General features: G+C 41.3%; 9 protein-coding genes across 12 annotated transcripts; 5 read left to right on the top strand and 4 right to left on the bottom strand.

Moving 5' to 3' along the window:
- The first annotated feature begins 8,815 nt into the window (after positions 1-8,815).
- LOC311249433 (delta-type opioid receptor-like) lies at positions 8,816-14,163 on the top strand. Its single transcript, XM_084340454.1, has 4 exons — positions 8,816-8,996; positions 9,318-9,570; positions 12,606-12,958; positions 13,287-14,163. Exons 2-4 carry the CDS (start codon positions 9,326-9,328, stop codon positions 13,814-13,816), a joined length of 1,128 nt encoding a protein of 375 aa, XP_084196580.1. The 5' UTR covers positions 8,816-8,996; positions 9,318-9,325; the 3' UTR covers positions 13,817-14,163.
- A 3,998-nt stretch (positions 14,164-18,161) lies between these two features.
- On the top strand, positions 18,162-21,255 carry chmp5b (charged multivesicular body protein 5b). Its single transcript, XM_084340458.1, has 8 exons — positions 18,162-18,313; positions 18,948-19,052; positions 19,380-19,426; positions 19,580-19,673; positions 19,757-19,828; positions 20,103-20,211; positions 20,352-20,467; positions 20,567-21,255. The coding sequence occupies exons 1-8, from the start codon at positions 18,245-18,247 to the stop codon at positions 20,615-20,617; spliced, it is 663 nt and encodes a 220-aa protein (XP_084196584.1). The 5' UTR covers positions 18,162-18,244; the 3' UTR covers positions 20,618-21,255.
- Positions 21,256-21,293: 38 nt separating this feature from the next.
- On the bottom strand, positions 21,294-24,864 carry fastkd3 (FAST kinase domains 3). The gene is made up of 7 exons (XM_084340446.1): positions 24,779-24,864; positions 22,990-24,454; positions 22,769-22,854; positions 22,132-22,306; positions 21,972-22,041; positions 21,742-21,856; positions 21,294-21,564 (listed from the first exon to the last, which is right to left on the bottom strand). Exons 2-7 carry the CDS (start codon positions 24,437-24,439, stop codon positions 21,466-21,468), a joined length of 1,995 nt encoding a protein of 664 aa, XP_084196572.1. The 5' UTR covers positions 24,440-24,454; positions 24,779-24,864; the 3' UTR covers positions 21,294-21,465.
- A 2,113-nt stretch (positions 24,865-26,977) lies between these two features.
- myl12.1 (myosin, light chain 12-1) lies at positions 26,978-30,025 on the bottom strand. The gene is made up of 4 exons (XM_084340459.1): positions 29,919-30,025; positions 28,212-28,411; positions 27,832-27,993; positions 26,978-27,537 (listed from the first exon to the last, which is right to left on the bottom strand). Exons 2-4 carry the CDS (start codon positions 28,393-28,395, stop codon positions 27,365-27,367), a joined length of 519 nt encoding a protein of 172 aa, XP_084196585.1. The 5' UTR covers positions 28,396-28,411; positions 29,919-30,025; the 3' UTR covers positions 26,978-27,364.
- Positions 30,026-35,380: 5,355 nt separating this feature from the next.
- On the top strand, positions 35,381-60,005 carry myom1b (myomesin 1b). 3 transcript variants are annotated; one of them, XM_084340443.1, is made up of 38 exons: positions 35,982-36,191; positions 38,854-38,988; positions 39,099-39,273; positions 40,286-40,443; positions 40,617-40,709; positions 41,720-41,808; positions 42,066-42,107; positions 43,503-43,664; positions 43,771-43,932; positions 45,405-45,546; positions 46,037-46,236; positions 46,346-46,399; positions 46,500-46,624; positions 47,188-47,371; positions 47,458-47,632; positions 47,716-47,837; positions 49,694-50,158; positions 51,792-51,988; positions 52,078-52,204; positions 52,444-52,628; positions 52,706-52,820; positions 52,898-53,054; positions 53,139-53,245; positions 53,326-53,370; positions 53,464-53,600; positions 53,697-53,841; positions 54,510-54,569; positions 54,862-54,929; positions 55,025-55,138; positions 55,691-55,750; positions 56,020-56,107; positions 56,257-56,295; positions 56,389-56,494; positions 56,654-56,817; positions 57,013-57,049; positions 57,265-57,287; positions 58,281-58,336; positions 58,511-60,005. In XM_084340443.1, exons 1-38 carry the CDS (start codon positions 36,019-36,021, stop codon positions 58,769-58,771), a joined length of 4,947 nt encoding a protein of 1,648 aa, XP_084196569.1. In that variant the 5' UTR covers positions 35,982-36,018; the 3' UTR covers positions 58,772-60,005. The 3 variants fall into 3 exon arrangements, with proteins under 3 accessions (XP_084196567.1, XP_084196568.1, XP_084196569.1); XM_084340441.1 differs by lacking the exons at positions 35,982-36,191; positions 38,854-38,988; positions 39,099-39,273; positions 49,694-50,158 and adding an exon at positions 35,381-35,515; XM_084340442.1 differs by lacking the exons at positions 35,982-36,191; positions 38,854-38,988; positions 39,099-39,273; positions 49,694-50,158; positions 55,691-55,750 and adding an exon at positions 35,381-35,515.
- A 3,593-nt stretch (positions 60,006-63,598) lies between these two features.
- LOC311249427 (phosphatidate phosphatase LPIN2-like) lies at positions 63,599-80,594 on the top strand. Its single transcript, XM_084340445.1, has 20 exons — positions 63,599-63,678; positions 69,491-69,691; positions 70,698-70,793; positions 71,408-71,703; positions 71,791-71,907; positions 72,057-72,183; positions 72,296-72,770; positions 73,991-74,090; positions 74,333-74,520; positions 74,768-74,861; positions 74,946-75,015; positions 75,104-75,187; positions 75,447-75,526; positions 75,994-76,150; positions 76,476-76,624; positions 76,757-76,843; positions 76,934-77,086; positions 78,117-78,231; positions 78,401-78,504; positions 78,593-80,594. The coding sequence occupies exons 2-20, from the start codon at positions 69,500-69,502 to the stop codon at positions 78,735-78,737; spliced, it is 2,829 nt and encodes a 942-aa protein (XP_084196571.1). The 5' UTR covers positions 63,599-63,678; positions 69,491-69,499; the 3' UTR covers positions 78,738-80,594.
- Positions 80,062-90,806, bottom strand: emilin2b (elastin microfibril interfacer 2b). Its single transcript, XM_084340444.1, has 9 exons — positions 90,693-90,806; positions 90,407-90,532; positions 88,182-88,363; positions 86,296-88,008; positions 81,537-81,746; positions 81,398-81,454; positions 81,263-81,313; positions 81,063-81,179; positions 80,062-80,949 (listed from the first exon to the last, which is right to left on the bottom strand). The coding sequence occupies exons 1-9, from the start codon at positions 90,740-90,742 to the stop codon at positions 80,618-80,620; spliced, it is 2,838 nt and encodes a 945-aa protein (XP_084196570.1). The 5' UTR covers positions 90,743-90,806; the 3' UTR covers positions 80,062-80,617.
- Positions 90,807-91,699: 893 nt separating this feature from the next.
- On the bottom strand, positions 91,700-120,175 carry smchd1 (structural maintenance of chromosomes flexible hinge domain containing 1). Its single transcript, XM_084340440.1, has 47 exons — positions 119,918-120,175; positions 115,454-115,529; positions 115,030-115,188; positions 114,851-114,933; positions 114,569-114,702; positions 114,332-114,446; positions 113,138-113,257; positions 112,875-113,041; positions 112,696-112,789; positions 112,380-112,590; positions 112,163-112,277; positions 111,471-111,651; positions 109,980-110,174; positions 109,776-109,889; positions 109,013-109,119; positions 108,508-108,590; positions 107,436-107,549; positions 106,742-106,816; positions 106,524-106,643; positions 106,283-106,427; positions 105,815-105,902; positions 105,397-105,469; positions 104,805-104,944; positions 104,350-104,478; positions 104,033-104,257; positions 103,026-103,168; positions 102,748-102,833; positions 102,544-102,662; positions 101,006-101,167; positions 100,715-100,843; positions 99,297-99,376; positions 98,970-99,127; positions 98,611-98,717; positions 98,005-98,066; positions 97,766-97,853; positions 97,505-97,636; positions 97,227-97,379; positions 97,005-97,131; positions 96,669-96,788; positions 95,487-95,572; positions 95,256-95,378; positions 94,870-95,051; positions 93,648-93,757; positions 92,565-92,635; positions 92,318-92,483; positions 92,069-92,227; positions 91,700-91,978 (listed from the first exon to the last, which is right to left on the bottom strand). Exons 1-47 carry the CDS (start codon positions 120,083-120,085, stop codon positions 91,884-91,886), a joined length of 5,889 nt encoding a protein of 1,962 aa, XP_084196566.1. The 5' UTR covers positions 120,086-120,175; the 3' UTR covers positions 91,700-91,883.
- A 76-nt stretch (positions 120,176-120,251) lies between these two features.
- mettl4 (methyltransferase 4, N6-adenosine) lies at positions 120,252-129,067 on the top strand. 2 transcript variants are annotated; one of them, XM_084340453.1, is made up of 8 exons: positions 120,252-120,669; positions 121,408-121,473; positions 122,762-123,122; positions 123,452-123,521; positions 124,167-124,341; positions 124,438-124,547; positions 124,654-124,736; positions 125,259-125,685. In XM_084340453.1, exons 1-8 carry the CDS (start codon positions 120,439-120,441, stop codon positions 125,285-125,287), a joined length of 1,125 nt encoding a protein of 374 aa, XP_084196579.1. In that variant the 5' UTR covers positions 120,252-120,438; the 3' UTR covers positions 125,288-125,685. The 2 variants fall into 2 exon arrangements, with proteins under 2 accessions (XP_084196579.1, XP_084196578.1); XM_084340452.1 differs by lacking the exon at positions 125,259-125,685 and adding an exon at positions 128,753-129,067 and having other exon boundaries at positions 120,254-120,669.
- The last annotated feature ends 8,265 nt before the right edge of the window (positions 129,068-137,332 follow it).

Here is a 137,332-nt window from a genome sequence, read left to right as displayed (position 1 = left end):
AACAAGTCCTTCAGCTTATACAACTAAATTAACTGCCGCTTTGATAACTACATATAAGAGTTTTCTGATCTGATGCCTTTATTTGTCTGTCTTTCTAAACCAAATCAAATCAATGTTGAAATGTGATGCTATTAGAAAGGTTTGCTTTGGTTTAGGCCAAAAAATGACTTTCTTACAAAGTGGACCTTTAAGGGATGACCAAAGTCACGGTTACAAGAGACAACGTTGACTGTCAGTAGCTAGTAAGAAGTGAACACTGATCTCCTGTGTTTGTTGACACATACATCCACCCTGACCTCCTCTCCACGTGGACGATGTAGCTCTATATCACCGTCACCTGACTTCTTGCTTTGCTGTCATCTTGTCTGATTATTACAGCAGCTAGAAGGATTTGCCACTTGGACACACATATGTCCTGCAAGTCCATGCAAGTCAAGAATTCTGGTTGATGGGGTTGTATTTTGATTATGAGGACTCCTTGCTTGCAAGTCCTTGCTTATCCGAACCCCTACAGGATGATAATGGACCAGTCTTTGGCAGATTCGTGTGTCCTTTTGGTAAACAAACAGGACATACTGGTGTGTTAAGCAAATTCAACACACTGATTAACAAGTTGAATCAAAGAGACATGCATTCAAATTCTGTAACACAAGTTTTGGAGGAAAACTCTGTTATATTTCAGTGCACTCGATGCCAGATCAGCGTTTGAGTGAATGACTCAGACTGAAGAACACAGCTTGCGAGACACAATTTGTCATCAGGGTCCTCCTCTGTGACTTTAATTTCGTCTTCTGGGATGGTAGAGTATTTTTCCCAATAACACAAAAATGCATTACTATCTCCTCAGAGGAGGAACTCTTTAACTCGCAACAGCAGAACAACACACTCAGTTTCCCACTTATACTGCACGAATCCTGCAGTGAAAACCTGCAGCCTGAAGTAGCTGCTCTCTCCTCTGAATCTACCCATTTTCCATCTCTGCTGCTCTGCCTCATGTTACCAGTTGAAGCTTTGTAGGTAGATGCTTATTCACTCCACACAATTCACACACGAGGGACAGAGCTGATGTATCACCAGGCGTCAAGTGGTCATGACCTCTATTAGTCTTCCTGGTGATTTAGAAAAGAAATCAAGAACAAAATACAGTCACAGGTTGGAAAAAGGAAGAAGGTCCCTCTACCTTATTGAGGGATTGGCCTCACCTGTTTGGAGCCTCACCTCTGTAAGACAACTGGCAGTTGATATGCAATACATTTCTTGTTTACCTAATGTTTGCTGTGTGGACCTTGCGTCTTTTGTAGGCACCTGAACAAGCTGGGCATAACAAGTTGTTCCTGTTTTAATTATGAAGAATATGTAATTATGTGTGAGAAAAACAAGCATGGTGAGGTTTGATTAAACCAAAATGAGGAAGGTTTGTGGGCCAGGAACATAAACAAGCAAAGCAATACACTTCGGACAGACTTTGAGTGACTTTGACTTTTTGTAATTACATTTTTTTTCCTTGCATTTCCGGTTTTTAATTCCAAATCGATCTGCTTACATAACGTGAAGGACTGTACTTAAATTAGATCCAAGATTCCTCTATGACCCACTCACATTTCTGCGCGGGCGAAACGAAGCGCAAACATGTAATGGCGTCCATCTGTCCATTCAGGCCTGCGAAGTATTCTCCACCGGCCTCCCACATGTCTTCACCAAGGCTGCAAATTATGAGCAAACTGTGAACGCCACTGTCAATGGTGAACATTAACAAACAACTAGATCAACTATCCCTCCTGTCAGAACTGGATCAATTTGTTTCAGACAGTTGAGTCCTGGCTCTTGGCTTAAAAATATCAATAAGATGAAGCATTCGTGCAGAAAGCAGCAATTAGGACGGAGATGTAGATGGTTAAACACAATCTCTGCTGCGCTGTGTTTATTTTAAGAATATGTGAAGTGGAGATATTGTAGGATGGTGGCACTTACCTTTTATGGAGTGGTGCTGACCAAAGCATCAAAACATTTGTGCTATTAATGCCACGTTTCTGTACTCGCTCTAAAGATAGAACGAGTCATCACCATCAGATGCTGTTTGTTGGTGAGCACAGCCACAGACTTTCACTGTAATCTTCCTCTAAATCTGTTTAATCCCTCACTGTGGATAAACACTTTAAATACTCACAAAGACTGTAAGATTTGTGTCTGTTCAGATACCGACAAGTATTTTTCGTTAAGCTCAGCAGATTATTAGTCTGTGTGGAGGAAAGGAGGGGATTGTATTGGGATATGTATGTGATGTATTGATTCTTGTGCTGAAATCCTCTTGAGCCTGCTCCTCTGCACCGGGAGTCAGAGGTCAGGGCCAGTTAAAGAGCCAAGGTGCTGGAGGTAGCAGGATGTTTGCCGGTACAGAGCTTGAACGAAGGTCTTTTTATCAAACCACTGCTCTGCAAGTCGTCTCTGGACAGATGTGTGCAGATATTACAGCAGAGGGCTACAGTAGATTAAATCAAACAGAATAAATCAAACCAATCGGCAGAATAAATGTTGGTAATGTATGTTTCTCGGTTTGGTTGTCTATTTTATATTGAGACAACACTGTGCTTGTGATCCGGTTAGGTTTAGGCACAAGAAACACTTTAGGATCAGGAAAACATCATGTTTTGGCTTAGAATATTTGCTTTGGTTGCCACAAACATGGCAGGAGATGTCCCGATTTCTCCACCAGAAGCAATATTTTCGATCTGCTCCGTCTGCAGTCTCATTCAAGCTAGCTCAGCCAATAGCAAATTGTCACCAACAGGCTAAAACAAAAGGTGTGTGTATGTCGTCACACTGTTTCGCTCAGTTTGCCATGAATTGTAAAGTTTGGCATCGTTCTCGTAAAACCGGCTCCTCCTCCTCCGGACAGTTAATCACCTCAGCGACAGCGGAGGGAGGCGGACAGAGGACACGAGGAATGACTGATGCTGACTGAGGTCTGTGTTACTCATTCTTCACAAACTTCACTCAGCATTTTTTATGTCAGGAATATTATTTCTTTTATTGACATTTTAAGATTTGTTCCCGGCGAGATATTATTGAGTTAAGTGCTCTCAGTCTTGCGTTGAGAAATGTCTGAGCACTAATGTTCTCCTCAGGTGCAGCGTGATATTTGTCTCTGATGGGAACATTATTCAAGTCTGAAATCTGCGCATGTAATTGGAAAAACAATAATATTTGCTTGAAATGCAACAACAACAAAAAAGGGTTACAGTTTCTTACGGGAAACTGTGTGTGCGTGAGATAGAGAAAAATAAAGATATGGGTTTGTGTGTGTTGAGCTACTCTAGGCCTACTTTTAACCATGTTTACGGTCCATTCTGACAGATGTTTTCTACTTGACAGAAGGAGTTCCTCTATGTTTAATCCCATTACAGGGGTTGTATGTCTGCTAATAACAGGAAGATACAAAGAAAGAAGGAATAAAAGGTTTTGTTTTTCGGCCTGGGGGATGAATATCATGTTTTGCTGTGTGTAAAAACACAAGTCTCGTTGATAATATTTGCCAAAATACTTAGTCATCCGTCTATGATTAACCTTATACTCTTATTCCGGACTGCCTCTCTTAAAACAACTTGGCTTGTGCTGGGAATCTCCTCTGGTTGTTTACTATTGTATCGTGGGTTTGTTTTGTGTTTGTACTGCACACCACCATGTAGTGGTCGAGAGTAAATAAAACATTTGAAATGCTGCTTCTCACACATAGCTGACCTGAGAAAGAGCTGCTAGCGCGGCTGCAGACTTGTTTTATTTTGTAGCAACTGAATTTTCTTTTGGAGCAGCTCAGTCAAGTGTTGTTCAATCAAGACTCAATCTGATTAGTTCAGTTCTGGTTCAATAGTCAACCTGTGTAATGACAGCTGGGACCTTTGCTTAATCTAATTCTAAAATAATCTACACTTCAGCTCAATGCTACTGTTTGTATACAGCCCATTATTCAATACTAACTCATTTAACTCCAGACTGAATGTGATGTAATGTACAAGTTTCTTTCCTTCATCTCACTTCACAGATTCGTCCTCCTTCATTCAATACATTTTTCATACCACCTTAGTCTATTCAGAGCTGTCGCCCCTCCCAGCATGCACTAGGTGAAGGAAAGATTTGAAAGATTCATTTCCCTCCCCTCAAAAGGGACACAGAGGCTGCTGTAACGCTGTACTGTGCAGTTCTGTGAATGTGGGACGTAAAACTAACAACGCCATGGAAGACAAATGAAGTAATGATGTCGTGGAGCCAGGAGATTGAAAATGTTGAGCTGTCACACCAAAACAAAGTTTTCTAATTAACGTTTAAAGATTATTTCTCCGGTCTCTCGCTGAAGGCTAAACTTGCTGCATGTTTACTCTGGCTCATGTTCGAAGTTGCAGTCATAACCGATTCTAAGCAAAGACAAGAGACAACATCGAATCAAGACGAGAGACGATTCCCAACATTCAAAACGATTAGGGTTAATATAACATATATATATGTATGGATACTTTTCCATGTCCTTAACATGAATAACTTGAGCTCTAAGTAATTGACCTGATCGCTGCACCGACAAAGAAATTCAAAGGAAGCAGAAACCCGGAGCACAAACGAGCTCATTCATTACTTTGTTTGAGTCGGCAGCAAAACTGTTCAAAAGATTTTCTTGCTGCTGTAATGACTTTTGACTTTTCATTGGTTTTTTTCTCCTCATATTCTCCATAATTACTGACAGAAGCTCACAGATCCAGGGCGTCCTGATGGCCTTGAGGAAGCAGCAAATGAGACCTTTTTATATCGTCAGACATTAGGTTCACTGTAGAGGATCGGTTACTTTGCTGAACGATGACATGTAGAGGATGAGTCATATTAAGATGCACTGTAAGTCACTGTTGCGTAACATTTATACTGCTTTGTATAAATATAACTGTAAAGCACACTGCCCTAATGCATCAAATCTAAACATTGGTAAGTATTTTAAGTCATGGAGCCCTGGAGGCAATGCAGCTTTAAGGTTTGTTACCCTTAATACAACTGACTAATGTGATATAATGTCATGAAATATAATAAATAAGCTTCTAAAAGAGCAGATGATGATGAAAATATAAAATCTAGCTTCCAATAAGGTGATGAAAAATTAACCCTTGTTGACATTTGTCATATTTCCTCGCTGCTGAATGGCTGAAAGTAATGATTACTGGTAATTGCAAAAACAAACAGTTTTCTCTTTTCTTCTGACCTTTTTTAAATCCGATATCTGGAAATGTGTTGAAGTGGGAACTCACAACACGGCTTGACCATTTAAAAATGGTGACAAAATACAGAAATTACCATAAAGCAGGTTTAGGTGAGAAAACTACTTGATTATGTTTAGGAGAACATCATCGCTTGGATGAAAAAGTAACTACAAAAGCTAACTAAATTTAGTTATGAACAAACCGATTTTACGTACTTGACATAACTTAACATCAGCAGTCTCCTGGATGAAAGTCCTCTGTTTGTATATCCCATCTGTCTGCCCAAACCCACTCATAATGCAAACTCTCGCTGTTTGTACTACTTTACCTGACGCCCTCCTTTGCCTGCAGGTCGCTGCTGAACAACAATCATCAGTATTGGTCGTAATAATGGGTGTTTTCCTGACATCAATAAGAAAATATTTGATGTTGTATGTTATATGCGCTCTAGATGAATAAAGATAAAGTCCTTTTGTTTGCCAAAAAGGTCTTGTTATCCAACTTTAATTTCAAATGCTGGTAATGTACGTTTTCTGCAAACCACAGATATGTTGAAACTTTAGATTTGTTTAATGTTGCAAATTAAATTTTCTTTAGGTTAAATAGAAAAACACTGTGCTTATGGTCTGGCTCAAGGTTAAGGCTCTAAGCACTTGGTAAGCATCAGGAAAAGATCATGTTTTGACTTGAAATACCTGTTTTGGTCGCCACAAATTGCTGTAAATGTCCCATGGTCTCATTAAAACACCCCACACACGGCTGGAAGTCTGCCTGAGGTTTGCTTAAAAATGTGAACTCTATGTTACACTATGTTAGACGAGGTGAAGACCCAGACGCAGACAACACACAGGAGGCAGGAAATAGGGGAACCAAAAGTGAGCTTTAATAAAATAAAGCTGAAAACACAAAACACAAGAAATCTATACAAACCAGAAATGAGTCACTAGGACCAAAAACAAAGTACAAAAGTTCAAATCAAACGAGAAACAAGAAACCAAACTCAGAAACATACCAAAACGGGAGGCACGAGGAAACACTGGAGGAAACACTTGGAAGAAATGCTGGGAGGCAACACAGGGGAAGACGGACCAAGACAGAGTAACAATTAACAACACAGAACACGGAGGAATGATGGAGTAACAGGGAACATCACAGAACGAACTGACCAACACATGAGGGAGAACAAAGACTGTATACTCAGACACACTAACGAGGGGATCGGGAACAGGTGGAGTGAGGAGGGAAGAGGAACAGGTGTGGAAACGAGCGGAAAAACACTGGGAGGGAAAAAGCCCACAGGAGGAACTGAAAAGCAAGAAGTGACACATGAGGGCATAATATCAAAATAAAACAGGAAAAACAAGAAGACATTGAATAAAGACAGTGGGCGTAACATATCAAAATAAAAGAAAACAAGAACGAGACACTGAATCATGACATGATAACTGGCCGGGAATCTCACTTGTAACTTTTTCCAGGGGATTTGGGAGGATTAGAGCCATTTATAAAGGTCTGTCAACACCATTTGCACATTAAAATACATCATATTTAAACATTTTTCACAAAAAGTGTGCATTATACTTACTACACATGTCATCAGAAAATAAAATCACGAAGCATCAAGCAGATAAAACAGTATTTTCCCGAGCTGCTACAGAGGGACTGCAAACACTAGTGTCAGGATTTAGCTGGAGACAGATGCTCTCCACACATTTGTGTAACTCTGCCATCCAACATACTTCACTGGCTATAATAATACTCAGTTCGCTAACAGCCTGTGGGGCCAGTATTGCAGGATAAATGAGAGCCGTTTCTTGGCACAGGAAAGAGAAATGAGCTCAAAGGCTACATCAGGCTTGGAGCGGCTTCAGAGCTTAAAGAAACACTGTACAGTAGGTAAATAAAGATATTTTTCTGCTTTTATTAGAGTAAAAATGCTCCCTTGAACAAAATGTGTGCGTTGCTCCTCAGATCTCCACAGTTCAATCAGCATTAAGTTTTTAAAATAATACAACTGAAGTGTTTCAACTTTTACTTTTTAAATTGACTTTGAAGGTGAAATGATGGGTCGTCTTGCTTCCTGGTTGGTTGGTTTGAACCCTGCCCTCAGTGGATCTTGGTCATATATCAACTCCCTTTCCCGTCCCTGAGGACTGCAGAAATACTGCAAAATGTGCAGTGCTGTGTCCAGCAAGATGGTTATGACCCCACCACCCGGCGCTGAATACTACCAAATCCATCTCTCCTGCCTTAACCTCCACTCTACCTCCTCCTGTTTTCAGTTTGACAGAGAGAACATGCAGACATTGAGGAAATTTACACCAGGAAATGTATTCTCGTTGCCTCCAGGGAATGTGACTCTAACTATATTTTTAGATTTTTTTACATCACAAGTGGACAAATAAATGATATCATTACTATTTTATTGCGGATAAACTGGTAACACTTTATAACGAGGTCCAAGACTGTGAGTAGCTGCTAATGAGCGAATAAGAAATGATGACTTTATAGTTAAAGGAATGTTAGTGAGTCATTTGTGAAGAACTGTGATTCGAGGACTAATTAGTAGAGAATGAGTTACTAGAGAACAGACTGGGAGATAATATATTATGGGATTTTTATTGTAATTACTAAATACTTGAAACATCATACTGAGTAGTATGAACAAGTAGCGTCATTAAATACAACGTACTTAATCATAAGGTACTGTTTTTGTGCCTCCTCAAGTCAAGTGTAATATAATACTGAGTAGCTGCCATGTAGACTTTTTAATTACTAATTACTTACTAATTAGTTATTTTTTGTGCCTCCACTAATGATTAAGTAATTAGGGAGTCTACTTGGTAACTAATTATTAGTATATTTCACTTGACTTCAGGGGACACGAAAGAGTAACTAATGATTAAGTAATTAGTAAATAGGGAGTCGACTTCGGAACTACTTAATTATCTTGAGGGGGCAAAAAACAGTAATTAATGATGACTTAATTAGAGTTAATGAGTCTACTTGGTAGCTAAACAGTAAAATGTTTCACTTGACCCTAGGGCACGAAAAGAGTAACTAATGATTAAGTAATTAGTAATTAATGAGTCTACATGGTAACTACTCAGTATTAGTAATTATTGAATTATCTTGCCACTCAGATATTTATGAACTAATCATTACCTAATGATTCGTTAGTATCTATTCTCTAGTAACTCATCATTATCTACTATATAGTCCTCGAATCACAGTTATTCAGGTGTTACTCATTAATTAACTATAAAGTCGTTCCTGATTCATTTCTTACTCTGTCCTTAGTATCTATACTCACATTTTTGTGCACCTCATTGTTAAGTGTTAGGGGTTAACCCTCTATACATTTTCAGATCGGGGATGTCTCGGTTCATGAAGCTCAACAGTTTTTACTGCGCTGTGACATACGATAGGAAGCTGCGCCCGCCTGCAGGTCATTGTCATCACTCTGTCATCTCATATTTTGGGTGATGGTTACATATCTAGGGTGTGTGTGTGTGTGTGTGTGTGTGTGTGTGTGTGTTTGTGTCTAGCCTGACTGCGCGCCACCTCCCCATCAGCGCGTGTGCACGAGTCTCCGCAAAGCCGCTGCTGCTCCTCTCCAGGCGCGCAGAAGCATCCCCAAACTTTGACGCGCTGTAACCTTCACCAAGACGACAAAACCACCTGAATTACAACCGGGAGGATACGTTTTTTAAAAAACTCATATACTTCACAGGCTGCGTCCGCTGATTCGGGTTGATCAAGGTGAGTAACCTGCGTGCTTCAAATCACAGTGATGCGTTTACCGTGCGCGCTTTCGTTCCTGAGAGGCTGTGTGTTTATTTCCCCACTGTGTTTTGCATGATCTACAAGTGGCTCCGGAGCCTACGTGAAGTTTATACAGCTGTCATGGTTTTACAGTAAGGTGATGACGAGTATTTCTCATTTTAATAAGGATTAAAATGAATTTTCTCGTGCGTATTTCTGGCTCGATGCCATCGTATTTCCCTCACTGATTCCCATATGCGCATTCCCCCCCCCCCCCGTGTGTCCGCTTTAAAGTCTCATTTCAACCTAACTAAACAGGTGTCAACATGGAGAGCACTCCGGTTGAGATTTTCAAAGAAGACACTAAGTGCCTCTCCACGCTGCTGGACGACTGTCCGGTGAATTCTTCAGCCTGGGTGTCCGGATACGCAGACAGCCGCAATGTGACCCACGATGATAGCTGGGAGCAGGAGGGCATGTCTCCCATCATCCCCATCATCACTGCAGTCTACTCTGTGGTGTTTGTGGTCGGCTTGCTGGGCAACTGCCTCGTCATGTATGTGATCATCAGGTAAAGTCACTTAGGAGTTAAATAAAATACATTTCTTTTCTCCTATTTTTACCATGAAAACCATGCAAACACTATGCAAGAGGCTTTTATAGCAATATGTTGTGGTGATTAACTGTTTTTTGACCTTAAAGCATCATTAAAAGATAACACTAATTAGATGGATCTAATCTTGGTTTGTATGGAAGCCTAATTGTGCCAAATGTTTTCAGAAAAAGAAAGAAAGACAGAGGTCCAGGCAGAGCAATGTGTTTCTCTACTGTCACTGTAAATGTTATTACTGGAGGAGAAGGCACTGGCACTGACAGTAACCTTTAGGCCATCTGGTCTATGTCATTCTCTTTAATGCCTGCATTTGGTCTTTGATGTTCTGTGGATACAAATCCTTTATATAAATAAGGCAAATTGCACTAAATCCCACTTACACGGCTCATCCAAAGTGTTAATGTGCATGTAAATGAATGAGGCAGCATCTAAATGTACTAGTTTTATAGCTATTAAGTCACAAGAGTCCAAGATGCATTTAGACAGAGAAAAGGTTCAGATGAATGCTGTCATCTCCAATTCAACGTTTAATGTGTAAAGTATTGATCCTGAAGTGCTGAAACCTTTAAAGTGGCTCATTTTATGAATCTAGTAACCCTCCAGACGTCCAAAATATAATAACAATTTTCTATAAATCTCTCCCAGTTGTGGGCATGATATTAATCAGAGTTGAAACCAGTGGTGCTTTATCAAGCTGATAGCCTGCTTGCACCTCATTGGGCGTTATTTATGGCGCGCGAGAGCAACAAATCTCCCCTGATGTCATGTGAAATGCAGCAGTGCCATCCAGAATGCTTTGGTCCATAGACAACAATTACCTCAAATCAGATTGATTGCGTCGCCTGTCGCCAGAAGCCAATTTCAGCACTACAGTTGCAGAAAATACTGTACGTTTGGCTGTTTAGCGGCTCCGTGGAGGACGATTCAGCTGCAGTATAAAAGAGGTTTTTGTGTTGATTTAGTGTAAACGAGTATCTGAAATTACACTTGTCAGTAGGCCACACATTAGACGTAATGCTAGTAGTAGCACAAGTACCTGACATCCTTTATGGCTTTCAATGGGCACTGTTTGTACTCTTAAAGCCGCTCCGATCACTATTTTTATATTAACAACAGATCAAATGTCTACATGTGATGTGAAAGGTGTCGCTCACAGATAATTATAACCTAGACGTACAGTTCCAGTTTAGTGTCTTTCAGCTCATTGTTTTGGTTTATGTTTTGTTAGCAAGTTAGCAAAGTTAGCGACTAGCTGGTGAGAGTGAGAGTGTTAAACAGCGAAGGCAAAATATTTGCCTCAGGGGATGGAGGACAGCGAAACAGTGCTAAAAGGAGAGTAAATGTTTGGCTAAATGAATGCTAATGATGCTTTAGCCAACTGTCTGCTAACAAAACAACTTGAGTCATGTTTCCCGTCACCAAAAACGTCTAATAATGCTTGTTTAAAGGAACAGTCATTACACATTTGCTTTTCTATTAAGAGTTAGATGAGGAGATTGACACAACTCTCATGCGTGTTAGTTCAGTAAGAAGCTACAGCTAGCAGCCTGCTAGCTTAAAACCACGTGTCATTTTTACATGATTGAACAAAAAAAAGATAGAAATTACAGTAAGTGAGCTTTAGAGGTGCTGGTTGGATTTTGTTGACCTTTAGACATAATCAAGCTAGCTGTTTCCCCCTGTTTCCGTTTATGCTAAGCTAAGCTAATGCTAAGCTTTGAATATAACATACAGTCATATAAATAGTCAATCTTGTCATCATACTCTCGGCAACAAAGTGAATTAGTCTATTTCCCAAAATGTCAAACTATTTCTTTAAAGCAACATTATGTAGAAATTGGCATTTTGTGCAATTTGGTGCCCCAGAACTCACGTGCACACACACACACACACACACACTGACTCTCACAAACACACATCTATTAAGGGAAATTGGGAGGCAATCGCCATTCCGACATAACGCCATTCCGACATAACGCCATTCCGACATTAGGCCCTAATAGTCGGAATGGCAACACTCAAACCTTTAATGAAATGTCCCATCATTCCGACATTTTTTTGCCTCCTAAGGTCAGAATGGTGGTATTTATTTATTTTTTAAATGTCTTGCCATTCCGACACATCTTTTAAAAGGGTTAGGGTTACGTTGAAACTTTGTCGGAATGCCGGGACGTTCGCATGTTGGAATAGTGGTATGTTGGAATGGTGACATGTCGGAATGGCGGTATGTCGGAATTTTGGGAAGTCGGAATTTTGGGAAGTCGGAATTTTGGGATGTCGGAATACCAGCATGTAACCAGTGACATTAATTCACTTGTATATTCAATGTAATGTAACAAAAATAACATCCACAACCATCTGACGACCCCCGAACAATAGTGCGAATGGTGGCCTGTGACTTCACACAAATGTTTCATCCATGGAAAGAAACATTATATAGGTTTGTTTTGTGATCATTTATAGCTGCACCAAGGAAATGAGTCAGACGCACAAATTCAATTTAAATGACATCAGATGATTATCAGCCTGGTGCTGGCAGTGGATTGAGGAACATGTGTGGCATCAACTGTGTTATTGTTTTTTACAATTAAGATATATTTATCATGAACAAAAGGGAAAGCTAAAAAACACCTCTAATCTCAACGCTTCATTCAGTAGGCGTTGCTACAGGTTAAAATTAACGCTTTGAATTCAATTTTAAATTAAACTTACTTAGCAAAAGTCATCATATACTGCTTTAATTCTATTATAATTTAATGAAGTGAAACGAGTGATTATGTGTGCCCTGCTATCAGCAGCATACTATACATAACAATGAAGCGTGAGTCAGAAAAATTACATTACGGATTCAAGGATGCAGTGTGTTCTAATGGACCATGTTTAATTCATTATGAACCAAGAAGGTCTTCAGTCTGGATGAACGGTCATCTCTGGTCACAACTAGCCTCCTCGCTGTTACAGGACAACCTTGTGTTCTGCATGTTTATCAACAGGTACACAAAGATGAAGACAGCCACCAATATTTACATTTTCAACTTAGCCCTCGCCGACGCCCTTGTCACCACCACGATGCCCTTCCAGAGCACGGACTACCTGCTGAACACCTGGCCCTTCGGCGAGGTGGTGTGCAAGGTCTTCATCTCCATCGACTACTACAACATGTTCACCAGCATCTTCACTCTCACCATGATGAGCGTGGATCGCTACGTGGCCGTGTGCCACCCGGTGAAAGCCCTGGACTTCCGCACACCCATCAAGGCCAAGATGATCAATGTGTGCATCTGGATCCTGTCGTCGGCCGCCGGGATACCTGCTTTCATTCTGGGTGGCACCCAGACGAAGAGCGGTGAGGAAGTGCTTTCATCCTCCTGTCCAGGTTGAAAAGCTTCAGCCAATATTTTACACTTAAAGGGTAATATTTTAAGAGCAGAAATATGCTCTATCAAGTCTATCAGGGCAGAGTTTTCTATTAGCCACACATCATGCACCGTCCTTCCTGAATATAGATGATGTAAGAAAAAGAGTTTAGAGCAAAATATGCAGATAAGCTCGCCCATAACGGCTCGCTAAATTGAAAGCAGAAAGGCCCAGAGTGGAATTTTATTTATGATAAAGCACAAGTGCACTTGCTTAATTCATAACCCTTCCCTCCCTCTCTCCCTGTGCTCCTGCAGACATAACTGAGTGTGCCTTACAGTTCCCGGAGCCCTACGTGTACTGGGACACGCTGATGAAGGTCTGCGTGTTTGTCTTTGCCTTCGTCGTGCCTGTGCTCATCATCACCGTGTGCTACTCCCTCATGGTCCTGAGGCTGAAGAGCGTCCGAATGTTGTCCGGCTCGCGGGAGAAGGACCGCAACCTGCGGCGGATCACGCGGCTTGTGGTGGTCGTGGTGGCCGTGTTCGTGGTCTGCTGGACGCCCATTCACATTTTCATCCTGGTCAAGGCGCTGGTGAGCATCCCCGAAACCACCGCCATCATGGCCGCCTATTTCTTCTGCGTGGCTCTGGGCTACACAAACAGCAGCCTCAACCCCGTCCTCTACGCCTTCCTGGATGAGAACTTCAAACGCTGCTTCAAAGACTTCTGCCTCTCGGCCAGACTGAAGGGGGAGAAGGTGACGGGGAGCAAGAAGGCGCCCAGCTCTGTGCGGGAGGCCGCTGTTCCCCTGGAGAACCATGACGGGACTAGAAAGCCCACATGACTAGCAGTGGAACTGTCTTCGATTTCCCACATTGGAAAGGAAGACTCGCATGACCTGGGCCTAACCCATGTCACATCAGCAATGTAGAATAAGAGACTTGACTTATTTTCATTATCACCTGGGGTTTAACCAGTGCCAACACCGATATGATTTCATTTCTGAGATCAAATCAAAGCAACACCTTGTAAATTTCATCTTAAATCCATAGAATCAAAATCGTCAAGCTCCTCTACATGACAATTACTTTATCCTCTTCCCCTTTGCTATGGTTTCGTCATTTTGTCTATGTTCAGACTGCCCGCACAAATCCATTTTTTTGGCAGGTCCAGATCGATTGTAGGCGTGGACAGCAAAAAAACACGTGAAATGGGGGTTGAGGTTATTTTCTACAAATGCGGCTCAGTACAGACGTTCTGGCTGCTTATGTCAAATTTATTTTGAGTCACTTGCAACATGTCACACAATGCCAACGTCAAATCCAGAGTCACAGAGGTGCATCGGAGCGGCTAATAGCAGTGCGGTATGGAAGACATCACAGGGAACAACAGTCGGTGGAGTCACGCTGAAATAAATTGTCTGCTCCGCGACTCGACAGCTGATGTTTTGGAGAACGAGGTGATGGATCTTTGTTTACTGAGCTGCCATGTGGGAAAGCCACGTCACCAGCGCTCGTAGCGTTCGTTCATGCGGATATGTTGGTGATGTCTGGACACAAAAATCCAATCTGATCACTTGCGAGTAATATTGCTGGCAGTCTGTCTTAAAAAATCTGATCGGAGCGATAAACCTGATTTGCCTGCTGTCTGATCAAAACCTTTGATTCATTATTTTCCACGTGGAAGTTCTTATAAAGATTGTGTATTTATTATTTATTTTAAGCAGGAAAAAAGACCAAAAGTAATTAATGTTTGTCTTATTGTCGAACCATCCCTTGTCCTGCTAAAGAGCCTTTTTATAAAGAAAGAGCTGATCATTAGCGATGTATGATACAAGAATATAATGCCAAAATTTCATATAGTATTGTTGTCAAAGGTCCAGTGTTCAGGATTTAGGAGGATCTATCGGCAGAAATTTGATAAAATATTATACCAGAAAATAGCAATCATGTTTTCGGTAGCTTTTATATCTACAGACGGAGCCGGTCCTCTTCCACAGAGTCTGTCATGTTGCAGCGCCATGTTTCTACAGTAGCCCAGAAGGGACAAACCAAACTGGTGGTTGGATTGGTCATACACTGGACTTTGCATCCCAATTGTGACCAAGAATCAAGAGCGATTTGATTTGAAGTTACGTTATGTCAGAACAACAACATGACCTAACTTTATGTGAAGTGACTGAAATACTTACCACACTTCCGTTACGTGACGTGAGTTAGTTACGTAAGTTACGAGCCTGAGCAAAGTTATTTTCACCCAAAATATGAGGATAATAGAAAATAAGTCTTTTTTGTGCTTAAAGGCTCATTTATGCTCAACACCTTCTGTCTGATTCGTTCACATTTCTGCACATTTTCTAATAGATGATGGAAACGGACCAACGGAGCAGTACCTCCGGTAGTCGTGGTAGGCAATGTAGCAGTGTAGCCAATATTTCAAGCAAGATACGAACACAGCACAAGAGGAAGGAGTTTTAAAGATGGTGGAACATTTTTAAGATGCTACTACAGAACAGGTGGGATGAGACTGGATGGGAATTAAAGGAGGAGCGCCAGACTTTTGATTTTTTTTGTTATCGATACAACCCCCATGAAATGACTCGTTTGACTATCATTAGTCATTCAGTACAAAAGAATTGGGATAGTTTGTTTTTAAGCTTAAGGCCGCTGACCAAAATGCATGAGCTAAATCAGTGTTTTACATTTTGTTTACGCCTTTCTCAACTCTTATTTATTGAGGTCATTTCCACCTTTAATTTTTTCTACTGCCAAATGTGCCTTTAACAGTCCAGGATAACAAATGATTGCAGCAGTGGAAAACGAACCGAGTAATGACGACTAAATGGGGTCCAACAGCGCTTCATGTATGCAGTTAGCGTGTCGGTGGTAGCTGCATGAATCACTGACAGCAGACATGTGCCAAAACCCTTTCCACCTCCGCGAAGGGGTGACCACAGTGTGAGAGAACTGACTCATGTCGGACTTCGAGGTAAACAAGCGAACAAAAAGGTTGCGCTCAGAGAAAGTTCATCACTGAAAGACGTCTGAAGTGAAAATCCTGGACTTGAATGTGCTTTTAAAATTTGACAGAGGGCTCTCTTTCGGCTTTGACTCTGGAGTTGTGTCCAGTTCGATAAGTTGTTCAGTTCATGGTGTGTAAATGCATCGCGCCTGCTGTTTATGGCTATTGAAATACTCATGCTGTTACTGTAGAGAAAACTTCAAGTAGCTGTTGTGCACATTGTCAAATACAGTTTATTCTGCCATCTGTACAGTATCATAGTATGTGTACAATACATCATTTTGCATAGCTAATTAAAAGAGGAACATTTGCACAGATTTCATTGAAATATACTGTATTTGTAGCATGTCAATGATCATTGCTATGATAGTATAATGCAACATCAGCAGCCTATATGCTCGATGGACTGTGCTGTTATTTTGAATGTACTGACTCTGTATTATATAAACATATCCATGGTATAATCTCATCTATTTTCTGCAGGAGGACTTCAGCTAATGTTCAAAATTAATTTCCATGAACACTGATGTCCCTGAACCGGAGCTTTGTGGGAAGTTTGTAGGAAACTTTATTTTATTGGTAGCACATCTCTAACCACATCACGTATACTGGCATTTAATATTTACAGCATAAGATAAGAGACATCATTCTAATGTCTACACTGTGACAAAGACATCAGTTTCCCTTTTTTTTAATCTCTGTGCTAATCTTCTGCCGCTGCTGTATATTGCCTCCGTCTGCTGCCATTGAGCAGGAGACGTGTTGATCATCCAGTGTGTGACGTGCTTAATATTAAAGCGAGTTTAACGCATCAACTTCTCTCGAGCTCATATCGTTGTCAGTTTTAATTTGTAAACTGTGGTGTGTGATCTCTCTCCTCAGATGCAGCACACACACATATCTTTTCCCTGCATCATCATCATCATCATCATCAAAATATGTCCTCACAGTGGCTTCTTCGATGAAGAAAAACAGTTGTAGTTTTTAATATTTCTGCACAGAAGAGTTTCAGGGAGGTCATGAGTCTTCTGCAAGTGTTTTACTGTATGTCAGCAGCTCCCTCCAGAGGAAGCAAAGTGTAATTACTAAAATAAATGTGGCCTCATTATAAATAAATCCCTCAATGATTGATAGTTGTATGCACATAAGTTGACGTAAGCAGAAGGTTCCCTGTCAGCCCCTCTACATGGTGATAATTGATTATCTAATGAAGAAAATGTTCTAGTTTTATTTATTTATTTATTTTAATAAATAAAGGGGCACAATGTAGTTTTGGAGAAGAAATTCAAACTCCAATCAGAATTTTTATATTTTTTTCAAAAATTGGATAAATAAGCTGTTCTCAGAGGACAATAAGGTCTCCATTGGTGAGGCGTGTGTGGTGTGAATGGGTGACGAGTGTTGTAAAGTGCTTTGAGCTCAACAGACTGGAAAAGTGCTCTAGAAATGCAAGTCCATTTACTAAGAAGAATTGCTTGCTTTTCTACACCTCATATCAGTACAAATGAAACACTTAAATCTAGGTTCTGACACAAGGGATGGAGACTGGTTGACTTCTGATGGGAGTTTATTATCATTTGTGAAACTTTGGACTACAAATGATTGATCTGTGAATGAAAAAATAGGGATCAGGGAATAATGTATTGATCTTGATGAAAAAAATCACACTTATTTAGGTGGTTGGTCACTGTATAATTTGATGGGGATGGATCTATTGGATTTAAATGTTTGATATTAGATTAGGCTTGATTGAATCAAAGAGGGACTGTGAGGTGGGGATACATGCTATGGCTTGTCCCTGAGGTGAATGGGTTTCTGGTTTCCTGTCATAAAAGCAATGGAGATACACCCTTCAACTAAAGAGAAAGAGCTTTGGTAATGGACATTAATAAAACATGTGAATTAATGGACATTGAACCACTGACCCCACCCCTGTCAGCCTATTGTATATTTACTAATATGTTTGAATGTTGGACATTGTAGTTTCCTGTTTACAAAAATAAAAGAAACATAAACATAAAAAGTATTTCTTTCGATACAAACACCAACATATAATATAAAAATGAAGAGAAACAATAAACAACAACAACAGCAGCAGCAGCTGAGCTCTTCAGGGGGCGTGGCTGAGTGAGTAATGATCACGTGGCTCCTCTGACGTCATCCTCAGGCTCTCTTCCGGGTGTTTTCGGTCGGCTGGACGGTGACAGCGAGCAGCTTCCTTCAAGCGTTAAATCTCTCACTTTTAGCCAAAATGAACCGCATATTCGGCTCCGGGAAGCCCAAAGCTCCCCCTCCGAACCTTTCGGACTGCATAGGAAATGTAAGTGTGATCGCGAAGTAACTTTTTGAGCGCTGTTTTGAACAAAGTAAACAAAGATGGAGCCCCTCTCGGCTCGGGGAGCTAAGTGCTAGCTAACTTTTATGAGCAGAAAACAGGCCAGCGTTTGTCATATTTAACGGACATGTCCTAATAAACGAGCCGAGTAGTTATAAGAGTCATTATTTCTGGTATTATTGATATCAGAGAGGATTTTAACCCCCTTGTTTGTTTGTTTTCACCTCACATATTGTACTGATATTGTCAGAGGGTCAGTAGGTTATTAAAACCAAACACTCAGTATGTGTGTTGAGATAATGAGTCAGTATTATCTCATTTTGAGCAGGAATGTGAGTTATTTAACTGGCATACAACGTAAACCTAATCATTGTCTCAGTGGCATGATGACATCAACCAGTTAAACAGGTTGTATGTCTGGGTAGAGCTATTATTAGCCAACCAGAGTGGAGGAACCAAAATCATGACATTTAGATGTACTCAATATGTCTCAGTTAAGCTACTTTAAATGTTTACTTAAAGGAAATGCCTTCCATACAGGTCATCAGCAAACATCTCACTGTTTTATATCATTAACCACACTAAATGTGATGTCCTGTCCTCTGTTTTATACTCACAGGTTGATTCTCGGGCAGAGTCCATCGACAAGAAGATCGCCAGACTAGATGCTGAACTTGGAAAATACAAGGACCAAATGAAGAAGATGAGAGACGGGCCGTCGAAGGTGAGAGTTTGTGTCCAATGCTGAAGTAAAACAAAAAAAGGAGTTGCTTTTCTTTCTTTTCCAGTCGGTAACTTTCTTCTTACATTGGTCATAATATTATAACACACACGCTGAAGAAAGTAGAGCAGAAGTGTTGTTGTGCGTCAATGGATGGTTAGTTATTAAAAAGAAAAATTAAGAGGCAAATTTCTGAGTTCTTGTCTTTATGCTTAAGTGCTGTAAATTAGAGATGCAACGACTAATTGATTAGTCAGCAGCTGTTAAATGAATTGCCAACTATTCTGGTGATCGATTAATCAGTTTGAACATTTTTTTCTCATTTACCAGAACATGGTCAAGCAAAAGGCTATGAGAGTGCTGAAGCAGAAGAGAATGTGAGTCATTTTATTTCCTCAAGCCATCATGTTCATATTCTTCATCATGTCAAATTTATAAACTTTAGAGCTTTTTTCCCTCATCAATCACTGTTTATTCTCTACATCTACTGCTATCAAACTCTAAATGTGTTTCATCAATTTATCCTCCAGGTATGAGGGCCAGAGAGACAACCTCATGCAGCAGTCGTTCAACATGGAACAAGCCAACTACACAATCCAAAACCTTAAAGACACTAAAACCACAGTAAGAGAGTCAATTATCTGCCAGATGTGATGATAACTGAAGAAAATGTGTCATTATGCTAACATTTGCTTCTTTCTCTTCAGGTTGATGCCATGAAGACCGGCCTCAAAGACATGAAGAAAGCATACAAGAACGTGAACATCGATAAGATTGAGGTATGTGGTTCCTGATTACAGATTTACTTCATTAAGACGGCCATAGTCACCATCAAGTGTTAGATATAACGAAGATAATCAAAAGATAAGATGGTCTCACACTGGATAATTGTGTATATATTTAAGAATACTAAATGCACCCTTATTCGCCTCCTAGTATGACATTTAAACTTTTAAGACATCATCATGAGCTCTTGTGTAGAAGTGTTGAGGGTCTTTGTTAACATATTACAGACGAACATATGAACTCCTTTTTATTTTCTTTAATAATCAGAATATCCAAGATCAGCTGGAGGACATGATGGAGGATGCCAATGAGATCCAGGAGTCGCTGAGCAGAAGCTACGGCACCCCTGACATTGATGAAGACGACTTGGAAGCAGGTCAGTTAAACACTTTACGTCCCAGGATTCTTCCAGGATTGTGTTGTTTACTAAGATTTTAACTTTGATGCCAGAGACATCTACATTTTAGACGAGGTGATATTGCTTATGATGGATATCTTTTGTTGATGCGTCCGCAGAGCTGGATGCTTTGGGAGACGAGTTCCTCATGGATGATGACAGCTCCTACCTGGATGAGGCTTCAACAGCTCCTTCCATCCCAGAGGGCCTGCCCGGAGACAAGTCGACCAACAGGGTACTTCACAGTTTCGGGATTTTTCCCTTTTATTTACTTACTGCAATCACTAATTACTGAGTTTTTTGTTAATGGCCACGCTTCTTTTTGTTTTTTCAGGATGGTGTTCTGGTGGACGAGTTCGGCCTTCCTCAGATTCCTGCTACATAAAGAAGCGATCAAAACACTCACTCTAGTTTTACATGTATCATAGCCTTTTTTCTATTTATCCAACTGACACTCCCAGTCTTGGAGTGAGAATTTTAAAAATAGAGCTGCAACGATTAATCGATTCATCAGTCTCAAGATAATTTCCAACTATCTTGACAATCAGTTAATCATTTCAGCCATTATTTTGAACAAAAATATCAAACATTTGCCGCTTCCAGCTTCTTAAATGTAAGGATTTACTGCTTTTCTTTGTCTTTTGTGATAGTTGATGAAGAGTCTTTGGGTTTTGGACTGTTTGTTGGACAAAAGAAGCAATATAAAGAAGTCAGTTTCAGCATTTTTTTTTTTTTTTTGGACACTAAATAGACTTGAGACGGTTATTGAAATAACCATAAACATATGAAAATGATAATGAAGTTGCAGCCCTAATTGAAAATCAAAGCTTCTTCTGTCCAACAAATGATGGAAACTTTCACCTCCAACCAGGCATCTTTAATAAAAATTTCTGATGATTATTCTCTGATAATCATATGTATCTTTGGTGAATAACTGAACTGGGATTCTCTTATACTAACTTTGTACAGTTTCTGCAGGGATGATTTGCCAAAAACAAAATAAATTATATTTTTCAAACGATACTCAACGTTGTCTGATGCACTGAAGTCATTCAAAAGTCAGTATTTATACCAAAGTAACTTTATTGTGAAGTTAAACAGGTGAAAGTGCAGAATCAATAACTTAGTCACATTCATTTGGTAATGACTTAATTAAAAAAATAAATAGATACTTTTGTTTTACATAAGAAGTTCTCGACAAAACTCGAGACCTCTGATGGCACATTTCTATCATCACCAGCTCAGCCTGAAAGTGTGAGGGAAGACTTTCTGGTGCAGGTACTCCACCACACTGGTCTTGTTTTTCAGTTTTTCAAACTCGTAGAAAGGAATCTAAAAGAAACAGAGCAAAAACTTAATTCAGTTCATGAAAACAAAAGATTGGGCAGGTTAACAGAAAAAAAAAAAGAAATGGTAAGACAGTCACAGCACACACAGATCTAACATTTGGGTGAGATGAAACCACTAAAAAACAAAAACAAAGCATAAAAGTGAAGACGAGGATCTAACCTGAACAACTTCATATCCCAGAAGCCTCAGGTGTCGCTGCTTGATGGCCTCTTTTCCAAGTAGCTGCCTCTTTTTTGTAGTGAACCTCTTCTGTCCGTCAATACAAAGAGCTATCCTGTAACGCGTCAAACAACACCGGTTTTAACCTGTTATATTTACATCCAGCTCTCAAACATTTAGTAGAACCACAAATCTGAACTTTAACAACCTCATAACATAAAACCATTTACCTTTTGTATACGTCATCATTCTGACTGGCAGGCAGCACGTATCCCCCTTCGTCCAGTTTTATCTCCACATCTACAAAAGCAAAAACAAATGGTAAGCCCTTCCTAGGTAGACTACAAGAAACACTTAGGAGAAACAGCTGTTCGTATGCGTGTGTGTTACCAAGTGTGTAGCAGTACGGTGTCAGAACTTTGGATCCAAAGTATGAACGAGACCCGAGCAAATCCACCAGCCCGGTTTTGACAGTGTTGTACAGATGTGCGTCGACCGGTGTCTCCAGAGAGCGTCCGGACATGAGGAAAGACTTGACGCGGTACTTTCGAAGGAGTTTGGGACCCTGAGGAGACAACAGGAGGAATATGGTCACACTGAGCGTCAAAGCATGATCAAGCTGTGGTCTTATGTTACAACAGAAGAAGTGGGGACTTGTCCGATGTGCAAACTAAATCTAAAGTGTAGTTAAGATGTGAAGCAGTTGTTTTGGTCTCTGCCTTCAAAATAAAAGCACAAGGTTGTCAGTTCCAAACCATGTAGCAGATGAACTCAATCTCAAATGAGTCCTTCAGTGCTTTTTAATTAATGCAAGTAGATTTTGTGTTACTGCGTGGTGCGCCTATGGGAAATGTAGAGAGTCACAAAGACCCAGTGCAGGTTTTATCACAGGTAACTGGAATGCACTGAACCTCACACACTGATGACACGTTCCGTAAGAGGGTGTGTATTCAGGTTTCTGACTGTGCATTCATCCTTTGTTATTGTGTTGACCTGGCCTCTTCTTAAACATGCTGACATGTTTTACCTCATAGAAAGGACACTCCAACTTCAAAGTCATGTAGAGCTGGGTCAGCTGTGCCAGGACGATCCGGTCAATCCCTGCGCCCTGATCTGGAATACAAGCATTTTGATTTGATATTTTAGTCAAACACAAATCACACATTTACCTCAAAAGGAACCCCCCCCTCCCCACCCCCCATGACAATTCATGGAAACCCTGTGCAGGTGTCTGACGGGATGTTTTACCTTGCAACTGCTGGAGGAAGAAACTGCTGAACACTTTGGAGACAAAGTTAACGGGGAATCTCTCCACCAGGGTGCAGGAGTGGAGCAGGTTGAGCACCGTTCGAGGCTGGAAGTGTGGAAAGCGCGATCGCAGGATGGACTCAACTTTCCTGAATACCTCGCCGGCGTTGGGAGGAAGGTAGCCGAGCTTTCCCAGAGCCATGATCTGCCGGGCCACCTGGCTGGTGCTGTAGTCGTCTGCTCGGTACACGAAGCTCTCAGCGACAGCGTCAAACACAGTCGGGGAGAGGATGTTCCTCCGGCCAAAGAACTGAGCCACCTTGGTCACCGTCTCTGGGTGGGAGGTGAAGGTCATTGTGGGTACGTACTTCTCCATCGCCTCCACAAAGAAATGATCGCTGTGACCAAAGTGCATAAGGCCGCCGAGCACAACTGTGAGCTCCTCATCAGTGAAGTAAGGAACATGCCTCACAGCCTGCTTGCACAGATTGATCACAAGAGGCATGACCTGCGTCTGATTCAGGACCACGAGAGCACCAAGAAGCCCGCTGACGGCTGCAGGGTTCATGCGGGAGGTGACTGTCACGGCGTGGGTGTGCATGGCGTTCAGGAGGTCCCGGTACTTCCCATCCTGAACCACACCACCTTGCAGAAGTCTATATACAGCGATTAGATCTTCTAGGCTCCACTGTGACGGCTCCTGCTTCTGGATTTGCTCCATCACCTGCTCCAGCATCACACAGCCAGGACCCTCCATAGCCAGCATCGCTTGCCCCAGAGTGCACAGCTGCTCCACAGTCATCTGCCCTCTGTCCAACCTCTCCTGGCTTTCAGACACCAGTCGCACCATCAGCACGCTCCAAGGATCCAAGAAGAGGCGCGTGCAAGCCAGGAGAACTGACACCAGCCCGGCATCTGTCAGCCGCCTGGAGTCCTGCTCCAGCTGGAGGCACAGAGATCTGATGGTGTCTTTCTCCAGCACTGTAGGATCCTTCAGGGAGTTCCCCACCTGCTCCAGATCAGCCACACGGTGCAGTGCTGCTGCAGCCATGGTGTCAGACATGATCCCTAAAGAGCGCAGAAGATTGAACACCTGTCGGGATGAGGAGCAGCTATCTAGTCGCTGCTTGAAATCCTCCTCCTCAGCAGCTGTGGGTCCGTGCACCTGGGTGATCCGGAACCCAAGTCCTGAATCTCTGTGGAGGCCAACAGAGCTGCTGCCGAGGAAGGACGGCTCCCTGGTGATGGTGGTCAGGCTCCTTCTACCAGAGTCCTGCTGGAGTGTCCTGCAGCCCTGTCTCCGGATGCAGCATTCAGCTGAGTTACACAGGCAGCCAGCGCATAGAGGCTGACCCACACTGATGGTGCTCAGGAGCCTGGTGGAGCAGACTCCACGATGACCAGCAAACTGCCCGATCAGGGTTAGTCTCTGGATCAGCTTCAGAGCCATGACCCTCAGACCCAGCTGAAACAGAAAGAAAAACTTCAAAAACAAGAAGACATTTAACAGGACTGTGGTCTGTAAGAGATACAGACCACGCACAAATTCACACGATATAGCTAAATAAAAGAGCAAAGCTACTGGCATTGAGAGCGCTCAGCTTCTTCCTCTGTTGCTCCTCTGTTAGCTAACCAACCTTGAGTCTGTTGTTAGCTAACGTTAGCTACTTAGCTCCTAGCTAGCCTGAAAGAGTCGCGCTGCTCAGATGAGCACATTTGAAAGTTGATACTTCAGAACATGGTGATAAATAAACAACAAAAGACAAGATAACACCGGCAGAACTCATACCTGGACTCGCCGACAGCGGCAAAGAGTCACAGAACCGCTGACAGGAGCGACTCTGTCCTAGCGTGGTTCCGTAAGGATGACGAGGCGTTCAGGGACCGTCGTAAATCCTACTGAAAGATTCTTCCATCCAAAATCCCCCATGATATGATCTTCGCACCTCGAATTTTGCATCCAAATATATGAAGATATAACAGAAAATCTTATACTACCAACACATCATCACGCCGATTCATTTAATAACCTCTTGATTTGACTTTTGAGGGAAATTCGATGGTGCTGTTTTTTTGAGACAGCATTGAAGGCACCATTATGCAATTTCAAACTTCATTCAGACACTAGAGGGCGATATGACTCATAAATACCCAAAGAGGTATGAATTTAGTGCAACTGGACTAGATTCAACCCTCCTTGGATAACCAGGACCTGGATGACTGAATCTTATCAGACAGATATAACTTAAAAAAAATAAAATAAAATAAGGTTTCCCTCATTTGGAGGTTCTGGTGTGTTTGTTTACAACTGGTCAATTTTGATTATTTGTACACCTTAGTGATTTAATCGTTCCAGTTTACTCATACCAAAAACATTTTTTATTGTGATTCAGAGTGATATCCTACGGAAGCCCTAAAGGGCCATGCATTCATACATTTTATTTCCTCCGTTTTCCCGTGATAACGAGTTAATTTCATTTGTTTTCTCGAGATCTCGAGTTATTATCTCGAAATAACAACTGCCTTTTTCCCGAGATAACGGGTTAATTTTCTCAAGATCTCGAGATGACGAAACTTTGTTTTCCCGAGATAACGATATAATTAATTCGAGATCTTGAGAAAACAAGACGACAGTGTATTAAATCATTGCAGGAAACATCATTCAGTGTAGCAATGACAGAGAAGCAGGAGCATATCGATATCGGAAAACAAAGTTTCGTTATCTTGAGATCTCGAGAAAATTATCCTGTTATCTCGGGAAAACGGAGGAATTAAATGTATGAATGCATGGCCCTTTAGGGCTTCCGTGATATCCACCAGTTGAAGTGTGTATACAGGTCTTGAGGAGTACTGCTGCATATGTAAAAAAAAATAAAAAAATAGTATTTAGTCTTTTGTGGTTCCAGAGGAAGCTGCATGTAGTCTGATACATTGCCTTCTGTGATGTTACTCAGTGGCTAAGTTGCATTGTGGGTAACGTAGGTGTAAAAAAAGATGACATCTCTGTTTCTGTTGTATTAATTGTGATAACTTGTGTTATCACAACAGTATTAAGAGTGCAATGTTAGACCAGTAGACTGCTTTTAAGACCTGGTCCTACATTACCCACAATGCAATTTAGCCATTGAGTAACATCACTGGAGGCAATTTATCAGATTACATGCAACCTCCTCTAAAACCATAAAAGGCTTTACACTCGTTTTTCACATATGCAGTAGTACTCCTCAAGACCTGTAGACAAACTATGTGTAAAATTGGTGGCTTCTCTTGAAATTATGGAGCCTTTAAGGTCCAAAGGAAGGATATTTTTATATGGTTTTGTTTTTTTAAGTATGCTCACAAGATTATTTGTACACAAACTTAATTGTTTGCAACAACAGAGTATTTTTTTTCCTGGACTTCAAGAATGTTGTATTTCCAACCTGAGAAGGTCTGATTAATAACATAACTGAAAACACCTGTGTGGGCATGAGGCCTTTAATCCATACTTGTGCATCATACTTAAGTTAGTCCTATATTTAGTATGCAAAATCCAAATCATACCCAAGTTTCCTCAAAATTGTGATTAAATGTACTTATTTTCCACCACTGCTTCTCGAGAAACAATAACATTTTTGGCATTCAGCAGTGTCAACTGTGAGCTCTTGTACTGCTGCTAAATTAACTGTAACCTGATGTATTCCTCAGATGAGATTAATGTACTATGCTTCTTAAATAACTGAAGTATCTCCCAGGTCTGTTAGGTAAGGATTTTACTTCGTGTGATCGTGGCATTTGAGCACTTTCCCTTGTTTGAGTTCATGTTAGCTTTGCACATTAGCCCTTGAACAGAAGGAATTCGGCTTGTGCTAGTCAGCACACGTTAAATGAATTTATCAAGGAGGCAGAGTCGACTTGTCAAGACTGGACAAGCTCCTGAGGAGGGGAAAATGGTGCAGAAGCATTTTAGTAATGCCACAGGAAAAATAAAGACAGAATAATGCATCACTTATTTCAGTTGTCATTTATGGAAACAGTCAGCAAAGTACAACTTGATAGAGGGCTTTATTTAAAAAGTTTATATTATAAAATGTAAAAATTCAGCTAAATCCGATCACATGGATTGTAAAGACTTATCCCTTAGAGCTTCCAAGGTGCTGCCACATCACATCTTTACATGATAGAAAAAACATGACAACCTATTAAGAGATTTTTCTTCTCATTAGAGATGTGTACATTTGGCAATGCTGGAAGTTCACACCAAAAAAAGAGTGGATAGTTATTGCTTTGGTTTGTTTAAAATGGGGTTTATACTGGAGAGTTGAGACATGCAGCACGGGGATCTAGCTGACGGAGGAGGGGAAGAGGGTGGCGAGGAGTATGCTGGCATGGCTCTTTAATCGTCCTTATCCTTGGCACCGTGCTTTAGGATGCGTGTGAACTCCACATAGTTGAAGTTGCTTTTCTTGTCGATGGGCGCCTCCCTGAAGAGCTCGTCCACCTCGTCGTCTGTAAACCGGTCGCCCATTGTTGTGAGTAGCTCTCTGAGGTAATCTTCCTGGATGAAACCTGGGGGAGGAAAATCGTCCAATCAGATAAGAGGGGCTAAGACAGGCTGAATCAACATTAGAGGCATCTCGTGAAGAATTTGAGTGACACAATTACCATTTTAGGCAAGGAAACTATTATAAAACAGCTTTCAAAACAGAGCTGCGATTTACAGTGCTTTATATAAGGCGAGGAAAAACAATAGAACAAAAACAACATTGCATTTTATTCTATTTTATATTATCTTCACAGCTGAGACGAAAGCTAGGACTTTCATATATAAGAAGGAAAGAGGTTACAAAAGTCAGAATTTACCTGTCCCCTCCTCATCAAAGCAAGCAAATGCGTTTCTGATCACATCCTCTGGGTCTGTGCCATTGAGCTTCTCTCCAAACATGGTGAGAAACATGGTGAAATTAATGGGTCCAGGAGCTTCCATCATCATGGTCTCCAGGTACTCATCAGTTGGATTTTTCCCTATACAACGACACAATTATGGTTTAATGAAATGGGTCTGGATGGTTTCAATTTCAAGTGACATTTACAACTGCTGAACATTTAAATGTTTGCTTGTTGAACTAGTTTTCAGATAACAAACAATGTAGGTGCACAGCCAAATGAGCAAAGTGCAGACTGCCAACAGCCTCTACCTGACATGTTGGTTCAGTTCATCTTGAAGTAAAAACTCTACTAACCCAGTGAGGCGAGCATGTCGTGAAGATCCTCCTTGTCCACAAACCCATCACGGTTCTGGTCAATCATGTTGAAGGCCTCTTTGAACTCCTGGATCTGAGACTGGTCAAACATGGCGAAGACATTGGAGGTTGCGCGCTGAGGGCGCTTCTTTGTGGTCTTTCCCTTAGCCCTTTTGCTCGACATCTTGACTGTTTTATATCTGTGGAAACAAATCGATATAAAACATGTTGAACACTGCAGCCAGGAAAACACAAAAGAAGATAAACAATGTGAAACGTCAGTGTAATGAAATTTCCATGACTTCAACAGTTCAGTAGAGGGGAGGAATGTACATCCTTCCTGTTGTTCCTTAATGTTAAGACAGTCCTATTTAGCTACGATCTGAACAACAGTAGGTTCAAAGCAGAAAAACAAAGAAAAGCTATAGGCTTGATAAGAAAGACAAAGGATGACTGACCCCTGACAAGCACAGAGACAATCTGATCAAAAGTGGATCATCGTTACTCAAAATACAATTGTGTCATCCGTGCCCAGAGTATTCGGCAATGTATTTTTAATTCACTGGCAGTGATCCCCAGTGTGGTGTCCCTCGCTGAGCTATAAATGGAGATGTTCCTCATCTTTCTAGGTTGATCAGCTCACTGCCTGCTCTGCACTAAGGGCAGGAAAATTACTGATGTGAGCACAGATGCCCTTATGAGGCAATGTCTTGAATGTGGACTCAAACCGGCCCTAGTGCACATCTTTATGTTGACAGATAGCTCGTGTTTTTGACAGTGGGTGTTAATAGAAAATGGACTCATCCATCTTGGGCAGCAAGTATAAAGACATCGTCAAGCACAAATATTACCTAAGACAATGGTAATTATAAAGACTCAGGTTTAGTAATACAAGTGTTAATGATCTGTATTAGGGCTGCAACTAATTGCAATTATTGAATCATTCATTAGTTTAATACTACATAATTCCGTGTATAAACTGTACAACACAAGTTCCCAAAAGCTCAAGGCAATTTACAATGAAAAGAAACGCAGCAAATAACAGCTTTTCTTTCAAACTGGCAAAGAAGTACTCCCGAGTTCAGCAAAAATACTCCAAATGAACATGTCTTGAAAGTATGAAATGAGTCACTCTTAGGTTTTAAATGGGCTACAGTCAAAATATTGATGGCTAACGTTATCTTGACATTTGCATTAGCTTATGTGGCCCACTATGCAAACCGTGCAAGCCAAGAGTTGCCTTATCTTCCCACAAAACCATCATTGTTTAATGCTACGTGTTCATTTTTTAAAGCTTACCACAGGTTGAAGCGCACTATTAAACTGCGTGCAGTTTTAATGGTTTGCGGCCTAGCTTGAGCCATATTAAATTATTAGAGCTGTTCATACGGCTGTGAATGTTAGCCGACTACAAACACCGAGCAGTCGCTGAAGTTTCCCAGTTTCACGGGTTAAACTGTCAGTTTTTAAAGCTAACATTTACGTTTACACGTCTACGTTAAACATCCGCTTGTTAGCGACAGCTGCGCAGCTAACGGCTAGCCGTGTTTTCAATGCAATCAAACGTACTCAAACTCGCACTATAGCCGATTTTCATTGATAAACGACTTTAATGTTGCCAACATCCCTGTGTTATCTTGTTAGCGAAACATTTACAATGTAGCTAGCTGTGGTAGACTGAGTAAAAAAAGTTAAAACAAGTCTTACCTGACAACACAAGATACTTGTTAGCTAGCCCGGTGCTGCTCTTTTTCTCAACCACCGCCCTTCACTTCCTGATATCATGTTGGGTTACGTTCATAACATTCAGGACGAACCAACTGAGAAAAATAGGGGGGTTCGTCAGATGTGAAACCATTTTCACACACTTTAAAAACAATTCATACGTTGTTTCGGTATAAATACTACAATGACAGGTTGACTTTATTAAACTTTCTTCTAAAACAGATTATAATCCTTTATAAGTATCAGTAATAAAATACAAATTGTACCGTACACCCCTGGTGGAGTAAATGTAACTTCCACAAACACTCCCTTGCCTGCCTTAACATTCCTGGATATGCCCTTTTAAGGGAAGAAAGCATACAATGTTCAGTGTCCTTTGCATTGTGTACAAAGAAGATGCCCGTGGGAAAACGTGGGCGTTACCATCAACAAAGCAAACATATATGGAAAGCTGACCTTTAGAGTCACATGAAATGTTCATCTTATTTTATAAATTATGCAAATCAGATGCAAAATGATATAAAATTGAGGTGATAGTGTTTGTCAGCGAAGACAGGTCATCACTTTTGCCATGTTGAGGTCATTTTGATGACTAATTCCTTCACATACACCTCACCTTGGTGTTATTTATACTCTTTTGTATCATGTAAGTGTGTTTATGTTGTTTTGTTTTTCATTTATTGCTGTAAACACATTTTTATATACTACATTCTTTGCTTTGTTTCTCTTGAAAAAAGAGACTCTTACCCCAATGAGACTTTCTCCTGGTTAAATTAAGTGAAGGAAAAGACAAATAAATTGAAGTTCATACACTGAGACCAAAACAATACAGAGAAAAATGTTGATAGGATGGATAATTATAGATACTGACTGTCAAGCGTGGGTCAGACAACAGTTGGTATCCCCCGGTCATCGCTGTAAAGAGAGGCTTACTGCTGCAGGGCCTCAAAAGCAAAATGTGGAACTGTTGACTCACAGGTTAAAACAAGCCACATCTGTCTATTATGTCCAGTTGTCATATCACTTTCAAAGCTGATAGCAAGGTGGCTGAACATGTGCTATGAGAGTCCCTTATAGTATGCTGTATCTTATCAAAACAGGCCACCAGTCTAGCATTCATAACAACACAACTAGAGTTAATGAGCATTATAAGAAGAGGTGAATGAATGAAAAACCAAAAACTGTCAATTATAATTTTTTTGTTAGTAAAAGACGAAAATAGATGCTACAGACATCATTGAAAAACAGGTAACCTTAATCGGGTAATAATACAAACTCAGAAAGAATTTGTTTTTTGTTTTTTACACAAGTGAATAAACAAACAATAAGGTCCTAGAACACTGTTGAAGCTTGAAAGGTGGCAGGGTCCGCCACATATAAACAAAGTAAAACAGTATGAAATTGTGTTGTCCTTTAAGATCAGTGTGTTTATTTATATGAAAACAAAGGGAGTTTGTTTTTTTAGTGTGTTTAGGCATTAGAGAAAAATAGACAACGAATCAGTCAATTCTCTTCTGATTCAAATTTCTTCCCCAAAACTACATACTGCACCTTTAAACTCATATCTAGGTCTGATTAATTCAACGTTTCAAGTGGATGCAATTTCTTTCTCTGCAAATTTAAACTTTTCCAGTTGATCTATCCATATCTATTCATGAAAAGTCCTACTTAGGGATACTTACACTAAATGAGTTAGTTTCAGCATGTATTGTAGTGTCACTTTAAGCCACTAGAGAGTGCTAGCTTCATAGAAAACCTTGCTCAGTGACGTTATACACCATTTACTGAGGTCATTAACAGTTTGTCCGAGCACATTACCCAACCCTGTGTGTGGGCCTATTTAATTTGTTCACGTCTGAAATTGTTAAGTTAAACATTCACATAGCTTGAGTGTGTGGGAGCCAAACAGATCAGGATGTAAAAATAGTCCTGATACGTCCCATGGGACGTCCATACAGCTGGAATTTCCTGGACAGCTGAACACAGACACATGCTGCTGACATGAATATGATTCATTATAACCGTTTTTCCTTGAACACTCAAGCCACTCATGTATTTATCTGGAGGGTGAACACAATATTTGAAACAATATTCTATATAGTGCACCGCTGACTAAAGCATCAAAATTACTGCAGCAGTTGAATCAACAGCTGTCGGACAGTGTCAACAAACCTGAACATTACAGGCTTTACAGTTGCAGGGTGACTGTATTGAATTGCATTAGATTATAGGGATGCACTCACAGTGATAAACCAATCACTGGGTATACCTTTCACTATATCAGTTATAAGGTGATACAATTCACTGTTGACAATGGTCATGTGGCGTGTGACACTTAAATACCAGGGTACAAAGGGGTGAAGTCATTAGGTGATTGTGTTATCACGGTCCTGAGAAGCACTTGAGTTTGATGTTGAACTGGAGGGTTTCGAGGAAGAGACTTCTGTATGAGCTGTGAGTGACAGCTGGTAATTGGGGCTTAAAGCCAAATTAAAGTAAAGCCCAAGAAGTTTATAACAAAAGCTATACAGAGACACTGTATGCTATTCTTTCACATTCAGTCATTCATCCACTAATCCTGAAGGCTACTTTACCATGAGCTGTCTAACAGGGTACTAATACATAGACTTTATGGTATAAATATTGGGCCTATATATAATTTACTGTCATGAGAATATTATTGTTACACAATATAACATGTGCAGGGGACAGTGTGTGACTTTAGGATAACTTTAAGAAGATACCAACCATTAATTCACCATAAATAGAATTATATAGAACTGTATTGTGAAGAATTACATGAAAAGATTGATACCATTTTTTTGACGCTATAATAAATAGGCCTATGCAGATACAGCCAACAGCCATTAGCTTAGCTTAGCATTAAAATCAAAAACAGAGAAACAGCTAGTATGCCCAAACACTAGACATTATCTTAATAAATGCTAACTCTGACATAATCTACTGATTCTTTGATCGACGAATAAAAACAAGATTAAAAAAAAGTTAAGGGGGAACAAGTTGGAAAGAGATCCAATCAGAATGAATCTCTTTGTCTGGTAGAGAGTGATTAACACACTTTAACGCGCCACCAAGAAAAACATTGTTGTCCTGTAGCATACACTGTTTGTGTGATGTGTTTTTCTAGCATTTGCTTGTAATTATAGGCTAAACGATGATGATGTTAACTTAGCATTAGAGGTGCTTGTAAGTGGGTTTCCCCCTGTTTCAACTCTTTATGTCCAGCTAAGCTAACTAGCTGGAACCTGCAGATTCATAGCTAACTTGTGCATTTTTTTTATTTGCAGAGTGGCAAAGTCATGACCTGCCCTTCTCTCCTTCTCTTTGTTGGTCGGGTTGGTGACCCATAACTTCACTGTCCTGGGAAAAGAAATCTCGCTAACCACACAGACGTGAGAATGGTTTCAATATTCTCATCTAACGTCCAGTAAGGAAGCGAATGAGCATACATCTGCATCTATGTGCACTTGAGTTACAGCACTTAAAGCTTGCAAGTCAACTGAACACTTGAGCAGCTGTACCATGCTCCTCATATCACTGCTGCCTTTCTGATAATTGCAGAACCATCTTGCCTTTCCGTTAATCATAGTGGTTCAAAGCAAACGCGTCTGCAAATTAGTCGGTGGCTTGTAACATATACTTGTAAAACTATCCCATTTTCATTAGACAGCATGTAGTGCTGTGACCCTGCTTAATGTCTTGTATTGTTCTCCTCAGTGTTAATCTCTTTTAATAGGTTGACACCTCAGATAACATTTTAGGTATGTTGCCGTGCTGATTGTTGTGTCATGAGGGACAGAGGTGGGCCAAAAAGGACGAATGTTTGAAACAAAGCGGTGCTCGGAGGTGTTCATTGGCATGATACGTCTGCCATGGAAACTTACCAGGTGTTTGTGCTGCAGTCAATTTCCAGGATGTGGTCCAAACATCTGCGGCAGCCACAGTAAATCTGCCTGCCGAATGGCCTCTGACAAACTCTTCTCAAACAGGCAAGACTATTTTCAAGCTAATTTTTGTAAACTCAGGTTCACGAGTCATGGTGGCATCAGGAGTGTGTTTTTATCAGCAACATCTCTGCAACGACTAAAGCAGGAATAAAAAATCTGGCACTGGAGTCCGAGTCTTTGATTTATTTAACTATTTCTTATTTAGTATCTGTTTATGACCCGAGAAGACAAGAGGGGACCTTTCCACAAATGAGAGTGAGAGTGACAAGGAGACAGTAAGTGGCATTTGTTGTATGTGAATCAAGTAACAATAGCATAGCTAAAGTTAGCGACAGCCACAGCTGAGACTGCTGCGGTAAAGAGTCAAGACAAAAGCTGCGGGAGATTATCCAGCAATGACATGATGTCGGCTCAGAGCCAGCAAGACCTTCACATCAGTGTAATGGACTTGGATACACTTTTTCTCAGCTCTGATCCAATGCTAATATTGATTTTGGATGTTTGCTGATACAGATACTGACACCAGAGCTCTTCTTTCGATAATATTATTCTTGGTGTTACGTGTGAGGTTACATGAGGCTTAAGCAAACCACACAGCACTACTTAGTAAAAGAGCAAAAACTTGCAAAAAAACATAAAATGCACAGTGTGTGAAATCTGCTGCCAGGGCCTCAATCGAAACAAAACAAAAGATGTTGGTACACTGTGGAATCATGGGAGTAGTTGTCTTCACTGTTTAACAGCCACCATTGCCAATGAATGTCCAACTTGAGGAAATGTATTTAAGTTTTACTCATGCTATTTTAAGTCACGTTCGCTGATGTTTTCCTGGAAGTTTTTTGAATCTCACCGCTACCTTGAGTAGAGATGAGGATTTCTCTGGGTTTGAACATTTAGGACAATGTCAGAAAATATACTCGACAAAATGATTAACAAAGATCTCGTTTTTTCTAGACATTTTAATGCAGAAATGTTACATATCATATCTTTGATTGAAATGTACTCACAAGTGCACAGCAATTAATTATCAGCTACTAGTGAGAAGAGCAGTATCTGCACCTCATATTGATATTAAATCAGATTGGTTTTGAATGAGCTATAAGATTGTACAGTTAAGCAATGACTTATTTTTTTCACTTCTAAAGAGTAACAAAATAAAGAACAAACAAGCACGATTAGAAACAAAAAGTTTCTAATCGTGCTTCATTAACAAAAATGTGCATTCAGAGGCTTACACTTCATACATGTGTAAGAAGGATAAAGGAGGCAAAAAATCCTAAACAATGCTCATAAAATTTGGACAGAAGTCTGTGTTTACCTGCATATCAGACAGTAATGCTCATCGTCAGAGACCTGCACCCATAAATGTGTTGCACTACGGGAGCTGCCTGGCCCCCCAGCACTCTTCTCTCAGCTATATTTATCTCCACCCTCACCATATAAGGCTGTGACTGCTGCTTGGACACTCTGGCGAGGGCCAACATTATTTTTGTTGTGTAGACCGCAGCCCTGTACGCACCTACCTGTAGGTTTTGCCGGGATACAAGCTTTAAGTTTGGAGTTGGACCATCTTTTCCTTTGAAGCTTGGAGTTTGGGGCTTTGTGTCCAGGGTAAGGAAACGGCAACTGTCGTGCAGGGATACGACGTGATAACACAGGTTGTAGCTGGTGCATATGTCTGTCTTAGCATGCTGAGAAAAGTGCCTGATTGCCTGAATCCTATATCGTGTCTTGCTAGCTGATGTTGCAGGTTTGAATTTGCAGATTTCATGATGGTTAAAAGAAGACTTAACCTGTTTTCTTTTCTTTTTGATCAAGGAAATCATTTGCAGTTTTTGGCTAAATATAAATATAATTTCTCTATAATATTATTCATGTTGTAGTACAGTTTATTTTTTCAATCTTGAGAGCTAAATTAACTATCCATGTTCAACGATAAAGAACATGTTGAAGTAAATGAAAGCATGGCGAGCTTGTTAATGTTAATGACACCTGTAATGTTTAAAGTTCAGTGAAAGTCATGATGCTCTTGAACACTAACCAACCACGCAGACGAACAAATAGGCAGCAAGAAACTCAGAAACCCAGGGCTCGTACCGGCAGCGGCCTGCACCATGTCTGGATCTATACCGTTCTACCAGAAGCACCACCTCCACTACGACCGTGGCTACCGCAGCAAGGAGACAGAGTCTAAACTGAGCCAGTACCAGTCCAGCAGCAGATCTGCCGCTGCCAGCAGCAGATATGCCGCTGCCAGCAGCACCTCCACCACCAGCAGGAGCAGGGGGTAAGGAGGAAGAAGAGGATTGTATCTTCATGATCAGTCTTTCACACAGGAAAACCCTCCAGCTCTCCCCTTTAATGCCATCTCCCTGCCCGACTGATCAAGTTCACCTCCTGCCGCAGCTTTGGGATCATCTTTCCTGCTAATCATTTTTCCCCCTGCTCTCCTTCACTTTGATAAACCCCTCACACACACCTGAGGATCACTACTCTTCATGTTTTTAACAGCTTGAATCTCTTTGCATGTTGGCTCGGGGGTGCCCTGTTTGCTTTTATGCATGCTGACAAACCTTTACCTCTAACACTCATATTCCTAAGTAACACATATGATGGGAAACTTGGCTGGGTTACAGTATATGACGTAGATTGAAATAGAGTCTTGACCTGTGCATACCGTGTTGAAGAGAAAGTACCAAGTGGCAGTGTGTCCATCTCACCCTCCTGAAATCTGGTGTCTTTAACATTCATTATTATGTCATGGAAACTTAGTTGCGTCCCTTTATTTCCAATAGACATGAGGAGAGTTGTTGTTCATCGGTGGTCATTTCTGTTGCCCTAATTTGTGTAGTTGCTGTTTGAGTAGAGAATATCCCTGGGTCAAATGAGTTGTTGTTGGTGTATGTGTCTGTAGTTAAATTCACTGAATGAAAATAAACAGTTGATGTCGCTGTGATAATGTATCAATAGAAAGGGGCTTTGTCAGGGCGGGATAACAAAACACCCAATTACAGCCGATCCTATCTTTTTTAGTGCCTGGCAAATCTTTAAATACCCTGGCCTGGAGAGTGTGAACAGGTCAGAGGGGCTTAGGTTTGACTAACAACATCTGATCTTGGCCTTTACACTTGCTGCTGGGCAGCCCACCAGCCACCAAATCTGCACTGCGGTGAGAAAGGGAGAATTATGATGTGGTGATGATTTAACAGTCAGGGTGGTTACGATATTGATGAGACAAATACATTAATGTAATCACGAACACTGGATTTGTTATATGAGGTAAACTTTAATGGTTTTAAGTGATGAAACCAAAGCTCCCCATATTATAATCAGTTTTAATGGGAGTTGTTGCCGTCCTGGGGGCCTCATTACAGAAACTTTCAAAGTCTGAAATCCGCTCTTAACTCAGTTTAGGATGACAGTCAGGATTTTTGGTTTTAGATAAACATGTGTCCTAACTGCACTAAGAAATAATCATATTTTAGGATAGGAATTTAGCTGTTACAGAGTGAGAAATCCTATGTTAGAATAGCTTGTCATAAATTCAAAATCACTGCCACTAACTGTTAGCCTACTACGTCTGTATGGCAATAACAATGACTATGGGGAACAACATGAAATATTAGGATTGAAAGGCTACTCAAACTGTAGGCCTAACTGTTAGAGAAGCTAACACTGATGTTAGCCTGTAAAATAATTTAACAGTGATGTTAGCCTGTTGTAGAAGCTAACACTGTTATTAGCCCGTTGGAGACCCTAACACTAAGGTTTGCCTGTAAAAGAAGTAACAATAACATTAGCCTGTAAAGGAGGCTAACAATTATGTAAGGCTGTTTGAGAGGCTGTGACTGATATTAGCCTTTATAGAGGCTAACGCTGTTGTTAGCGTTTGGAGATGCAAACACTGATATCACCCTGTTGAAGACGCTAAAACCTAAGTAAGCCGGTATAAGGAGTTAACAATGACGTTTGGCCTGTTTGAGAGGCTATGGCGGATATTAGCCTGTTGTAGTGGCTAACACTGATGTTAGCCTGTTAGAGACGCTAACAATGAGGTTAGCCGCTTGCTTAAATTTCCTTGAACATGTCTTAATGAATATCTATCTTCCCGTCCACTGATAGGATTAGCTAGTGCTCAGACTTATCAAAGCTAAAATTAAACACCCATCTTTTCTTGTCAACTAGCCGGAGCAAATCTAGCTAGCCAGTGACGAGTGAAGTGAGACAGCCGTTGTCATGGATACAGGGAGTCTGGTGTACAGTCCTGACACAGATACAGGCGTGACAGGACATTAGGAAAGAATAATTGGAAGATGGGATTTTTCCGAAACTTCACTTGAGACAGGACAAGAAGTTAGGGACATTTTCTGTAATTATGCCCCTGATCCTGGAGAGTCAAGAGAATGCAAATGGTCAGAGCTAAAAGGGCAGTGGCCCAGATTGATATGGGAGAAATGAGGGCAGTTGCCCTGTCACCCTTCTTGCCCCTGCCTCCTTATCAGGTTCTTGTTATCTCATACCCTGAGCTCCCACCCCAAACTCTCACAGTGCTGCAGATAGTGTTGCCACGGACAAAGTGTTTGGTGCCTGGCCAAAAATCTAAAATTAAACGAAAGCAGATAGAGAGAGATAATTGTTGTATGAGGGTTTGTTTGTGTTGTAATGTCAGGTGTATTCTCAGGTGGTATGTGTTGCTGTAGTATCATACTAGATATCAGCAAGTGTTGTGTTTTTCGGGGAACCAGTATTCATATTGTCTTTTTTGTTAGATTGTGGAGGTGTTAAAATGTTTAATATCCAAAACTAAATCCTCTTCACTATTTTCCCTACTGAACCTTCATCTATAGCTCATCTTCCCTCACCTTGGCTTTGTACCCACATGTTGATGTTATGTTATTAGCTGCACTGTCTGGCTGGGTGCCAGGCTGACGGTACTCTATATGTCCCAGACTTAAAGTGTCTTCACACTCTGGGCTGGAGGCAAGCCGACTGAGCCCTGTACCAAAGAGAGCCAAGCCAACTTACTTGGCTGTGGATAAAGAGAACCAAATCATCGGCTATGTAGTGCCTATCTTCAGGGGCAGGTAATGAACTCTTCTGGAACTCAAAGAATGTTTTGCAAAAAGTTATTTCAGTTTTAATGATATGCCTTACTCCCCACGTCCATCCCTGGCTCTGCTCAACGAACTCCTAGTCAAGAGTTTGCAACAGGATTATCGGATACAGAGCAGGCGAGGGTGAGGGACACTGCTGCATACATGGCTCGCAGGGATTTGTTCACCAGTGGCCTGGAGATGGAGAGGTCAGAGCTGATCTCCAGGAGGGAGGCCATGCGTGGGTCGGCCGAACGCATCTCCCTGAACAAAAGGGTCAGTGGGGGAATTATACACGTAGCTGTTTTATGGTCATGCAGAACATCTTACATCACATAACATCAGTGACGTGATGTAACACTGGCTTTGTGGCTACAACACAGCAGAGAATCTCAGTCATGACATCACAGGCTTATTCTATTTGTGACATCACAGTTGAGCATTCTGGTTCATGACATCATTGATTAGATTTTGTTGCTTGTGACATCACAGTAGACTATTTAGTTTTCATGACACCACAGAATGGCTTTTTTTTAATTTTAAATTTTTTTATTTTTGACCTCACAGGAGACCATCTTGTTTCATTACATCACAGAATACCCTTTGTTACTTGTGACATCATCGTAGACCATCCTGCTTCAAGGCATCTCAGATTGGATTTTGTTTAATGACATCACAGACTGCCTACCGTTACATGTTGCATCACAGTAGCAGACCACTCCTTTGTACACCAGAATATAACAGAATTATATCATCTGCATATTTGCGTATGTAATTGCAGTACAGCTAATGAACATGAAGTGCCTGTGGCTAAGTGGTTACTACGAATCCTTACACAAGGGAGTTATTTATGTCCCTGGGTGATTATGTGAAGTAGTATCAGACCATTCATTAGGCATCATAAAAGCAACAGACCCCCCCAACGGTATTTATCTGTCTCCACTCTGCCAGATAGCCTTACTACTGAGTGACAAATTCCTTAGGAGATCGTGTTTCTTGAGACACAGGGAAGCAGTGTCCCACTGGTGTTGTCATATTATGGGCTGACTCACTGGATGCACAACTACACGGGGCCCCTGGCTATTCATGGGCCATAATGACAAACAGTCACATTTAAAACTTGTTTTGTTGCATGTAAAGATTTGGTGGGATGTTGCTGAATTTGTGTATGTTTTTGCTTCAACCTTGCATTTTGAATTCCTGATGAAATTATGGGGATTTTTGTAAAGGTTTGGTTTGGTTCAGTTGTCCTGAGTGATTTAAAGCTTAAGGACTGTTCTGTTTGTAGATCCATGAACACGAGGAACATTTTAAGCGCATGAACGAAGACAGCCTGATGCATACCCCTGAGTTTGTGATTAAACCACGCTCCCACACCGTGTGGGAGAATCAGTGTGTGCGTCTGCACTGCACTGTCAGCGGCTGGCCCGATCCACGGGTCGTCTGGTAGGTCACAGACACACACCACCCATAACGTATCCATATATCTGTCCTTTCTGTCCCCTTTACATTCTGCTATTCCTTTGAGCTACATCTAGTTTCCATTGGCTTTATCGTTTTCCTCTTGATTCTGTTTCCTCTGGTCTATCTTCTTCATTCTTTCTGCCTCCCACTACAAGGTACAAAAACAATGTGGCAATTGACCCTCTTGCCAGCCCTGGCAAGTATAAACTTGAGAGCAGATACAGCGTCCACTCACTGGAGATCAACAGGTAGGTCTAGCTTCTCCAAAAAGCCACTGAAACATCTTGTGCCAAAGTTTAATATCCATAAAATGTCACCACCCTAATGGGTTAAGAACGTCCTGGAATTCGCATACAGCTTGTGTATACTTTTTTTTTGTTGTTGTTGATTATTTTGATAATCACGCCGGTGTTTTTGACTTGTAAGGTTAGCCTGTCAGCTAGCCCGGAGAGCCGGTCACCATTCTCTCCGATTTGTGCTTTAAATCCCTTGTCCAGCAATGAGGTCGGAGCTTTACGGCTCGCTTTCACAATATGGTGTGCAACAGTCACTTTTGTTTTTGGCAGCTCTTCCAAGCACTAAGTGTAAAAAAGAGCCTATATTAGCACGAGTCGGGGTCATGCCTATGTTCCCACAGCCCAATGGTCCCACAGCCCTATGTTCCCACACTTTTTGGGTTAGGGAAGGGGAAGAGGTTAGGGTTAGGGTTAGAGAAAGGGAAGGGTTGGGTTTAGGGAAGGGGGAGAGGTTAGGGTTAGAGAAAGGGAAGGGTTGGGTTTAGGGAAGAGGAAGGGTTAGGGTTAGGGAAGAGGAAGTGGTTAGGGTAGGAACATAGGGCTGAGGGAACATAGGCATGCTCCCCATGAGTCTAGCTATTGTTGCTAACGGTTATCTATCCATCCAAAGGATCAAAAATGTTAAAAACACTATATACAAAAACAAACGTTAAGCAATATTAACAATATATACAATGCATGACTGTTGTTTTCTATCAAGTACTGCACACCACAGATACGTTCATGTACAGAGACCCACACCACCTGGTGCAGATGACATCATCCCTGGTGTCTATTTATTGCCGGAGTATTCCTGGTCCAGAGTTATGGGACGCTTTACAGTCGTGGGCTCACATAGTTGGTATTATTTACATGGTTGAGAGGGTTGAGGTTGATGTAGGGGAAGGGAACTGTACAGAGATCCTTAAGAGATAGAATGTGCGTATCATGGACATTGATCACCTGATGCTCTCTTCTTTCAGATGTGATTTTGATGACACAGCGCAGTATCGGGTCTCTGCTATGAACTCCAAGGGAGAGCTGTCTGCTTTCGCCTCCGTCGTTGTTAAGAGTAGGTTTCAGCAAGTCTTAAAACCATCACTTTTCAACGCTCTTGACACAAACAAACTCTCAAAGACAACTTTCATGATCACATAATTATGGAAAATCATAAGACAATCACCATAAATCAGTACCATCACTGTGTAAAGTTTGTAATAGGTCTCAAAAGTAGGGCCAAATGTAATTTGAATTGTGTCATAACAATTAGATGCCTACTGTAGTTCATCACTATGTATGTATTAATAGCAACTGCTGCTATTTCCACAGGGTTCAAGGGTGAGATTGATGAGGGCCTGCCAAAACCCAGACGTAAGTGTGAATCTACACTATATTTGTCTGTTTTTTGATGCTGTATTGAGAATTTAAAGCTGCATTGATTACTTTATTTCCACTATTAACATAGTTTCATCGAATGAAGTTGTTATGCTGGTTTGCTACATGCTAGCAAACAGTGCTAATGTAGCTCTGTTTTGGTCTCCACCAACTCTTGAGAAAAACATATCTGTCTATCTTTGATTCTCTTCATGAGCTAGTTGCTAACTCTGTCTGTCTGCTCTTTGGCACTGTGCATGTACTGTACAGCTGCTTTATCAGAGAGAATCAGCTCGCTGTGGTGGCCCTGAGAAATAAAACACAACAACATTTCACGGGCAGCACATTCTCTGGCTGTAAATCCAAAATAATGAGCTAAAAGAGAATAAAAAGCTCCACAAAGCTAAACAACTGTGGAACAATGTTCTGTAGGTTAGTGAATGATTTCAAATTACACAAAGCCTTTTGTTTTTATGTTAATGTAATGCAGCTTTTATGTCGTCATCATGCTTTTATTGTTCATTCTCAAAATATTATTTCATATTATTAACATTACTCATGTCTGCTCATACATAACTGACCTGCAGTGATGAGTGGGATGAGGTCGGGTGCTGGAAAAGACAGCGCTTGCTACGGCACTAACAACTTCTTTATTTTCTTAATGCTGCTGCTGCAACAATACAGGGGCCAGTACTGAAGGTAAAAGGGTCACAAAATCTGGTTTGAAAACATTTGAGTGAACTTGATGTTTCCACTGACCACGTCAACTGTGTCCAAGCATGACCACTCTTGTCTGTATAGAAACTAAAAGTACACAGTAATCTCCTCTTAGTTTCACTTTGTATGCATCGACCATGTTTCGAGTCTGCCGTCTGTCAGCTTATGTTCTCATGAGGTGGAACGTCTGCAAGATTTTCAGCGACTGCGCTGCCGTAAGATTTGTCTTCGGGTGCATCTGCATTAAATGATGGAACATTTTGCTGACATTTGATAGTGTCTATGTTGTCTTGTGTTTGTATTTTATCTTGTGTATGTATAAGTGTTTTTTTTAAATGAATTCAACAGGTGAAACACTGAATGTTGAACATTTTCACGTCTATTGCGCTTCACTTTTTGATGCATGACACCGACCTGTCGTATTTCCTCCACTTCTTGTTGTGATCACTGTAATGAAGTTTCAGAGTCACGCTTTCAGTCTGTATTTGTTTGTTCCCTCTTCCCCATCTTCCTGTGCCTGGATGAAAAATGTCGCTATAGCTTATTGTCATGTTTTTATTTTGTTTTTTGCTCTGTGGATATGATTATTGATGTGATCATATTCTGTATCTTTCACAGTGTCATGTTGAGTTGAATGAAGTCATCTGAGTCTACTGTCTCCTGCTTTGTCTGTAGATGGCCCAGTGTCGGAGTATGGCATCACCTTCAAGACTCACATTGTCGATAAATTCAGTGTCTCATTTGGAAGAGAAGGTGAGACAATGAGTCTGGGATGTACGGTCATCATTTACCCTGCCCTGCACCGCTACCAGCCAGAGGTCCAGTGGTACAGAGACGGTAAGCAGACGACTCCAAGATGTGGATTGTTGTACCAATTTGCATGTCATTTTCTTTAGCATATTAGAAGTTCATGTTACTGAGCCATCCTCCATCTTTTCCCCAGATGTTCTGCTGTCTGCTTCTAAGTGGTACCACATGCACTGGAGTGGAGATCGAGCCACACTGACGCTCACACACCTCAACAAAGAGGACGAGGGGCTGTACACCCTGCGTGTTACCACCAAGTCTGGATATGAAACCTACTCAGCCTATGTCTTTGTTAGAGGTGGGTGCACCTTATCTTGTGTTAAAAAGTTAGAAGACACTATAACTTGTGTAAAGATGGCTGCTATGGGGGGTAAATATCTAATTTTCGGAAGTTTTCTACCTTTAAATCTAAGCCCCAACTTGGGTGAAAGTCCTGGGCCTGTCTGACCCAACCTCCTCCCTTTTCGGACTTGTCGCTGTTTATACTACTTCACCCGACTTCCTCCTTTACTGCCGTAATAACTTCTAACAAAAAATGTAAACATAGGTTGTAATACTGCTTTCACAGTCAACCTATATGGTTGTTTTTTTTGATGGCCTGTCTTAATCTTGTTCCAGTGTTGCCTCCAACATTGAGACTCTTTCGGAGGACTCTAATCTCTGGCTCTGACTCGTCCGTGTCCGTGTCTTCAAGCCTTTAATTCTATAAAATGTTACGTATCTAAAATATCCTCCCACAGACATTCTCGCTGCTGTTCTAGTCAACACATCTTTAATGCAACCTGATTCCCTCAGCTTTGTTTTTTTATCAAGTATGTCATCAGATCAAGGTCAAAGTCACAACAGCACGTCCTCTGGCACATGATGACAATACCACATTTAATAGTCAAAGTGTTTGAGTATGAGTGAGCGGTTTTAAATAGGATATATCTAATAGAGACACCACTGAGTGTCAGCTCCCTGGCATCTGTTTGAATACCATGGAAAAAGTGGTCAGTGAAGCTTATCTTTGCTGCCTTCAGAGACAATCTGACCTTTGAAGCTTCTGCTTCTCCTCATGTTGGAGTATGAACACGCCAGAAAATAGACACTGTTGTTCCCAGTGGTACTGCTCGGGGTCGCCCGGTAAAGAAAAGGCCAGGTACAGTCTCCATAACAAAATGCTATATGAGCCTGGCTGCAGTCAGGCTATTCTCAGAGAGCTCTGCTATGGAATGAGTCTGGCTGCGAGCGCAGATAGATACTGTAAATATCTGCTTCAAGGAGAAACAATAGGCTGCCCAGTTTCCTTACTGCTCTTTGTGTCCAAACACACTCTGGTTATTATTATCTCCTCTATCCTTATTTTCGCGTGTGGTCATTCGATGAGCAGAGTAAAATACCTTATTCATAGGTGGTAAAATGGAGGCTACATTTGTACACATGCATGAGTGAATAATGATGCAACTGCTGTCTGTAGTGTAGTCATCACTACAGTAGGTGCCCTGGCTTTACCCTTATGTTTCTTTAAGAGTCACCTCTCTTATCCCCTTTCACTCCGGGGCGGGCTGCTGCTAATTCTGTCCTCCTGCCACTGAGTGCTCTCGGCTTGTGTTTGACTTAAGGACCTGAAACATTCCTGGCATGAAGCACAGTTCAGCACAGGGCACAGAAGAATCAGTTCATTACAGGCACATCAAAGATGAATAAATATGAAAAACACAACCAATGGGACTTGTTCAAAGTGTGTGCTCATATTGATAATCCTGACGGTGTTTCTGTTTGTGTTAGACTCTGATGCTGAGGTTGAAGGAGCTCCCGGTGCCCCTCTGGACGTCCGCTGTCTGGATGCCAACAAGGATTACATCATCGTCACCTGGAAGCAGCCAGCTGTCGATGGTGGCAACTCCATCCTGGGCTACTTTGTGGACAGGTCAGCCATGTTGCTGTTATGTATTACTCAAACACAGCTTAAAAAAGGTATTTCCATATTATCAAATTTATATTTCTATTAGATCTCAGAGGCAGATATTGTACTTCCTACTCTATATTTGTCTGATAGCTTCAGATTCAGTTTACAATTTTTGATCCCGTCCAGTGAAAAGAACGTGTCTCTAAATGAAAAATTAGGTGATTTCGAATTAGAGTTTTTCTGATAAACCGAAGGATGAAGGGACCCCAAGCAGCTACAATAGTTTGCTTTGAAAACTATAAACCAAATTGGATTAATACCAACAAAAATAGATCAACCTACAGAACACCTTATCAATAAAAATCAGAGGAAAAACAGACTGTATAGTATTGGTGACTGGCAAGTGAGAACATATCAGATCAATACCTGTAGCACTGCTTATCACTAAAGGTATTCCTACATTTGAATAAAAACCTCAGCGTGTAAGACTTATTCTGTATTATGTGTCCAGATGTGAGGTTGGAACCAAACACTGGATCCAGTGCAATGACACTCCGGTTAAGTTTGCCCGTTTCCCCGTCACCGGCCTGGTGGAGGGCCGATCTTACACCTTCCGTGTGCGTGCTGTCAACAAGAGCGGCATGAGCCACCCGTCCAGAGTCTCCGAGCCGGTGGCTGCCTTGGACCCGGCGGACCGTGCCCGCGTTAGAGGTACCATACAGCAACCAGTGTCCTATTTAAGAGCTTTCATGGACACATTGTTCCTTTTGTTATGTTTTGAAAATATGGACATGTTAAAACTTGAATAAACAACTGCCAGGTACCTCTGCTCCCTGGACCGGACAAATCATTGTCACAGAGGAGGAGCCAGCAGGTAGGAAACTTATTTTTAACACCATGAATTATGCCAGTGGCATCAAGGTCCCATTTGGCTGATGTGTTTAGGGACCTAATTCTTTATCTCTTACCATCAGAGGGCGTTGTTCCTGGCAGACCTCTTGAGCTGCAGGTGACAGAAGCAACCAAGAACTATGTGGTGCTGAGCTGGAATCCACCTGCAGGGAAAGTCCTTGAAGGTGTCATGTACTACGTGGAAAAGGTAAATTAAACCTATTTACACACCACAACCTGTTAAAGGTATACCACGCCCGATTTTGTTGTTGCTGTTGGTGAACAGACCATTCAAAGTTGGCCCCTTCTGATTGAGCAGTGTTAGCGAGAACAAAACAGAAAATCAGATAAATAAAACACTATTTTCTGATCATTTTGTTTTAAGTTAGGTTCTTAAGCACAAATAATTATGCCCACACCTCTGAATAACATCCAGATTTTGAGTGAATGCAGCCAAACTGCACACTTCCATCATGTCCGCTGGTTTGCTCTCTGCCCTGCCTGAGTGTGTGTGTGCGTGTAGCTCAGCCCCACCCTCTATAACAGACTGAGAGCAGTGAGAACGGAGAGCCCCCAACACAGCAAAATACTAAGAAAATAAGAAAATACATGCAGTGAGCAGCACAGTTTTACTGGGTCAGAATTGATGATTGAGTGGGATTAGTTTCGTATGAGTATATACTTTGTGTTTTCTTGCATAGTATACCTTTAACTACAATTGTTACATGCCAGTGTTTCTGTGAGAGCTGACCTTGCGTCCTTGTTTGTCAGTGTGTCTCAGGCACAGACAGCTGGCAGAGGGTGAACACAGAGATACCAGTCAAGTCTCCTCGCTTTGCACTGTTTGATCTCGCCGAGGGGAAATCCTACAGCTTCCGTGTCCGCTGCTGCAACTCTGCCGGTGTCGGCGAGCCATCTGACCCAACTGAGGCCACCATGGTTGGCGACAAGCTCGGTTAGAAAACACAAACATGCACACATGCATCGTAACAGCAGCAACGTTACATTTTTGGATAATGACCCAAATTTTCTGGTCAACAGATATCCCATCTGCCCCAAGCAAAGTTGTCCCAACCAGAAACACAGACACATCAGTGGTTGTGTCCTGGGAAGCATCACATGAGGCCAAAGAGTTGATCGGTTACTACATCGAGGCGAGCATGGTGGACAGCAATGTGTGGGAGCCGTGCAACAACAAGCCTGTGAATGGCACCAGGTAAAATTACTCCTCTTTCTTTTCATCTGAGGTTTATAAAAAGCCAGTTGTTAAATAGACATGTATTGCTGGTTAATTTGCAGGTTCATCTGCCACGGTCTGACAACTGGAGAGAAATACATGTTCAGGGTGAGGGCTGTGAACGCAGCAGGACTCAGCCAGTTCTCCCCGGAGTCTGAGGCTGTAGAGGTGAAGGCTGCTATTGGTGAGTACATCTGAGGTCTCATAGGATAATAATATTCAATTTCACAGTAAATATTTGAGCTATCTATGGTGCTAACTGAATTTAGCACTTTTTATATCATTCCCACAGACTGAAATAAACAAAAAGCTACTTTTTCGACTATTTTAGAGAGAAATCATCATTGTTGTTAATTTCCTTGTGATGATGTTGTAGGTTGCCACTGTTGTCTTCACTTCTTTACATCATCTACACTCCCACACTTTCTCCACCATGGTTCCACTCTGTCACCCTATTCTGCACCGTTACGTGCCGCACTTCCCTGTCCAGTCACATCCACCCCCCTCCACCCTCCTCCTCCTCCTCCCCTGCACAGCCTGAGGCGGGGTCAGGACTTGTAGACTTCCTCTAATTTGGGTCATTACGACCCAATTCAGTGGGCGTTACAAACCAGTCCAATGTCACACACCACCACCACCAACCCCCTTTTCCCTTACCTATCCTGGGCACAAGACGTGTCGGCAACCCCCCACATGGTGCTAAAGGTACCAACACACACGCCTCTCCCACCCCCACCGGTGCCCCTAAAATGCCTGACTTTCTCTGTCCTAACCTCTCTCTTAAAAGCTAACCTGGCATTGGTATTGTTCTGTTTGGGTTAAAAATACACACAGAACATCATAGTCATACAGTTGTTGTCAGATTGACCTACTTTTCATGTGATTGGGTGGATATAATTTGTATTTGGCCAGCATAAGATAATTAGGGCTATTTTTGTTCCATTTTGGTGGTTTTCCCCAACAAGAAATGAAGCTTTATTCTAGTGCCATGTAGTGTGATTGAGAAAGACAGGGCAATGAGCTCACTAAGTTCAGACTCATGATATCATATTTAATGACTGATAACTGATGGATGAGCAATTCCAATATAATTTCAGCTCCTCACAGTTGGGACTATTTTCCTATTTGAAAATCTGCCCTGTGATGAAACATCTTTTCCATTGTTTTCCTTTAGAAAAAACTCTTTACACATATAAAAAACACACAATGTCCCAAACAGACCAATCCAGCTCCTGTGATAATTATCAGATGCTCTTTCTGACCTAACATGAACATAACATAACATAGCCTCTAGATGTCACTCATTCACTGGCTAGCTTTGTGCTGAGCAGCATGCTCTGTTTTCCCTCATGAAAAACACTTGCCAATGGATTTTTTTTTGCAGTCTTGTAGGCAGTAATTAGGTAGGCTAATAAGGCAATAGTTAGCTTCTCCAACAGGCTAATATCAGTGTTAGCTTCTTCAACAGGCTAATATTAGTGCTAACCTCTCCAACTGGCTAAGATCATTGTTAGCTTCTCCAACAGTCTTATATCACTGTTAGCCTTTTCAACAGGCTAACATCAGTGTTACTTTCTCCAGCAGGCTAACGTCAGTGTTGGCTAATCCAGAAGACTTGCATCAGTGTTAGCTTCTCCAACAGGCAAAAACAATCTGAACACATAAATCATTAATCTTTTGAGTGGAGGTCTTGGAGATTAAATCCGTTGGCATTGCTACTAAAGTACAGTGTTTTTTCAGTAAGGGTTGGTGCAAAGCCTGCACATCAACACTCATTGGCTGCTCTACTTCACTCACCTGCATATTTCATAATCCCAAATGAAGCGTACTCACCTCCTCACACAGATGCCACTTGTTGGTCATCTTGTCTTCATTTCCTCTTCAGTCAGATGAGGACATTTTACTGTATTTGCTGATGAACTGAATATTGCTTTCTGTCTCTGTGTTTCTGCCCGACTTCTTTTTGCTCTCTAAATGATCTTGTGGATGTATGTTTTTTTGAAAAAAACCTCTTATGCTTTTCTCTGCTAACTCCTGTAGGGGGCGGCATTCCTCATGGTGTGTTGCCGGAGATGGGGCCGGGGGGTAACGTGGGCCAACTAACCGAGCACAGGCCACGCTGGACGGGCACGCATGAAACTGTCCAGTCCCCCCCTGACACTAAGCAAAAGCGCAATAAAGCTCAGACTGACACTGAAGCCAGGGAGGGGGCCGGGGCTGCTAGCTCAGGCCTCACCAACCCCGCAGAGAGTAAAAGCAAAGGGGGCAAGAGAGGCAGCGTGTCCTGGGCCCCTGACCTGGCAAAAGACCTGATCTCAGAGTCTGTGTCAGACTCAGTTTCTGACTCACTTACTGACATAGCTGCACACTTAGATCCAGTCCCTGCTGAGGTTCAGGATCAGGCTGTAGAGACAGTCAAAAAGCCTGAGACCAAACAGGCACGTAAGTTGTCAGTAGGTGCTTCTGGTAATCGGGAGAAAGCGAGGCCGAGGAGGGAGTCGTCAGGTGAGCACCGGTCAGAGATGGAAAATCTAAAACAAACCACAAAAACTCCATAAAATTTCCCCCCACTGTATTTTACCCTGACTCTACATATAATTATCAGTTGTTGAAGTGCTCTGCTGGTATTCTTCTCTTTAAGGTAAGTCACTGTGCAACAACACCAAACTTTAACTCAACAAAGTCACGCTTGTCAATAGTTTTGCTGGTCACCACTTTCCCACAACCTTCTTCTCTCTCGGTGGCTCGGCATCAGTCACCTGCCACCTCAGGACCTGCCATCACATCGAGTACCCAGAGCACTTTAACACACAAACACACACACACAAGTATGTCATGGCAGGAGCCAGCTAATCACACCCTGTACTTGAAAAGTGGGTCATCCAACCAACACAAGAGCAGAACACTTGTGACCTGAGACCTTTTTGGTAGTGCACTACATGTGTACCTCTTCAGATGTCCAGCTCTCGGGCACTTTGACCAACTTCTCCACCCCTAAATAGGGGAGGGTGTCATGTTCACCTGACTATTTGTGTACGACAGGTCAAATTATTATCATCATGTTACGTGATCCTGCTTTTCGAGAGACCTTTTGCTCACAGGCACACCGTCACCCAAGTCCCAGAAATCACTGCGGCCTTTGTTGACATTTTCTTACCACAAATCTTATGTGATATTTAACCATTTTATACATTTTAATTGATAGTACAAAGGAATAGTTTTATTTTTTTGGAAACATTCTTATCTGCTTTCTTGGCAAGAGTTAGACAAGAAGATTGATACCATTCTTGTATCTGTGCGTTAGATACAAAGCTGCAGCCAACAGTCAGTTAGTTTAGCTTAGCTTAGCATAAAGACTGGAAACAGGGGGAAACAGCTAGCCTGGCTCGGTCTAAATGTAACAGAAAAAAAATCACCTACCAGCACCTAACATCAGTGTTAGCCTCTACATCAGGCTTACACTAGTGCTAGCTTCACCAACAGGCTAATATCGATATCAACTTCTCAAGCAGGCTAACATCAGTTTTAGCTTCTCCAACAGGTAAACATCACTGTTGTCTTTTTCCAACAGGCTAACATTAGTGTAAGCCTCTAACAACAGGCTAGGTTTTGACTCTTCGGTCTTTGTACAGATTAAACAAACAAAATACAACATGCTAACATAATGTTAGCTAACTGCCTCGTTAGCATACAAACATGAGAGTGGTATCGGTCTTTTCTTATTTTCCAAAATCTCAAACTATTCTTTTAAGCAAACAATACCAATGCCTGATATAAAAGGTTGAAGGTGCATTGTGTTGTTGGTTACAGCAGGTTTTCACTCACTATTGTCTTTAATCCAGTATTGATGTCATTCTTGGCTGTAAGACAGTAAGTAGTAATACCTGCTGTAAACAGAACGGCTCTCAGTAATGTGACGCTGAAGCTCAACACCATCTACAAACTCATGAAATGCAATTTTATGAGTATTTCAAAGAACAAGGATTATTGATGAATCAAAGCAGCTGGCTTGAGGTGTAAAAAAAAAGGTTGGAAATTAAAAGTATCACCTCATTGTAGTGCTTCAGTTTCCCATTACTTCACCCTGTTCCCCTGCCGAGCCATCATGTTGTTAATTTGTAGTCCTCTGTCATCGCAGCCTCTCCTGCTCCACCCTATGGCATCAGTGTCCTGGAGTGTGTGCGCGACGCCATGGTGCTGGGCTGGAAACAGCCAACTTTCATCGGCGGTGCTGACATCACCGGCTACTTTGTGGATTACCGTGAGGTCATCGATGGCGCGCCTGGGAAGTGGCATGAAGCCAACATCAAGTCTGTCAGTGAGAGGGCCTACAGGGTGAGTTGATTTCAATTTCAACCCAGATATAGTTGGGTTCAGGGCAATTTCCTAAGCAAGGTTCTGTCTTCATGTCCCTTTGTCTTCAGGTGTGTGACCTGAAGGAGAATAAGAAGTACCAGTTCCAGGTGAGGGCAGCCAACATGGCAGGCGTCGGCATCCCATCACTGCCCAGTGACACCTTCCTGTGTGAGGAGTGGACCATCGCCGTGCCAGGTTGGTATCTTGTAGTATCTGCTTTAAGTTTTGTAATAAAAGTTTTCATAGCAGTGCTTATCGGACAATATATCTTCAATATATCTGTGAAAGGCCGATATGTGGATCGGGCTTGATATCACATCCTCAACTTTACTTGAGGAAGACAGAAGAAATCAAGAAAGCAGAGTGCAGGCAACATTATCAAACTTACTGATCTACAGTGTTTTAGCCCCGTGTACTTCTGTTTTGGACCACAGGACCCCCGTACGACCTGCAGATCAGAGAGGTGCGTAGCGACTCTCTGGTGTTGCTATGGAAACCACCTGTGTACCAGGGCCGCGATCCGGTCAACGGGTTCTACATCGACATCAAGGAGGCGGAGGCGCCGGAGGAGGCGTGGAGAGGAGTCAACACTAAGGCTACGGAGAAGACGTACATCAAGGTCGCCATCATCAGGCTGAGAGAATCATTCACACGCGTGTGACAGCAGCTGTAATCTGGTTATCTTTTCTTCTCCAGATTAAGAATCTGAAGGAAGCAGAGACGTATGTGTTCCGTGTGCGCGCTCAGAATAAAGCCGGTGTTGGAGCGACTTCGGATGTGACGGAGCCGGTCCCAGCTCTGACCAAACCAGGTGAGAAAAACAGTCAACTCCTGGTGAATTGCGAGCTAATTGTTTCAAGCTCTAACACGTCCTTCTCCGGGTTTCAGGCACTAAGGAGATAGTCGTGGACGTCGATGATAACGGTGTCATCTCCCTGAACTTTGAATGCTCTGAAATAACCCAAGACTCCAAATTTGTGTGGTCCAAGAACTACGAGGACATGACAGAGTCATCCCGCCTGACCATAGAGACCAAGGCAAACAGGTGAGACGACACTGAGACTCTCTGATCAACACGCCATCGCTCACAGTTCTTAGTTATGAACTCTTACACTGTGTTTCCCTGCAGGTCCAAAGCTGTTTTCAATACCCCCGGGGAGGAGGACATTGGCATTTACTCATGTCTTGTGACCCACACTGATGGTGCTTCATCCAGCTACACCCTCTCTGAGGAAGGTAGGTGTCGAAGTCCATAAGAAAATCACACGTTTTAAGAGCTGTTCTGTTTGTGAATCTCTTCCTCTCGTCTGTTTCAGAGTTGAAGAGGCTGCTGGTGATCAGTCACGACCACAAATTTCCCAGTGAGTGTTTCAGCATCACGTGTCAACATCGCTGCTGTTTTTTTTAAGTATGTCATGGACCAAAACTGTTTTATTCTTCCTCTTCCAAATTAGTTATCCCCCTGAAGTCAGAGCTGGCTGTGGAGCTGCTGGAGAAGGGTAAAGTTCGCTTCTGGCTGCAGGCGGAGAAGATCTCCGCTAACGGCATCGTCGATTACGTCTTCAATGATAATAAACTCTCTCAGGGAGAGGTCAGTGAACAAAAAGTGAAATGAATCCTCAGTAATTTGCATTCATTCATATATATATATGAATTCTGTTTGAAATGTCTTCTCTCTGATTTGCAGAAATACAAGATGAACTTTGACAAGAACACCGGTGTGATTGAGATGATCATGGAGTCTCTGACCCCAGCTGATGAGGGCACCTTCACCTTCCAGTTGCAGGATGGGAAGGCCACCAACCAGTCCAGCTTGGTACTGATAGGAGACGGTATGTTCGGTCAATCCAGAAGAATCCTAAAGTGGGGATATAAGATAACTGATAATTTTACATTTCTTCCTTCAGAAGGAAGCTTCAGGGAGAGTTTTCTTTAGTTAAACGACTGTTATAGAGTATAAAACCCATAGAGAATCAGTTTATATTTAGTGTTTGGCATAGAAATATAATTAATTTCAGGAGTTGTGCTAGCTCAGATGGTAAAGCAGATGTCCCATGTACATAGACTCTGTCCTTGCTGCAGTGGCCCCGGGTTCAAGTCTGACCTGTGGCCCTTTGCTGCGTGTCACCCCGCTCTCTCCCATCCCGTTTCCTGTCATCTCTAAACTGTCCTATGAAAATAAAGCCATAAAAGTCCAGGAAAATACTTAGAAATATAAGAAATATAAATTATTTAAAGTGGATATATTGAGATTATATCAGCCTTTTCAAAAACCTAAATTAGGTTTAATATGCACAGCTGTGATGCAGAACTCTGCAGCTCTAGCTTCTGGCCACTGGGGGGCAGTAAAAACACCTAAGAGAGCTCAGAAAGCCAGCTTGAGCAGTTTCTACCAACTAACAGTCAGGCTATATTCCTGTACTGTCATAACAATCAGATGATAATATGATAACATAACGACATGATACTGTAATTGTGTGCCTACTCTTTATATTTTCAGTGTTCAAGGAGCTGCAGAAGGAATCAGAGTTCCAGAGGAAAGAATGGCACAGAAAGCAAGGTATGACACACTATTATGAGTATTTATGTCATGATTTTAGTATTTGAGTATCCCAGAGCCCAAGGTGATGTCTTTCAAATACCTGGCCAACTATCCAAACTTCTTAAAAGATATAAAAAGCGGAAATTACTCATACTGGAGAAGTTGGAACCAGAAAATATAGCCTAAAAATGATTAAAATGATAAACCGATGATCAAAATAGTTGCAGATTGATGTTCTGTTGACTGAGGTAATGTTTCAACTGGACTGGAATTGATTTTGTTCTGATTTTCATTATTCTGACTGTTCCAGGTCCTCACTTTATCGAGTATTTGGGTTATGAGGTGACACCAGAGTGCTGCGTTGTGCTGAAATGCAAGGTGAGACAGAGCTTTAAAGATTTTTTAAAGAAAGACGCCCTGCACTCTTTTAAAGAAACACTGTCTCAGAGTGTTGTCACTTCGTCGCATTTCAGGTCGGCAACATGAAGAAGGAGACATCAGCGCTGTGGTACAAAGACGGACGCGAGATCAAAGCTGACGAGCACCTCGGCTTCACCGAGGGAGTCCTGAAACTGGAAATAGCGCAGGTAAAACATGAGGAAATAACCCTGTGTGACGTGTGGATTCATGTATATATGTATATTTCTGTACTGTATTATTGTCCCTGAATTCATTTGCATATATGAATGTAAACACACAGCTCTGTTCAAGTCCAAAAATATACGGCGCCTTCATATTTTCTGGAGCATTTCTCACCTCAGTGTTGGTCCAAAAGATGAGGTCATTGAGTAAGTTGGAGTAAAAAAAATGGAGTCGACAAAACATTTATTTTTTTACTAATTACAGCTGGAAACTCCTAAAAACTTCTGTTACAAATAACCAGCATTAAAATAAACTTAACATATCATATTTAAAGACCTAACGATGCCATTCATTCACACAGATATCACTTTCTTCTCTAACTCTCCTGTCTTCATCTCTTTAATTTCATCTAACCTCTTCTCCATTCTGCGTCTTCTAACTCATTCCCATCTCACTGTATCGTCTCTACACGTCTGTCCGAGTGGCGTTCAGTGTCATGACATCCCTCCAGGAAGCCTAACACGTATAAACATGATGTCACATGTGTCCCATTTCAGCGCGACTCCCCTCCAGACACAGCAGAGTATGCCGACAGCCTAATCTGGAGAAGACTAAAAGTTGGGAACAGTTATCTGTTGTCGTCACGGGCCAACGGCCGCTTCTGGTTTTGCCGTTCTGCCTTGAGAATGCTTTTTAGTTGATTGTCGTTAATTGATGTTTGTTTGTTTGTTTGTCCGTCGGCTTTTTTGCTTTCGTGTCATATCTATGTTTTCTGCAGCACCCTTAGCAGAAGAGAAAACGCTTGCCTTTTCAGATGAATACAAATCATATTCCTGTTCAGCGTTGCTTTTACGACTGAGTCTGACGCTCCTGTTCTCTCCGTCAGATTTCCAAGAAGGATTCTGGGGTGTATGAGGTCGTCCTGAAGGATGACAGAGGAAAGGACACTTCCAAATTGAATCTGACAGATCAAGGTAACCTCTCAGTCACAGTCACACATTAAAGGGTAACAGTAAAGGTAATTTATCAGATTGCATGCAGCTTCCTCTGGAGCCACAAAAGGCTTTATGCCCAGTTATCTCCAGACTGCTGAAAATCTATCACTGTGTATTTTTTCTTCTAGGTTTCAAAGACTTGATGAATGAAGTTTTCAGTTTTATCGGTAAGAAGATAAACACATTGTCACTGTATAATATGGTCCCTGATTCTTTTCAAATTTGCATTTTACCCTAAATGAATGTTATTTCATTTGCAGCTAACTCCTCCACACCACTGAAGATCACAAGCACAGATCAGGGCATCCGACTTTACACCTTCGTCAGCTACTATAACGATTTACTCCAAGTGACATGGCACTACAAGTACGTTCTGCACGTTGTGCACATTTGGCATTTAAACAAATGAGTTACAGCCAATCTGACCTCTGCACATAAGCTGATTACTTAAAAAGAAAAAAGTAAATTGGTTTATTGTAGTGTGATTTCCACGTCACTGAGCTGTCTGTATCGCCTCTCCGACAGGGACTCGGCCATCGCCTTCTCTGACCGTATAAAGAGCGGTGTGGTCGGGGAGCAGCTGTGGCTGCAGATCTCCGAGCCCACAGAGAAAGACATGGGCAAGTACGCCATTGAGTTCAGCGACGGGAAAGGTGGCCTGAGGAGGACTGTGGAGCTGTCTGGTCAAGGTGAGACCATCAGTATATTACAAACATCTCTCACAACCATAATGATTGTTGTGCTACAGCTCCAAGTTGCTTGTTTGACTTTTTCAGAGAGCAGTTCGGCTTTTAAAAGTGTTTTTAGGGCATTTGATGACGAATTTCATGCTCTCTTGGCCAATAAGCCCTTTTGAGACTCAACCTTTTTCTTTTGTTTTGCAGCATTCGACGACGCTTTTGCAGAATTCCAGAGACTCAAGTAAGATACCGACTACAAGATAACGATCACATTATTAGCTTCATTTAGCCGACATGACATCATGCATGCTGCTCGTAATTTTAACCTGTTGTTTTTCTGTTTCGAGGAAATACACAAGGAACTAAACATGCAGACAAAGCCTCAACTTTCACTTCTGTTTCTCAGCACCTTTGACCTAATTTGTTGTTCCTTCTTTTTTGTTTTTACCTCATCAGAGCTGCTGCTATTGCAGAGAGAAGTAAGTGATTGTGTTCAAAGTGGCTTTGTGGCTGGCAGATTTTTGGTCTGAATGTGGTGACGCTGTGAGCTGCGATGGCTGAAACGTAATCTTTGAGGGCAACTTCGACCGTTAAAGTATGTCTATGAAAAGTGCTTGTTTTTGCCACTGACATGAGGGAGAGGATCCCTACGGAGTTGACCTTCTTGTTATATTACAGAGTAAGACAAGAAACTGAAGCCACTATATCGCCCTCTCCAAAGCCGTCAGACTCCCTTGAGAAAAACAATAATTTTACCCTACAGAACACAGGAGTTGCTGGTCTAACGCTGCTACGATTGGTCAGTTTCTTTGTGTTATTGTGTGAATCTGAACTAAGTCTTTTTAACACCGAAGTCACACAGCGGCAAAAACAAGCACTTTTCAGTGAATTTACTGACTGTTGAAGTTTCCCACAAGGATGCCACTCAGACTGTTTGTTGAGCGACCTCTGAGAGGAGGCAGAATATCTTGTTTATGACCCAGCTGCAACATAACTTGTAGTTTTCTAATGAAATTAAATGTGAATAATTGTTTGAATGCTGCAACTGTACTTTTGGTGTCTTGTAACCTCAGTAAGGTGAGGCAGTTTGTGTGCATGACATGACAATAAAAGAAATCAATCAATCAAGGACGTTGAAGCCATCGCAGCCTGTTTCTCAGCTGCCAGCTGAGGTGATACTGGACCAACTCCAAAACTTTTTGTAGCCATCAGTCATTTAGACCCCTGAAATATGTAAAAATAAATAAATAAGTGGTTTTAAAATACTGCAATTACCCTTTAACTGCCAACATAATAGTTGCACTTTTGATGACTTACTTTTAAAATTTGCTTTTTCCCCTTTCAAGCTTTTATATTTCTTAATTTTTTTTCTTCACAGTGTGTTTATTGTATGGAAAAGCACTTTTCTTTTTGTAAGTGTCTTAAAAATTAAGTGTATTTGTTGTAAATATTTTGAACATCGTTTCTTTCAGATCGTGCCCGGGTAGCAGGAGGCCTGCCTGATGTGGTCACTATACAGGAGGGCAAGGTAAACTGTCTGTTTATTCTGATATCATACACCTTAGACGGCACGATAACCGTATCAGAGAGACATTATGTCATGTGTCGTGTTCAGTTGTCCTCAAGAAAGACACTGAAGTGACTCTACATGCCTAAATGTTATTGTTATTATTTCATAATATGATGTCTGTCCTCTTACCAGGCCCTCAATCTCACCTGCAACATCTCGGGTGACCCCGTGCCAGAGGTCACCTGGCTGAAGAACGACAGAGAGATCACGTCCGACGACCACTGCATCCTCAAGTTCGAGTCGGGCAAGTTCGCCAGCTTCACCATCACCGGTGTAAACACGTCGGACTCTGGCAAGTACAGCATCCTGGTGAAGAACAAGTACGGCACAGAGAGCGCGGACTTCACCGTAAGTGTCTTCATCCCTGACGAGGCGGGCGGCAAGAAAAAATAAAAGCGGTCCAAATCTTGTCGTAAATATGTATAAATGAAAAAGCACTGGAAACAGTCACAGGAAGAAGAAAAAGGCCTGAGGGTGTGTGAGATGTTTTGTGTAGAATATAAACTCTAGAGGTGCTGAATCTGAAATGAAACGTCCAACAGTTCAGAGAGAAATCCAAGAGTGTGGTTATGATTTGTAACTTAAAATAATCATAAATATGTGCTCATTTGGTCCAAAGATAGCAAATCTAACTGTGTGACATCATGTCCACTCAAAAATGTTACTGTTGCAATTTTAGTGTTTGTTTGTGCGAAGTTGCAGAGAGGTTAATTCATTTTACGTGACTTAATTTTAACGTTACTTGACAAAAGAAAGCCAAAGACGATAGTTTCAGACATGTTGTGTTGTTAAGTCATAGAAAAGAAATGATTAAGTTAGCGTGGAATGTCTTTAAAAACGCCAAATGAATGTTTTTACATGTTTCATCCCATTTAATACAAATTATGTGTATTTTACCGCCAGCTGATTACGTTTTAAAAGCATTTTTCAGACGCTTGAAACATGCTTGAGATACAGAAAGTCAAGACGTTGCATGTATTAAGTGTTCAGGTTGGTGCATTCAAGTGCGTTGGGAATCTGCATCATCAGAGTTTTTAGATTCTGCAGCCCTGCATCAATTAGGTTGTTTAGATACCAGGTAACATAACCTCCATGAAAATCAAGACATGGTGGTGTCGTTGGACAACTTTCACATCTCTGCTAAGTGTTCGCTAAGCCCCAAGGTCGTAAGCTAGTTAGCTGAACATGCTAACGTTAGAGAAGACCAACACACGGTTTATTTCACTCCTCACATTTTTAGAGTAGAAGTAGAAGTACGCATAATTTGTTGCAAATGGGCTAAAACATGATGATTTACTGTAATGTGCCATTTCATCAGATTTCACATTCAGTCCTGTTTTATTGTGATTCACAATCATTTGAATGTCGTGATCATGACATCACTTCCTTGTCTCCCTGTCGGTAGTCAACACTGTACGTTTGCCCTCTGTCATTATTGATATCCACCATTGTTCCCCCCTCCCCTTCACAGTCCTTCAATAATGATTATGATGCCTCCTTTATTTATGATCTTGATGATAATGACACCACTGTTATGAAGATTGTTAGATCACCTAGTTATTATTGAATCACTTCCTATTGCCCTGTTTCTTGATGACACTAATAAAAGCGAGCATGTACTTCCCCACTTCCTCCTCCTCCTCTTCCTCTTTGCGTTGTCTCACTTTCCTCCACCCTCCACTATTCACACTGTTGTTTTCAGTTTACTCTCCCCTTCTTCACTCCCAGTCACGATTTCTGTAGACCTTCGACTGCGAGAAGATCAACCACCACCAGCATGGAGACAAACCCTCTCTCTACTGCAATAACCACGGTGTGCTTGATTTATGACGCTCTGGAAAATATAAACTAAAAACTCACTGATAGATGGGCACAAACAGATCGAACAAAATCAAGCTCACCAGAGTGTAAGTGAGAGAAAACTAATGCTGTTTCCCCTTGTTGTCGTCTGGTCACCAGCATCCAGCGGTACAGTCATACATCGATTGATGTTTGTGACGTTAAATACTCTTAAAATAAGTAGGATCCCTCATTATTAAGGGCCATTATCCTCTGAAATCGACAATACAATACCATAGGCTACTTTTGGCCAGTGGCCCATCATTTGGGCATCCTTAAATTATTAAACAAACAAGATACGTGTTTTTTGGAGATCTTTAGAGTTGCTGATAGGCAGTCTTCTTTATCTTTGGACGGAGCCCGGCACGCTGTTTCTGACGTTTTAAGATATTTCCAGTCTTTATGCTAAGCTAAGCTGCTCCTGCTGATTCTTGAGAGCGGGGTTGAACAGTTTTTTTCTCGGCCACAGTAAAAGTCATACAGTAATTTCATGGAATCAACTAAGATTTTCTCACTAACTTAACATAAATATACATGTTTTATTATTAATTTCAAGTCAATTTAACTTCATCATCTTAGTTTTTACTGTCAAAACTTTAAAACAAGTTCTTCCGACTTGAAGTCTTTTCACTTAAAATCATGAGTTGAATAGATGTAGTTCAATCAACTAATTCAAATAAGTTGTTCATCCAACTTAATATCTTAAGGTTATTGAACTTGTTTCCTCAAATTAGGTTAAGTTAAAATTCATTTAAAGTTGTGTTGACTCAAATGTGTAAGGCTTGATTTACATTTTTGATTGTAGTCGAATGTATCTGGACTTTTTCACCAATCATACGTATTTTTTGGCCTCATTGAACTTCCTGGGTAAGTAGTGGACATCATTCTTTGGATGGTGTGATAGATTATTTCAGGCTTTTATTACATGGTGACTTCTAACCCCAGTTTTCTCATCTCAGGTGGAGGTCATAGAGGGAACACCTGACTTGGGTATTACTTCATATTGGACTGATGCAGATGGAAATGTGGTGTACAGCCCGAATACCCCGGTGGAAAAGATGAAAAGCCCAGTTACTGGGACGAAAACGCAGAAGCGAAAGGGTGAGAGGGCGCGAATGAGACATTGCCGTACGGCTTAGGTGGTGACGTGTTTACTAACGATTGTTCTCTTGCAGACTCTGTAGCGAAGACACTTGCCATGGACAAGGCTGAAGACAAAAAGGAGAATCAAGTGCAGAAAGATGAGGAGAAAGTTGCAGTCGAGGCGTCAAAATCTGAACAAAATGAAGATGCAAAAGAGGAGACTGCTGACCAGCCTGTGACTTCTGACCAATCAGAAGGCCCCGAGCAGCCTGCAGACACAGTGAAGGGGACTGAACCTCAAGATGAGCCTCAGCCAGAAACACTGAGTGAATAAAAGTATTGCGTATCTCACATATACGTACATATTATACAAGTTTGATGTGGGCTTTTGTGCTTAATATGATTGATGTGTTTTCATGATCGCAACTATTATGTTGCATTTGCTCTTATTGAATGTTAATGATAACAATATTCCACATTTATGTAATAGAGTAAGTATCTTACGGATTATATTATCTTTTATATCATAATAAAACCTCACAGACCACTGTTTTTACAATGTATCTGCGTTTGATTCTGATATTTTGCATACCGTGTGTATCTTTTTCATCATATTTGCTTGAATAAAGGATCTGTTGACATATTTGCTGATTTAAATGGTCACCTGTAAGTAAATATTGATACGATTTAGGGGTGTACAGAGTGACACAGAGGCTAACAGAGGCGAGGCACTCGGTAGTCGGAGGGAAGAACAAAGTAAACAAGAAATTCATGGAGTGAAACAGATCAGTCGCTTCAACTAAATACGAAAGATGTTTTTATGCCATTGACTGTACCTTAAACCGGCCAGTCATAGTCTGACTCAGCTTGTGTTTAACGGGGAATCGAAACTTTCTACTTCCCCTCCAGATTAAGTTTGGTGACACACTTCCGTTTCATTGGCTGAGGATTCAGGTTCAGCCGAAACTGTGTTGTCGAATATCTGCCCTGCTGAACCGTGCTGGAGCAAATCCCAGACAAATCCATCCCACCCGCAGGGCTGCAGCACTCCGACTCTTTTTACTGATTGTGACCTCTCTGACCTCCACATGGAGAGTGGAAAATTATATTAACTTGCCGCACTTCATTTTAGTGCAGACAAACAAACGTGTTCTTGTTTCTTTTTAAGCTCTCTTATCTGTTTGTAGCAAGGAAGTGAATCTTGAATCGAACAGCCTATATTGAAATATGTGATTTTAAGGTAGCTTCATCACATGAAATCAATTAAGTCAGATGCTAGTTACACTCTCTCTAATGCAGGACAAACAATAATAATAATAATACATTTTATTTAAGGCGCCTTTCAGGACACTCAAGGTCGCCTTACACAACATATAAACAATGATTTAAAAGAGCAAAGGACACATATAAGTGCAATAAAATGTTTTTAAAAAAAGTATAATGAGGGAAAGATCACTAATTATAGGTAATTAAAGTTTTTTTTGTTTTTTTTTAAACCTTTATTTAATCTCGAGAATCATTGAGAGCAAGCTCTCATTTTCAATGATGTCGAGAGTACAAGTCAGATATTTACAACACAAAATACAAATAAGACAACAACAACACAGCATAAGTTAAAAGAAGGAAAGAACACAGAAGACAGTACATACTAAAATACTAAGTAGACCAACAGTGACAGATAACTAAGTGTTAAATAACATTGTAGGCCTATAGGCAGAATATTATACCAAATCACAATTAGGATAACACTAGAGTAACCGCTAACTGCTGCTAACTGTAGCTGTTGTTGGCAAGTTAGCTCAGTTAGCCGTGCAGTTAGCAGTCTGGGAGCTTGATGCACTGGGGGAGTGTTGACAGGGACGGGCTGCATAGACATATTTGCAACACAATACACAGATGTCATAACGTCAAACTGTTACTTCTATTCTTGAATCCTGTTGTTAATTTTGTTAATGTTTTGATGTTTTCAGCTAAAATTCTTACATATTGCACCTTTAAGTGATAATAATACATCATAATGTATTTTTTTAATATAATTATTTATGTGGATTTGCTAAGCAGGCCCACGTAGTGACGAAAAGTATTAAATGAATGTTGGAAACATCATGAGACCTTTTTATTCTCAACATATTGTTTACTGGGGAAATGGCTGTCTGTATTTTAGAGAGTGATGGCGGTGGAAAATCCCGAGCTCCCTAATAAATCTGTAATAATTAACCTCAATAATTAACCTCATCATGTGTCCTCCCGCGTTCATCACGTGCAGCCTGGGCGCTGCGGGGGTCACGTGGTGTTGTCGGCTTCAGAGTCGACGAGCTGCCGGCGGAGGAAGCGACTGAAAGGTGGGACTGCCTGCGGGTCAGCCTCTACTCCGGCAGGTAGGATGGTTTCATCAGCTCATTCTCCTCCGTATCCTCCTTTAACACCTGTAGACGAACAGAAAATAGACGTGATGCGTGTTTTAATGCGGGCTAATGTCGCTCCTCTGTGCCGTGAACACACCGGCAGCGGAGTCGTTAAAAACCTTCCGGAGGAGACGTTGAAGTTAGTTTGTAACTCGTGTTTATCGCCTGTGACGTGTTAAAATATAAATGTATGTAGTTATATATATAATACGCATTAACTACTGTAGCCTACGACATGTTGCTGCTTTGTAAAATTCAAGTATTTTACATAAATGTGTGTTATGTCAAATTAACCCCCCACCATGGGTCCCTAAACGCCTCATAGGTTTAATGGCGATAATGCTTTGCTGTACCTGAAGGCTTCACATCACCTACAGGTGCTGTGACTACATTTTTTGGTTACAGCACGAACAGTATGAGGTGGATGGATTTGTTTTTATTATATTTTTCACACTCGATGGCTGATTGTATGCAGGCTTTATCATGTAATTGTGTAAAACCACATCCTGTCAAACAGAGATAAGCAACCTTACTGTGAGATATACCAGTGTACTGTATTGTATATCAATTTTCTGAGATTTAGGCTATTATAGCTCTGTATTTCTTGCTAGTTTTCCTTCTTAAAGTCTGCAATATAGCTGTAAATCTGGAGTTTTTCATATTATAATATAATTGTTTCCTCAGAGATAACATCTCCCACACATGCTAGGTCTTTTAAAGAACCAAAATATTGTTCCAATTAATGCTAAAATAACTAGTTGATGAATTGAACTGTCATTTTTCAAGATAAAATGCCAAACACACCTGTTTTGAGCTCTTCAAATGGGAATAATGTTGGGTTTTGGACTGATAAATGACAATCAATTGTAAATAACTGTAATGTACAACTAGTTTGCAAAGTCAAAATCATTGTCGTATTGTATTAGTCAGAAACTGGTTGTTGAAGTAAAAACCTGCAGTAACGGTGGTCCAAACAACTACTGCAGGATCACGTTGGACAGTTGGACGTAACCAGCAGGACAAACGTGCCGAGACAGGGAAAGCTAGATCTGCACTAAGCTTGTAAACAGGATTAACACCTCTTAAGGTCCCCTCAGTGTGTCGCGGATGAGACCTGGTTGTGCCGAAGTTGTGTCGTCAAGTACTGGGGCAGTTAAACAACAAAGCATTAGGAGGTTGGTCATCTGGACTGTAACTGCACCGTGAGACATGTAGATTATTGTGTTATAATGAGGCTGTAAAGCTTTTAAGTTACAGTCTTTAACTTGATTCCTGTAAATGAGAAGGAAGCAAAACCACATATTGTTTAAAAATGAAAATAGAAGTTAAACACTTTCAGTTTCTTTCTTTCTTTCTTTTGTTGTGTCTTGACCTTGGAGACAAAACAATCTCAACTCAAGAGCCACTTCCTCACCAGTCTACATCAGCTGGAGTTGCCTTTAAACTAGAGCTGAAACAATTCATTGATTAGTCAGTTGTAGGCCTATCACGATAATTACATTACTGACTTATTGTACATATCTAATCGACTTATGTTGTTGTTTTACATGCATTTTGTTGAGAAAGCCTGAAAGTCCATTTAATTTATTGTTTGGTTGTGTGGTTTTATTTTGTTTTGTGTTTTATTCATTCATGATATTGTGATATTATCTCCAGTGATGCACGGCATATTGAACCGATATTGGGAATCGGGATTGGCAATATCGGTGAAACTATATCCGATAAAAAGAGCCGATAATACAAAGCCACATTGCTTTAACTCTGACATTGGAGCTATGCACCTTTTTAAAATTAAAATTTTGTACTTGATTACAGAACTTAAGTAAATGTACCTAGTTACTTTCCACTACCGGTGTGTACATGAACACTAGCATTGATCAGGGAGAAAAACTAACTCTGGTTTCAGTTTATTTTAAGCCACACACAAAGACAAACTGTGCAGAACATCGTACCACTACATCTTTATTCAAGTGCTGTAGCAGAGCGGTCTGTATGAAGCGCTGTGTGAGTTCAGGCTCTTACTAAATTTGGTGTCGTGTGTAGTTCATGCAGACAGTGTGTTGTCAGCTCACTGGAGAGTTCTGGTTATGCAGCATTGCTATCGGGGCTGATGACTCTCATCTAGACACTTCTGCTTTGTCCATTAAATGAGCAGTGCACTTTCACTCTACAATGTGGTTCACTGGGGGGGGAAAGCCACAGCTCATTGTAGGAACACAGTGTGATACTATTATCAACTGGTGCTCAGCAGACTGGAATAATGTTTGTTACTTGGTTAGTTATACTTGTTATAAGACTCAAACACTTATAAACAACGTGGCTGTAGGGATGGTAATGTTGGTCTCAGTCCACAACTTTGGTACGGACAGAATATCTTGACAATTATTGAATGGATTGCCATTTAGTTCAGACATTCGTGGACCCCAGCAGATGAAGCCAGAAGGATGAAGTGATCCCATATTGTTTCCTCTTGCACCACCAGCTAACCAAACTTTTCACTGACTGCATCTAGTAAAATATCCCAACATACTCGACTGGTTGGCAAAAAAGTCCCCAGAGGATGAAGCCTACTGACTTTGATTATCTCCTAACCTTTCTTCTAGCACTACCAGCTATCCAAAGAGTTCACTATCGCAACATTTAGTTGAGTAACTGGCAGAAAATTTGGCGTAGGCATTCATAGTCCCCAGAAGATGAAGCTCACTGACTTTGATGATCTCCTGACCTTTCCTCTAGAACCACCAGAAGGCCAAAGTTTTCACTGACCGTATCCACTGAAATATCCCAACATCCTTGATGGATTGGTACAAAACTTTGTTCAGACATTCATATTCCCCAGAAGATGTATCCTAACTTTGGTGATCCCCTGACCTTTCCTCTAGCACCAACAGCTGGCCAAACATTTCAGTGACTGTATCTAGTGAAATATCAGAAGATCTGCTTTATGAGCTGACAAAAAAAATAGCTCAGACATTCATGGTCTCCAGAAGTTGCACCCTTAACATGCTCAAATGCAGCGTTTGTGTGCCTTTGTCATTGTTTTTCATGTGTTAGAGTAGTCAAACAAATAATAAATAGATAAAAAATTTCCCCTCAAGCTGTTTCTCAAAAGACTTTTTCGAGGTCAGGTTGGTGGTGACAGGGGGCCGGTGCTCAGGGAGCTTATGTAAGCGTTTTATGGTTCAGGCTGGGGGTAATTTTCCTCCAGTCGTGTTAGACGGGTCTGAGGAGCTGTGGTGCATGGCACAGAGCAGGAGCAGGTTGGCTGAGCAGGCCTTCGCTCAGCTCAGTCCTGTTGGGGTGACATGGAGGAGCTCTTACAGAGGTTTCCTGGAGAGCAGCAGCAGGACCGACAGCTGCACCTGAAGTCCCCCTGGACTCTGGTGAGTTGAGGTGCTGGTTAGACTTTCGTTTCAATATGCAGAGTGAGTGAGTTTTCTTTATTGTGGCTCTCATTAAACTCTAATGACTCTATTTTGGAAAGTGCAGTCTTACTGATCTCTACTCTGGTAAACATGACTTCATCCTAACCACAGTTTTAACTGTTATCGTGACCCAGTTGTTAACCCAGAGTCTTTTCCTAGCCCTAAACCAAACCAGACAACCTTTCCGTTGGACGTGGCAGACAATAGATACAGTGATCTAGTGGATAATCAGAAGAATAAATCACATTATATATAATTTTATTTTCTGACAGAATTAGGTTTTTCACAATAATTAGGTTATTGACCTACAAATACACGTCATTGACTTTAATGAGTTTGGTTTGGTAACTGAAAGGTTATTGCTCTTTTAAAGGTCCAACATGTAAGAACAGGCATCCTGTAATGTAATAATCACTAACTGCTGCTAACTGCAGCTACTTTTAGCTAGTTAGCTCAGTTAGCGTGCAACTAGCAGGGCTTGGAGGAAATTTTTGTGTCTAGTACATAAGAGCCAGTTAGTTAGCATGCTAACCTCAGTAGATGTCTGCAACACAATATTGTACTTACATGTGGATGTCATAATGTCAAAACTGTTATTTCTTCACATTCTGTTAATAATCTTGGTTAATTTTTGAATGTTTTTCACAAAAATTCTTACTTACATTATTATGCTTTTAAATTATTGTTATGTCAGTGGAATAAAATGGTCTTTAAACAACTGTAATATAATTTATCACATTGATCTCTGGGACGATATATCCTCAAACAAAAGAAGTTACTGTAACAGCCTAGACAGCATCTGCTACATACAACATTATCTAGTATAAACTTCTCTTTTAATTTAATTTTAATTAATAAACCAAATGGGAATTTTGTTTTTGAGGCTAATCCCATGAATTACATATATTTTACTTTAAAAAAAAAGGTCAATCTAAATCATCTTGTGTTTTTTATCACCATGTTGCTCAATGTATTTTATATTGTCAGTAGAGTTTTAGTGCCACACTGTTTGTCACCTGATAGAGAGTTCATTATCAGAGATATGCTGTATGTGAGTCACGTCATGATATGTCCTTTTGTTGTTTTGTTCCTGGTATGCTGAATGTATTCATCACAGCTATATTATTTAAGTGATTCCCAGCAGATAGTTATATTTAGACTGTATTTCCCTTCGCCACCAGTTAAGTGTATTAAGAGTTCAGTTGGTGCAGTGGCTGCCGGTCTAAGAGCCTGAATGGTTTCAAAGTCCATCCAGCTGGTATTCAGCTCTGATTCAGTCAGTGTAAACCATTGTCCTAAATACTGAAACACACAGTTGATTGTTTTTATCAGTGATCGCAGTAGCAGTGTGTATAAAACTTTATTGCAATTTTCTGGTTGACACAAGGGTGAAAAGATGTTGTTTAATCACCCTGCACCTTGCCTGTAGCTACTGTTGGCTTGCTAGCTCAGTTAGCTGTGCAGCTAGCCGGACAACAAGGGGGGTGTTGGTGTTTGCACGGCCAACACAGGTTCTTTGGACCACTGGGAGGAAGAGGTTTTCAGGCCTGGCGCTAGCTGTGTAGCACGCTAACATCAGTAGATATCTCTTCAGCACAATAGTTAGACGTCTTTGACATCAAAATGGTTATTTCCTTACATTCTGTTAATAATGCAAGTTATTTTTTAAATGTTTTGAACCAAAGTTATTACATATTGCACCTTTAACATAACATCCATACATGGTTAGTAGTTTACAAGCACTGGTATCGAACTGGTACTTGGTATCGGCTGAGTTCAGGTATCAGCATCAGTATTGTGCAGAAAGAAATGGTATCAGAACATCTCTCACTAATACTCGTGGAGAGAAAACAGAAGACAGTGTGTTTTTCTCAGTGTTAATGTTATTTTGAGCCTTGGTTAGATGGCCTTCAACTTATTACTGCCACAAATGTATAATTAGTAGGACAGAACGATGCATACTTGTTTTTAATGATCAGTAATAAAAAAGTGACGTAAACTTAAAAAGAGCCTGAGTAGCTGATGCTATATTGAACAAATCCGGGTCAGTTTGAGAGTGCGTTCCTTGTGGGGACAGAAACACACACTGTCCGCTCTGCTTGACCTTGTTGCTGCATTCGAGGGCCTGATTAAGTCTCCATCAGCTCAGGACTCTTTTGAGGAAAATGGGACAGAGCCGCTGCGTTCAGGGACCAGCATGCATTTCCTTCCCATACTATTCTGAACAACACGAGCTGTGCTATTGGGACACTGGCCTAGTAAAAGAAAGTAGGGGCTGGTTTTCGTTCTGCTGGTATTTCAGGTGTTAAACTTATATTCTCACATTTATGCTTATTGATGACGGGTGTTTTTGCTGACAGGTGGACACCATGAATTACGTGGGGCAGCTGGCGGGCCAGGTGCTGGTGACAGTGAAGGAGTTGTATAAAGGGATCAATCAGGCCACTCTGTCAGGCTGCATCGACGTGGTCGTGGTCCGACAGCCTGATGGGACGTTCCAGTGCTCCCCTTTCCACGTCCGCTTTGGAAAACTGGGAGTGCTGCGCTCCAGGGAGAAAGTGGTGAGTGTCCTACATTAGTCAAAGGAAAAAGATAATCAGATATTTGGAAATTAACGTCACAAATTACTGACGTCTAACATGTAAAATTAACCAGTGATGAGAAATGATGCCAGATTATTTGTGCAACTAAAATGATTTTCCATCTGAAGATCTAAAGCAAAAGTCAGTTGCAGCATATCAGGCTTCACTCCTCCTGCTCTCAAAGCTCTGGCGTTGATGCTTTAAAATGTTGTGATGGAGCTGCATGATAGATTTCTCTGCTCTCCCTCTGAAGCTCTCTGAACATTACCATCCACTCTCTGCTTCTCGCCAGAGCAGATCGCCCTTCCTCTCTATTTTTAGACACTGTGTAGTTGTCAGCTGACTGCTAAGGTGGGCTACACAGACTCAAGCTCAGTTTAGCCTCTTATTCCCAGCTCGCTAAGATTCATGCCATTCAAAAAAAAGTGTCTTATAGAACAGCCTTTATCTTTACAGACTTACATGAGAGCCTGACAGTACAGGAAACAGTCTGTAGTTTCAATTTCAGTCAAGATATGAATAATCAAAAGCAGGAAAAAACAGAAGCAAACCAGATCGTGACCTCTCGTTACATGTCAGCTTCTTGCAGACAATTTTAGTAGATTTTTGGTTAATTACTGACTCTGTGCACACAACTTAAATCTTGTTAGGTTACTTGTGTTGTTGACCTTTAAACAAACCTAATTCAACTCAGGCAGGCTCTGAAAATACCCTGACTGTTTAATACACGGATAGAAACTTCTGCTGCATTGTGAAAACTGCAAGCTTTCGTACAATCTGTTCTCCGTTTTTCTCCGGCTTAACTCTAATTCTTCAGGTAAATCTGTGGCACAGTTTCTTTTCATCAATGAGCTGCATTGTAGAAAATGCAAATGCTGCATTTTGGTGTAAACAAACCACATTAATGTCTGCTAAAACCTGAGGCCATCTGAGGAGAACGTGGTGAACTTCCAACAGAAATGTGTTTGTTTGTTTGACTCTGCAGATTGACATAGAAATCAATGGGGAGCCTGTGGAGCTGCACATGAAGCTTGGAGACAATGGGGAGGCCTTTTTTGTCCGGGAGACAGAGCAGCACAATGTGAGTTTGATGATGAAAATGAAAACTGTTTTAATGTTGAATTTCAGCTGAACTTATCTTATTTACGAGTAGAACTCAGTTACTAAGATAACAACATCCAACATTTCTTGGACGTGTCCTCCTCAGATTTCTTTTTACAGTCATGCTGGCAGGGATGACACCGTCGGTCTGTTAGTGTCTCAGAAATTATTGGATGGATTGCAATTACATTTTGTACCGACATTTATCGTCTGCAGAGGATGAATCTTAGTGATTTTGGTGATCCTTTGACTTCCTCTGGCAGCATCAGCCGGTCAAAAGTTTTTCTTGTCCACTAAAAAAGCATTACATTAACATGCTAGCATGGTCATTGTGAGCACGTTAGCATGCTGACATTAGCATTTAGCTCAAAGCACAGTAACACTTTATATAAGGAATGTAATATGATTTGTGAAAAGGGAAACAGAGGAGTTTTCCATCTGTATCTACAGTATCTTATGTTATTTTTTGGAAAGGAGCAGGAAAGAAAAGTTAATATACTGTAAGTGGTAAAATGTGTATTATGTGTCTTGACTGAAATGAGCAAAACAAACCAAATATGAATAAATAAATATTATTTTTTTATCTCGACACAGGAGAAAGTCCCAGCCCACCTGGTGACCTCGCCCATCCCCACAGAAGATGCTTTATTCAGGAGCAGAGAGCCCAGATGTGTGGGACCGGCGGCGGAGAACAGTCAGCCTCTGAGTCAAGACGACCCGTCCTCTGGAAACCTGCAGACCTGCTCCAACACTGCCGGCAAGAAGAGGAAGAGACGCAGGAGGAAGCACAAAGCCGAGCCACGCAAGGAGGAGCAAACCACATCCGCAGGCGGGGAGCTGGAGCTGTGTGAGCTCAGTTCAGACGAGGAGCAGAACACGCCACATGGACGGTCAGTTAATATGTTCAGTTTAAAAGCTGCGTTTTTATGCGTTGATTGTTAGAAAAAGTTGTTGATTTAATTGTTTCCTGTCTTCAGAACATCTTCACTCTCCTTGATGAAGGACAACATGGACCACAGGCAACACTCCCCCCTCACCACCCTCGAATGGGACAGCTACCCTTTCTCCGACGGGGACTGGTCCCCTTGCACTATGTACGGCCGCCCCACTCTGTCCTGTATTTACACAAACACAGGGAGACGATGAGACATAATTTCCATCCAGTTCATCAAAACAGAGTAAAACAAATCACTCCCACAAGTTGTTGCAGCTGACTCAGTGGAAATGTGGTGTTTGTTTACAGCAGGGAGATGTCCGAGCCCATGTCGCCCAAGAGTGACTCCGAGCTGATGGTGAAGCCTGCAGAGAGCATGCTCAGGGCCGAGTCCCACATGCAGTGGACCTGGGGAGAGTTTCCAGAGTCCACCAGGGTGAGGCTGCTGGAGTCTGGTCTAAACTTTGGTCTTTGAGACAAGGAAGATGTGTGGGAAATGTGAATATGTATTTTTAAGCCTTTCTTCTTCTGTTCTTTCTGGCATCCAGGTCAACAAAAAGGACAAATCAGAGCCAAAGACGTTGACCATCACTCCCTCTGAGAACACACATTTCAGGGTTATCCTGAGCACAGAAGCCATGGAGGAAGAGTCGAGGGAAGAACAGAGAACCACAGATCCTGTTTGCAGTATTATAAAACCAGAACCTCGGACCATCAAAGTTGATCAGCACAGTCACAAACCACAGCCCCCTGAAGTGTCGTCAAACAATACAAACATTATCAAGCATGAGCCAGAACTTTCAAATTTAATGTCCAGGAGTTTTACCTCTGGGCCACGTCCCCCGAACTCTGAACCGGGTTCAAAAACGGTGCACAAGGCCAGGTGGACGTCTTCGCCTCCAAGTCGCAGGGCCAGCGGCTCCGCTGCCAGTGGAGGCGGTAACGAGACTGGAGACTCGGCGGAAGTTGGTCCTGATGCGAGAGCCTCGTCTAAAGCCAGCGACTCCCCCATCAAGAGGAGAAGTAACATGACTTTCTTTATAACTCTGAAATGTGCTTTATAGTTTCTGTAAATTGTGTTCATCACTGAAGGAAATTACAGTATTTTTTATGCCTCTGCCCCGGTGATAGCTGCGGCCCGAGGCAGGATGTTTTCAGGACCTCACAAAACACATTTTTGGCCATTACTCAACAATTCAAATGATAATTCTAACATTTTTAGGATAAAATAATGAAGTGAGCACATTTTATATCCAAAAGGTCAAAGGTCAACTTTACTGTGACATCATAATGTTCTGCAAAAATTGTTCTGGCCATGATTCAGCGCTATAGCTTAGGAACAGCAACTTGACTGGTTTGTGGAGGCAAGAACCGCAAGGCAATTCTGTAGTAGAGAGCCGCAACATTATCTAAAATCATTTAGCTGTCAACTCCTGATTTAATTGACAACTATTTTTATGATCAGTTTGATTTTTAAGAAAAAAAAAGTACAAATTATCTGAATCCGGCTTTTTTAAAATGTGAATATGATGATCAACATTTTTAGATTGGACATTTTATAGACCAAACATCTCACTGATTTTAAAGAAAATATTCAACAGATTAAATGACAGTGAACCTAATCGTTAGTTGCAGCCCTAATGTAGTACGGATATAAAGTATATTTAAGAATGACAAAAAAACAAGTGGCAGGAAAGCTTCCTAACAAATTCTGATGTAGACACAGAAGTTGTTAGTTTGGTTTCTCTACAAAAAAGATCTTACAGGGACTTTAAGAAAATAGTTGCCGTGGGGAGACAGCTGAATCTTAATAATAGTAATAATAATACGTCTATATATGAAGCACCTTTCAATAACAGAAAGTTAACTCAAAATAAATGAAGAAAAACAAAAGGGATCAAGCAGCAGTAAAAAAAAAAGTCTTCACAAAGAATGATCCTCCCTTACTTGGGCAAAAAACTGTAATGCCAATATCTCATGATAAAAAATAGATTCAAGGGACTTCAAAATAAATAAATTTGCTTATTTGACATGAATATTTTACAGAAGCCTTAAATAATTGTATTAGCACCATTATTCTTAGTTTGCTTGGGAAAGGAAAAAGCTCAATGTAAGTGATGTGAACAGGAAGGATGTGGTTTCAGTGTCTGGGGCGGCTCTGCATTCACACGCATCAGTTTAAAGGAAGTGAAAAGATTTCCGAGTAAACTCTTACCATCATCTCTTCTGCTGCTTTCGTACAGGTGTGAGGAAGAGGAGCCAACATCAGGGGCCTGAAGATATTTACCTGGACGACCTGAATGCACTTGAACCGGACGTTGTTGCTCGGTACTTCCCAAAAAGGTACAAAGCTGGGAGTCATGTCACCTCATTCAGGATTATTTAACTATGTATGAGTATATATTCAGGAGGTGACAAAGCATTCATTGACAACTTTTGAATGTAGCCACAATATTGAGTTTTGATACCCCGACCCGACAGAACCAAAGATATGTACAAATGAAGTGAAAATGGCTGCAGCTATTGTCACGACTCAGTGATTCACTGCGTGAAAATGGACTGTGTGTCTGTGTGTGCGTCTCCAGTGAGTCTGAGCAGGTTCCTAAAGACTGGGTGGAGATGGGGAGGCACTCTGGATCTCAGTCTCCTCAGTCTGTCGGCAGCGCAGCAGCAGACAGCGGCACTGAGTGTCTGTCCGACTCTGCTGGTGACCTCCCTGACGTCACCCTGTCGCTGTGTGGAGGTGTTGGCGAGAACTCAGAGATCAATAAAGGTACACACAAATCTGTTTATTACTGCAACACTGATAAAACAAGTCTCCTCATAGGTTTGTCTTAAAATATCAGTAGTTTTTACTACTGATACGTCACTGCTCTGCACATGTGACACATTTTTACCTGTATTTACAAATTTATGTCTTAAATTTTCATATTTCTTTTTTGTAATCCTCATTTTTCACATTAATCTTTCACAGTGATTGAATGTAACTACGTACATTTACTCAAGTGTTTTTACTCCAGATAAATTCATGGAGCACATCATCACCTACAATGACTTTGCAGAGAATCCAGCAATCATCGACAATCCCAATTTGGTGGTTAGGATTTCGAACAGGTGAGTCGTCTTACCTGCTAATGTTGTCACTGTGGGTGGACACTCATCACACATCACATCTTGAAAAAAACCCTTTTCCACCAGGTATTACAACTGGACGCTGGCAGCGCCGTTGATACTCAGCATGCAGGCTTTTCAGAAGAACTTACCAAAGGTATGCTCTTGATCTAATGTGTCTTATAGCATGCTGTTCAATCTCACATCATATCTGTTCACACATGAATAATTTATGTTAATGACAGGCTACAGAGGAGGCCTGGGTGAAGGAGAAGATGCCTAAAAAGTCTGGACGCTGGTGGTTCTGGAGAAAGAGCAGCGTAAAGCAGGTGAGTCAAAGGTTTTTAGGGGAAGTCACACCTTCATCTGTGTGTTTACAGTGGGAATCCTAAGCTGTTTGAGGAGCTTTGCATTGTAAATGAGTCTAGGCAAATGCATCAGAAACCATTACGACCATGTTTTGCATTATTATGTAAAGACTTAAAGCTTATGAAAGAGCCTTTTTAATCACATATTTTACTGTTCATTGGTTTTAAATTCTGGTTGTTTATCTCTTAAAAGGTTAACAATGTCTCTTCCTCTCTTCAGTTATCATCAGAGACCAAGTTAGAGAGGCAGGAGTCTCTGACCAGAGAGAGCCCTGCCCTCCACCCGGCCCCAGAAACACAGTGAGTCAGCAACAAAGCTCTGGCTTCCTCACAACTGTACAGTCACGGTGTTGGGTAAACATGTCCCACAGAGGCTGGATTAGCATGTTAGTCAGTGAGCAGTGCGGATGAGTTATGACTCAGAAACTCGTCATTGAGAGACGAGGCGGAAGATGCTTTAAACCAGGCTGATTCTAGTTGGAGATAATTAAAGATGCATCCAGTTTTTGTATGAAATAAGAAACAAAAACACGCTGCATATCTGAACAGAGTTACTGTACAGACAGATGAGGAGGTCTGCTGCCCTCTGGTGGCTCTAAATGATTCTGCAGTTGAGCCTGAATCACATTATCTACTAAAAATGTGTCTTTATGTCAGTGCATTGTCTCATTATTGTGCTTATTCAAACATAACACACTTCTCAGTCTTCATCACAGGCCAGGTTTGCTCTCGTCTACTCACCTAGACATTGTTTTTCCCTCCTGCAGGCAGAAAGCAGCCGAGTGGTCCAGTGACGACGAGGCTAAAGAGCTGAATGCTGTGGCACCTGCTCTGACCCCCACTGAGCATGTGCAGACAGAAGGCCCGGCCCCGGCGCCGTGTCCCTCCTACAAGAAGTCCCTCCGCCTGTCGTCTGACCAGATAGTAAGATCACTGACACTGCCAGCGAGACTAAATTTAGGCAAAGACGAAAGCTGTTTTTCTGATTATGTGTACTGAAGCCTAGTGAAGAAGGTTGGCCTGAGAGACAAGAGGAAAGCTTTTAGTTATTTTGATTATTTATGTTGTGTACTAAGATCCCATCAGTGGTCGATCCTATCTAGATGAATTACATGAAGATGGGACACAGAAACACATTAACGTAGACAAGTGCTGAGAACTACTAGTTTGAAAATGGAAAAAATCTGAGGTTGTGACATTAGAAAGAAGGGGCTTTTCTTTTAAACTACTCTCATTTCGTCTCCTTCAGGCCAGCCTGAAGCTGAGAGAGGGGCCTAATGATGTCACCTTCAGCATAACCACCCAGTATCAGGGGACGTGTCGCTGCGAGGGCACCATCTACCTGTGGAACTGGGACGACAAGGTCATCATCTCTGACATCGACGGCACCATCACCAAGTATGAAAACCTCGAAATATCCACCTGCGCATTATGTTGTCTTTATTCTCAGACAGCAACAGAAGTCAAATCTTCCATTCTCAGGCACATTATTTCGAATGAGGAGTCTGATAATGAATTTTCTTCCCACAGGTCAGATGTGTTTGGTCAGATTCTGCCTCAGCTCGGGAAAGACTGGACTCACCAGGGAATCGCTAAACTTTACCACTCAGTGCACGAGTAAGACGACGTATTTCCTTCCGTCAGAGTAGAAATGTCAGACAGTGAAGTGAAAGATTTAATCTATGAATAAATATCTGACTGCTGCAGGAACGGTTACAAGTTCCTGTACTGTTCGGCCCGAGCCATCGGCATGGCCGACATGACACGAGGATATCTGCACTGGGTGAACGACAGAGGGACTCTGCTGCCTCAGGGACCCCTCATGCTGTCTCCCAGCAGCCTCTTCTCTGCCTTCCACAGGTGAGAAATCGTCTCAGTTGACGGATCTCCGGCGTCAATGTCAGCACGTTTAGTTACTGGGGCCTCATTTAAAAAAAGACTTATGATTAGTTTAGAGTGAAGCAGAGAACCACATGTAAGAAGTCATTTAAAAAGTTACTATGACGTGGAAATTATCTTTTTCTTAGCAAAGAATAGACTGAAGTGATTTCTCTGCTGGTTATGTAGCGCTTGACTAACACATGCTGCCTGGCTTTGATCTCAGCTGCCATCGCTGTGATTTATTCCAATAAATCCTGATTTGTGCTGCATTATATGAGAGGAAACCGCAGCAGGTGTCGTCGATTTAAGTTGATTTGAGATTTATTCATCACAGATGCGTAAGTCTCAAATGAGATTCTCAGAAGCGGCTTAAGCAAAGTTTTATATACTCACCATCTTTTAATGATTGAATGTGAGCACAATGTTGGAAATGACCTTAAGACTGAGTTAAAGCATAAATCTAAGAATATTTTAATAAATGAGAGCCGTGGTCAGCAGATCAGTGGAGGCATGTCTATTGTCAGAGATGATTTATCCCAATATTTGCTTTGGTTTGTTTGTTTTTGCTGGAATTGAAATGTGTTAAACACTGTAAAAATACTTAAGACTGATTTTCTCTTTCCTTTATATTGTATATTTACTGATTGGTGACCTTAGTAACCTGTTTTATTGTCATTTTGGATCTTCATTGACTCTATAAATGGTTATAAATGATACATTTGTCTATGTCTAACGTTAATAGTTTGTATGTGACGTACAGTACAGGTCACAGAGTGTCAGTTAATAAATGCAGCAGCTTCTCGAGAGGCCAAAGCCGGGCAGTAACAACCACACCTACATTTGAGATCACTGTTCAGAGTGGAAATACAAACCAGATCTGGCGTTTAGATGCATGTACTATGCTGAAAGTACTTTGATGGAAACGCAGCTTCATTTCATTACAGTAGGAAACTCCAGCAGCAGCAGAAGGTCAGAGGTTAAGTCTGTAATCTTTTCTTTCTCTTGTTAGAGAGATCATTGAAAAAAAGCCTGAGAAGTTCAAGATCGAATGTCTCACAGACATCAAGAACCTGTTTTTCCCAAACACAAATCCTTTCTACGCAGCGTTTGGAAACAGAGCAAGCGTAAGTGTTTAGTATATCACCTTTGTTTATGGATCACTTTAAGTTTACACAACAGATTGTGTTTTTATGAAACATCTGGGATTTACTTTACAACAGTAGTATAATGTTTAGTTATACTGTTGTTCAGCCTCCATTACTCTGAAATGATCCTCCCTGTCTTCTGTTTCAGGATGTGTTTGCCTACAAGCAAGTGGGTGTGCCTGTGTGCCGGATATTTACAGTGAATCCCAAAGGAGAGTTAATCCTCGAGCAGGCCAAAGGCAATAAAACATCGTGAGTACCAAGCCATCACTGGAGTCATTGTTTTGGTCGCTCAGACAAACGTTTATTGTTCCCGTCATGGCTGGTTTTTATTTGACAGATACAGCCGGCTGAGCGAGCTGGTGGAGCACGTCTTCCCTTTACGGAGTTCACAACACAACGCCACCTTCAGCTGCCCCGAGTTCAGCTCCTTCTGTTTTTGGAGACAGCCCATCGCTGAGGTGTGCTTTGAGGAGCTGCTGTAACTCGTATTAATGGTTCATTACTTGAAAGCAACAGAACTAACTGTATGCACGGACTTCATACTGAGAAGTCTTTGTATTTCTGTGAGCCACTGGAGTAGTTTGATATCGTCTTAGACACATTCCTCTTTAGTGGAAAAGTTTGGGATATTACTGTATTCCATGTCTTCACAGTTAAGGCTCATTCCCTTCATGCACTTGCAGACTAGTTTTGGTGTTATTAAGAGGTGTGTTTGAAGGCTATGTCAGCTTTTGGCACAAAGGAAAGCCAAACGTGTGACATATCAGTTGTTGTTCTTCTTGCCGTCTGTCATGGGAAGAGTTTGCCTGAGCACTTATTCAGGGAGTGGATTTGCTATAACTGAGCTTCAACTGGCCACCGACTGCAGCTGTGTTCAGAATCGCATACTTACACACTGACTACTACATACTTACCAGTACGTAACGTGTGTAGTGTTTTTTATCCGATTGCTGATAAATTATATTAAATACATTTAAATAAATGTCAACAGAAAATCCACATGCTATAAAGAACTCACAACATACTGAATCTGCCGTCATACGTAGTATGAACAGTATGTTAGGATGCGATTCTGAACGCAGCCTTAGTTGCACGTTCTCTCCCTGCCTTGAGAGCCGTTATGAAAAATACAAGTTAATATTTATAGCAGCTTTGTTTTCATCCTTTTAAGGCCTTATTCATACTTAAACGGTCTTATTTCAGCTGTAGAAATCTGACATCTTTACGTCTTTGCTCTGAAGCTTACGTATTTTGCACTATTACAATATGCTCGAAAAAAAAACCTGATTCGGCTCATAGTTAATAAATTAATATTTGGTATTAAGTATTTTTCCAAAAGAAAAATGTAGTTAGACTTACTGTAGAAACGATTTTGGATGAATTTTGAATAATCTTCGCTGATGTTTTTTCGCCAGACTGCTGCCATTGTGAAAACTACAGTATATTAATGTAAAGTCTGTTTTGTTTTTATTCTGCTCAGTAACGACTGACAGTGAAATTTTATTCTTTCTATGAAAGTGATAAACTTTGTGTGAAGTAAACACACAACATTGTCGTGGTTCTGCTGCTTCAGGTGTTTTCTGTAGACTGTTGTTTACATCACGATGTAACAGCGTTTGCACAAAGTACTTTCTGGATGATGTGTTTGAGAAATACATTCAACTGTTTGACCGGCTTTCTATCTGTTAGTGTGAGAGTTGAAAACATGAATTATTTAAAGTCATTTTCTAGTGTGTTAAAGCTGTAGATCTACTGTACATAAACTGTGTATTTACTGAATGTATTGTAGTGATAAACTGTTAAATCAAATGTTCGATGATGCTTTAATAAAAAAAAACATTTCAGAGAACAAACAAAGCTTATTTTCAATATTATTGACCATTTTAGCACCAACAAGAGGAGTGTGAGTGTGTGTTTATGTAAACTGGTATGAACTGTAGGATGTGAGAAAAACAAACACTGATTTCTGCGATCAGCAACAAATCAGATCAACTTGAAATCAGATTTTAGCACAAACAGTTCATTAACATAAGTACAAAAAAGAAATACTGGGTGGTGTCCGTACAGGGTAGTATGTACTTTTAAATACTCAGATAAACGACAGTCAACAACAATTAAATGTCAGAGCAACATACTGTTTGTATTTGTAAGATCTAGGTCAGAGACAAAACCCTAATAAGGAAATTGCAATATAAACACACTATATATTAGTACTTATCGTAGAATCTCACATATAATTTGGAGACTGTATTGTGTATTCTCAATACTGAACACTGTACTCCACTTATAGAAAAGTGTCTTTTAAAAAGGACGTCCACTTCTGCCTTATATATGCTGTCAAGTGTCTTTAAAAGGGTCAGGGCTACCGTTTGGATGGGCTGGGGTAGAGCAGCACGGCGCTGAAAGACGACAGGATCTCAGAGGAGGCAGAGATGGCGAGTTTCCCAGCCGTCAGGACGAGTCCGACTCGATCTCCTCTCCTCAGAGGCAGAACCAGACTCAGCGATGTCGAGCTGCTGCAGTTACACTGATCATGTGACGCCGGTGCTGCCGCTCCTGACAGGAAGCCTGCGGAGTCCAACTTCTGGACGCTGCGATTTGACACGGAGAGGACCGCCTCGACCTTCTCGCCTCGCTGGGCCGTGAGCACAGCCGTCAGCAGGTAGCGTCCGTCTGCGGGAGCTGTGAAGATACCTGAAGACACAGAGATCTCTTAATACACACATTCTTACCAAAGAACCACCACTTTGGTCCAGAATAAATATCTCAATTACAATTTGATGGATTCAAATTGGCTTCACAGTCACCTGTGTGAGCGTCATAGTGCTCTCCATCGTTGACCAGCACCTTGTTGAACTGAATGATTCCCATCTCTCCCTGGAACGGCGGCAGAGTCAGACCAGCTGAGAACGACATCGTCTCACCTGAACACAGGACAGAAGACATCACACACCAACAAAGATTATGTTAACAGACGCAGGAACCTGTATGATGAATAGCCTCTGACCTGAGGCTGGGTCGGGTTTGTGTGGTGATGGTCTGTGAGGCAGGTTCACATCTGTTGACCAAAAGACAATTAGTTTCACCCTCTCTTGACAGACTCAGGTGTGATGCAGTGGAATAACACTACAGGAGTATTTACCTGAGATGAGGGGCGTGCTGGACTTTGGTGTGTCAGTTAACTTGACGTTGGGGGACGCTGTGAAGTCAAACAAGAAGATGAGACACGAGAAACGATGCTGGGAAAGAGGAGAGTGCAGGTACATGTCGGTGCGTCTCACCTGGCGCTCCAGCGAAACCCTGAACGGGCTTCATGCTGCCGTCCGTCCCCTTGGGCAGCTTGGATGGGATCATCCTGCCGGGGGGTCCTGCCTCTCCGGTCTCCAACACAGGCGGCTCTGTGAGGGAGGAATCAACGGGACCCTTCGGCATTGGAAGGCTCTTAGTTGAACCCTGAGGAAGTCCTGGGTCCTCCAAAGGAACCTGAACACCTGCAGACGACAAGATAAGGTGGTGAGTGATGGGGCTGAGGCTGCAGGTCAGAGAGAGACCAGATGTTCTGAGGTCAGATGTGTTAACAGAGCAGCTGGTTGCACTGTGACTCTTCAATCTCCCAGCGCCAGCTGAGTGTAGCATTGTGGTTCTCAAACTAGGGTCAGGCAGTTCAGGGGGTCGTACAAGACCAGCAGGGGAGAAAAAGTGGAGAGCAGGTCAAGTGAAAAGAATCATATTAATGAAGGAACAACAGGTTTCTCTGATGATTTCAGGGAAGTAAAGATTCAGGTTTACGGGATTTATTCTGACTGAATGACTCATCGAGCAACCATGTCAGTGTTACGAGAGATATGATGAAGTGTTTTGACCTCACTGTCAACATAACAGGAGAGATTTGTGTCCGGCTAAGTTGAAGCAGCTTATGTTGCATTTTTAATTTGCACATTAAAGATAGAATATGTAACATTTCTGCATTAAAAAGTCTAAAAAGGACTAAGACGAGTTTAACTGTATTCAAGGTGTTGGTGTATTTCATTGGTCGCTCGAGGCTATAACTTCTGGATAAACATCCGATGATTTTTTTAGAGAATGAGGGAGACGGCAGCAGTGCAGTACGACATTTGTGTGACATCAGGGGAAAATGGCTGCTCCGCTGCACTCACAAACAGCCCCTGAGCCACCGCCGCAGCGACAAAACTGTCCTCCGCAAAGTAATTTGATTACATCCCACAGAGTCTTAACCCAACATTTCAACATGTTTCACTTTTGAAATGGCTGAAAACAAAAACAAACTTCAGATGAATAACATCCAATCGTATCTTGTGTTGTATATCCACTTTGATTTCCACAACAGAAACACAACGTTGTGTTTATGTTTATATTGTGCTACTGCTGACTCTCATTAACAGCTAGTGAGGGATCACCTGAACCCGTTATTAAGCGCATAAACAGAGACAATGACAGACCACTGACACATCTGCCATCAAAAGGATGATCAGCTGCTGCATTCCTGAGAACCACTGCTGACTTTATCAACAGATCAGTCCTCCTGGCCGGGAGCACATATTCGCTGTTACCCTCTGCTGTCCCGAAAGGAGGACCAGCACATAAAAGGCATACCAGCAGCATACCGAGGCACGGCCACATGCTCAATCACCAGACAGCTTGTCACCTCACCCTGGGGAAAAAGGGCAATTTAGTATAGAGGCCAGAAAGAGAAAAGTCTGCCTGTTAAACTCAACATGTGGAGGGGAGCCGGTGTGTGACCGTAAAACAGCACAGGGGGTAAAAAGTCTGCGTATGTGCACATGTGTTTGACTGGTCGCTCCTCATATAAAGTCAGGTATGTGCTCCAGTGAGTCGACTTTGATTTCAGAGGCAAACACAGGATGTTTGTCGTGATGAAAGAGGTGAGCTGTAAACAAATGGATCTGCTGTCGACCACAAATTTGCATCCATGCACCAAAGCAGCATTGGAAACCTTCGCTTAGTCACAGGATACAGCAGCCCCCTTCTGTCACAAGAAAGGCCACTTCCAGCATTACATACCACATCATAATGACTGCATGGCAATGTGGTGCATGTTGACTTTATGAGTCACTGTCAGCCTAAACACGCCGGCCTCTGAATACATCTGGGAATCAATACATCCAGCCTCTTACGTCAGATAATCTAACACCTACTCTGTCAGGAGCCACCGGACGCTGCAGGCTTCACTGTTCTTGAGGGCGCTCAGTCGGGTTTCATCTTGTTTTCGGTTCAGGAGGGTTATCACGTTTGACCACAGAGCAGACCGTGTCACCTTACAAGCCGCCTTATCTCTCGCAGGTCGCTGACCCACCAGCTTCACCACTAAGGATTGTCAGAAGCAGGAAAGTATGTTTCTTATCTCCGAGCATCCTCATAATTGAGCCCTGCAAGGCTGGCAGAGATCGCTTTGTCAAACACAAGGAGAAGGATGTGCTTTAATGCAAGTAAAGGGATTAGGGAACATATACAAGTCATATATGCACACTAACACACAGGAGTGCACTTTGTAGTGAATCGCTCCACGTATGTAAAAATCATGTCATATATCATATCCTGTTATTGAACACTGGTAAATTATTTGTTTTGGTGTAATTTGCTGCTTGTTTTAAATCTGTTGCTTGTTTCTTTTATGTGAAAGTTTATGTTGTGTTGTTTTTCTCTTTATGTGAAACTTTTGATGCTGCTGTCTTGGCCAGGACTCTCTTGTAAAAGAGGTTTTGTAGCAGTTGGAATATTCCTAGTTAAAAAAAGGTTAAGTAAATCCTTTCGTCGTTTGTCCTCTCTATCCTTCTCCATCTCATAATCTTCTCAAGTTTGAGCAGCTGTAACGCTGGAAAAATCCCACTGTTGATTGAAGAAATGGGTTTTTAAAACAAATTCTCAGCGGCTTATATATTTCTTTCATTTTGTGTCAACAAGCTGTTATCAATCAAAGCGAGAACGTCATGATTAGTGTGCAACAAAAGCAACAAAATCACTTAAAGACTGACAAATTGCATCTTTCTTCGTCCCTCTCCTGACCCGCTCATATAAGGTTAACAACCGGTGTGACATCATGGTAAACACATTGACAAATGACCCCTGGGACCGTGTGCGGCTCTGTTTATTTCAACAGGAAAGGAGGTCATCCGTGGATGTTAAAAAATGTGAGAAAACTGCAGATGGAACTGAACAGGGTGTGAGGAAACAAAGATATGAATGTCGATCCAGTAGCACCTAATCTAAACACGCCGAAGCTCTCGGCTCTGAAATAAAGACGCCCTCGAGCGGATCACTGATAAGCTTTGTGCAGAAATCTCTCTGTGGTGAACTGCTTTTTCCAGTCTCTTCAGATAAGCATGCAGGGAGAGAATAAGATGAGGCAGCTGGCAGGGCAAAGACAAACAGAGAGCCAAAGAGCGACTTGTCATAATGGTCCCTGGTAACATCACAGAGCATGAGTGGAAATCATGAATAATCGTGCTCCCTCTTGCAAAACCTCCGAGTGACAGCATGATGAATTGACCTCCACATTATGACAACAGTCATGGGGTGGAGTGGCAACATTTCCCAGCCATCTCTGATTCAGAATTTGGCAAACAATGAGAAAACTGGCATCTCAGAACTACCGATGAATCAGAAACAAAATGCTGAACCTCTGGTCTGACTTGGACTGGAACCAGGACTATTTTATTCCAGCTCACCTCCCATGAGATTCAGGACTGGATCATGCGCTGCTGTATCACCTGCCCCATAAACCAGCGACTGAAAAACTAGCCGGTCCCAGAGGAAGAGACTCGGCTCGTAAACGTTATGGGCGTACTTCTAGTTCTGACTGTGAGAGCCGGACAAGTCCAGCTCGGTCTCATAGGCACCATTAATGAGCAGACTCATACGAGAGGTATGCAACATATGCACCAATATGAAAACCTATGCTCTCAAATATGCTTACAGCAACACAATAATATCCAGCCCTAATGCAGAACAAATAGCTAAAAATCCACAATATTAAAGTACAGTAGGTGAACACAATCCCCTTGATGTTCTCGTGTTTTACACTGAAAGAAATAGACACACGTGTCGAGTTTATGGACAAACACATTCTTGAAAGCAACTTGGATGCACAAAAAAGCTGCATGAGCAATATTTCTTTATGCCAAGGCATTGCTCAACACAAGTGGGGTCTATTAAATAAAGCATGTGTCTTCAATCAGCCCTGCCTCCTTTAACTGGGAACATGGTTCAATGAAACTTCCTCTCTCTCACACACTCACACTCCAATATTGCAGCCTGTCCAACAACACAGCCAACCTGTGATACACTAACAGACTCCGGTCCAAACAATGATCTAAAAGGTTTGGAAATATTACAGCGGTTTGATCACTATCTCAGCTTCAACTGTTGAAATTTCTCTGGGTAATGTGTGAGATTTAGTCTGACATGAGCCTGGAAACTATTGGTAGAGAAAAATTTTGCTGATTAGTGGCCTGAAGTGACATTCAAAGTAGGGCTGGAAGATAAATCGGGGGGTCGGTGGTTCGATTCCCGCCCTCCGTATGTCAAAGTCCAGAAAAAGAGCAGAAAAACGTGGGCCTTTCCCTGTCTTTTTCCGTTTCTCTTTTCATGCACTGAACCGCTTACCTGAACGGACAATCAGAGTGGTTTATCTCACCATGAGCCGCCGCCGATTCTACGTGCTCAATCGGCCAAAAAGCCACCGACAAGGGTCGTCCAGGGCCAACAGTGCAGGAGACACCGCAATAACCAGAGCCACAGATGTTCACTGAGAGCCCCGACAGCCAACAGTTAACCCGGTGTGTTTTAAGGCTGCATTACAGTAAAGTGATGTCATTTTCTGAACTTACAAGACTCCTTACTACTTCTAATACTTGTCTTTACTCACTTAGTCATTATATTGCCCTGTCCCAGCATTTATTAAGTGCTTTTGAGCAGGTTTCAAAATATAGAGATCTATATTGTGCATTGTGATATAGCCTTAGACTATCATATTATGGCCAAGTCCTACCTACAGCTTACCCGTCTTCTCAGGATTGTTGTTCGTCAGCACCTGCAGGCCTCCGGCTCCATTATTGATGAGGTTCTGGAGGTTCTGACAGGTTCCCCTCAGTTCTCCAATATTTCTTGCATGAGCTCCAACTGTTCCATTCAGCTGGTTGACACAAGTCCACAATGCGGTAACATGTTTGTTCAGACCCTCTTTGATCCTCTGAAGGCTGCTGGAGACCGGGTCCAACTTGCTGCATAAACTCTCCACGCTGACGATGCGGCTGTCTATGTTGGTGATCTCCTTCCCGACATCTTCTGTTTGCTCCCTGCAGTGGTTGGCCTCAGCTTTTACCTCCCTGCGCAGCTCTTCAAGTTGGTTTCTCAGCTCCTGATGCTGAGTCCTGTGGAGCTCCAGAAGGTCTTTGGCCTCTTGCTCAGCTCCTGTTTTAACTTGACCCACGGTAGAGTTGGGATTCTGAGACTGCTGGTGGACAATATCTGATAGCGAGTCCACACGGTCTTTCAGATTTCTCAACTCACTGTGATCATTCTCAATGCTTGTGCTTGTTCTGTGGTTGAGGAATTGCCCCTGGGTTTTAAGATGAGTCTCCATGGCATCTACAGCTGTTCTGCAGCTCTGGAAGTCCTGTTGAAGGTTTTCTACAACAGTCAAATTAGCCTTTGAGCAGAGTTGATCCAAGACATCAATTCGAACCTCTAGAGCTTGAATAGAGTCCTTCAAAGAGTTAAAGTCTCTCTGAGTCTCAGGCTGACCACCAGATGGAGAGTTGGTGCTTGTATCTACGAACTGGGTGGTCAGTCTGTCTTCCATGGAGGCAAGCTTGTCCTCCAGAGTCTCCCTCAGGTCTTTGATGGCCTCCTCTTGCTCGATCTTCAGCTTCTCAACCACAGAAGTCTTCTCAGACGAGTTCCAATGGATCTCAAGGTTCTCCACACAAGCAAGAACAGAGTCACATACCTGTTCCTTTCCTGGATCAACCAGCTTGTTCTTAAGGTCCTGGATCTCGTTGCGAAGGTCCGTTTCCTTTGATTCCATGAGCTCGGCCAAGCTGAGGTAGTTGGCTTCCTGTCCCTCACAATTATCCTGAACTGACATGATTTTATAATCGCACGAGTTCTTCAGGTCTGCCATTTTGATGTCCATGCCTTCCACTAACTCTTCTCTCAAGGCGCGGATCTTCTCGTCCAGGTAGCCTCGCAGGTCATTGGCTGGAGGAGGAGGGGGTGGAGGAGGAGGGGGTGTGGACAGATGGTTCTGGGTGGCCTCCATTAGCAGATGGATTTGTCCGTCATGACGGTCGACGCGACCCAGCAGATCATTCAGGGTATTGCCCTTAGACTCTAAATCGTCTGAGACCTGGCTGATCTTGTTCATGACCTCATCAATCGGTATTGTCGGGAGCTCAAACGAGAAGTCCTGCACCTGAACAGTTTCGGTCTCTGCGCCCCTCGCACTGACAGGCTGTCCGACGTTGTTCAGCAGAGTAACCAGCATTTTACTGGCATCCTCCTGGAATTCCAGTCTCAGGTTTGAGGACATGTCTGTCATTCTCGCCTGCATGTCGAGGACCATCTGGGACAGGCGCTGCACCTCCTCCTCCAGGTGTTGGGCGTTTTGATATCCGTCATGACCCCGTAGTGTCCTGTGACCTGTCGCACCTCCGAAATGCCGCTCCCCTTCCCATGGATGGTTGCTCTGGCTCGCTGTCCGCTCTTCAGGAGCTAATTACAGAGAAAGTTGGAACACATAAATATGAATGCTTTTACTCAGACAAAGATGGATCACCAGAAAAAAAAGAATTTCCTCACTTGCCCCTCAGGGCTTCCTCCAGCAGTTACGTACTTGTTTAATTTTGTTTCACATGTTTTTATGCTACATTTTCTGAGTTTTTCACCTTGTCGGACTGGAGTGTGTCCAGAGGCAGCGGGAGCGTGAGGCAAACGTTCCACTTGGATTTGCTTCATGTCTTTCACCTCCATGCAGTCGTAGCCCTGGTACCCCGGGCAGCACCTCCACGCCAGCTCTGTTACAGTCTTGTAAGCAATCTTATACATCGGCCTGAAGTGAGTCTGATATCTGTAAGCATTCAACACAAAAACATGACTTAATGTAAGACTTTGTGCAACTCTTCCTCTCAGGACAATAGACTCTGTTTGTTGAATGACACATTCACAATTAATTAATCACACAGTTGGCAGGAAGCGGTTTCTAAGATCACTTCTACTCATGAGGACACTGTTGGCCATAATGGCTCGTCAACATGATGATTAACTGCATCTCTCTTGTGTTTGTTGCTTAATGAACACTGAGGCAAAACAAACACAAAGTCAGCCCATGTTTTCCATTCATAAAGATTCAACACAGATGACTGGATAATGTTTTTGCTTTATGAGCCATGTTTTTAAGATCCTTTAAGAAAAAAAAAAAATAACCCTAACCCTAACCCATTAACAACTTTTTTAGCTTCTACTTATCCTTCCTAAGTTAATACTGATTGCACAGTGTAATGGTAATCGGAAATTGTCATTCTCCGCATATAAATTGGTTTCCTATACGCCTCACTTTCCCTCTGCTATTCAGTCTGGACTTTTCCCGGGAAAATTAAGGCCGAATTCCGGCACAAAGGAAGCGCATCTACCGTTGCAAAACCAAAACAGGAAGAGGCATTGTTTTTCCTTCTACACTGCACCCTGCTGATGGACGGGCATTCACCTAATGGGGAGCTACAGTGTTGTGTCAAAATCTGTTCCCTCGCTGATATGTGCTTCCTTTTACCAGCAGGACTTGAGACCGTTCAATTCTTGTTTTCTTACTACTAGATGAGTAAGTAACAAAACCTGCCTATTTATTAATACAAACAGGTGTTTTACTGCCTTTTCATAGCACTGAGATCAGGGTTTCAAGGTCGAATTGGGTTTTTTCCCAGTTGTTTTTTGCTTTGAACAGTAGCCAGGCTGCTAGCTTGAATGTAGAGGAAACACTAACTACAGTGAAACGCTAGGAGAGGGGAAGAGTTGTAAAGTTCCCACTTCAAGGTCCTTAATAAGCGTTAGTTAATAGGAAATAAGACCCTTGTAAGTATATAAGATGCTTAATAACATTAATAAGACTGTATTACTGTTAAAAATAGCAACATAAACATGTCTTTGTTAGATTGGAAGATGTTTCTAAGCACTTATAAGAAACTTGTTGACAGTTTATACAAGCTTAAGAACGTCAATAAAAGCCTCAAGTTTCTTATAATTGTTTATAAAAAACATTACAAACATATTTATTGAGTTTAACCAACTTACCTGTTATGCCATTGTAAAACCTTTACTAAGCTATTTTGTTGCTTTATGAAGATTAATATATATTTAGTTATGCACTTAATAATAGTTAACTATTCTTTTTGTAGGATCTTAAGTGAGAAAAATGCCTATTTTTAAAGGTACCTGTGTGACACAGTAAAGACTGAGGTTAACAGCAGGTTTAAGTCACAACTGGAATATTTTTTATTTTTTATTGTAGTGATGTTTTAAATAAATGCACTGCAATTATGAAATAATGATACAGATTCACTAAAAGACAATTTGTTAGAGGTTTTCACCCTGAAAACGTTGTTAGGTTGTTGCCTTAAAGATGCACTCTGTAGTTTGGAGGAAGAAATGTTAATCAGAAGAGAAAGATCTTCAATGAAATTATTATTTTTTTTATGCCTAGACAAACTAAATAAACAAGCTCTCTTCGTTGTCATGACTGAATAAACAAACTGACCTTAAGGGACAACAAATTTCATACTGTTTTACTTTGTTTATATGTGGCGGACCCTGCCAGCTTTCTAGCTTCAAACAGTGCTCTGGATTTTATTTTCCTCTGAGAACAGCTTGTTTATTCAGTTATGGAAAAGATGAATATTACTGGGTTTGTATTTTCACCTCATCAGTATTGTAAATATTCAAATTCTTAGATTGACATTATTCTCCAAAACGACATAGTGCCCCTTTAAAGAAAACAAACAAACAAAAACAAACTCTGTACAGTAAGTAGCACCAGTTTTATCTCATATTGTTAAAAAATACTAACACAAGTAAAGACTATCGGCCCTCCATCCACCGCCCCGCACTTCTGGGAACTTACATTACTTGTGGCGCACAGTTTGGCAGCTCCGGCGGACACGGTAACACCTCAGGCTGCATGAAGCTCTCCGTGCCTCCCACCACGGCACAGCTCACGTTCTTGTGCACAACGTAGGCGCACCAGTTCCTGCACAAAATCACCGCATAGTCAAAAAAAACTGCGGTGAAATTTACTTTCCCAAAAGTGACTGAAAGCTCAAGTTTACGCACAGAAGAGGGCAAATCAAACCAAAGGAGGTTTTAATTAACATGCACACATGATGTAAATTTGGAGACCCACTACTCACTTGTTTCTCTGGCGTGTGTCGGAGCCAGAATACGCGCTGCCCTGGAACATGTTATACTGGAAAGGTGTTCCACTAATGAGAGCAAGAGTTAATAAAAAGTGAACAAGTCCGCAGAGCTTCATGGTTAAACTGTTTTTTTGTTGTTGTTTAACTCCTACAGGACCCAGTCGGTCAGTAGTGAAGGTCTGTGGTCCAGTGATCAGTGAAGGCACCGCGGGTTGCGCAGCCCTGAACAAGCTCCTTCCCACAGGGAAGACTGGATGTGACGTTTCGGGAGCCCCTCCAACACTGACAGATGACTTTTTTCCGTTTCTCAGATCACACACACCAACGCTCACATCCAACAACACAGTGTCACAAGACTACATAATTTCCGGACGCCTAAATTTGGATAATGATTGTCTTCGTTTCCAAAAGACACCGTTATTATCCCGTGCGTAAAATGTGCGTGCCTGTCAGTGTCTGTCTGTCTGGATTACTTTAACTAAGATTTATTTTTAAAGGAGGAGTTTTACCAACAATGAAAATCGAGTCATTATCTACTCACCCCCACGCTGATGGAAAGTCAGGTGAGGTTTTGTAGTCCACAAAACATTTCTGGAGCTTCACAGCAAGACAGTGTTGCAGCAATCTCCCGAACAACTGTATTAGACGGGGACTTGTTTTAAAACGTAAAAAAAACAACCGAAAAAATATCTTTCTGGCTTTAAATTTTGTATTTTCAAAGCAATTTGGGAGCTTGGGGCTTCCAGAGACTTGGACTTGGCCCAGATGAGCTGTATGGAGCCATTTCTTCTTTTTTTAACAGAAGTCTCCATCTGCTTCAGTTGTTTAAGAGAATGATGCAATGCTGTTTTTGCTGTGAAGCTCCAGAGATGTTTTGTGGACCACGAAACGGCACCTGACTTTCTATCGGCATGGTGGTTGAGTGATTGAATTTTAATTTTTGAGTGAACTTTTCCTTTAATTATTTTTGAATGGAAATGAAGTCACAGACAAAGAGATCATACAGTAGTTTAAATATATATTTGTATTTTTCCAAGGCATTCTTTGAGGAATTGGATGCACACAACAAAACATGTTTAAAAATGTAAAGAACACAAATCTGTACAAATAAAAACAATTAAAAAAATCTTAATCAGCCCAGAAATAAAAAAGAAAAAGAAAAGAAACGTTGGACTTGTTCGTCTCTTATATGGATCTCTGCTTTGTTCTCTTTGCAGTGACGCCCGATGGCTCTCCAGCACTGTCAGGACCCCGTTTCAGCGGTCTCACTGGGGATGACTCTGAAAGAAGAAAACAAACCAATAAGAAATAAACAATAAAGATTCAAGAATAAAAAAACAAAAAGGTTGAAATGTATTCTGTGGCCTTACCACATAGCCTCTCAATCTCCTCCAGCTGTCTCTCCTTCTCCTCCATATCTTGTTGTTTTTTCAACATTTCTGGAGACTTGATCTGTTTCAAGTAATCGTTGCGCTCCCTTTCTGCCTCGTCCTTCTTCTCCAGAAGTAAGCGGTACTCGAGGAGAAGGCCTGTCGAACATTGTAAAAGACATTAAAGCACAATCTGACTGAGCAGGAACGCAACAATCAACTTTAAATCGTGACTATGAGAGCGGTCACCTTTTTGTTCCTGAAGAGTGTCGTACTGCTTTGGGTACGGAGCTCCAAACACCAATCTGACCGTTGGTGGGGCTTTGTTGTTTGCGCCTCCAAACTTCCCTCTGGCACTGATCCGGTCCCCCTGCCTGGTCAGGATGGTGGGACACTGTATGTTTTTCTGCACCAACTGTAAGCAACGGCACATTTAGAGGAAAAAAATAACGTGGTCATTTGTGGCGCATGACTTTGAGTAGCGGGTATCACTCACCGCTTTTCTGTAGCTGTTTCCAGAGTCCAGGTCATCGATCAGGATGGTGTCTCCCAGGATGCTCTTAAACACTGTGAAGGAAGCACGAGGCAGGAAACCATCAGACAGTTTGTGACAAATCTAAACATTCATAACTTTTTTTACTGCTTAGACGACTGAGAAACAACCACTATTAAGATATTAAAGGAGGATGAAGACCAAATTTGATTTAGCTTAAAACTCAGAAACTAAAAGTCATTTTAAAGGAAAACGTCACCCAATAATGAAAAGTCAGTCATTATCTACTCACCCTCATGCAGATTAAATGTCAGGTGAAGATTTGTAGTCCACAAAACATTTCTGGAGCTTCACAGCAAAACAACGTTGTGGCATTCTCCTAAACAACTGAAGTGGATGGGGACTTGTTTTAAAATGTAAAAAACAACAACTAAAATAAAAATAAAATGGCTCCATACAGCTCGTCTGGTGTAACAGAAGCCCAAAAACATTATTTACACCCACGACACGAGATCGAACTGTGGTGGGAAGTGGTGTGTGCTAACACTTTTAGCTTAGCAGCTATGGTGAAGATTTAATTGGCTTTAAACAGAGTATAAATAACGTCTTTTCAAATCAATATGGGATCTCATGAGACATTCATTACCCTGGTAAAGTTGCTAGTCATTTTATGTTTTTTTAATTTTATTTTAAAACAAGTCTCCATCTACTTCAGTTGTTTAGAAGAAAGCTGTATCGCTGTTTTTGCTGTGAAGCTCCAGGAATTTTCTGTGGACGTCATCATGGGGGCGACTAGAGAATGACTGAACTTTTATTTTTGGGTGAACTGTTCCTTTAACGTGGTGAAAGGGGCCCCCGGAGAGGAGAGAGGAGACCCTCCACGTCAGCGAGGTTGGTTCCCAGGTGGAACCATTTACCCCGGACTCGACAGGAGGAGCAGGGGCATGAAGGGAAAACCCAAACAACAGCAAACACAAAGAGACCTGGGAAGCCTCCAGTAAACCACATGAACCCAAATCTGCAGTGAAAAAACAACAACTGAGCAATATTACACTGAGCAGGGGAAATCCATCCAAGGAAGCTTACCAGTGTTACAGCCCTCAGAGTCTTGGGGGTATATCAGGAGCTGCCTGGCGAAGACCGGGTTCCCTGGGGGCTCAAAGAGCCTGTGGCCGTTTCTTATGTGTGGCAGCGGTCTGTAAGCAATTCAAATCTTAGCAGAGAGAAACTGCAGAGAGGAACTGACACATTTCAACGATCATGGTAGTGTTTTGAAACATTTAGCTTTCTCTCTAGCAACAAAAAAAATCATGTATAATGATACGGTTACTTTTTAATAAACATTTTCTAAATCATGCCATGAAGTTGGTTGATTTTGGGTGTTTTTCATGCCGTTTCAAGCAAATACTGACAACCAGAGATTGGAGATTAATTACAGTAAGCATTCATTTTCATTCTTTGATGATAGATTGTTTACATAATCTTTCAAGAAAAAATGCCAGACATTTACTAGAATGGCCTCTCGTTTGCGATTCTCTGCTTGTCCTTCTCTTATGTGATAATTAACTGGGTTTGGGACATTTTATAGGCCCAACTTCATTGATTTAAAAAAAAAAAATCTAAAAACTGTACAACTACAGGTTTGCTTAATGGTTAGCTGTGATATAAAGTATCTAAATCAAAACCTGCTTAAACATACAACACAACTGCTATTGTCCTTTAAGTAACTGCCATCAACACACAATCAACCAAGACAATGAACAGCAGGAAGGAAGTTGCTGTCCTCGTTATAAATGACAATAATTAGAGTCGCCATTATCTGTACTTTGTAGAACAATAGTGTCAATTCCTTTGAACTAAACCAGGAGTGCCTAAACTATTTCTGTCTGAGGGCAAAAACTGAACCTTGATGGTGGGCGACAAAAGAGTGGTGGGCGCACACAAATAAAGCGACATAAACTTTGTTTCATTTTAGAAATATTCTTATATTTTTTTTGCTCTCATCGGGCAGCCATGTGTTAAACAGTCTGTGCAAGAAGGAGTTGCCACAAGATCTTTAAATTACTGTTGTTGGACGGCTTCAAGTAGAAGAAGGCTTACAAATCAAAGACTGTAATCAAGGACACACAAGAATTACTCCAGGGAGACTACTCAGTTACCAGCAGCAATACCAGAATGAATGATGGTGCATGAAGGTACAATATAAACACAGTGAACGCACATAAATACAGCTTTCAACTGCAGGAACCCAAATACTGAACACCTTAAGCTTTATTTTTGAAGTTTCTCATTGACAAGGAAGACGTACCTGTCGCAAGCCCCCTTAAACACAGTGTCGAGGGGCATGACCTGCTGCCTGCCGTTGGTGCTGTCATAGATCCTCTTTGCTGCGTCTGTCGTTCTGGTGATGACACAATCCATGTCACCGTAGATATGCCATGAGATCACTCTCGCAGCGGTGTCGTCCTCCACAAAGGCCAGGTGGCCAACCTGCATCAGAAGTTAAAACACAGCGCTCGTAACGTTCCTAAACGCAGCCACATACAACGTAACCTGAGAATACTTTTTTCAGTCCTCTCAACTTAAACATTAGCACAAACTTTTAATTGACACATCAGTACGCATTTCCTATAATTACACACTTGGTTTTTCAATATAAGCCAACAGAAACATCCCTTTTTCCCACGACATTACCATTCCCAAAACATCCTGCTGCCCCCTGTAGGAATCAGCGATGGAGAAGGCTCTTCTGGGCATTTTCTGGATACTGTCCACTTTAGTAGTCATCTCTGCTAGAAGTCTGTCAACATCTGGCATCTACTCAGAACACAAATATTAAAATGTCATCCCCTAATAAATACAAGAATAACAAATCATAATTTCTACATAATCAAAAGTAAAGTGAGGATAAAATTAACATCTTACAGATACAGATGGGTCGAGGTGCACGCTCTTCTCGCTCAGCCTTTTTCTCTGGATCAACTCTTTGTTACTAGCATCCAGGTGTTTGGCTACCATAGAAGAAACACTTGCAATTAAAGATCATTTTAAACATATGTTGGCATGGAAAATGGTCTATTGATGCAAAAATTATTAACTTATTGTCTCACAAAGGAAAGCTAGAGTGTAGAACCTTAGGTGAAGAATAATTTAAACAAAAGACAAAGGCCCTGTTCACATTTGGTATCGACACGTGTTCCTGAGTGATCTGATCACAAGGGGACAGCTTTAAGTACAGGTGGGAACACCCCAAAGACTCACTGGGGACACATTTGAGATGGTTCACTGTAATGTAAATGAGGATTTATGCCCTTTATTTTATTTATTTAGTTTATTACCCTCACCTGCCAGTGTTTCAACGAACCACTGAACCAGTACCCACAAATAACCCCAGACTCCCTTACAAATCTTGCGATTTTGAGAGTTGCTGCGTGAGGAAACACTTAACAAACTTTGAAAATGACTACAGCAAATTCTAAAACATTCAAGCCTTCGTGTAAATTCAGCATTAAATGCAACACATCAAGTGTTTCCTTGTAAAAGTGTCAGTTTGTCACACCATCGCTGTAACAGCCTGTCAGCTTTCGTGTCTAAAGTTCACCTTAACTCCAAACAGCTGTTTGAAAACACTATTTGAATTGATTTCACCATTTATTAAAGAAGACAACATTTTATTAACGGTAAACAAATCCAATTTGACAAATGCAGTGAACAGCATCTAGAGCAGGCTACTTCTTTGTTTTCTGTGGAGAAAGTCCCCAGACTCCCTTAAAAAAAAGCTTAATTTTGAGACTTGTTGCGTCGGGAGAAACTGTGTAAACTTTGTAAAACGCCGCCTACAACAAATTCTCAACTATTCGGGCCATCTTGTTAATTCGGTGTTATTACCAAATGTGAACAGCCTAAAAGATTCCTTGGTGCACAGTTACGTAGAGACTAGCAGGTTTCTCCAGAGGAGGACTAACTGTTGTGTGAGAACGGTGAAATTGACAATGAGATTATTTTTTTCCTGGTGAATCTTTTTGTTGCAGGTTGTACTTGCAAAGATTGGAAGAGATGTCAGAATATTTTACACAGCCAAATAATACACACGAAAAAAAATCTTACTTGTCAGCATGTTAAGGAGTGTGGTATATGTAGAAAATATATTTTTATATGCAGTGACAGCAGCAGTGAGCTCATCTTTCTTCCTGGCTAGCGCAGACATTTTCTGTCGGTTCTCCACATCTACAACAGAAAAAGGTGAGCAGCAGACACAGTTTAAAACATTGGTTCAGAATATAAAACCTGAAAGAAGTTTCATTTAGTTAAACTGCAAATGTTAACTTTCAACCCCTCATCATCTCATCACATGTGAAGTGTGAGTCACTGGTCAGATCTCATATTCATGCAGCAGTTTCAGTCCAACCCAGACTGTGTTGAATGAAGCTTTTCCAGTCATACCATTATAAAAATGGAAGAGGAGCTCAAACGGCGCCAGTTGTGTGGAAAGCATCAACCCTTCAGGTTTGAACACGAGGATGTATGAGCTGCCGTCCTCACCGGGGCTCTTCTCCATGACAGCCAGCCTCTGTGAAGAACAAATATACAATTATCACACGCATCATCTGCATCATGGGGTCCAATAAAGGTTGTGGTGTATCCTATGGAAAAATAGTTACTCACAGTGATGTGGACCTTTCCTTCTTTCAAGCTAAACTGAAAGCCGCTAGTTTTGCCTTCAAACAGAGGGAGGGGTTTGTTTTCTCCACTAAAATTCTTTATAGAAACCTTCACCCTTCCGTCCAAGTCCTGCCCTGTTGGGTTTCCATATGAATCCTGAAATCATTCGGAGCAGAACATCAGCTGATAGACACCCAAACTACACCTTTAAAATGAATTCATCTAACTGGAAAGCTCATGCTGTTTCTTCTCTCTGACAGTAAGAACACATATGAGCTCACCATGATCCTCAGAGTCATGTTCTCCACCAACGTTCGGCCGGCAATGGCCTCATTGTAGGAAACAAATGGGGCTGGTGGTGAAGAGTCGGCTCCCAGTTTGACAGGTTGGTTGGCCTCTACATTTATAGGAATCTAGGAGAAAGGAAACAGTGCTGAGGTTGAGTAATTTCGCTGCTTAAATAGAAGTGGAAGACAACAATGTGGCGACCCCATCTGCTTTTTGTCTGGGCATAACTCATTAAGGCATTGTGATGAACCAACCTGATTACTAGACAGGACTTTTGTTTTGTCTACATTTAGCGAGAACTCGATGGTGTACTTTCCAACTTGTTGTGGGATCTCTTTATCTCTGCAGGGAAAGAATAACAGATATTACTGGCCAATCCAAGATATATCGGTATCGGCATGTATGTTGCCAAAGTGTGTAAACAACAATTCCCCATTTTACAGTCAATCTTCAATAAATCTGACAGAATCAGACAGATTTTAAATTATTTTACCTGAAGTGATAACGGTCATTCTTTTCATTCTCCAAGGGCCTACTACACCTCAACACGGTGGCCTAGACAAGAGAAGCAGAAGAATATACCTCAACAAATAAGATATTGGTTTAAAACAAAGCAAATAAAAATCAAAAAGTAGTTTTCCACCCAAATTTATCGCATATTTTAAACGAATCCTGAGAAAACCAGCAAAAGAAACTGCAAATGAATGCTTATTTCCATCCACTACAATTATTAGGAGTTGGTTAACTGAGATAAGCAGTAGGTGGCGACAATTCTCCACTTGGAAGTGGAGAACTGAACAAGTGTCAAACATTTGCTGGTTCCAGCTTCGTAAATGTAAAGATTTGCTGCTTTTTCTTTGTCATTTATGACAGTAAATGATGAGTCTTTGGGTTTTGGACTGTTGGTTGGACGAGAGAAGCAATTTGAAGACGTCACATTAATCATAATGCCTAATCAGTGAAATCATCGCACAAACTTATTGGACTGCTGGGACCGCTTCATTTCCGTGTCACATCTTGCGTGTGTGAACTTAGATTGCGTGACCCCCCGTCGCTGACCAGTCATGTAGTGCGCCCAAGGCATAAGTCAGTCACCCACATTGTCTCTCCCTGCTGGCCCTCCTCTCCACAGCACCATGGTTACATCAGCAGGGTTAAAAGTTGTCATCGGGCTTCCTTCATCAGACACCACGGTCACCGAGAACACTGAATAAATACAAACAGCCGTCTTAGTTTGACAGTTAACATTAAACCGGCTCCATACAGTGAAAAAGGAGCTACACAAACAGAAAGAAAATAGACCCAGGGCTGTCAATCAATTCGAATATTTAATTGTGGTTAATTGCTAATTAAATGTTTTAAATGTACTTTAAAGGGAGCTTGGTGCTTGGCCAGCAAGTGGTATTACATTATTACATTACATTATTACCCTAAACAGAACCTTAATAAAATGCAAACCTGGGAATTTTCCTCCAGCAGAGAACTTGGCCTTGGTGTCATACTCCACTGACAGCCTGACGGGTTTGTTGGGATTAGGGATGACAGTGAGATTCACTGATGGACTTGAGATGTGTTTCTTGTTGAAGACCCCTTGAAAAACGAGCTGATAGTACCCCCTAGTGGAACAACAGGGAAACAACAATCCTACTAGTGACTGCTGGGACATGTGCATGGTATTAATGTGGATGTCTGATGGTACAAACCCTGATCTGGGACTATTATTGCAATATGAAGATAAAACAGCAGAACAAGCTCTCCTTTTATACTGTATCCAGTGACACTTACTTTGGTCCGCTCACACTAGTGACAGTGAAAGAGGCTTTCCCTTCTGTGTTCACAGGTTGTGAGGCAACAGAGGTCTTCACCTAAAACAAAAAGGATTTCCCCCGTTAGAGTTTCTACAGGTTTAACAAGTTCAATTTAAAACTTTTTAAGACCTTTATGGGGCCACCTTTGCTCTGAAACTAAATAAATAACAACAACACAGGACAAAACATGAGTTTTTTCCAGTCATTTAGTCTATGAAGAGATGTGAAAGCAGACTAGATTGCCCTTTAACCTTCCTTTCCCAGGAGAGTTCATATCCTGTTGGCAGACAGAACTGCATAGCGAGAGCAAGTTTTATAAGAAACCATTATAAACGCTGATGGTTTCATTATTCTATTCATTCATTAACTTCACAATGATATATTAAAGCAAAGCACATGTCAGTTTAAGACCTATTTCATGACCATACTGTCAAAAACAGTATTAAAGCGACCTTAGACATATAATTATAGTTAAGAAAAACAAGAAATCAGTCTACAATACTCTTTGGTACAAGTCATTAGGGTTGAATGATGAAATGTGTTTCCCAAATTATCCTGCTGCTGATTGTGCTCTTATGAATGCACGAATAAGCATCGCGGAGCGGCATAAACATCTTCCTGTGCCTGTGTGTCCCAGGAGAGTTATTAATACATCTGCACAGCAAAGCAGCCTACGTGTGGATGACTTAATGAGCGGGTCATGTGACCGGACGCTGTAAAATATGACGGATACTTTAGGAACAATTTGTCTTAAGACAAGAGACTGCTGTGATCGATTGTGAATTAGTTACAAGAAAATTTCAGTACTTTTCAGATGATTGGTCATGTGAGGGAAATTCCCAAATGTCCCTTTGTGTCTATGGGCCTCAAATGATTTATGTCACGTGACAGTTTTATGGTTGCAGAGTATATGTGATAGAGAGGGTTCGTAAACCTAACACAGATAAGACAACAGATTCTTGTCCAGATGTAACCCTGTGACCTCTACAATTGTGTGTATTGGATTTTTACTACTATAAATGACTGAAAAAGACTGCCTCTCTTCAGTCAACATCTATGCACTGCTGATCTGTGACTAGACAAGCGACTGGTTTTCAGTTGCCACACCAGTCAAACATTTGCTGCATATTGATGATTCTAAAAACAAACTAGACGGATCCTGTATCTGTTCTTTATTTCTCAGGTTGCCACCACATAAACGAATAAACTTGCTTGAGAGTCTTTCCAGGCCTTAAGACAATATTGTCATCAGTGTTGATCACACTACTACGTATGCCTCCACCATTTAAGGACTAAAATTCAGATTATAGGATTTTTGACTGTTTGAGGACCTGCAGCAACAGTTTTGAAAACTGCAAATGAAACGGGGTAAATGTTCAGCGTCAGAAGTCAAACCTTAATTGTTGGGGGTGAAGCCTTCAACTCTACCACAACTCTCTGGTCTGGAGATGGGTTTCCCCACTCGTCACACAGTTGGACGAGGAACGGTGTAGCGATGCCGTGGTCATTCAGCACCTGCAAAGGCTTATAGATAAAACAAACAAGTGCTTTACCAGTTAGTTTGCTCTGCTGTGAAGTAAGACAATCAAAACCTCTTTTTTTAAGTACTGTTTGCCTTTATTTTGACATAGTAATGCAGAGGAGAGACTGGAAATAAGCAGTAAACCAGTCAAAATCCCATCTTACCTTCTCTGGCTCACTCAGTAGTTTAAGCTGTGCAGGGACTCCGGGGGACACTTTAACTATGACTCGTACCATGTAGCTCTTGTAGATGAAGCACAACTCTCTGGAGCCAGGAGTCCCAGACTGGAACCGAACCCCCGTTACCAGAACAGAACCGCTGCTCTCCTGATGTCAACACACACATCGCTTCATCAGTGAATCCACACAGTTACGGAGGAAGTATTCAGATCATTTAAGTTGGGAACACGATCTATACATACATGAAAATAAGCAGAAAGATGTGCTTAAAGCTTCAAAAGTAAAAGCACTCATGAGTCGTGGTTTATTTATTTAATCATTTAAACAGGTCGTCTCACTGATATGAAAATGTATCTCTCAAGAACTTTCTAGTCTGTGGGAAACACTGGACCATGATTAAAACAACATTTAAAGACACGGTTTCCTTCTACATTCAAACACAACAGCTGCAAACTATGTAAATGAGAAATCATAGAAAATATACAGCCTACATTAAATAAAAATAAGCCGATCTCTGAGTATTCTCCTTCAGCCGTTTCTTGCTTACCTGTACAATTACAGGTTTTTACTCTCCTGCTTAACAAATAATGGTTTTAACAGCTTTTTAAAGGTTTCTTGTTCCACAGGTGCAACAGGAATCATATCTTTAGTGATGTGGCCACTGCTAGTTACTGTATGTCATGTCGCTCGGCCCTTTTCTTTACATGATGCAAACCACAAGCAAATGAAGCTTGCATTGTGTTTTGCCTCGGGGCAAACGGCTGCCAAGCCTTTGTGGCCGAGGCTGCAGCAGCAGCATGAACTTTATCACTCTTCAGCTCTTCATACTGTACTGCTGTCTATGGCCATGATGTAAATGGTGATTTGAAGTGCTTCCACTTTTGGATGCAACCTGTTTATGGTTAGCTGTAACCCTAGGATTTTATCTTTATTACATACAGTACATATTTTTTATTTCATTGGCAAAGTAACTATGGCTGTAAAATTAATGTAATGGAGAAAAGGTCGATATTTGTCCTCTGAAATACAGTAATGTAATTAATTACCATAAAATTGAATTACTGAAGTAAAAGTACCTCGAAATTAAACACTACATTTTTTTTTACAAACACAATCAGTCATCTACTCATTCCCATTTTAGTGAAAATCTATTTAAGTTCACCACACAACCATGAGAAAAGTTGCATTTCAGTTACAGCTGCATATAAATTGCGCAGAAAATGATCATACTTGCTGCTGTACATCGTGTCTTCTAACGAGTCGCCTTGCTTGCCTAACTCTGTCATGCACACTTTCGTGCTTGGCTGTTTTTATGAGGTGAGGAGATAAAGGTTTCCAGGGACATTCGGACCCACAACTCTTGAACTTTAAAGTAGACCCTTTGATAGTATTTCTTTTGGAAAAAGTAAATAAAGATGACCTCATAAAGTTTAGAGAAAGCTGAGATAGAGTAAAGATAGCCTGAGTGAACAACTGCATTTTAAATCTGGGCTCTACAAATACTTTAATTTCTCTTTTCTCACCCGCCACATAAAGGTGATGGCTGATTTGTCCAAACCCTCGGCTTCCACACTCATGTGTTCTACACAGGTGGAGGTAAGCCTCCTGGTTATGTTGTCATACTGGTCCACAAGGTCCAAGACTGTACAAAAGAAAAAGAGGCGAGTCATCTAGTGTGCAACCACATCCACAAAATAAGTGTTTTGGGTGACTAGGTTTATACTCACTGATGCTTCCAGGTAGTGTTTCACCGAGCTTCACTGAGTTTTGTGGCAGAGTTGCTTTAAGCTGAGCTGGTTCATCTGGACGAGGCCTACAAAGAAATCAAGCAAGGGTGTAGAAACAGTAGGAAGCTGTAAGCCTGGCTCTGTCTGAACCAAAAACGACACTTCACTTTTTGCACATATTAGACAAAGGAAATGTGTTCTTCTTCTTCCTAAAATGAACTGTTCCTCTGAACCTGAGAAACATTGAATCACAGCTCAGAGTCAGGCACATTACTTACGCTATGGTAAAGGAGATAGACACACTCTGGTCTTGGTAGGACACCTGGTAGAAGCGCTCTTCCTGCACCTGGTTGGGCACCTGTATGTCAGGTAGCTTCCCCTGGATCAAATCTTCCACATATACTTCTGCTGTCCAGTTCACCTTAAAGTCAAAGTGAACGATGAAAGGTCAGGGAGAATCCAGGAACAGTTCAAATACACTAGTTGTGTTTCCATCCAAATGTATTGTAAAATTAAACCAAATTGGCAAAAAAAACAGCAAATGAGTGCCTGTTTCTGTCAAGATTGTTATGGGATAATTAGGAGTTGGTTTATTGAAACAAGCAGTAGGTGACACCAAAGAATTGGTCCCTACAAGATGACTTAATTAAAAAAGCGGTAGTCAGCACTCACACAGAGAGCAACAATCAGAAAGAGGATGTAAATATGACATTTCTCTCTTTAAGGAAGGAAACTGGATCCTTTTGGAACGATAAGGAGACAGTTTCTTTCATTTTTACAAAAAAGGCAAAAACCATGAACGTACAAAGTTATTTTTTTTTCTAACTTAGCTGTTTTCACCAACCTTTTCTTTTTGTAGTACTTTTTGGGGGAGTTTTTCCAATATATAACAATTATACAAGATGCAGAAACATGAAAAAAGAGGGGGGAAAATAGCAGAAAAAGCACAAACCCAACCCTCCACCCAAAAAAGAAAACAGAATAAGTGAGGTATAGATGCAAAGTCCAGTTGAAGACAGTGGAAGCAGTTGTGGGGTGAACAATGTTTCTTCTTTGTAAATATGTCCATCAACCTTTTTCTAATGCAATACGAAATAACTTAAACGTGCATGAACATAAGTTGATGGGAATACAGCTTATTACTCCTAAAAAACTGATTTATTGCAGCAAAGCAAAGTGGTTTCATTTATCATCACATACCCAAACCACAGGAATCCTTCCCCATGAGGACAGGATACAGTGAACACAACAGGAAGACACTGTGTCATATACACTGCAAACACACCTTGATTTTGGAGGCTATCTCAGCAGTGATGGGAACCCCTCTACCAGCCTCATCATACAGCTGGTAGAACAGGTTCTCCAGCAAGCCTCCAGCTGGCCATTCTATCTTTTCCTCGTTCCTCAGCACCAGATTCTCATCATCCTGACTGCAGAGCTCAATGGAGGAGACTCTTGTGCTGGGAAACACCTTCAGCTCCCTCGTGACTGACGCAACGTTCTTCTGACTCTACAACAAAGACGAGATGGAGACATCATGATTAAAGTTTAATCAGAACGATCTACTGCACCGAAAGCTTTATGATTTCTTTTTTTACTTACAGGCATGTCAAACTGAACATTCAGCTTTTGGGGTTCTCCCTTGATTAATTTTACATTCATGGGCTTTGTCACAAGGTGTCCAGCTCCTGTACTGCTGCAGTCAATTGTCACTTGTGGATGCCTCTCAACCTGAATATGCCCCATAAAAGAGAAGGATGAGATTAAGTCAACAAACGAAAACTAGTTATTCCTGATTATTCAGATTAAATTATTGAATTACAAGAAAGAGGAAATAAGATGAGAAAAGTACCGTAAGCATATTTTATGAAATAGAGGGAAAAAGGGACTCAAGGACAACTTCTTACTGAACTAGATTAAATACTGCTGTAAAAACAGACTTGCAAATTTTCAGCAGGTCTGCTCAGTCAGGCTTCTCATGAGGAGTTTGTCTGAAAGTGGACAGATGTGACAGGTATACCTGCATACGTCCAACATGGTCTGATTAGGTTTCATACCTGGCAGCGAACTAGCTGTTTGGGGTTAGCGGTGATGTTTCCAGCCTCATCGTGAACTTCCACATTAAACCTGACGGGGTCTCTATTCGTTGCTGCGATTGGGTTGTCTTCTGTCAGCACATGGAGGGAATGAGGCTTACCTGAAACACGTGAGAAATAAAATAGTTTTGAATTTTGTAATCGATGTAGAGTAGAGAACAGATCAGGATGACATTTACATTCCAATAAAACAACAAATGGTCACTGCCCTGGGAAAGGCAGTATCAAAACAAACATCAGGGGGTCATTGGTTTGGGAAGTAATTAACAACTGTCGTAAAGTTTGTGACCCCTTCTCTCTCTTCTCTTCTCTCCATGCTGCATGTATTAAATAGAGCTGATTCATCACACTGAGTCTAAAATTCTTCTGAGAATCAGCAACTCTCTACCTCAACAAGGTGAATTTCCCTTACACACATTGTCTCAACTTCAGCTCAGCTGTGAGGAGGTTTGTTTAAGATGAATGTGTACACATAGAAAGGGCTTCGGGAAACACTGTACTTCCGATTCGAGCTCATTTATTGTTCTAAATGAATAAGTTAAGGCAGTCTCACCAGGAAGAAGAACGATTTCAATACTCTGTGTGTCTTTCTTCATGCCAGGCAGGGTCACTTTCAGGTTGTATGACTGCAAAATAAAACACAGGATGGAATTTATATCAACAGAGGATGTACTCTTTTACTCAATTAGTCCTCATAGTAGACACTCTATTATTGCTACTATTACATACTATTACCTTTTCCATCAACCTTTAAAGTAAGAGTCAAGCCTTTTTAATTGATATACCCATTTATCACATATAACAATTTTGAGATAAAAACCTTGTTTAACAGAGAAAAATGGAAGAAACCTCAGAAGGAGAAACAGAGTCCTCTCTCAGGATAGACAGACATGCAATATATAGATCATAAAAACCACACAAAAAAACCCAAAAAACTAATGTCCTCTGAGAGTACAGCAGACATTTCTAACCTTTGCTTGTTTTCCTCTTGCTTTGACACTTCTGATGGTTAACGTGGTCCCACTGCTGTCCACTTTCTCGTAACTCAGGTCCAGGCCACTACAGTATAGTAGTATAATAATAATAATCATCATAATAATAGTGTAATAGTTTTTTTTAGATTTATGCTAAACATCACCCCGTGATAGCTGGCTAAAGATACATTTATATTACATATCTTATTACCTTTATTTAAACTTAAAGATTATTGAGGGCTTGCCCTCATTTGCAACAATGTCGATTAACAGTTCAAAATGACATAAAATATGTAAAATAGATAGATACAACAGCAATACAGCTCATTAAAGATATAAGATACAAGAACAATGAAATTCAAAAGAGGCTGAATGGTTTTAATAATTGATTTAATTACACCAAATGGTAAAAACCACATGTCATAACAGTATTTTTGGTGTGAAGAATAGAGTAGAGAAACCAACCTGCATTTGAGTAGAGGTTTGAGATCAGGAGGAGGCACGGCTGGGTGGTCATAACCATCTTTTATCAGCAGAGGAATGTCGAATGGCACTCCCACGAAAAGGGGGGAGCTCACTGGACCTGTGATGAATCTCTCAGCAGCACCCTCTGATAGAAATAAAAACAGCACAAGTGTGTGATGTGATTAGGGCATTCAGAAAGGATGATAAATATGACAGATATAATATGATAAATAATCCTCACCTTTGATGGTGAAGTTGAGTTTGTAGCTTGGAAGCGGTCTACCTCCAAAGACGGTAGCATTACTTTCACTTATCACTGTGTTCAGAGACAGAGTATACTTCCCCAGGTCGGTTAGATTTTCTGTCAAGAGGAGAGGTTTGCAAAAATGATGTTTTTTGTTATTTTTCAGCGGACAAACTCAGGGCATCCAAAAAGTTGACAAATAAAAAGGAATGTACCAAATTTTTTGAACCAGAATCCCCACTTTGAATGTTTGGCAACGAAAGACAAGACCCCTTGATCTCCTTTGTCACCTAAAAATGAAAAGCAAATATAGTTTTAACAACATTAAAGGAATGTTCAGACCAAAGATTCGTTACTAGATGAGTTGAAACGTGTACCGAGGTTCTGGAAACCTTCCAGTTCTCACCAATGTGACTAGACAAGACGGTGAATCATCTCTTTTATAACAACTCTTTGTACTTCTGCTCTAACTGTTGGCTTTTCAGGCTTTATATAGTTGGATATAATCTGTAGCCCCTCAAAATATGAATGAGCACTGTGATAGTTAGTTACTTGCTTCAGGGGCATTTTTAGTATTGATGGCATGGCAAAAACAAAAGGTGTGTGCGTGACAAATGAGTGTCTGGTTGAACAAGCGAGAGAGAGGCTGTGTATGTGAGCAAAGCAGAGGGAAAGTAATGAAGTTGTCAGTTCAACAATAGGCTAATTTTAACTTCAAGTTTGTGTCATACAGCCACCGCTGTAAAATTACGGATGCACCCTCAAGGCAAAACTGCCATTTCGACCAGCTGACAGTTTGGAACTGATTAAAAAACCAACCACCTACATACCAAGAAGTTGGAGAACTTAGCTAGAGCAAAGCAGAGCTGCAGACACATTTGTTTTTGAAGTGTGTTTCCTTTCTCTTACCGTGCCGGACGACTTTGAGCTCGATAGCCAGCTTTCTCCCTGGTCCCTGGCCCACTGACGGCATCGAGGATAATGACACTTCGGTCTTGTTTAGAATTTCGATTTTTATTGGGCCTGCGATTTTATGAAAGCGAAAACACAAAAACATTTAATATCGTCATGTTTTAATGAACACTGATGATAGTGTGTGGGAAATTCTCTAATGTCCCTTATTATTTTGATATGTTATTCTTACATATGAAACCTAACATTTGTAGATGCAACATTAGTATGTACAGTATGTAAAGTGAAATCTTGTGTCTGTTGGCTTCAGACATCAGTTCTGTCTTACGACAATCATGTGGTTGCAAGGAATGGCTAGATGTATTCTTGTATTGTACATTGTATAATATTTGTTGATGAAGGTTCTCAGTCATCCAGGTCATGGTAAATCTAGGTGCTGTATCGTCGGCAACTGGACTTGTTTCAGTTTCTTGAAGATGTTTCACCTCTCACACAGAGTTTAAAAGCCTGCCAACTCCTCTCCAGTTAGTTAGAACTGAAGAAGCCTCTTGGATGAGATGTGAAACGTCTTCAAGAAATCAAACAAGTCCAGTGGCCGACGATACAGCACCTAAATTTACATTGTATAATATGTTGGGAGAATTAACATGAGGAACTTGGTTAAGGAGTCCTGAAGGGCGTTTGTGAAGCCTCCTCTCTATATGTGTTCTGAAAATGGGTTAATGTATGACACACAACAATGGCTGAAGTGTATTACAAGTCTTGTGTGTATCATGAGGCGGATGTTGAAATGACTGAATGGTGCTTTGGGTGAGGTCATATGCAATCTTATGATTGTGCTACAGTTTTGGGTTATTATAAAAGACTGCCTCTTTTCAGTCATCATCTATGTGCTGCTGATGATTGACTCTTGCTTGCAAGCAATAAAGGATTTCTAGAAAATAAATATTGTGTCAAACTTGGAACTTGGTGTAGACCAACTCTCATCTGCACGAGACAAGTGTCTGATTTACAGTTGCCACGACAATAATATGTGAATAAGTGGTGTGCAAACAATGCAATATTTTACCTAACGGAGTCCCAGCTGGACGAACAGCATTCTGTGGCCAGGGGATACCTTCAGGCCAGTCCACTTTCAGTTTATCCGGAAGTCTGGAACAAACAAATAAAATGCAAATTTGTCCTCCATGAAACAAGAATTGCCAACCACGTCAGAACGAATTACACACTGTCTGTTATTATTCACACTGCATTCATTGGTTTCCTGCAATGCAAATAACACCATTGAACTAGTTACGTTTATCATGTGGATAACTCCCACGCAAATGTTTATTTTCTGAACTGATGTTTGTGTCATGGGTGCTTGCACACAGAAAGTCAAGTGAAACTTCAAACTGACAACACATTCTTGACCACTGAACCACATCTAAGAAACTAAGAAACTGTGATATTGGAGAAGATTGTGCTGTGTTGGGGTGTATATGGTGCTGCTGCTGCTTTGTGTCATTAATGCATTGTAAAGTCCAGATTAGATGCTAGCAGCACGACAGCATTTCCCCCTACTGGTCGCCCACCTGGCAGCATCACTGTCGATGTGTTTCTTGATGACTTCATCAGTGGCAGTCTGGTCAATCTTGGAAATGGGCATGGTCTTGGTCTTGTCGTAAAAGGCTCGGGGTTCCTACAGAATACATTTGTTTTTAGATTTCATGCTAAATACAAGTAAACTCAAAAAACACCAACCAAGCCAAAAGGCGTTCATATGTCGTCTTATTGTCTTAAAATGCTGCAACAGACAACATTTACTGGATGTAATTTCTATGATAAAAAAACACACTTGACTTTTTCATATTTTGTCGAGTAAAACTTTTTAAATTTTAAAATGCTTAATGACAAAGTGAATGTGTTAAAAAATAAATAAAAATAATTGTCCTTTTAGTGAGTGAATCTGTGTATTAATATTCAGGTTATTGATACCCGATCTTGAACCTCTCTAGGTTGATTATATCACATGTATTCCAACATATAGATACGGAAGAAAAAGCAGTTCCACATCAGGTTTCCTGTGATTTTAAAGCTAGCATGACTATATTTTTTTCCACTCCAAGCCACCTTGTTTATGATTTAAAATGAATAGTTTTCTGAAGAAATGCTTCATTACAAGACTTCTGGGTAATACAGATTTCAAAAATTCAAACATTTACCTTCATTTTCCCTCCTAAGATGATTATTTGACCGTTCTGCCTTTATTGAACCAAAAAGTGGCGTAAAATACAGACCGCAAGATTAAGAGACAGAAAGTATTGACATGTGAGTAAACTCCTGAGTCAGACATACCAGAGCCACTTCAACCTCTCCTCCTGTGGCAAAGACATCTCCTTTGTAAATTCCAAACAGCAAAAACTGAACCACCGTACCATACACAATTGGCAGCGTTTTCACAGACTTCACCTGTATGAAGAAGTATGTCTGCATCAGTAACAAATATGGAATTTTTACAAATATACTGGTCTGCATACAGAAAAATAAAAAGATGCTTACAAGTTGGCCTGCTCTGTATATTTTCCCGTCCCATTCGATGGAGGAGAATGTCCCCCAGGGATGCTGCATTTTTTTTGTAGACACATCTGTCCGTGTTATGGTCCCCTTGTAGCCCAAGAACTCGATTTGCTTGTCCCACTTATCGTGGCAGCTTTGAAGCCACTGCTTAAACTCCTTCTCAATACCTCTTTGTTTCTGTGGACATGGAAATAAAGAAGTTAAGCAATGTTTTGAGGTTCTTCCTAATTCTGAAATTAAAACCTCTGGACTAAATCTGCATACAGCTGGCTTAGGGCTGCAACAACTGATTACTTTCACTCAATAAATTGTCAATATTTCCTTAATTAATCACTGACTTGTTGGGTCTAGAAAATTGTTAAAATTGTCCATCGTGTTTCGCAAAGCCCAAGGTGACATCCTCAAATGTCAAATAGTCCAGACACTGAATGTCACGGATGAGTGTAATGTTTTTTATCACCCTACTTAAGCTTGTTGTTGTTTGTGTAGTCAACCCTAACGATTGCTAATGTCAATCAAAACCAATGTGACGCATTTTTTCTCTCACTGCACAAGCGGTTCAACCAAGCACTCCCAAGCACACTGACAGTGCTTTTCTGCTAAAAGAAACGTTAAGCGGACATGTTGTGTAAGACGATATAATAATACAGTGTGGGGGCTGTGATTAATCGCACTAGAGTTCCTTCGGGGGGCGAGAGTTTAATCATATACTAACCACACCTTTTATACTATCTAGAAAAGATACTATTGGCTAATCTACGAAGCTAATGGTGTCAGGTGTTGGTCTACCAGAAAGGTCAATCAATGAGAAGGGCCATAGACTAAGCAATGTCAACCACCATAAGAATTGGCCCTCAGGGGCAGGTTTTTAAGGAATAGGTAGAGACCATTCAGCATAAAAGCAGGAGGGCATAAAGAACTAGTGCCAAGACTCATTTGGCCCATTCCTGGTCCCTTGGGACTCAACAGACACAATCCCTAAAGAAACCAGAAAATATTCACATTCAAGAAGCTGTTATCATTTTCCAATGTGGATATTAAAATTGTTGCATAATACAGCTTTAATCATCCAACTAGTCCAACAACACGTGCTGCTGAAGTGTTTCTCTCATCCTGTTTAAGCACCTTGTTTGGGGAAGGAAATAGTGGCAGACTTGCTCTCTTTGGCTGACTTTTTCTCCCTGTTACACTCCCGCTCACTGGGGAAATTCAACACACACAGGAAATCACTGACAGGCTTATTTATAGACTCTAGAGTGTACCACTAACAGTTAGTGAACCTTTCCTGTCGTCTGGCTTTTGCTATTGTGATTTCTATTATTTCCAATAATAGAAATCCACAACTTTTTATGATTTGACAATCTTCAACATGTACGTATATCCACATCTAATTCAGGGATTACAAAGGAAAACTCTTTAAATGTGGGTCTGTGATTTGTAATACCCATCAAAAAAAAGTTTGTAAATGACCACCTGTCCATTGACAATGCGTGTGAACATAGTTTCCTTCTGCTTCAGTCTCTGCTCCAGGTCCATGAACGTGAGCTTGTTGTTGCTGACCTGGAATCTGTCATCAGTGAAAAGCACTCCTGAAAGCCGACTGTAACACTCCTCAGGCAACTTTGGGTCTTTATTCCAAGTGCACCAGTTAAACCTTTAACAAATGGACAGCACAAATACGTAGTTATTTTTCTCGCCTACATCTCTAAATGCACAAATAAGCCTGCAGATGAACTGTGACCGCCCCCATCAGCTGAAAAACACAATGGGTCGACATCATATAATCTTACATGGCCCAAGCTCAAACTAGATAACAATATCACTGAAAATGAACACTACACCCTTTTTGCTAAGGAAATATTCAGGTACGTTGCAAACAAAATGGCATTTTGTGACCTCAAAAAAACCCTTGAATAATTTCAAAGTTTAAAACTGATATAAACTATAAATTGCTGGTTTTGAAATCTCACTGGCCGCATGATGTTTCAATCATCTGGAGGGTGGCGTGTAAGTGGCTCAGGAGAAAGGAGAAAGAAGAGAGAGTGGGTCACTTGTCGACACGGTCACTCACTGTTGGTTGTAGGCTCTAGTGCAGGCATAGGACCTTATATCTGCTCTGGTCATTGGGATAAAGGTTCAAATTAAAGAGAAAAAAATGTATTTACTCTGACACTTTGGTGTTTGGTATGAGCCGACCATTCCAGAAACACTCAAATATTGGCCTTCTCGCTCTTGCCCGACTCTGCGCTCCAGACTCATTATCATCATCATCATCAACACCTGAGGCAGAAAAACAAAGAACAAAAAATAAAATCCACTCTTTTCACCCAAAGATGTGATATGTCATTAAGTAAGCTATTCAGTATTTTAGTGATTAAATACCTTGAACAGCACTGGGGTCTTTAGGGTAAGTCTCCTTGTAATAGAGGAAAGGATGATACCGAATGATGCCCTCCACTGTGCCACCATCTTGTTCAGCCTTAAACTCAAATGTGTCTGCAGCAGTATTTATATACAGAGTCTGCATGTCGTCCTCCACTTCCCTAATATTGATCACACGGGGACATCTGGGAGGCTTCTCCCGCAAAGTGATCTAATTAAAAGAGAAAGGTCAAAGGAAAAAAAATAGCTAAAGTAGACTGTATAAGTAGAAGTCACTCCTATGAACAATCGAACCTTTTAAGACCAGCAGCCTCACCTGAATTTCAATTTTAGGGAGATCGTCTGAGTTTGTAGAGCTGCTGCTCATGTCGTTTCCATTGACTCCATGAATGTAATAATGATATATGTGACTGAAATATAGACAAAAAAATATACTTTTTATACATGAAATTAATGATGGAGCACATACTGGGTGGACTGGGTGAACGAACTCACGCGAGCTGTCTGGTCCACACATTGAAATCTTTTTTCAGAAAGGTGATATGATCAGGGCGGATTTCTGTGATGACCACGGCTGTGAAGCTCTCCTTTCCAGATTCCTCAGCGATGAGGGCATGGAGGAAGCGCTCATCATCATTTTTCACATGTGAGGAGTTACCGGGCTGCAGGAGGAGGATGAAACATCACACAGATGATAGTGGATAGAGTTATGGGAAAATTGAGGAATTAAATTAAACTCTTTTCAAACGAGCATTTACCATTCTGTTTGTGATTATCCCGTTGTAAACCTCCTCTTTGTTCCTCTCTTTTCTCTTAAACTCCTCTTCTGACAGAACCAGCTCGTGGACATTTGGGGAGCCAGCTGGTTTACTGATCATCTAATTAAGAAAGGAAACAACTCTATGGTTATTATTTCCTTGTGCATTTAAATAAGCCAATGTAAGAGGTGCAAAGACCTCTGGAAAAAATAAAGAAATAAATTATTGAACTTGGCTCGTGCTTTGCTCAACACAATCTGACATCATCCGCAAGCTGTTGCGTTGGCGAATCGGATACAAGCACGTGCACATTTCCAGTAGATTACGATTGTAAGACCTTTTTGTGAGCAGTTTCATGTAGGAACTATTTTCTCTTTAATGAACTACACACACCAATTGTTTCACTAAGCAGAAGAAGGAAGCATGAATCTCCTCATGGATGAGAGGCCAGCTTATTAAACTAACTAAGCTAGCTAACATTACAGCTCAGCTGAGGAGGACACCATTAATGTTTAGTACCTGTGCTGTCACGAGCAGAGCCTCTTGTTCCTGATTAGATGCACACATCGTTTTGTGCAGTAAAACAGTTGGCGGTTGTAGTTTGGTGAAAAGAAAATAGTTTCTACATGAAACTGCCCATAACATGGCCTGTGGATTATCTTGAGTAACCTGGTCATGATTTCTGGAGAGAGACACTGCTGTTGAGTTTTTCAAATGTATTTTTTGGGCACTTTGGAGAGAGAAGACATCTTTATTCCCGATATCTTCAGAACTCTGTAACTTACACCAAAACAATCTAGATGGATAAAGAGCAAAACAGCCAAGATTCAAAAAATATGATTTGATCTTGGGTGAACTGTCCCTTTATAGGCAGAATATGTATGATTTTCCTTAATTACAAAAACAATCCCTCTCAATCATCCATTATGACCCACTAGAAGTATGTGGCCGTGTCTGGATCTGCAGAGACCGTCTGTATTTTCTTATTTTGCTGTCAACCTTTAAAGAGTGGGTGTGTAGCCGCAAGTCAATAACAGTCTGTAGGGTGCGGTCATGATTCAATGAAAGTGCGACCAGGTGCCAGATCTATCTGACGCACCCAAGAAGAAGCTACGAGCCTGAGAGGAGGGACCAACTTTGAATGTAGCAAACAACAACCGACAAATCCCGCTCATGTCTGCACTGAAGACTTACCCTGACTGAGTCTCCGACATAGAAAACAGCCTGTTTTCCTCCAACTCCAAAGTAGGATATATCACTGTTGAGACTACGAGGGACCGGATCAGGCCGAACATACCCCTCTTGTTCACTGTAGTGAAGAAAAAAACAAAATTTTGTGCATTTAAACTAAAAGATAAAATATCGAAAACATTACTTGGACAACCACAACTAATGTAAAGCTATGAAGTAAAGAGAGTGAAGTGCACCAACCTTGCAAATTTGCTGTTTTCTCTGTTAAATTTAGACAGTCTGAAGACTGCCCAGTTTTTGAGCTGCACAGAGGTCATCCCGCACCCATTATCTAAAACAATCACTGCATGTTTCCCAATGGTTTCATCAAATATCTGGAAAACACAAAGAAAATCACTATGACAGACTTCAATAAATAAAAGCACAAACTGCTTGAGCTCTTTCTGGACATGACATACAAGTAAAACCAATATGTGAAAGGTAAATATTTGGTTATTAATGATGTGCAGCTGCAGAACCAACCATCCTCATCTCTATTGTTCTCATTCCGGTGTTTTTAGCTGTGGCCGAAAGAGAGTTGTCGATCAGCTCAGCAAGTGTATATGCTGTAAAAATTGGAAAAAAGGCAGTTATGTGTAATCATGTGCAGCTTAGTGTCTCTTCCCAGCTCAGTATACTACTATGATCATGTAAGCACTTACGTAATGGGTTCTGGCCCTGACTAGCGTAGTACTCATGCTGGCCGCTCTTGAGCATAGTATCATAATGAGGCGTAAACTTGATGCGCTCCTTTGTTGCCACTGATGGAGCTTGATCCTCATTTTGCAACAAGTGCAGAGTGCTTTCATCCTGAAGCTCCCCTACAGTAAAATAAAAAAAAAGGGAAAACATGTATTTTACCCATCCTGTGTATCCTGATGTTAATATCAACAGTCAAGTATCAACATTTAAAAATGGACAATATCACAGCGAATTCCAAACAATGCCTGAAAAAGTTGGGTTACAGGTGATGACATTTACAGGACAAATTAACCAAAGTTTAACATGCATTTGTGCAGTTTTTTAACATCAAGTTTTTGGCAGCATATTGGTTAGTTTTGCACCAACAAGGATGGATTTACTCACCAAATTTGTCAAAATCAAGGACTGTTCTGTCCGTCGTGAGCAACACAAATGGTTCCTGTCGGTCGATTGCAAATTCCTGTAATAAAAATGGTTGAATGTGAGTGTCACAATCAGTCTATTAATTGATAAGTCGGTCATCAGAAAAGTAATTGGCGACAGTATTGATTCTTATAAATGGTTTCAGTTATTTGCCAGCCCTTCTCAGATTCTCCAAAGTGAGGATTTGCTGCTTTATAAAGCTGTATACTGAATGACCTGGGGTTTTGGTCTGTTGATTGAACAATTTGCTGATGTAATTTTTCATTTTACAATTTATGGACAAAACAGCTAATCTGTTCATTGGGTGGCTGTAGCTCATGAGGTAGAGCGGGTCATCCAGCAACTGAAAGGTCACTAGTTTGAATCCCCGGCTCCCCCAGCTGCATGTCGAACACCAAATTGCTGATGAGCAGGTTGGCACCTTGCATGGCAGCGTAGAGTAAAATTAATAAGTAGTTACTGATAATAACTGTTGTATTTGCTAAATGATAATCAAATGTGAAGGAATCATGATAAGTGGTTGAAATGTATTTTTTGTTATTCCACACCAGCTGATTGAATGTGCACTTATTAATTGAACTTACTGTATTATAAACCTTATAGATGTGATGTAGCCAGACACAAGAGCGGAATCATGTAACCAAACACAACACTTCTATTTTTCTTAAAAATGCAGTAAAAGAGTAATCGAACATAATGGGACGTATCAAGAAGGAAACTTACTAAGGCCAGAGTTACTGAAACCTAATGGTGTATTCTGAAGACACATTTCTATTCTGAGGACACAAAACACTGAGATTTTCATTAGACGACAGCAGCCTGTACCATCAGTGTATGAAGCATCTGAATGGGTGAATGTGAAGTGTTTTGACATGTTCATTTACCACTGACAAATTGATTGCTAGATTTAATCACATACACAACCTGGGCTACTTTTGTAAACTACTTTCAGCTATTGTAAAAGAGGAAACAGAGGGGAGCAGTTTTTAAAAGCAGGAAGAGAAAGTAATAGGCAAATGATGAGTTTATGCAAATTAATATTACACATCTTATCTTATCATATCTTTAAATTCAAGCCAAAAGTGCCTTCATATGGGCATTCAGATGGCTTCCAGATAGAGGGCAAACCCTGTACAGTCTGTATCTGCAGCAAAACACTGAAGCTGTTTTGTCCACCCTGAAGACAAAACATCCTAGCACAAGCAGCAAAAGTCGTCAGTTCAGTGCAGCGACATATGTGCAGGAGAGCCAACAAGGCAGAGTGAAAGAAGCCATCTATGTCAAACTGGAATGACCATCACTAAACAGAGGAGGGGGTCTACGACACCCCATCAGCTGTTTACAATGCAGTCCTGGGATCGCTCACCAGCAGGATTGCCAGATCTTGCAAGAAAAACAAGCAACCAGGTCTATGGAAACGAGCCCAGAAGAAGCAACCCCCTCTCACATAATTCACTAACTGACTGTTTACTACGGAAGCGTATTGCATTCACTTGAGTAATTTATTTTTTGGTCTGTTTTTCTGAGTAATTTTTTTTTTTTTGGTCTGTTTTTCTCAGTAATTTTTTTTTGGTCTGTTTTTCTGAGTAATTTTTTTTTGGTTTGTTTCTTTTTTCTGACTAATTATTTTTCCTGTTTTTCAGAGTAATTTATTTTCTGTTTTTCGTGGTAATTTTTTTTCTGAATTATCGCGATACTTCGAACTCCCGCGAGAACCTCCAAACTGCCATATCTGTCCAACTGATTCTGGAGAAACATTACTGTGTCTAGCAGATCTGAATGGGCTTTCCTTCTGAACAACCGCAAAGCCCCATTCCGACCGGGTTATGGTTAAGGTTAGGGTTTCAGGTTCGGAGTGGCGATCTTTTTTCAAAAAAGGGCCGGCATTCCGAAACATGAAAGTGAACCTTCGGAGTGGCGACCTGTCGCCGTCCTCAGGTGCCTGCGTAAAGTTGACAAACTAATGGTAATACCATCTATATGACTTAAAGACAGGACTATCGCCCAGTGTCTTAAACCCAGATCAAAGTAAAACTTGATTCAATTAAACAAGTCGGTCATGTTTGTCTCCATTATCGAGCTTTCAATAAAGGAATGAATGCGTCTATTGTTTCAAATGCTCTCTAAACTCAGAAAAAAATTACTCTGAAAAACAGAAAAAAAAATTACTCCGAAAAACAGACCAAAAAAAAATTACTCCGAAAAACAGAAATAATTACCCCGAAAAACAGACCAAAAAAAAAATTACTCCGAAAAACAGACCAAAAAAAAATTACTCCGAAAAACAGAAATAATTACCCCGAAAAACAAACCAAAAAAAAAAATTACTCAAGTGAATGCAATACGCTTCCGTAGTTTACCAATATTTGTAAGCAACAGAAAAATAAGCCAAAAGTCACTTACAAAGGCTGACTTGGCTACTGTGCTCCCAAGGACACTTTGACCCATGTAACCGTCATGACTCACATGAATATCAGGAGATTAAGTACCCACACAGATCTCAACGGCTCTCAAAGCATTAATGACCCCACAAAGGACAAATTTCCAGTCCCTTAGAACTTAAAGTTGCACTATGTAGTTTTGGGGAGGAAACTTTCATCAGAAGAGAAAACATCCTCATTGACTGATTTCTTTGTGCCTAAACAAACTTAATAAACAAACTCTTTGTTTTCATGACTGAATAAACTGACTAAACAAACTGACCTTAAAGGACAACACAATTTAATACTGTTTTACTTTGTTTATATGTGGCGGACCCTGCCACTTTTCTAGCTTCAAACAGTGCTCTGGACATTATTTTCCTCTGAGAACAGCTTGGTTATCCAGTTATGAAAAAAATACATATTTCTGAGTTCGTATTATTACCTCATTAATACTGCAAATATTACAATTCTGAGTTTGAATTTCCTCTCCAAAACTAGAAAGTGCCCCTTTAAGAGGCGGGACATCTTCAAGAACCCTGAGCAAGTCCAGCTGCCTTCGTTTTGCACTTAGATGTGAAGTCTGCTTCCAAGAAAAGCTACATATCAAAAAGGCACTGGTCGGCTTTACACCACACAACCTCAAAAACAAGACAGGAATTCAACTGCTTCTCAACAAGATTTTCCTATTTTCAAGCGTTTCCTCACACGCACCCTTCTGTTACTGCCATAAATCTCAAACTTGTATTCATCAGTAAAAAGGACTTTTTTCCTAGTCATCCACGGTGAAATTCTGGCATTTCTTGGCCTCGTTTCCCCTCCTGAGAAGTGGTTTAGAAACTTCTACTCATCCATCACATCACGTTGTTTTGTCGGCTGCATGATTTGAATCTGAATTTAATGAGTCCCTTTATCTTGCTGGTTTCATTTCCTTAATACTCATAAAAGAAGCATAACACACCTACACCTAGTTGCCAGAACAGCCCGGAAGTAAATCCTACCTTCATGACGGTTATAATGTTTATTTTATCAGTTCTTTCAGGTTAGTTTTATTGACAGTATAACAAAAGAAAAAAAAATCTGACCATCACTGCAACTTCTGTCAGAGAAATAATGATTACAGGGTCATGCAACAGTCCTACAACTAGGATTTGTTGTAGTACCTAATAAACTGGCACCCGAGTATATGTCATTAATAAACCTGCACGCTTCTGAGAGCGCTGAAACAAAGTACAGGTCCAATACTTACTTTGCAGTAATTACTTTGCAGATTACATGCTGCATCAGGGCCAAAGTAACTTGTAACTAAAGTTACCAAATAAATATAGTGTAACCAAGCAACTTGTTGAGGGGGCCAAACTAAGGTCTGACATATTTATTTGGTAACTTTAGTTACAAGCAGTGGCGGCTGCTGGTCTTTCAAGGAGGGGAAGCTCTTTTCTTTTTTTTTTTCATTTTCCGGTCGACAACAATCATATTATCTGCCATGATGTGCAGCTTGCTAATGCTGGTTGCGCTGGTTACCTGTGATAAGTAGCTGATTCTGAACAAAAGATGAAGGCTTTCTAGCGCGTATTTAGTCAATGAAATGTACACACAGCAGTACATATTTCACCACTTGTTTTTTTTTTGGGGGGGGGGGGGCATTTTAGGGGAAGCTGAGCTTCCCTTGCAGTCTTAGAGCAATCGCCTCTGGTTACAAGTAACTTTACAAATTACATGCTGCATCAGGGCCAAAGAAGCAAATGTATTTATTTTGCTAATTGGAAATAGAGTTAAAGAAAATGATTCAGTATACCTACATGTAAATAAATGTGATACTGAAGCACATTTAATATCAGATACTTTGAACTAAGGTTCAAATTGAGCCCACATATAGAAATTCAAGACGAGCAGAATGTTTGTAAAACTGAACTTAAAGTGTGCTAAAACCCTCTGACCACACCTGTTGACAAACTTGTTACCTCACCCTGAAGTGAACCGAGTTAATTAACGGTAGCCTTACCTGTTGCAGCGCGTTAACGAAGTCGTTGAAGTCGAAGCCGCTGATGTCCAACATTTTGTACACAGCCTCCGTGTTCTCGAAGCGGCAGTCATACACACAGACCCGCTTGTCGACCCTCTCCTCCCACAGGAAAGATGCGGGCAAACGCTGCCCGCCCGAATTAAGCATCTTCCCGACTCTTGTGTGTTACTATCCTAACGTTAGCTAACTTAAATACGAGCATCGCTGCTGTGCTCCATCCTGCTCGCTGTCTGTTGCTATGTGCACACTCGCCAGGGGCTCACGCGCAATGTTTCTACGGAACGTCGTTAGGGACCAAAGTCCAACGTCATCTACTTCCGCGAACAGACAACAAACGCGCCGCTGAGTTTTGAACGTTTTTTAGCTTTCGGTATCGTTTTCAGTGAAATCCAGCTGCTGAGATTCGTTCGTGCGATTGGGCGGGACGTGGGACAGACAGCACCCAGCTATGGATTCAACATTTGCTCGCTTTAATCGCAGCTAAGACACCATTTTTTATAATGTCCGTGGTGGTCCAGAGCAGCCAAGGCTGGGTTTTGGATGCACGCTCGCTCATCGATCAGGGCTATTCGAGCTGCATCCGATTCAAGGATAAGCACAAGTCACGTGTCAAGTGTTGTTTCAAAAGGCAGTACTTTTATATTTTAAAAAGCCACAACAGTGTGAATAAGAGTGCTGCAACTGATGGAGGAAACACGGTTATGTTGCAGAAAACAGACAGACCACCAAAGGTAATGAAAGCTGCTCTAAATGCTGCAGCCAGGGGCTCACAAAAGTGACTTTAGAGGGACACCTGCTGGTCCCAGAGCTGTATTAAGGCATCTGAAAATCACTGCTGTCTGTGTAATGTCATATGTAGTATACTTCTTTAATGCAAATTAGTTAATTGTATGATTTTTTGAGCTACTACACTGAACAAAAAATCAGTTCTCATCTAAAGGTGTGTAGTTTTCAGATTGCAGAGCATCCCAGTAGGTTGTAGATTATATGTTCCTCACTCATTTTAAAGACACATTTCAAAACACGAAGAAAAGAGACATTGATGCATTTTATATTTAATAAAATGGGTTTTTCCATTATTGCTTAATTCAACTATTGATGAATTATTATCTCGATTGATCATTTGAGCCCAGACATGTGACTCATGTAATTTAGTTCAAGTCTCAAGCAAGTCCCAAGTCATTTATTCTTGGGCAAGTCAAGTCACAGGTTGTGTCGAGTCAAGTCAAGTCTGGCAGACTAAAAAAACTAAACTGAAAACATAAAGTGAACACAGACATCGGTTTAAAACCCCAAAATATTTTGTGTACTATCATATCTGACAAAGAAAGCAGAAAAAAGTCATATATGCGACGCTGAAATTGTGAGCAGGACACCATGGTGGAAGGCAAAACACATTTCGTTTGTGTGTGATAACTGAATTTATTGCTCATTTCTTGTGCATCACTCAATATCAATTTGACTTTCAGAAAAGGAAACGAAGACACGGTGAACTGAACCAGGGCGAGGTTGATTCACAGGCCTTCCATGTGAAGGTAGGCTGAATCTCATTCTCTACTGTTAAGTTTTAGGGGCATGTGTCATATCGTGTTAAAAGAGTTTTGTGTTGGTATTACACAACTGTTCAATCTCCGGATCTCCAGCTGAACAGTGGTTGAGTTGTTTTCTGGGTAATGTAGGCACCAGGGCTGGACAAGGAAGAGGAGTGCATGAAATAAAAATACTCTGATTCTGATACATCCATTCTGATACTAGAATGCAATGCCGAATTGTTGAAATACAGCATTTCAGTAAAGATAAGCACCAAAATATACTTAGGTAAGACTGGGGTTTAGTTAGTTAATCAACAGTTAATCATTACATCTCAGATGTAGACTCTGCCCGCACTGTCAGGTCTTGTCGGGACACCTTTTTCTGAGCAATGTCAGAGTGACCTGTCTGCTGCTAACCGACAGGATACAGTAGACAAGAGGCAGACTGCAGGGAGATCAGCTGAGTCAGCAGAGTTTGATCATGGGAAATCAGCTTTGTTACAGCACCAAAACTTGCCTGCTGTGATAGTTTTATCCGAATGTAACCACTAATTAAGCATTGCCATCCACAGATGTTGTCTCAGTTGACTCAAATATGAATGTGTATATGAATGTGTAACAGATGACGTGTGATATCTCCAGAATTAAGAGAGCCAAGACCAATTAGTAGATAGAAAAGTGTACTGGGGGAAAAGGGAGGATGGCTTGTGTCAGAATTTGGCAAGTTGGTTCGTCACAACATTTGGTAGCTACCTCCTCCAGAGCTTTGTGGCCTGGGCATGTTGAGACATGCGCAAATAAAACAGGATAATTGGCCCCACACAGAATATGTATTGTCAGATGGTCACTACCTAGCACAAACAGGAAAATACCCTCAAACAGATGGGATCAGCTAAGTGACAATTTAAAGATTGACGCACAAGCCACTGCCTCATCTTTCTAAAAGAGGAGGTTTTTTATTTTTATTTCTATTTTTACTAGTAATGCATAATAATGTATGTGTTGGTTGGTTGGTAGAGCGATCTGAATCTGCAAAGTAATGTGTAACTCATAGCTGTCAAATTGAATGTAGATGAGTAAAAAGTACAGTATTTGCCTCTGAACTGTAGTGGAAGTATAAAGAAAGAAAAGAAAAATCAATAAAGTACTTGAGTAAATGTACTTAGTTACTTTTCACAACTGATTATACATTTTATTTTTACGCATTTCAGTTACACTCTCCTGTCTCCTCATACTTTGTGTTATGCACATCACCAAGACTGAATGATCTCTATATTGTTTACTGATGCAGATCAGGTCTGTGATCCAGGAGGGAACCAAGTCTTTGGTGGATTCTGCCCGAACGCTCGGATATCTGAGCGGAGTGACAGACGCGGTGACAGAGCCTCTTCCCTCCCAGGAGTGCAGCCTTGCCGCTCTGTGTGAAATGGCTAAAGAGCTCCCTCTTGTGGACGACGAGGAGCAGGAGGAGTGCGTTCAGCTACTTGTTGCTGAAGATGGCTGTACATCACACGTTGACTTGTTCTCACGGGTTACAGAGAACAGGACGGACTGGGCTACAGTGGTTACACTGATGGGAGAGGAATATGTTATACCTCCAGACGCAGGCTTCCTGCTCTCTGATTTCACAAGAATACAACCTCTAGTTCACTGTGAGTACAAGGTTTGAACCCAAAAGTAATATGCATCTAACTGAAGAAAAGAAGTTAAATATTATATTCAGGTCATATGGAACAGATTTGTGAAAGTGCCTTATAATTATTGTTGCCACTGCATTATTGTGGTAACTTCTACTGCATGAAGATAAAAGTATAAAACTGTTGGTCACTGTGGCATAATTATGATCACCCCTCCCTTCATTTATCATTGTCATAAATGCTTCTGGTATGAGTCAGTGTGTTTTTTTTTTTTCAAGTGAGAGAGCCTGGTAGCTGTCTGAGAGCTTGACATTGTTTCCTAAAGCTGCCTGTTTCTCACACAGATGGAAGGACGTTTGACTTAATAGTTATGGACCCACCGTGGGAAAACAAGTCTGTGAAGAGAAGTCGCAGGTAATTTGGCATGCAAGCATTTCAGAAGGTGTGAAGCAGTAGGGAAGATGTCCTCGGGTTCTCAGTCAGATCCAATCAGGATGTCCTCCCCAGCTGCGCTCCCTCGTCCAAATACGGTCATTTCTGCCTCCAAAAAACCAAGATGGCGACGGTCATAATGCCAAACCCGAGGCTTCCAAACGCTCGTCTGCAAACCTGCTGGTTTCATCTGGGGAACCATGAATGTCTGCAAAATATCGTGCTACTCCATCAAGTAGATTTTGAAATATTTCACTAAACTAACCTACAGGAGGCGCTAGAGGAAAAGTCCAGAAATTGCCAAAGAAATTAGAATGCATCTTGTTAGGTCCTTTAATATTTGTTCCAAACGTTATAGCAATCCATCCAATCGGCGTCAAGATTATTCACATTGAAAATCATAATCATCTGGTGACACCCCTGAATATCTTGGGAATCACTTTCCTTAGACAACATATTTGCAAATGTGAATAAATGTACATGTGTACAAATAATCATACTAGTGGTTCAATAATACATTTATGAGTACAGTATCGTGACTTTTTAGGAATTGTACTGAAATGGAGAAGGATAATAGTGGTTGTATTTACAAATGATATGTTTTTTCATCTGTTTTCCCAAATGAAGATACAGTTCTTTGCCTTCAACACAGCTGAAACGGCTCCCCATACCTCTGCTGGCGTCTCCAAACTGTTTAGTGGTCACCTGGGTGACAAACCGCCCGAGCCACCTGCGTTTCGTCCGTGATGAGCTGTATCCACACTGGGGAGTAGAAGTTGTGGCTGAATGGTTCTGGGTCAAGGTACGTAAACTTTGAATCAATGCAGCTGTCAGTCATGGATATCTGACCCATTTGGTGTGAATGTAGATGTTTTACGTGCGCGCTCTTTTCCCTCAGGTCACCTCATGTGGACAGTTTGTGTTTCCGCTGGATTCAGATCATAAGAAGCCGTATGAAGTGCTGGTGCTGGGCCGGTATCGTTCTTCTGCGGCGGATAACTCCACAAGGTGTGAAATGATTGACTTCTCTGTGTGCCTGTTTTTTATACTCTTTATTCTTTAACCCTAAAGTGGAATAAATACAAATAATTAATTATTTTTTCACCACTTTCAGCACTTCAGAGGTTCCTGTCGAGGATCAGCGCCTGATTGTCAGCGTCCCATCAGCTCTCCACTCCCAGAAGCCTTCACTCTCAGGTAATTATAAAGTACTGTGCTGTTATGGGTTTTACTACGCCACCAGAGGGCAATGCTGCAACACCAGTGATTGTTATCTCGCTACACAACTTTGATGATAAGCTCTAAACCCTACCACAGCCTGCAAAGGTGTGAGTCAGTTATCTATGTTTGCATGGCTGAAATAAAAAAATGTGCCATTTACATTTAATTCCATGTTACATTTCAAGCAAAATTGTGACTGAAATGTGTTTTGTAGGAGAATTTAACACTTTAAAGTAATAACTTACTGATTTTTTTAACGCTATATAAGTAGAAATGTATTTTTTGTACACTTTTGCAGCGTCTAACTTGCTTTTCCACTACAAAAAGTTGACATTTTCTTTTGAGAAAGCTGCCAGTGTTTGCAGATGTCCATGTTGGAAGTGAAAAAAACTGCTTAAACACAACATGCAGCATCTTTACTGTATATAATAACCTCTGATTTGTTGGATTGGGAACTTCTGCTGCTCAGATTAGATCGAATTTGTCCTCTTTGCACAGATCGTGGTGTGGCCAGCCTTGACTCCTAACACCGACTCTCGCTACTTAGAATCAACGTAAAAAACCTTGACAATGAATATGCAGGGACTATAAAGAAGAGAGGCTTGACGTCATCGCCCTCCCTCTCAGGGGAATGCGATTTATTGTGCAGTATGGAGAGCAAAATGCAGCCAGTGTTTGTCGGTGCCCTTTCAGAGGCTCAGAAAAGCCTCCACCACATGGAAGTGGCTGGATATTGTTAAAAATACATTGATTTAAATCACAAGGATGCCACTGTGGAGCTGTGACACCATAGAGATTAAGTGGATCAGGACACAGATTGTGTTCAATCTGCTTGTGTGATTCAAAGCCCCTCAGCAGGTTTAAGCAAAACTGGTTTGTTTATTCCAGTTGCTTCAGTTTTTCAAGGCTTTATTTAGATACACAATACATAGACTAAGTTGCACTAATATTAAAGAGAAAGGTGGCTTCATCTGTGGCTCTTTTTCTTTGTATTTTAAATAAATATGTCTACTACAAAATGGGCAGAATGAGCAGCGCCTCTAATTGTGTTGCACAGGCGCTACGCCCCTTCTTGCTTTTTCTACTCGAGGTGAGAAAGCTCTGTTGGCAGTGGGTGTGGCTCAAATCTACGAGTGTAATAATAATAAATTGCAGCTTGTCATGAAATATTGGAAGGGCTCGACCCAACTCTTGCACAGAAGCCACTTAAAGCAGAACAGTTAATTTATTTCACTATTTGAGAGGATAATTTAACACCTCAGGGCTCGAAGGATGAACGTCTTTTGTTCCCCCCTGCAATAGATTACGCAACTGCCAGAAATTTCAAGCATTTCCAAAGACTTTCTTACGCTCGACTCGAGCTATCATCCCCCCTAACACCGCTGCGCTTCATGCCGAGCACGTCAGGTCTGCTGGTGCCAGTGGGCAGCCTCAGCGGTGTAAAGCCACAACCCTCGAGCCTGCAGCGCTGAGAAACCCTGACCCACTTCTGTTCCCCTCTCACATGGGGCTCCTATCGCTGACATTCGTGGTTGCCATGGAGAGATAAGGGACACTTCTTTACAGATCATACAACACATCCCCACCAGATGGTCAAGCTGCAGAAAAAAACTGTTTGCACTTCTCTGAATGACAAGACGTGTGGTTTTTATTAATTAGGGCCCCCTACAACTATGAAGTCCCCTCCCAACTTGGTATTATAATTAGTGGTTAAATGGCTGTTTCTAATATTCGTCTCAGGAAGAGGCACGCTGCCAAGTGTGTGGGTTGCATTGCTGTTGATTGGGGAATGGATATGTAACAGTGAACTATGAGCCAGTATGTTTAATTGGCAGCAACAATATTTAGCTTTCTTGACTCGCTGTCATCTGATTTATACCTCAAACTTTATTCAGATTAATATCAAGCTGTTTATAGTGGTTTTGCTTTGCTAGTCTGATTGCTTTTTGTTTTGTTTGGTTGTTTTTCTTTTAGGTCTTTGTCACTTTGACCCTGTAATAAGTCAGATGGTTGAAATCATTCGGTCCAGTTTGGTGTAAGCAGAAGCATGACCTCTAGGGGAGTGTTTGAATCATTGACATTGGCTCGTGTTGGGCGATTTAACGGTATCAACCCAAACAGCAGAATAAATGTTGGGAATTTATGTGTCTGCAAACCACGGATATGTCAAAACTTTACATTTATTCCTTTGTTTTGGTTGAATTTAACATTTTATATGGTTTGGTTAGGTTTAGGCACAAAAAGTGTTGGTTAGGACTTTTGACTTCTCATCAACATGAGTTTTTTCTCACCACAAACTTGGCTGGAAATTGTCCCGATCTCCTTGAAAATATCAAGTGTCGTCACACTTACAAATGTTGAAACGCAGTGCGGTATCTGGTTCGGCAGCCGTGTCGCCTCAATCCACCTCCATCCGCTTCACCTCCCAATATAGAAGCTCAGTCATGTAATGTGAACGTGATATGACACCTATTGTAGATACGCTTACCCCATGACTAGCTGCGTAACTAGATACGAAACACAACACTGGCTTTCATTTGAAGACTTCTGTTAGTCCAACATTTTCTCTCTGCTAGCAATGGAGTTTGTTGTAAACATAATATGTTATTGCGTGTTATAGGCATCAGTGTAATAGTAGTAGTACGTACATGTAGATTAAGATAGGGCCTGTGGAGCTCTGCTTGCATCATTGCTTCATTTGATTGACAACACTCTATTGGAAAAATAGCACTGAGAGGTTAGTTACTGTACTGTAATTGAACTAATAGTGCAGTCCTGTGCAATATAATTAGTTTGTGATCAACCCTTGAGAGAATATGAGTAGCCTTTGAGGCAGAATATTTAAGGCTGAATATGTTCCTTGTCTAGAGAGTAAAGTAATAACTTCCTTTGCCTCGGGCCTCTCTCAGTAGAAGTTTCATACCTTGTCCCATTCCAGAGTTAAGAGGATAATTAGCTCCTTTATTCTCTGTTCAACTTTGAGAGCTGAGTCACCGGTTGGGGTTGAATTAGTCGGAGCGCTGCATGTTTGGCCTTTCCACTCTGTGACTCTCTGACGTGCAAAGAAAGAGAAAACGGAAAGGCAGGACACCACATTGTGCAGGTTGGATCGGTTCGGGGATCAAGCTTTTGTGCTCATTAACTGCCTCAGTGTTGGCTGAGGCGAGTGTCAGGGTGGTTTGAGCATGCACCAGAGCAGACAGAGTAGCACAGGGGCAGAGGAAGTGAAACGTATCTGTCAGGTGTGCTGCTCCTGGAATATCATCACTTATAGAGTCAAGGTCACTTCCAGCCTCCACACAGAAAAATCTGTGCTGTGGTGTGAAGGAGCTGGGTAGTTGCCAGCGCTGTCCTCAGCCTATTAAAGAGTAACAAGCAAAGTGCCCCCATAAGGAATGGATGCAGTGCAGTCATCTTACAACCTGACTTTCAGTGGATTAAAACGTCCATTTTTTTGCGCCCAACTTTTTTATTCGTTTTTCCACACAGTTCACACAAAACACAAACTGACTGGCAACACAGTATCAAAGCAGATAAGAAGAAAATATGGTAAAATCTAAGTGTAATTTAAATAATATGGAGAAATCCAAATGGAAACTGTGATTTAGATGCTTACCATGCTGTGATGTCAAAGTGTACTGTCAGTGCACTGTGATGTCACTGTTAAAAAGAAAATATTACACGAGAAGGTGTGTATTATATGAAATCAAAATGGATTTAAAGACTATTCCCTTGACAGAGATTTCTAGTCCCTGTCGAGTCAGCTAGCCAACTTGAATAAACAAGCCGAAGAAATACCATAAACACAAAACTGCCGTAAGATATCTGCTGAAAAAGAAAAAATTGAACAGATTTAGCAACTTAGTGCACAAAATTTCTCACAATTTTCACAATTCTTATAAACCAAATAATTGATGAATCAGAAAAATAATCAGCATATAAATCCATATTGAAACCACAGATTCCTCTTCCTCATTTCTGTCCATCTATAGACGTGTTGAAGCCCTACGTCGGTGCTGAGCCCAAGTGCTTGGAGCTGTTTGCCCGAAGTCTTCAACCAGGATGGACCAGCTGGGGCAACGAAGTGCTCAAATTTCAGCACACGAGCTACTTCACGTTGACGCCTTCTGACGATCTAGGAGACGCTCCCGAAGGCGAGGCCGCTGAAAAACCCGCAGCCTCACCTGTGTGAAGCTCGCCTGGAGAATCTGTTACTTTCCCACCACTGTGGACTGACGGCTGACCGTCAATGACTCCTCACATTAGTGTTTTTAGTGCGTTTTTAATAAAGATTCAACACCAAACTATTTCTGTAGCCGTTCTTTTTGATCTGCGCTTCTCATGCATGTGGGACCTTTGATTTCTTTTTTTGGGTCGGGGTGCATTTTTTAGGTGGAGAATCACAGGGCCGATGATGCACTTCAAGAGATGAAAGTGCATTTCTGTGCAGCTATCACATAAACAACTCTCCAGGTTTTATTTCTTCATCTTTTGAGTAATCTTTGGCACAATATGTGTCTTAAGGATGATCAAAGTGTTTCTATATTTACCCGCTGTTCTGAACTGAACTTCAGAATGTTTCCCGATCCTTTATAAAAAGATAGTTTCACTTTCAATGCATTTGATTTCACTGTAACTTTCCTTTAACAGACATTTTGTTTTAAGTTTCACTTGAACATCCACTGCTGTATCCTGCACTCTGCCTTTATACTGTCAAGGACGCCCACTTCTATCTTTACATGATTTGTCCGCGAATTTGCCTCATTTCCCGCGTCACGCTTCTAACCGCCAGCATAGACCATTATTAACCTACCCTTTCCTGTTGGGTGGTGCCTCTCTAATGAGTCTGTGGTCTCCAGAGAGAGGACAGGTGGTGTGGCAGGGATGAGCAGGGCTGTCTTTAAGATAGAATAGCGAATGAGTTACAGCCACCGCAGCTCGGTACACATCCCAGCTAATGAAGCCGGCGTGCGACTCCAGCGGGATCATTTACACGTTACCTTGTCATGCTCTCTGTCTCTCTCTCCAGCACACCCGTCTGTATATCCATTTGTCCTCATCTGCCCGGACCAAAATTAGGATGAGAGGTAGAGTAATACACTGTAGAAGAACGATACAGTGCAATATTCAAAGAGAAATCAAAATCTCAACAGATTTCCTGAAAACAACAGTGACTTTACACGACCCAAAATGTGATGGGTCCAGCTAATGGACTCCCCAAGACCGTTTAATGCAAAAAGTCAAATCTCGAATATCAGTAGGTGGTAAAAAATCTGTTCGATGACGCAAGTAACTTCACTTTTTATTATACAGGCTGTGGCATATTATCTAAGCAATTCATCACAGTAGCTGTGCTTTCACTTAATTCAATTTAAAGTAATGAAGGCCATATCCCTCTGTGAGCCTTTCAAAGTTTGAACAGAAGAAGGTGCTTATTATCGATTGCTATGGTAAGCGGGTTACTACCGGCAATTGAGAAACAAATATCGTGATGAAGCGTCTTCTGTGCGGTGGAGGTGGAGAGGTACTCATCAGTGCCAATCAGGTCGCCAAGGATTTCTTGTTATTGTGTGTGTTCCCAGGGAAATGAAAGGCAAATGAAAGAAAGGCTCACTTCTAATCCTTGACGACATCATTTCTATTATGAATCATATATGAGACGTATACGGTACATGAGCAGTACCACCCAGTACAAGTTGCCTGCATGATGCATTTGGTTTTCAGTGGATTTTCATTGACGTTCTCTCTCCTGCTTTTATTAAACCGTATCAATCTCACTGTCCAAGAATGACAAACGTCTTACTGCTTTATGTAATATTATTTTCTAACTCACCAACTTAATCCTGACGGTCACGTTATGTTGTGGAGACGTCTCTATGGCTGCCAATACCTGAGCCGTACCTTACCACACTGTCACCGTCTGTCCAGGTCTTCATGCTCAACAGTCATCGTCTCTGACCACACAATCACTCCCTAAAAGCCCCACAATGCTCTGCAGAGTGATGTCACCATCTCTCTTCCAGGCGCCAGTAGATGGAGAGTGTCCTGACAAGCTCAAGATGAAGCACCGCAGTGAAGACCTAGTCATCCCTCTACCTCCAGCTCCCCCTCCTGCTCTGCTACAGCGAGCGTGAGTGAGTTGTCTTTTTGCCCTAAAGGTGCAGTAGGTTTTTCAATACGACCTTTGAGTTTGGATTAACCCAAAGATTCGGTATTTGACAACCTTTCAGCTTCCTGCAGATTTTGCCACAGGGGAGAAAATAAGTTGCAGTTAGTTGAAATAAGACATGTTACATGAAGGTCTCCCCAAAGTTTCTATAGATATCGTTTTTTGACACCGTTAATCATGTAGTCAAACACATTTACCACAGCACTTTACTTAAAGTGTAACTCCACCAAGTTTACACATGAAAGTGTGTTTACAGGTCTCGGAGAGTACTACTGCATATGTGAAAAGGTAGCATAAATTTGTTTGTGGCTCCAGAGGAAGCTGCTTGAATCTGATAAATTGCCTCCAGTGATGTCACTCAGTGGCTAAGTTGCATTGTGGGTAACGTAGGCAGCAGGCTTTGAAAAGGAAAAAGAGTGCGTGGAAATAAAAAAGCGATATGTCTGGTTCTGCTGTATCGATTTTGATCATTTGTTTATGAGTGCAATGCTAGACCAGTGGACTGCATTTCCAAACCTGGTGCCTACATTACCCACAATGCAACTTAGCAACTGAGTGACATCACTGGAGGAGATTTATCCGATTACATGCAGCTTCCAAAAGGTTTTACACTACTTTTTTCACACATCCAGTAGTACTCCCCGAGACCTGTGAACACATTTTAATGTGTAAAATTGGTGGAGTTACCCTTTAAGCACAGCTCTAGAGAAAATCTGTTTAGTTACTTTCCACCTGTTTTCATCTGTTATCACAGACGGAGTGGTAGGATGCTAAATAGACTTTGACACGTAAAATCGATTCTCATTTAATGGGAGTGTAGTGAGTAATAGATGTAGATCAATGTTTGAAGATGTGTCTTATCTTCATAAGTTGTTTTGAAACCCTGTGATCAGATCAGACACTTTTCTTGTTGCTCTTAAGTGTGGTAATGAATGAGTTGGTGCATTCCCTCCAGCGTGTAAGTTATCACAAGAGACTATAGTGCCAATGGTAAACTGCCAGACATATTTCCCATGTAATTCTGGGTATGAGAGTTGGAGAAAATGTTGCTGTAAATAGTCAGAAGCTTTGTCAACAACTCCTCTCACAGAGGGGAAAACAAAGCCTTTGGTTTAGACACAGCCGTGCAGCAAACTGGCAGCCATCGCGGCTAGATCTCCCACAGGAGGCTGCGGGGGGATGAGAGAGATAATTATTTCCAAAGAGGTGCTGCTTCTCCTCGTCTGTCTCGATCCCTCGGCCCTGTCCTCTCCGCTGCCTTCGCTAGGCGCACTCGCAGCTCTGCAGCAACTACAATGAGCGAGCTGCAGCACTTAGTAGTTTCATCAGTCAGCATCATCAGAGAGAATGTGAAATCTGAAGTCGAGTGTGCAGACGTAGAAACAAATCCCAAGGTATAAATTTATTACCACCAACTCTGATGTTTATGGTAGCAGCTCTAGTATGTTCTAACATTTCTAATGAGGAGTTTTGTGGTAAAAAAAGAGACAACCAGTGGATATTTTTTAGCTCTCATCTTTTTCTCTTCTACAAAATAGAACAGCTAAATAAGCACCAATTAAAGAAACTTTGTTTTTCAATTTATCGAAGGCCCTTTTCGCTCACTGACTTCATTATTATACAGCAGAAAACCTAATATGATTTAATATAGTGAATTTTCCGGCACTGTGCTGAGCTTTGATTTCCTTTCTGATACACATTCACATGATAATTTCATCTCCTATAAAGGATTCATTTACCTCCACGTTTCAGACGAGAGAGACTCAAAGCAACCGCTTTGCCAAATATCTTAAATGTATTTCACAGGACGTCGACGCCGGTAACGTAATCTGATTTAACGTAGTGCCATGTACTTTATTAAATGTTTCAAAGTCACCCAAGGGACGAGATACATCTGGCTGTCATTAAATATACATATGAAGAGGGGAGAAGGAGAGATGAGCGTGGTTCAGAGCTAAATGGAGACACGCTGTCGAGCTCATAATTTTACAGGAACGCACTGCAGCTCACAAATCTCACGCACACTGTGTGATGAGCAGGAATCGGTGCTGAAAAGCCACATTATCTGGGCTTAAAGGGACGGAGGTTGTGTGAGGTACCGATCCATAATCAGTGTATTACATACAGTAGATGGCTTAATCTGGATCCCAACCAACCCTTTAATGTGTAACAGGCTATGGGAACACCACCAGTGGTTCCAGTAAAGTGAGTCGTAAAATAACATTAGAATCAAAGTTTAATTATATTAAGTTTCTTCATAGGTAAAGCATCGAATTGTTGTATACTGTTGACCCAGTACGTCTCCTAAAATTTGAAATATTGTGATCGTGGTGCTCATGGCTTCTTTTAATGATTAGTTACTGTCACACACAAAAATGATATTGATATTGCCTTATCAGCCTTTTAATAGGTGACAATTTCAGTCTAGAGAGCACAGACAAACTGTATTTTGTCATTTAATATTGAGGACGTGTGAAATACAGACATGCTGGTTTAATTGCGGTAATTGAATCTTATTTGTCTGTCTCTGGGAGTGCCATGATGTCTAAATATGGGTCGCCTTCATTTCAAAATACAGACACCACATCACAGCAGCTCACATCAGTGCTCGCTCACATCTGATCCCATTTCATAACACCTGTTCTCCTTCCGTGCCTGAGCTTTTCAACTTAGGTTGAGCTTTTTTTCCAAAACCCAGTCACATGTCTGAAGAATGTTTTACTAACTGATCAAAGGCGACCGCAGACGACAGCCAGAACAACAGTGCTGCTGACAAATAGGAAGCTGCTGACAGCCAAAAGCTAACAAGCTAACAAAACAACAAGCACTGTGTCAGATGGAAACTGTGAAGACGCGCGCAAATTGTTCAGTAGTTTGATTTCCTGTCATTTTTATCCCACTGAATAACAGATGCCGTATTGTAATTCTTTATTTACATCTCGTGTCTTCACTTTTAATTTGATTTACGCTAATTAGTCCGCCCTGTCACTGTGTGGGTTTCGTGCTGCTCCCCTCCCGCCACACATCCAGAGACATGCACGTCAGGTGGAATGGAGAATGCTAATTGCCCGCTGGTCTGAGCGCGCGTTAGCACTTTTTTGTCTCCTATGTGGCAACCTGCCGTCCAGGGAGTCTTCCCGCCCTCTGCCCAGCGCGTGCTGGGATGGGCTCCAGCTCAGTTGAAGTATATGAATATGAACCTGTCTTTCTGTCTCACCTCACCTAAACCTCTCTCTCTTTTCAAGTGTAAATTTTGACAGCCGCTCTCCGCATATTGACAGAAAGTTCAAAGCTAATATTTCCAATGTCACACCTCCCGATTCTGCTTTACGAGGAGTATGAATGCGACTGGATCTACTCCTCGAGGCTTTTTCTCCAGGGAAAACATTAGAGCCTCATTCGCATCGAGCTCATTTTCGGATTCCTTTCAGCCTCTCGCCTCTCGCCGTCAGCATTCAGTGTCAGTGAGGCCTAATGGCAGATGGACAGATGGACGGCTCCATCCATATTCATTCACACAATACCTCTTGTCTCTCGTGTAGAGATCTGTCTGTCAGCGAGTCAGTGAAAAGGTGTCAGGGAGAAGAAATAGGACTGTTTGAACGTCCAAACAAGAGCAGCTGGTTTCAAAATAGTCACTGAAGGAGATAAATTGAGGGATATTAGAAGTGGAGGTGTCAAAATGGCTGACAGGTGCATGGCAGCGGGCAGGAAATCAGTCTGTGCCAGCCTTACAAATCTTTTGGCTTTGTTGAACAGAAAGATTCATGACAGCACGCTTTTCCCTGTCTGTCTTAACTGTTAACTGCTTGCTGTTTAATGCGTCCAAACGTACAACGCTGTACAGTAGTAAAGCAGTAGCAGGTAGGAGCAGTAGCAGAAAGGTGAATTTGTGAATGAGCGGCCTTTAAAAGGAAAAATGTCTTTGCAAGTAAAGACTTTGCATAGAAGACACCTCATTATGTTTCTTCAGGAAGCTTTTCTTCAATATTGTTTCTGTGTCAGCGACGGGTCATGTTGCATCACTGTCGCCGCAGGGTGAGAGGAGTAAACAAAATCGTGGAAGTTTTTGATTCTGTGGGAGGAAAATGAATCTGTGCGAATGAAGGAAATGCCAAAGGCTGCTGTTTACGAGAGACTGCATCCCAGAATCCCTTTGTGAAGTGGCACCGAGTGGTTAAACGATAAAGTTGTATTCATGTTTGATCTGGTTGTTGTTCCACAGAGTCTGCCAGCACTAATGCAATCGTGTTGCTAAATGGTGAGATGGTACTTTTACTTTCTGTGTCTACATTATCTCAAACAAACATTGTTCAAACCCGAAAAAATCCACTGTTTATTTAAGGTAACTGTACGTTTCATTCGGTCACCCTCACTAAAACTTCCAGGGGAGAGTCAGAGAGTGAGGATGGAAGTCAGGAAACGAGATTAAACGTAACTTGAATAATAGTAAAACATTATCTCATCTGTGAACATTTGAGTGAAGTCAGATAGAGTTTCAGTGATAATGGTGGTTGTGTAATGTTGTGTTCATCACAACATTAGTCGCAAGGGTTTGACCGCAGAGAAAACACAAGATGGAAACAGGAGCAGGGAACAGGGAACAGACGTGGTAACACGGGCAGACCAACGAACAATGAAGGAAAAACACAGACTTAAATAAACTTTGTTGAGGATAATCAACAAAGTTAACAGCTCTGGATCAGAGCAGCAGTGATTCCGGTTGTTTATTCTGCGGTTATACTTGAGAAAATAAGATGTGTCTGTCCATTATTTCCTCACAGTATGTGTTTTCTTTTTCTTTTGTCCCGTAGTGGCTCTGCTCTCCCTTCATTCATCTCATGCTCACCTCATTAGGTTTATTGTTGTATTTACTTCAGCTGTGCCATTACACAGGATATATAGTCGCACTGAATCGTCCTTCCTTCCCTCAGTAACGGGCCAGGATTTGTGCAACTAGGGCTCCATGTCTGCTTGGTTTGTGAATCATCATTGGTTTCCTCACGTTGTCAGGTTGAGCTGGAGAATACCAATCCACCTTTCTCTACTGAGCAAAGGTCAGCGGTGTCCCAAACAAAGCTCAGTGTGACGGTGGTAATGATATGACAGTTGTTTGTAGGATTGTTTTCAGTCAGCGGACCAATTGATGACCCAGAATAATTCAGAGAGGGGCATAAATAAAATCAAGGTTTAATGCACAATTTCACTTGATAATTGGACTGAACTGAATTTGTAATGACTGTGCAGCTGAACAGAGCAAGAGTTGAAATTCTGGCGGCGACCCAGAAGTTTCTTTAAAAATACCAAACATGTCAGGCTTAATTTTAGATAAACGTGTTTAGCATGATGTAGACGACATCTGGAATATTTTTATGCTGTCGTGCAGCCATAAAAACACGCAGTCTCGGCTTTGAATATTTCAAGGCAGTATTTATAGCACTTTTTATAAACAGGAAAACAGAGGTTGAAGTTGCTTTACATTAGAAAAAACCAAATTAAATCAAATAAAATCGCCCACCACCTCATGTTTTTGAATAGTTTAGAAATATTTCTTCAATATGAGAGCTCTGACCACAGTAGGATGTGTGCTATCTGTTGACCTTGCTCATATCGAGACATGCAACAAGCAGATGCCAACGTATGCAGCCGAGTAAAGGGCAGATGAACCCACACCTGGGTTCTTATTGTGCGTTAAAAATAGAGCCGAAGTAGTACAGTTGATCTCAGCTGTGCCAACTGTGTCAGAGCAACAGCCGTGTGTCACTGTGGCACTGGGAGTATGTTGTGAAAGAGAGTAAATCCGTGAGTGTGGGATGTGGGTTTGTGTTGATGAGACTGCAGCGCTGGCAGATTGCTGCCGGTAAGAGCCAGCTACCCAGTTATTCAGAGGGGTTTCCATCAATCACAGTCCCAGTTGTGTGTCTACGCCTCCCTAAACTCCCGCCTCTGCAGAACAGCCACAACAACCTTTTTCTTACTTTGACCTTTAAAGACTACACAGGGAAGTAGAGGCAAAATAAATGATGTGTAAGTTTTATTACATCGTAATTTGTAGTCAAAATATGACACAACTATAAAAATGTACAATTGTGTATCTTTTATAACCTCCAAACACATGGGGAGCTATCACTTCAAGCCTTTGTCACATCAGCAGAGGGAATATATTTAAGAATAATAAAAATAGCCTCAACTCAATAAGTCCCGGTATAAACAAAGCCAGCAGTGGGGCGGCTGTTTGAACAGGCTGCTCATACAGCAGTATGGATCGGAGCTTTATGGAAAGAATCCGATGGATAACCTTTGTTAGGTATCGACTCACACTCTCTGGGTTTGTTATCCTGATATTGAGCTGACTGCAGGAGAAGTGATGAAGTGGAAGTAAAGTAGTGCCCTGTGAATTTTA

This window comes from Pagrus pagrus (genome assembly GCF_965226575.1).
Source record: "Pagrus pagrus genome assembly, chromosome: 20".
Lineage (NCBI taxonomy): Eukaryota > Metazoa > Chordata > Actinopteri > Spariformes > Sparidae > Pagrus > Pagrus pagrus.
This window is presented reverse-complemented; position numbering and strand designations above follow the sequence as displayed.

Bases quoted from the DNA above. Each gene is read 5' to 3' on its own strand.
- smchd1 (XM_084340440.1), bottom strand. From the start codon at position 120,085: ATGCTTAATTCGGGCGGGCAGCGTTTGCCCGCATCTTTCCTGTGGGAG. The intron at 112,591-112,695 runs GTGAGGCTGCTG...TCTTTTAATTAG, and splicing joins TCCCTAAAATTGAAATTCAG to ATCACTTTGCGGGAGAAGCC. The intron at 98,067-98,610 runs GTGGGTGACTGA...TCTCTTGTCTAG, and splicing joins GGCCAGCAGGGAGAGACAAT to GCCACCGTGTTGAGGTGTAG.
- fastkd3 (XM_084340446.1), bottom strand. From the start codon at position 24,439: ATGGCTCTGAAGCTGATCCAGAGACTAACCCTGATCGGGCAGTTTGCT. The intron at 22,042-22,131 runs GTAACACACACG...TTGCTTTTGTAG, and splicing joins ACCGTACTGCTACACACTTG to ATGTGGAGATAAAACTGGAC. The intron at 21,565-21,741 runs GTTAGATCCTCG...TGTTTCTTTTAG, and splicing joins TGGGATATGAAGTTGTTCAG to ATTCCTTTCTACGAGTTTGA.
- chmp5b (XM_084340458.1), top strand. From the start codon at position 18,245: ATGAACCGCATATTCGGCTCCGGGAAGCCCAAAGCTCCCCCTCCGAAC. The intron at 18,314-18,947 runs GTAAGTGTGATC...TTATACTCACAG, and splicing joins TTTCGGACTGCATAGGAAAT to GTTGATTCTCGGGCAGAGTC. The intron at 20,212-20,351 runs GTCAGTTAAACA...ATGCGTCCGCAG, and splicing joins TGAAGACGACTTGGAAGCAG to AGCTGGATGCTTTGGGAGAC.
- myom1b (XM_084340443.1), top strand. From the start codon at position 36,019: ATGTCTGGATCTATACCGTTCTACCAGAAGCACCACCTCCACTACGAC. The intron at 40,444-40,616 runs GTAGGTCACAGA...TCCCACTACAAG, and splicing joins CCCGATCCACGGGTCGTCTG to GTACAAAAACAATGTGGCAA. The intron at 54,930-55,024 runs GTGAGACAGAGC...GTCGCATTTCAG, and splicing joins GCGTTGTGCTGAAATGCAAG to GTCGGCAACATGAAGAAGGA.
- myl12.1 (XM_084340459.1), bottom strand. From the start codon at position 28,395: ATGTCGAGCAAAAGGGCTAAGGGAAAGACCACAAAGAAGCGCCCTCAG. The intron at 27,994-28,211 runs GTTAGTAGAGTT...GTCGTTGTATAG, and splicing joins CGACATGCTCGCCTCACTGG to GGAAAAATCCAACTGATGAG. The intron at 27,538-27,831 runs GTAAATTCTGAC...TTCCTCCCCCAG, and splicing joins CTTTGATGAGGAGGGGACAG to GTTTCATCCAGGAAGATTAC.
- emilin2b (XM_084340444.1), bottom strand. From the start codon at position 90,742: ATGTTCCAGGGCAGCGCGTATTCTGGCTCCGACACACGCCAGAGAAAC. The intron at 81,455-81,536 runs GTGAGACGCACC...TTGACTTCACAG, and splicing joins GGGTTTCGCTGGAGCGCCAG to CGTCCCCCAACGTCAAGTTA. The intron at 80,950-81,062 runs GTGACTGTGAAG...CTGTGTCTTCAG, and splicing joins GCACTATGACGCTCACACAG to GTATCTTCACAGCTCCCGCA.
- LOC311249433 (XM_084340454.1), top strand. From the start codon at position 9,326: ATGGAGAGCACTCCGGTTGAGATTTTCAAAGAAGACACTAAGTGCCTC. The intron at 9,571-12,605 runs GTAAAGTCACTT...GTTTATCAACAG, and splicing joins GTCATGTATGTGATCATCAG to GTACACAAAGATGAAGACAG. The intron at 12,959-13,286 runs GTGAGGAAGTGC...GTGCTCCTGCAG, and splicing joins TGGCACCCAGACGAAGAGCG to ACATAACTGAGTGTGCCTTA.
- LOC311249427 (XM_084340445.1), top strand. From the start codon at position 69,500: ATGAATTACGTGGGGCAGCTGGCGGGCCAGGTGCTGGTGACAGTGAAG. The intron at 76,151-76,475 runs GTAAGATCACTG...CGTCTCCTTCAG, and splicing joins GCCTGTCGTCTGACCAGATA to GCCAGCCTGAAGCTGAGAGA. The intron at 78,505-78,592 runs GTGAGTACCAAG...TTTATTTGACAG, and splicing joins GCCAAAGGCAATAAAACATC to ATACAGCCGGCTGAGCGAGC.
- mettl4 (XM_084340452.1), top strand. From the start codon at position 120,439: ATGTCCGTGGTGGTCCAGAGCAGCCAAGGCTGGGTTTTGGATGCACGC. The intron at 123,123-123,451 runs GTGAGTACAAGG...TTTCTCACACAG, and splicing joins AATACAACCTCTAGTTCACT to ATGGAAGGACGTTTGACTTA. The intron at 123,522-124,166 runs GTAATTTGGCAT...TCCCAAATGAAG, and splicing joins TCTGTGAAGAGAAGTCGCAG to ATACAGTTCTTTGCCTTCAA.